The sequence below is a fragment of the Oncorhynchus mykiss genome, chromosome 17 (genome assembly GCF_057628025.1).
Source record: "Oncorhynchus mykiss isolate SJ-2025 chromosome 17, ASM5762802v1, whole genome shotgun sequence".
Taxonomy (NCBI): domain Eukaryota; kingdom Metazoa; phylum Chordata; class Actinopteri; order Salmoniformes; family Salmonidae; genus Oncorhynchus; species Oncorhynchus mykiss.
In genome coordinates, this window is record NC_143038.1 from 18,121,482 (window position 1) to 18,255,481 (window position 134,000).

At 49.3% G+C, this 134,000-nt stretch overlaps 34 protein-coding genes and 1 pseudogene across 34 annotated transcripts; all 35 read left to right on the plus strand.

Annotated features, from left to right (window-relative positions):
* Positions 1 to 515: 515 nt before the first annotated feature.
* On the plus strand, positions 516 to 992 carry LOC149975794 (histone H3). The gene has a single exon (XM_090206580.1). The coding sequence runs from the start codon at positions 552 to 554 to the stop codon at positions 960 to 962; it is 411 nt and encodes a 136-aa protein (XP_090062706.1). The 5' UTR covers positions 516 to 551; the 3' UTR covers positions 963 to 992.
* Positions 993 to 9,169: 8,177 nt separating this feature from the next.
* LOC149975795 (histone H1) lies at positions 9,170 to 10,985 on the plus strand. Its single transcript, XM_090204987.1, has one exon. It carries the CDS (start codon positions 9,274 to 9,276, stop codon positions 9,895 to 9,897), a length of 624 nt encoding a protein of 207 aa, XP_090061113.1. The 5' UTR covers positions 9,170 to 9,273; the 3' UTR covers positions 9,898 to 10,985.
* On the plus strand, positions 10,506 to 11,847 carry LOC149975796 (histone H3-like). The gene has a single exon (XM_090204988.1). It carries the CDS (start codon positions 11,317 to 11,319, stop codon positions 11,815 to 11,817), a length of 501 nt encoding a protein of 166 aa, XP_090061114.1. The 5' UTR covers positions 10,506 to 11,316; the 3' UTR covers positions 11,818 to 11,847.
* A 5,019-nt stretch (positions 11,848 to 16,866) lies between these two features.
* Positions 16,867 to 17,275, plus strand: LOC149975797 (histone H4). Its single transcript, XM_090204989.1, has one exon. The coding sequence runs from the start codon at positions 16,900 to 16,902 to the stop codon at positions 17,209 to 17,211; it is 312 nt and encodes a 103-aa protein (XP_090061115.1). The 5' UTR covers positions 16,867 to 16,899; the 3' UTR covers positions 17,212 to 17,275.
* Positions 17,276 to 21,246: 3,971 nt separating this feature from the next.
* Positions 21,247 to 21,726, plus strand: LOC149975798 (histone H3). Its single transcript, XM_090204265.1, has one exon. The coding sequence runs from the start codon at positions 21,286 to 21,288 to the stop codon at positions 21,694 to 21,696; it is 411 nt and encodes a 136-aa protein (XP_090060391.1). The 5' UTR covers positions 21,247 to 21,285; the 3' UTR covers positions 21,697 to 21,726.
* Positions 21,727 to 26,760: 5,034 nt separating this feature from the next.
* On the plus strand, positions 26,761 to 27,169 carry LOC149975799 (histone H4). Its single transcript, XM_090206581.1, has one exon. It carries the CDS (start codon positions 26,794 to 26,796, stop codon positions 27,103 to 27,105), a length of 312 nt encoding a protein of 103 aa, XP_090062707.1. The 5' UTR covers positions 26,761 to 26,793; the 3' UTR covers positions 27,106 to 27,169.
* A 2,346-nt stretch (positions 27,170 to 29,515) lies between these two features.
* Positions 29,516 to 32,085, plus strand: LOC149975800 (histone H1). The gene has a single exon (XM_090204990.1). It carries the CDS (start codon positions 29,516 to 29,518, stop codon positions 30,137 to 30,139), a length of 624 nt encoding a protein of 207 aa, XP_090061116.1. The 3' UTR covers positions 30,140 to 32,085.
* LOC149975801 (histone H2A) lies at positions 30,778 to 31,222 on the plus strand. Its single transcript, XM_090204992.1, has one exon. It carries the CDS (start codon positions 30,778 to 30,780, stop codon positions 31,162 to 31,164), a length of 387 nt encoding a protein of 128 aa, XP_090061118.1. The 3' UTR covers positions 31,165 to 31,222.
* On the plus strand, positions 31,645 to 32,085 carry LOC149975802 (histone H3). The gene has a single exon (XM_090204991.1). It carries the CDS (start codon positions 31,645 to 31,647, stop codon positions 32,053 to 32,055), a length of 411 nt encoding a protein of 136 aa, XP_090061117.1. The 3' UTR covers positions 32,056 to 32,085.
* Positions 32,086 to 37,107: 5,022 nt separating this feature from the next.
* Positions 37,108 to 37,516, plus strand: LOC149975803 (histone H4). The gene has a single exon (XM_090206582.1). It carries the CDS (start codon positions 37,141 to 37,143, stop codon positions 37,450 to 37,452), a length of 312 nt encoding a protein of 103 aa, XP_090062708.1. The 5' UTR covers positions 37,108 to 37,140; the 3' UTR covers positions 37,453 to 37,516.
* Positions 37,517 to 39,677: 2,161 nt separating this feature from the next.
* Positions 39,678 to 40,565, plus strand: LOC149975804 (histone H1). The gene has a single exon (XM_090204993.1). It carries the CDS (start codon positions 39,782 to 39,784, stop codon positions 40,403 to 40,405), a length of 624 nt encoding a protein of 207 aa, XP_090061119.1. The 5' UTR covers positions 39,678 to 39,781; the 3' UTR covers positions 40,406 to 40,565.
* A 448-nt stretch (positions 40,566 to 41,013) lies between these two features.
* On the plus strand, positions 41,014 to 42,349 carry LOC149975805 (histone H2A). The gene has a single exon (XM_090204995.1). The coding sequence runs from the start codon at positions 41,048 to 41,050 to the stop codon at positions 41,432 to 41,434; it is 387 nt and encodes a 128-aa protein (XP_090061121.1). The 5' UTR covers positions 41,014 to 41,047; the 3' UTR covers positions 41,435 to 42,349.
* Positions 41,819 to 42,349, plus strand: LOC149975806 (histone H3-like). The gene has a single exon (XM_090204994.1). It carries the CDS (start codon positions 41,819 to 41,821, stop codon positions 42,317 to 42,319), a length of 501 nt encoding a protein of 166 aa, XP_090061120.1. The 3' UTR covers positions 42,320 to 42,349.
* A 5,017-nt stretch (positions 42,350 to 47,366) lies between these two features.
* On the plus strand, positions 47,367 to 47,775 carry LOC149975807 (histone H4). Its single transcript, XM_090206583.1, has one exon. It carries the CDS (start codon positions 47,400 to 47,402, stop codon positions 47,709 to 47,711), a length of 312 nt encoding a protein of 103 aa, XP_090062709.1. The 5' UTR covers positions 47,367 to 47,399; the 3' UTR covers positions 47,712 to 47,775.
* A 2,166-nt stretch (positions 47,776 to 49,941) lies between these two features.
* On the plus strand, positions 49,942 to 52,511 carry LOC118940130 (histone H1). The gene has a single exon (XM_090204996.1). The coding sequence runs from the start codon at positions 49,942 to 49,944 to the stop codon at positions 50,563 to 50,565; it is 624 nt and encodes a 207-aa protein (XP_090061122.1). The 3' UTR covers positions 50,566 to 52,511.
* LOC118940141 (histone H2A) lies at positions 51,204 to 51,649 on the plus strand. Its single transcript, XM_036948404.2, has one exon. It carries the CDS (start codon positions 51,204 to 51,206, stop codon positions 51,588 to 51,590), a length of 387 nt encoding a protein of 128 aa, XP_036804299.1. The 3' UTR covers positions 51,591 to 51,649.
* Positions 51,646 to 52,511, plus strand: LOC118940441 (histone H3-like). Its single transcript, XM_036949925.2, has one exon. It carries the CDS (start codon positions 51,981 to 51,983, stop codon positions 52,479 to 52,481), a length of 501 nt encoding a protein of 166 aa, XP_036805820.1. The 5' UTR covers positions 51,646 to 51,980; the 3' UTR covers positions 52,482 to 52,511.
* Positions 52,512 to 57,542: 5,031 nt separating this feature from the next.
* LOC149975808 (histone H4) lies at positions 57,543 to 57,873 on the plus strand. Its single transcript, XM_090206585.1, has one exon. It carries the CDS (start codon positions 57,562 to 57,564, stop codon positions 57,871 to 57,873), a length of 312 nt encoding a protein of 103 aa, XP_090062711.1. The 5' UTR covers positions 57,543 to 57,561.
* Positions 57,874 to 59,781: 1,908 nt separating this feature from the next.
* LOC149975809 (histone H1) lies at positions 59,782 to 60,669 on the plus strand. Its single transcript, XM_090204998.1, has one exon. It carries the CDS (start codon positions 59,886 to 59,888, stop codon positions 60,507 to 60,509), a length of 624 nt encoding a protein of 207 aa, XP_090061124.1. The 5' UTR covers positions 59,782 to 59,885; the 3' UTR covers positions 60,510 to 60,669.
* A 1,307-nt stretch (positions 60,670 to 61,976) lies between these two features.
* Positions 61,977 to 62,455, plus strand: LOC149975810 (histone H3). The gene has a single exon (XM_090204999.1). It carries the CDS (start codon positions 62,015 to 62,017, stop codon positions 62,423 to 62,425), a length of 411 nt encoding a protein of 136 aa, XP_090061125.1. The 5' UTR covers positions 61,977 to 62,014; the 3' UTR covers positions 62,426 to 62,455.
* Positions 62,456 to 63,742: 1,287 nt separating this feature from the next.
* On the plus strand, positions 63,743 to 68,035 carry LOC149975811 (histone H4). Its single transcript, XM_090205000.1, has one exon. It carries the CDS (start codon positions 67,506 to 67,508, stop codon positions 67,815 to 67,817), a length of 312 nt encoding a protein of 103 aa, XP_090061126.1. The 5' UTR covers positions 63,743 to 67,505; the 3' UTR covers positions 67,818 to 68,035.
* Positions 68,036 to 70,115: 2,080 nt separating this feature from the next.
* LOC149975812 (histone H1) lies at positions 70,116 to 71,003 on the plus strand. The gene has a single exon (XM_090205001.1). It carries the CDS (start codon positions 70,220 to 70,222, stop codon positions 70,841 to 70,843), a length of 624 nt encoding a protein of 207 aa, XP_090061127.1. The 5' UTR covers positions 70,116 to 70,219; the 3' UTR covers positions 70,844 to 71,003.
* A 479-nt stretch (positions 71,004 to 71,482) lies between these two features.
* LOC149975813 (histone H2A-like) lies at positions 71,483 to 71,869 on the plus strand (annotated as a pseudogene).
* A 448-nt stretch (positions 71,870 to 72,317) lies between these two features.
* Positions 72,318 to 72,790, plus strand: LOC149975814 (histone H3). Its single transcript, XM_090205004.1, has one exon. It carries the CDS (start codon positions 72,350 to 72,352, stop codon positions 72,758 to 72,760), a length of 411 nt encoding a protein of 136 aa, XP_090061130.1. The 5' UTR covers positions 72,318 to 72,349; the 3' UTR covers positions 72,761 to 72,790.
* A 1,287-nt stretch (positions 72,791 to 74,077) lies between these two features.
* Positions 74,078 to 78,370, plus strand: LOC149975815 (histone H4). The gene has a single exon (XM_090205005.1). The coding sequence runs from the start codon at positions 77,841 to 77,843 to the stop codon at positions 78,150 to 78,152; it is 312 nt and encodes a 103-aa protein (XP_090061131.1). The 5' UTR covers positions 74,078 to 77,840; the 3' UTR covers positions 78,153 to 78,370.
* A 2,084-nt stretch (positions 78,371 to 80,454) lies between these two features.
* LOC149975816 (histone H1) lies at positions 80,455 to 81,342 on the plus strand. The gene has a single exon (XM_090205002.1). The coding sequence runs from the start codon at positions 80,559 to 80,561 to the stop codon at positions 81,180 to 81,182; it is 624 nt and encodes a 207-aa protein (XP_090061128.1). The 5' UTR covers positions 80,455 to 80,558; the 3' UTR covers positions 81,183 to 81,342.
* Positions 81,343 to 82,659: 1,317 nt separating this feature from the next.
* On the plus strand, positions 82,660 to 83,136 carry LOC149975817 (histone H3). Its single transcript, XM_090204266.1, has one exon. The coding sequence runs from the start codon at positions 82,696 to 82,698 to the stop codon at positions 83,104 to 83,106; it is 411 nt and encodes a 136-aa protein (XP_090060392.1). The 5' UTR covers positions 82,660 to 82,695; the 3' UTR covers positions 83,107 to 83,136.
* Positions 83,137 to 88,153: 5,017 nt separating this feature from the next.
* Positions 88,154 to 88,562, plus strand: LOC149975818 (histone H4). Its single transcript, XM_090204267.1, has one exon. It carries the CDS (start codon positions 88,187 to 88,189, stop codon positions 88,496 to 88,498), a length of 312 nt encoding a protein of 103 aa, XP_090060393.1. The 5' UTR covers positions 88,154 to 88,186; the 3' UTR covers positions 88,499 to 88,562.
* Positions 88,563 to 90,796: 2,234 nt separating this feature from the next.
* LOC149975819 (histone H1) lies at positions 90,797 to 91,684 on the plus strand. Its single transcript, XM_090204268.1, has one exon. It carries the CDS (start codon positions 90,901 to 90,903, stop codon positions 91,522 to 91,524), a length of 624 nt encoding a protein of 207 aa, XP_090060394.1. The 5' UTR covers positions 90,797 to 90,900; the 3' UTR covers positions 91,525 to 91,684.
* Positions 91,685 to 92,994: 1,310 nt separating this feature from the next.
* Positions 92,995 to 93,474, plus strand: LOC149975820 (histone H3). Its single transcript, XM_090204269.1, has one exon. The coding sequence runs from the start codon at positions 93,034 to 93,036 to the stop codon at positions 93,442 to 93,444; it is 411 nt and encodes a 136-aa protein (XP_090060395.1). The 5' UTR covers positions 92,995 to 93,033; the 3' UTR covers positions 93,445 to 93,474.
* Positions 93,475 to 94,761: 1,287 nt separating this feature from the next.
* Positions 94,762 to 99,054, plus strand: LOC149975821 (histone H4). Its single transcript, XM_090204270.1, has one exon. It carries the CDS (start codon positions 98,525 to 98,527, stop codon positions 98,834 to 98,836), a length of 312 nt encoding a protein of 103 aa, XP_090060396.1. The 5' UTR covers positions 94,762 to 98,524; the 3' UTR covers positions 98,837 to 99,054.
* Positions 99,055 to 102,935: 3,881 nt separating this feature from the next.
* LOC149975822 (histone H3-like) lies at positions 102,936 to 103,804 on the plus strand. Its single transcript, XM_090204271.1, has one exon. The coding sequence runs from the start codon at positions 103,274 to 103,276 to the stop codon at positions 103,772 to 103,774; it is 501 nt and encodes a 166-aa protein (XP_090060397.1). The 5' UTR covers positions 102,936 to 103,273; the 3' UTR covers positions 103,775 to 103,804.
* A 7,575-nt stretch (positions 103,805 to 111,379) lies between these two features.
* LOC149975823 (histone H1) lies at positions 111,380 to 112,124 on the plus strand. Its single transcript, XM_090204272.1, has one exon. The coding sequence runs from the start codon at positions 111,484 to 111,486 to the stop codon at positions 112,105 to 112,107; it is 624 nt and encodes a 207-aa protein (XP_090060398.1). The 5' UTR covers positions 111,380 to 111,483; the 3' UTR covers positions 112,108 to 112,124.
* Positions 112,125 to 113,580: 1,456 nt separating this feature from the next.
* On the plus strand, positions 113,581 to 114,053 carry LOC149975824 (histone H3). Its single transcript, XM_090204273.1, has one exon. It carries the CDS (start codon positions 113,613 to 113,615, stop codon positions 114,021 to 114,023), a length of 411 nt encoding a protein of 136 aa, XP_090060399.1. The 5' UTR covers positions 113,581 to 113,612; the 3' UTR covers positions 114,024 to 114,053.
* Positions 114,054 to 123,927: 9,874 nt separating this feature from the next.
* Positions 123,928 to 124,399, plus strand: LOC149975825 (histone H3). The gene has a single exon (XM_090206586.1). The coding sequence runs from the start codon at positions 123,959 to 123,961 to the stop codon at positions 124,367 to 124,369; it is 411 nt and encodes a 136-aa protein (XP_090062712.1). The 5' UTR covers positions 123,928 to 123,958; the 3' UTR covers positions 124,370 to 124,399.
* Positions 124,400 to 134,000: the final 9,601 nt, after the last annotated feature.

A 134,000-nucleotide genomic window follows, 5' to 3' on the forward strand; every position in this document is an offset into this window, starting at 1 on the left:
GTGGTGTTCTGCCCAACATCCAGGCAGTGCTGCTCCCCAAGAAGACTGAGAAGGCCGTCAAAGCCAAGTAAAATCGCTGGTGCGGCTGCAACTTGACTACTCAACCCCCAAAGGCTCTTTTAAGAGCCAACCACCTAGCTCAACAAAAGCGCAAAGTGTCCTTTCTATGCCTGGCCAACTATTTGGCGTGTTTGTTAGATACACACACACATATACACGGCACCGTATCAAGTGCCCACATGAGGCCTAAATGAAGGATAACAACTAGTAGGCTAGAATGAGAGCATTATTGCGCGTAAAGTGTAACGTTGCTCGCGGCCCTAACAAAAGACCCAAGCGCGCCTCGGCGAGGGTGGGGGTTGCATTTTGGGGCGGCACGGAGAGGCCGAGCCTCCCGTCCAATGGGCGGCGGAGGAGGCCTCCGCAACGGGCCAATCAGGGCGGTGCGGAGATGGTGACGAATGAGCAGACGCCGCTGCCGGCTTTATAAACTTCACATAGGCATTTTGAGGCTATACTCCGACTGTGAAAGAAGGAAGCTAGCTAGCGCCATGGCCAGAACCAAGCAAACCGCTCGCAAATCCACCGGTGGCAAAGCACCCAGGAAGCAGCTCGCCACCAAGGCTGCGCGCAAGAGCGCCCCGGCCACCGGCGGCGTGAAGAAGCCTCACCGTTACAGGCCCGGCACCGTGGCTCTTAGAGAGATCCGTCGTTACCAGAAGTCCACTGAGCTGCTGATCCGCAAACTGCCTTTCCAGCGCCTGGTGCGAGAAATTGCCCAGGACTTTAAGACCGACCTGCGCTTCCAGAGTTCCGCAGTGATGGCCCTGCAGGAGGCAAGCGAGGCTTACCTGGTCGGCCTGTTCGAGGACACCAACCTGTGCGCCATCCACGCCAAGAGGGTGACCATCATGCCCAAGGACATCCAGCTGGCCCGTCGTATTCGCGGAGAGCGCGCATAAACGATGACCTGATCTCCAAAATCCCCCAAAGGCTCTTTTAAGAGCCACCTCCATATTTCAGTCAAAAAGGCACAATTGTTCCATTTGTACACGCCCCTTTCCCACCGTGTATGTTCCCTGTTCTCGAGTCACTACAGACCGTGGTTCGATTCCAGGCTGTATCACCACCGGCCGTGATTGTAAATAAGAGTTGGTTCTTAACTGACTTGAGTCGTTTCAATAACGCTCTCTATATGTGATTAGATGTATGCCTAGAGTAGAAGAGGGGAAAAATACACTAGCAGTAATGAGTGATAGTAATGATATAGGGCAAAAAGTGTCAAAAATGGTCACTATGTAGCTAAGAACAACTGACTTTGAAAGTCCCATGTTGCAGTGCCGCTGATGAGAGGGGAAAAGTTTACCGTGGAGCACGGAGGCCATCTAGTGGTTAAACGCGGGTACTGTCAGCGTGTGAGCACGTCATAGTGGCTCCCTATTGGTATTTGATCTTCAGGCCAGCGTTTCCCAAACTCGGTCCTCGGGTCCCCAAGTGGGGCACGTTGTGTTTTTTCGATTCCAATTGCTCTTGGAATGAGTCTGTCTATTCCTTTGTGAAAATGGCCATTCAATGATTTCTGGGCCATGTGACATTCCTCGATGGCCCCAAAAATCCATGTTTTGATCCGATCATTACAACGTTAGCTGTGTGCACCCCATAATTCATGCGACTGACTAAGCTATTGAAAGTAAAATGATATATCTCTGTCCGGCGCAAGTGAAAGGTGGTCGAAAAAAATTGTTACCAACGTTGTGGTTGAAGGTACAGGAAATGTTGTAGGCCACCAAATTAGACGTGATATTATTAAGTCGCCCTTCTGTGCTTGTTTGTGTGCGTGCATAGGTAAGTTGTTTCGATATGGTGGAATAAATGGAGAAATGAAAGGAATGTATTTAGTGGGATGAATTCAGTGTGCGATTGAATATTCCAATGCCATACCCATTGATAGGCCTTTAGACTAGATCCGAGATCCCTTAAGAGAAAAGGTATCAGGACAGCAGGAATCAATAGATGTAATCGTCAAGGGCTTGCAAAACAGCTGTTACGAAGCTGCCGGGATGATTGCCCTATTAGTAGTTGACCAATTACAGAATAGCAATCACCAATGCAGGCAGGTACGTGGTGATTGCTGCATTGGCTTCGTAAATAGGCTTCATAGGAACTAAATGGCTCAGCACATGACACCTTCACAGTGCAGAATATTTGATACTATTGACTCCGGTTGAGTAGAGTCGTGTGTCTTTGGCGTGATTTGAAGTCGACTTCTGATGTGGGATTTAGTTCATTTTTCAAAGAAGATTTGCTGACGAATCGAAACCCCTTGACCAAATGATACGACAAAGTAAAGGCCCTAAATACAGGCTGCCAGTTAAATGCAGCAATGACACGGCTAAAGTGTGTCATTGCAGGACAAAAGAGCAGGAATTGTCTGCTGTTGCATCTTCACTCATGAGACAGGTAATAGGGGAGCTCCGTGGTGCTGAAAAGGACAGCGCCCCTGGCCATTTGCCAAGGCCTATTTCCCGTTGGAGGGATTTTTGACATGCTATAGGCACAGTTCAGTACACCCCTCACCCCTATCCTGTAATTGGTCCCAGAATCATCCACTTGATTCCCGACCACCAACCGATTGTCGGGGTGCATTGGTGTAAAATGTGGTCGTCGAGATCAGGTTCTATGGCATCTGTACCTTTTTTTTGGAGCTACCTACACCAGTAGGGGAGCTTACAGATAAAGAGTGCACTAGGCTAGAGAGAAAAGTAGCATTCCGTTTTTCATTTTCTCTCTTTTGATACTTGAGAAACATAGATTCACATGACGTCCAAATCTGCAAGAGACAAAAGCAGCAGAAAATCAGCAGGTGAAGAAAAGGGTTAAGTGAATATGATTTAAGAGCAGTCAAATGAAGTAATAGTGACATAGATTGTAAGAAATGAAATGTACCATGTGAACATTGCATTGTGGCTTTAGAAGAGCATGTATTTGTAGATGAATGACAGATTAGGTTTGGTGACAAAGTAACTGTATAATTTGAGGTACTCTACATGAGCATGTGTTTGCCTATTTGATGATCTGTTGTAGTTAATGTTTGATTTTGAGCACATACTTGTTGTGACAATTGCATCAGGTTGAGGGAGAAATGGTCTGTGTGGCCATTGTGAGTGGCACTTCTGATCCAGCAGGTGGTGTTAAGATCCCTCCCTATGTGGCTTTGAATGATGAGCCAGTGTTGGCAAAATGACTTGTGGTCCAGCGGGTGGCGGTGAAATGCCTCCCTATCTATATGACTTGCCCTATTCCTTTGACATTGTTCACTTGATTGGAGATGATTCCGGTCTTCTTCATGAGCACTCCTGCATGTCTTCCTTCCTGTCTTGCCATGTGGGTTCCACGGAGGTGTGTGTTTTTGTTAGATATCACTGGGCACATTCCTAACGTGGAGGTGGTTTGCATAGCTCATGTCATGTGGATATATAAAGTATTGTATTGTAAGGTATGTTAGTCTACGGACGGTCTGACATTGCTCGTCCATATATTGATGTATTCCAATTGCATTTGGGTGTATTGTGTGGAATGTTGGAACATGGTTAGATATTACTTGTTAGACTTGACTGTGCTGTTGGAGCTAGTAACACAAGCATTTCCGACATCTGCTAAACAGGTGTATGTATATCTCTCTAGTCACCCCCAAAACCAATTCTTTCTTTGGCCGCCTCTCCTTCCAGTTCTCTGCTGCCAATGACTGGAACGAACTACAAAAATCTCTGAAACTGGAAACACTTATCTCCCTCACTAGCTTTAAGCACCAACTGTCAGAGCAGCTCACAGATTACTGCACCTGTACATAGCCCACCTATAATTTAGGCCAAACAACTACCTCTTTCCCTACTGTATTTCATGAATTTATTTATTTTGCTCCTTTGCACCCCATTATTTTTATTTCTACTTTGCACATTTCTTCCATTGCAAATGTACCATTCCGGTGTTTTACTTGCTATATTGTATTTACTTTGCCACCATGGCCTTTTTTTGCCTTTACCTCCCTTATCTCACCTCATTTGCTCACATCGTATATAGACTTGTTTATACTGTATTATTGACTGTATGTTTGTTTTACTCCATGTGTAAGTCTGTGTCGTTGTATGTGTCGAAGTGCTTTGCTTTATCTTGGCCAGGTCGCAATTGTAAATGAGAACTTGTTCTCAACTTGCCTACCTGGTTAAATAAAGGTGAAATAAAAAAAAGAATAAACAAATAAATGTGTCTATTTGATTAGGATTAGGACTTTTCCTCTATGTGTCGCACTTCCATTTCCACTTTATGTCCCCGTTAGGGAGCTGTCATTTATGCTGCAGGCTAATTACTACCAATGTCATTGTGGTCCAAGTTCAACTCCTAGCCTATAGGGTGTGGTAACAGGCCCTCTGTTATTTGTTGTTGTACTCTGCATGTGAAGTATCTGCACTGCAGCCTATAGAGGAACTAAGCCCTTGATAATAGGGGAACGTAAGCTGTTGAACACAAACTCCCAGTCCTATGATGTTGCTCTGTGAAGGAGGTTAGCTTTTCAGCATTCAATTCCTGGCAGCCTTCTTCTCCCTGGTTGATTTGTGAATGTGAGTGATTCGAGAATGTTTGGCTTGGGTATCCAAGGTGTTTGAGATTGTTGAGGACCAGTGTTCCCGAGGGGCTGACTGTGACATCATAAAGCGGAATGTAGTTAGCGTGCTGTTTGAGGGATTCCAATTCAGTCCGTTGCGGCCTTCCAGGCAGTGCAGTTGTGCTTCAAGTGTGCTCTCTGTGTGATGACTTGTTGTGCCTACACGGAGTACAGCTACGAACGGACGTGGCATTTGGGGTAAGCCTAAGCCTTTTCGTAACCTTAACCTATTTCTTCTAACTTGCTATGACAAAGTGCTTTGATGACACTAGTTGCATCCCAGCTAGTTGAACGCTTGTCAGTCGTTCTCCTAAAAGGCAACCTCTGTTGCTCGATGTACTAAACCGAGGGCCGGCAGCCACTAAGTACATGTAAGAGACAATTGTGGCAACAATAAGTTGTAAGATGATACCTAGTCACATCTGAGATGTGAATCAACTGCACCGATTGGTCAATCGCCAGTATGTGCCCTTGGGCCTCATTTGTCCCCTTTGAAATGACCTGTTGAGATCATTCAATGCAACATCTGAGGCTCTCTGGCCTATAAAGGATCCACCTCATACCACTATTTCCGTAATATAAGGCTATGTTATTGTTTTTTGAAAAAAGTACCATACAATATTTGCACATCCCTATCACCTCTGTACGCATAGGAAAATGATCCCTTTATTGTGTGTGTGTTGGGTGGGTGTCTGAGGAATGTTTTACTGCATTTCAGCTTGCAGAGGTATCACCACCCGTCCCATGGCCACCTGGATCATGTCTAGGGAAGAAAAAGAAGAATGACGTTATTACATGGCCTTCAAGAGCTACATGACTGCTGAGGTGACATTACGGACCCCTTAGGATTTGTGGCATTCCTTGTGTATTTGTTTCCCGTTTGTGCCACTTCGTTTCTCCTTTGTACTTGTGACACTATTTGAGGTTTTTAACGCCTATCTCTATTAGGTGTGACTGGCAACTGCAGTGGGTTGAATCCTACTAGTTCAGTGTTTCCCAACTCCAGGCAGGGGTAGAGTAGGCATTTTTGTTGAAGCCCTGGAGAGGCACAGCTGATTGAAAGAGTTGAATCAGGCGCAACAACAACAACAACAAGAAGAACAACACCAATCAATGTGAAGAGTGGGACATCACAGTTGGGCCTTGTGTTCAACATAGCTCAGTATTTGAGTGTGTTTCCCGCGCATGCAAGTAGCTTTGATTTCTTCTTCCTCCATAGTTCCCTAGAACGAACGCCCTCCCCTTTGCAGCAGAGGCCAGGCAAAAGCGCGCGCTTTCTGTGCCACTGGCTTCAATCAGGTCCACCAAACGCAGATAATAAGAGCACCGAGCACCGAAAATTACGTCTAAGCCCGCTACTTTTTCTACTCTACATATCAGATATCTACTACCCTCCACCCACCGTAGGTCAAGTCTCACAGTTTGCCGATGACCTCTGCTACTGGTCCAGCTCCAAATGTCCTCAACTTGCTGCAAAAAAACTCCAGAAGTCTATTGAAATGATCGAGTCGTGGTCCAACATGTGGCGAGTAAAATTGAACCCACAAAAGACCCAATGTGTCCTCTTCACAAAAAGCACAGGGAAAAGAACCAGGAAACCCATAGATCTCAAACTCTACGGTGAAACAATAAAAGTAGAAAAAGAAGCAAAATTCCTTGGAGTCACCTTCCAGAAGAACATGCGCTGGACAACCCATATAGCGAACATAGAGAGAGAGGGACGAAAAAGACTAAACCACCTAAAAACGCTGTGCGGAAGAAAATATGGAGCCTCACCTCAGACAGTGCTGAAAGTCTACATCAGCTACATCCGACCCCTCTTTGAATACGCCCTGCCAGCCTGGATAACAGCTTCACCGCAGCAGATGAATCGGCTACAGATAGTCCAAAACATGGCAGAAAAAATGGCTTACAGACTACCAAGATACATCAGCAACCACTACGTTAACAGCATATCTGGACTGACATCAATCAACAACAGACAGTCAGTCATTGGCCAGAAGTTCATCAACAGAGCCACTCACAACCCATCATTGAAGGAAGCCGTAGGACAGGCCAAATGGACCACAGATACACCCATGTCCATAATGCTGAAGCTGACCTAGAAGAGAGGAAGAAAAAAAAGAAAGAAAAGAAAAAAGAAAGGAAAAAAATACAAAAAAATACAAAAAAAAAAAAAAAAAAATAAAAAATAAAAAAAATAAGTGTGTATGAAAATGTGTAGATATTTGTGAAAATGTGTAGATACATGTGAATGCACTCCTTAGCACCCTGACCCCTCTCCCCATGCACAGCTGTGAGCTACAATTTTAATGAAGTCCTTTTATCCCTCTTTTATTCCTCCTTTTTCTCCTCTTATTTTTTTTTAATTAATTTTTTTATTTTATTTATTTTTTATTTTTTATTTTTTTTATTTATTTTTTACCTCCTATTTTTAAAACAAAACACCACGAATTAATGTCGGGAAAAGCAAAAAGGCGAAACTAACCGTTCTGATAAAAACCTTAGGGCATTCAGCCTCGGGTGATGCCATGCTGACCACACCCTTCTTCCTTGTTCCTGGCCTGCCCTGCCTCTTCCACTAATCCAATTGTTTCTTATGGACAGAAAAGAGCAGAGGCTCTGAGCTGTCCGATCAGGTCCATTGTCTACTACTAAAAATTACGTCATTAATTCACTTGAACTCAGCTAGTGAACACACGATGTCTGGAAGAGGTAAAGGCGGCAAGGGACTCGGAAAAGGAGGCGCCAAGCGTCACCGTAAGGTTCTCCGCGATAACATCCAGGGAATCACCAAGCCCGCCATTCGCCGTCTGGCTCGCCGTGGCGGCGTGAAGCGTATCTCCGGGCTGATCTACGAGGAGACCCGCGGTGTCCTGAAGGTGTTCCTTGAGAACGTGATCCGTGACGCCGTCACCTACACCTACACCTACACCGTCACCAAGACCGCAGGGAAAGGCGGCAAGAAACGCCGAAAGTCGAGGAAGGAGAGCTACGCCATTTACGTGTACAAAGTCCTGAAGCAGGTCCACCCCGATACCGGCATCTCCTCCAAGGCCATGGGAATCATGAACTCGTTCGTGAACGACATCTTCGAGCGTATCGCCGGAGAGTCGTCTCGCCTGGCCCACTACAACAAGCGTTCCACCATCACCTCCAGGGAGATCCAGACCGCAGTGCGCCTGCTGCTCCCCGGAGAGCTGGCCAAGCACGCAGTGTCCGAGGGCACCAAGGCCGTGACCAAGTACACCAGCTCCAAGTAAACAGCCCATTTGGAGTGCTGTAGTAACCCAAAGGCTCTTTTAAGAGCCACCCAACCTGTCAGTGAAAAAAGCAAATCCATATGTGTGTGTGTGTGTGGAGGACATGTCAAAAAGGGGGGAGAGGGAATAAATGATGCTGACATGAACAGGGTAGGAATGTGTGCATGGTAGTATAACACAGTGAGTGGGATTCCACTCGTGCTCCGATGACTGGAGCCTGTGTAACAGTATAACTTTAGGCCGAACCAGGGACCCTCTGCACACATCATCAACAACAGTCTCAGAGCAAGTGACGTCACCGATTGAAACTAGCCGTTTCACATCCCTTACACACACCTGTACAAGAGGGAGGAGGAGAGAGAAGAAGAGGCTCCAAATCTCTCTCTCTCTAGGCCTATATCAGGGCGGACAAGCACATGGGGCGCCAGCCTCCATAGCGCCGGCCGCACAGCCAGACACCAAGACCCACAGACACAAAGACCGGCACGAGAGAGTCACGCTGCGGAGTCAAGCGAGGAAGGCCACAAGCCTATCTCTCTCTCTCTCTCTCTCTCTCTCTGACACGCTTTTGAAAGAGACACACAGACAGAGAGAGAGACTACCTAGCACAAGAAAACACACAGGCTCCAAATCCAACTAATAAACTCATACTAATAAAACATCACACACACACACACACACAGTGCAAGTAAGCATGTCGTTGGACAGTGTATTATTTCGTTTGCCTCCTGGACACATGACGAATACAACGTGAAACTAGTCTCAGCCAGGCCTCACAAGTGCATGTGTTTTAAGGTCCCCAAAAGAGCTCTCCTTTAAAACACCAAGGAGCACATCAGGGGACGCCAAACCATTTGATTCCCTTGCCAGACATCTCGGCTCACTCCACAATCAATGGTGCTCGCAATCGGATGCACTTTTAGGCCATTTAGGAGACAAATAGCACAGGAAAAGCAGTGCGCACCGCTCCACCCGACAGTCGAACGGTGAGGTTTTGAGCGAGTCGCAGCAAAATGCACGGGGCTTCTGCAGCCCACATGACTTTATTCTGAACGGACACAAGTCTGCTCGCTGGGCCGTTCGCTTTTGGGCCAAAAACACGGCTCCGTCGGTGACTTTTGGCCCGATATTGGCGACCAGAAAACACAAGTGAAAGAGCATTTGGCCAGCCCGGAGAAGCCGAGCTGGGTGGCTTGAGTCTACATGGTTCTCATGTCGCGTTTAAGGCCAGCCCCCTGCACGGTGTGGAGCTTCAATAGCGCAGAGCAGCGTCTACAGCAAAGTACTCCTCCTCACAGACTACCGTAGTGTTGTAAGTGTGTGTGTTTACCGGACCGAACGACAGACATGGCAGAAGTCGCACCAGCACCCGCCGCCGCCGCGCCGGCCAAGGCACCCAAGAAGAAGGCAGCAGCCAAGCCCAAGAAAGCGGGACCCAGCGTAGGCGAGCTCATCGTCAAGGCGGTGTCCGCCTCCAAGGAGAGGAGCGGCGTGTCCCTGGCCGCGCTCAAGAAGTCTCTGGCGGCAGGCGGCTACGACGTGGAGAAGAACAACTCCCGTGTCAAGATCGCCGTCAAGAGCCTCGTCACCAAGGGCACCCTGGTCCAGACCAAGGGCACCGGTGCTTCCGGCTCCTTCAAGCTCAACAAGAAGGCCGTCGAGGCAAAGAAGCCCGCCAAGAAAGCCGCAGCCCCCAAAGCTAAGAAGGTGGCCGCCAAGAAGCCCGCCGCCGCCAAGAAGCCCAAGAAGGTAGCAGCCAAGAAGGCCGTGGCCGCAAAGAAGTCCCCCAAGAAGGCCAAGAAGCCCGCTACACCCAAAAAGGCCGCCAAGAGCCCAAAGAAGGTGAAGAAGCCCGCCGCAGCGGCCAAGAAAGCGGCCAAGAGCCCCAAGAAGGCTACCAAGGCAGCGAAGCCCAAAGCCGCCAAGCCCAAGGCGGCCAAGGCCAAGAAGGCAGCCCCCAAGAAGAAGTAAACCTATTACAAACAGTGTTCTTTCTACTCGACACATGTTGTTACCACAAAAGGCTCTTTTAAGAGCCACCCACCTCTTTCCATAAAAGCGCATGTCATTCCATTCCACCTACCTACCCGTGGTGCAAAAGAAATGAAATGAATGACTTTTACGCACCACATTTTCGAGTGGCTAAATGGCTTTACATTTGTCACTCAAGAGTGCAGCACCCTCACCAGTCAACATTGTTGTGATGTGTTAGAATTGGCATGTCACATTGATCCTGATAATAAGAAGCATACATACTATAGTGGGTTGGACAGCAGCCATTGGTATTATGAGCCACTCTCGAATTGATTGATACATGTTTCAGTGATTTGAGTAGTCACTTTGGCGCTCCCGCCAACGTGAAAAAGTCACAAAAGTCGGAGGGAAACAGAGTAGCCTAGCCCTCGTCACTCTGCTGCCTGCCTGCCTGCGGGCGGGTGGGTGGGGGCGGGCTTAGGGCTGACTGCCTGTCTGTCTGTCCCTCCCTCACTCCAATTGGATAAGGCCACACCGGTCCGGTGGCCAATCGATGGCTTTTGTGGCGAGGTATAAGTAAGGCTCTCGAGGTGGCCAGCGGCTCATTCAGACTTTCTGTGACATACTGAAGCTACCAATATGAGCGGAAGAGGCAAAACCGGAGGCAAGGCCAGGGCGAAGGCAAAGACACGTTCATCCCGTGCCGGGCTCCAGTTCCCCGTGGGCCGTGTGCACAGGCTGCTGCGTAAAGGCAACTACGCCGAGCGTGTGGGCGCTGGCGCACCAGTGTACCTGGCCGCAGTGCTCGAGTACCTGACTGCTGAGATCCTGGAGTTGGCCGGAAACGCTGCCCGTGACAACAAGAAGACTCGTATCATCCCCCGTCACCTGCAGCTGGCAGTCCGTAACGACGAGGAGCTGAACAAACTGCTTGGCGGCGTGACCATCGCTCAGGGTGGTGTTCTGCCCAACATCCAGGCAGTGCTGCTCCCCAAGAAGACTGAGAAGGCCGTCAAAGCCAAGTAAAATCGCTGGTGCGGCTGCAACTTGACTACTCAACCCCCAAAGGCTCTTTTAAGAGCCAACCACCTAGCTCAACAAAAGCGCAAAGTGTCCTTTCTATGCCTGGCCAACTATTTGGCGTGTTTGTTAGATACACACACACATATACACGGCACCGTATCAAGTGCCCACATGAGGCCTAAATGAAGGATAACAACTAGTAGGCTAGAATGAGAGCATTATTGCGCGTAAAGTGTAACGTTGCTCGCGGCCCTAACAAAAGACCCAAGCGCGCCTCGGCGAGGGTGGGGGTTGCATTTTGGGGCGGCACGGAGAGGCCGAGCCTCCCGTCCAATGGGCGGCGGAGGAGGCCTCCGCAACGGGCCAATCAGGGCGGTGCGGAGATGGTGACCAATGAGCAGACGCCGCTGCCGGCTTTATAAACTTCACATAGGCATTTTGAGGCTATACTCCGACTGTGAAAGAAGGAAGCTAGCTAGCGCCATGGCCAGAACCAAGCAAACCGCTCGCAAATCCACCGGTGGCAAAGCACCCAGGAAGCAGCTCGCCACCAAGGCTGCGCGCAAGAGCGCCCCGGCCACCGGCGGCGTGAAGAAGCCTCACCGTTACAGGCCCGGCACCGTGGCTCTTAGAGAGATCCGTCGTTACCAGAAGTCCACTGAGCTGCTGATCCGCAAACTGCCTTTCCAGCGCCTGGTGCGAGAAATTGCCCAGGACTTTAAGACCGACCTGCGCTTCCAGAGTTCCGCAGTGATGGCCCTGCAGGAGGCAAGCGAGGCTTACCTGGTCGGCCTGTTCGAGGACACCAACCTGTGCGCCATCCACGCCAAGAGGGTGACCATCATGCCCAAGGACATCCAGCTGGCCCGTCGTATTCGCGGAGAGCGCGCATAAACGATGACCTGATCTCCAAAATCCCCCAAAGGCTCTTTTAAGAGCCACCTCCATATTTCAGTCAAAAAGGCACAATTGTTCCATTTGTACACGCCCCTTTCCCACCGTGTATGTTCCCTGTTCTCGAGTCACTACAGACCGTGGTTCGATTCCAGGCTGTATCACCACCGGCCGTGATTGTAAATAAGAGTTGGTTCTTAACTGACTTGAGTCGTTTCAATAACGCTCTCTATATGTGATTAGATGTATGCCTAGAGTAGAAGAGGGGAAAAATACACTAGCAGTAATGAGTGATAGTAATGATATAGGGCAAAAAGTGTCAAAAATGGTCACTATGTAGCTAAGAACAACTGACTTTGAAAGTCCCATGTTGCAGTGCCGCTGATGAGAGGGGAAAAGTTTACCGTGGAGCACGGAGGCCATCTAGTGGTTAAACGCGGGTACTGTCAGCGTGTGAGCACGTCATAGTGGCTCCCTATTGGTATTTGATCTTCAGGCCAGCGTTTCCCAAACTCGGTCCTCGGGTCCCCAAGTGGGGCACGTTGTGTTTTTTCGATTCCAATTGCTCTTGGAATGTAACATGCTAGAGTCTGTCTATTCCTTTGTGAAAATGGCCATTCAATGATTTCTGGGCCATGTGACATTCCTCGATGGCCCCAAAAATCCATGTTTTGATCCGATCATTACAACGTTAGCTGTGTGCACCCCATAATTCATGCGACTGACTAAGCTATTGAAAGTAAAATGATATATCTCTGTCCGGCGCAAGTGAAAGGTGGTCGAAAAAAATTGTTACCAACGTTGTGGTTGAAGGTACAGGAAATGTTGTAGGCCACCAAATTAGACGTGATATTATTAAGTCGCCCTTCTGTGCTTGTTTGTGTGCGTGCATAGGTAAGTTGTTTCGATATGGTGGAATAAATGGAGAAATGAAAGGAATGTATTTAGTGGGATGAATTCAGTGTGCGATTGAATATTCCAATGCCATACCCATTGATAGGCCTTTAGACTAGATCCGAGATCCCTTAAGAGAAAAGGTATCAGGACAGCAGGAATCAATAGATGTAATCGTCAAGGGCTTGCAAAACAGCTGTTACGAAGCTGCCGGGATGATTGCCCTATTAGTAGTTGACCAATTACAGAATAGCAATCACCAATGCAGGCAGGTACGTGGTGATTGCTGCATTGGCTTCGTAAATAGGCTTCATAGGAACTAAATGGCTCAGCACATGACACCTTCACAGTGCAGAATATTTGATACTATTGACTCCGGTTGAGTAGAGTCGTGTGTCTTTGGCGTGATTTGAAGTCGACTTCTGATGTGGGATTTAGTTCATTTTTCAAAGAAGATTTGCTGACGAATCGAAACCCCTTGACCAAATGATACGACAAAGTAAAGGCCCTAAATACAGGCTGCCAGTTAAATGCAGCAATGACACGGCTAAAGTGTGTCATTGCAGGACAAAAGAGCAGGAATTGTCTGCTGTTGCATCTTCACTCATGAGACAGGTAATAGGGGAGCTCCGTGGTGCTGAAAAGGACAGCGCCCCTGGCCATTTGCCAAGGCCTATTTCCCGTTGGAGGGATTTTTGACATGCTATAGGCACAGTTCAGTACACCCCTCACCCCTATCCTGTAATTGGTCCCAGAATCATCCACTTGATTCCCGACCACCAACCGATTGTCGGGGTGCATTGGTGTAAAATGTGGTCGTCGAGATCAGGTTCTATGGCATCTGTACCTTTTTTTGGAGCTACCTACACCAGTAGGGGAGCTTACAGATAAAGAGTGCACTAGGCTAGAGAGAAAAGTAGCATTCCGTTTTTCATTTTCTCTCTTTTGATACTTGAGAAACATAGATTCACATGACGTCCAAATCTGCAAGAGACAAAAGCAGCAGAAAATCAGCAGGTGAAGAAAAGGGTTAAGTGAATATGATTTAAGAGCAGTCAAATGAAGTAATAGTGACATAGATTGTAAGAAATGAAATGTACCATGTGAACATTGCATTGTGGCTTTAGAAGAGCATGTATTTGTAGATGAATGACAGATTAGGTTTGGTGACAAAGTAACTGTATAATTTGAGGTACTCTACATGAGCATGTGTTTGCCTATTTGATGATCTGTTGTAGTTAATGTTTGATTTTGAGCACATACTTGTTGTGACAATTGCATCAGGTTGAGGGAGAAATGGTCTGTGTGGCCATTGTGAGTGGCACTTCTGATCCAGCAGGTGGTGTTAAGATCCCTCCCTATGTGGCTTTGAATGATGAGCCAGTGTTGGCAAAATGACTTGTGGTCCAGCGGGTGGCGGTGAAATGCCTCCCTATCTATATGACTTGCCCTATTCCTTTGACATTGTTCACTTGATTGGAGATGATTCCGGTCTTCTTCATGAGCACTCCTGCATGTCTTCCTTCCTGTCTTGCCATGTGGGTTCCACGGAGGTGTGTGTTTTTGTTAGATATCACTGGGCACATTCCTAACGTGGAGGTGGTTTGCATAGCTCATGTCATGTGGATATATAAAGTATTGTATTGTAAGGTATGTTAGTCTACGGACGGTCTGACATTGCTCGTCCATATATTGATGTATTCCAATTGCATTTGGGTGTATTGTGTGGAATGTTGGAACATGGTTAGATATTACTCGTTAGACTTGACTGTGCTGTTGGAGCTAGTAACACAAGCATTTCCGACATCTGCTAAACAGGTGTATGTATATCTCTCTAGTCACCCCCAAAACCAATTCTTTCTTTGGCCGCCTCTCCTTCCAGTTCTCTGCTGCCAATGACTGGAACGAACTACAAAAATCTCTGAAACTGGAAACACTTATCTCCCTCACTAGCTTTAAGCACCAACTGTCAGAGCAGCTCACAGATTACTGCACCTGTACATAGCCCACCTATAATTTAGGCCAAACAACTACCTCTTTCCCTACTGTATTTAATGAATTTATTTATTTTGCTCCTTTGCACCCCATTATTTTTATTTCTACTTTGCACATTTCTTCCATTGCAAATGTACCATTCCGGTGTTTTACTTGCTATATTGTATTTACTTTGCCACCATGGCCTTTTTTTGCCTTTACCTCCCTTATCTCACCTCATTTGCTCACATCGTATATAGACTTGTTTATACTGTATTATTGACTGTATGTTTGTTTTACTCCATGTGTAAGTCTGTGTCGTTGTATGTGTCGAAGTGCTTTGCTTTATCTTGGCCAGGTCGCAATTGTAAATGAGAACTTGTTCTCAACTTGCCTACCTGGTTAAATAAAGGTGAAATAAAAAAAAGAATAAACAAATAAATGTGTCTATTTGATTAGGATTAGGACTTTTCCTCTATGTGTCGCACTTCCATTTCCACTTTATGTCCCCGTTAGGGAGCTGTCATTTATGCTGCAGGCTAATTACTACCAATGTCATTGTGGTCCAAGTTCAACTCCTAGCCTATAGGGTGTGGTAACAGGCCCTCTGTTATTTGTTGTTGTACTCTGCATGTGAAGTATCTGCACTGCAGCCTATAGAGGAACTAAGCCCTTGATAATAGGGGAACGTAAGCTGTTGAACACAAACTCCCAGTCCTATGATGTTGCTCTGTGAAGGAGGTTAGCTTTTCAGCATTCAATTCCTGGCAGCCTTCTTCTCCCTGGTTGATTTGTGAATGTGAGTGATTCGAGAATGTTTGGCTTGGGTATCCAAGGTGTTTGAGATTGTTGAGGACCAGTGTTCCGAGGGGCTGACTGTGACATCATAAAGCGGAATGTAGTTAGCGTGCTGTTTGAGGGATTCCAATTCAGTCCGTTGCGGCCTTCCAGGCAGTGCAGTTGTGCTTCAAGTGTGCTCTCTGTGTGATGACTTGTTGTGCCTACACGGAGTACAGCTACGAACGGACGTGGCATTTGGGGTAAGCCTAAGCCTTTTCGTAACCTTAACCTATTTCTTCTAACTTGCTATGACAAAGTGCTTTGATGACACTAGTTGCATCCCAGCTAGTTGAACGCTTGTCAGTCGTTCTCCTAAAAGGCAACCTCTGTTGCTCGATGTACTAAACCGAGGGCCGGCAGCCACTAAGTACATGTAAGAGACAATTGTGGCAACAATAAGTTGTAAGATGATACCTAGTCACATCTGAGATGTGAATCAACTGCACCGATTGGTCAATCGCCAGTATGTGCCCTTGGGCCTCATTTGTCCCCTTTGAAATGACCTGTTGAGATCATTCAATGCAACATCTGAGGCTCTCTGGCCTATAAAGGATCCACCTCATACCACTATTTCCGTAATATAAGGCTATGTTATTGTTTTTTGAAAAAAGTACCATACAATATTTGCACATCCCTATCACCTCTGTACGCATAGGAAAATGATCCCTTTATTGTGTGTGTGTTGGGTGGGTGTCTGAGGAATGTTTTACTGCATTTCAGCTTGCAGAGGTATCACCACCCGTCCCATGGCCACCTGGATCATGTCTAGGGAAGAAAAAGAAGAATGACGTTATTACATGGCCTTCAAGAGCTACATGACTGCTGAGGTGACATTACGGACCCCTTAGGATTTGTGGCATTCCTTGTGTATTTGTTTCCCGTTTGTGCCACTTCGTTTCTCCTTTGTACTTGTGACACTATTTGAGGTTTTTAACGCCTATCTCTATTAGGTGTGACTGGCAACTGCAGTGGGTTGAATCCTACTAGTTCAGTGTTTCCCAACTCCAGGCAGGGGTAGAGTAGGCATTTTTGTTGAAGCCCTGGAGAGGCACAGCTGATTGAAAGAGTTGAATCAGGCGCAACAACAACAACAACAACACCAATCAATGTGAAGAGTGGGACATCACAGTTGGGCCTTGTGTTCAACATAGCTCAGTATTTGAGTGTGTTTCCCGCGCATGCAAGTAGCTTTGATTTCTTCTTCCTCCATAGTTCCCTAGAACGAACGCCCTCCCCTTTGCAGCAGAGGCCAGGCAAAAGCGCGCGCTTTCTGTGCCACTGGCTTCAATCAGGTCCACCAAACGCAGATAATAAGAGCACCGAGCACCGAAAATTACGTCATTAATTCACTTGAACTCAGCTAGTGAACACACGATGTCTGGAAGAGGTAAAGGCGGCAAGGGACTCGGAAAAGGAGGCGCCAAGCGTCACCGTAAGGTTCTCCGCGATAACATCCAGGGAATCACCAAGCCCGCCATTCGCCGTCTGGCTCGCCGTGGCGGCGTGAAGCGTATCTCCGGGCTGATCTACGAGGAGACCCGCGGTGTCCTGAAGGTGTTCCTTGAGAACGTGATCCGTGACGCCGTCACCTACACCGAGCACGCCAAGAGGAAGACCGTTACGGCCATGGACGTGGTCTACGCTCTGAAACGCCAGGGACGCACCCTGTACGGTTTCGGCGGTTAAACGCACTCTTCTCGGAACGTCAACATCCCGACTTGAACCCAAAGGCTCTTTTAAGAGCCACCCACATCCGCTTCAAAAGGGTCAAATCCATTATCGTAGGAAACCATGAGCCACTCTTGAGTGGACAGGGAGGGAGTATTCGTGACAGGAGGCTATGTTCAGTGCAGGCTTTGCGTACAGTCGTATTAAACCATGAGCCACTCTTGAGTGGACAGGGAGGGAGTATTCGTGACAGGAGGCTATGTTCAGTGCAGGCTTTGCGTACAGTCGTATTAAACCATGAGCCACTCTTGAGTGGACAGGGAGGGAGTATTCGTGACAGGAGGCTATGTTCAGTGCAGGCTTTGCGTACAGTCGTATTACTGAGGCACCACGGCTGGGAAATCCCCACCAAGTACCAAAAAGGGGGGCCTTATTTCTAGCCATTGTAGGACTTTTTTGGAAACACACCATTCCCCACCAGTGACAGAGCATAGGCTATGGTCTTTTGTTAGGGAAGCAAGCCTCTGAGTGGAAGGCTCTTATGCGCGCTCAGCTCCACTGGGCAAATGGCAGGGGCGCCTATGAGAAAGCAGGGGTGTGTCCACGGCCGGCGAATTAGCTTAGCTTCGTCTTCATAAGAGGGAAAGGGCTCTCCACCCCCTCATTCGTTTGTGAGAAGCAGCGAGACATCAGCATCATGCCCGAGCCAGCAAAGTCCGCGCCCAAGAAGGGCTCCAAGAAAGCCGTCACCAAGACCGCAGGGAAAGGCGGCAAGAAACGCCGAAAGTCGAGGAAGGAGAGCTACGCCATTTACGTGTACAAAGTCCTGAAGCAGGTCCACCCCGATACCGGCATCTCCTCCAAGGCCATGGGAATCATGAACTCGTTCGTGAACGACATCTTCGAGCGTATCGCCGGAGAGTCGTCTCGCCTGGCCCACTACAACAAGCGTTCCACCATCACCTCCAGGGAGATCCAGACCGCAGTGCGCCTGCTGCTCCCCGGAGAGCTGGCCAAGCACGCAGTGTCCGAGGGCACCAAGGCCGTGACCAAGTACACCAGCTCCAAGTAAACAGCCCATTTGGAGTGCTGTAGTAACCCAAAGGCTCTTTTAAGAGCCACCCAACCTGTCAGTGAAAAAAGCAAATCCATATGTGTGTGTGTGTGTGGAGGACATGTCAAAAAGGGGGGAGAGGGAATAAATGATGCTGACATGAACAGGGTAGGAATGTGTGCATGGTAGTATAACACAGTGAGTGGGATTCCACTCGTGCTCCGATGACTGGAGCCTGTGTAACAGTATAACTTTAGGCCGAACCAGGGACCCTCTGCACACATCATCAACAACAGTCTCAGAGCAAGTGACGTCACCGATTGAAACTAGCCGTTTCACATCCCTTACACACACCTGTACAAGAGGGAGGAGGAGAGAGAAGAAGAGGCTCCAAATCTCTCTCTCTCTAGGCCTATATCAGGGCGGACAAGCACATGGGGCGCCAGCCTCCATAGCGCCGGCCGCACAGCCAGACACCAAGACCCACAGACACAAAGACCGGCACGAGTGAGTCACGCTGCGGAGTCAAGCGAGGAAGGCCACAAGCCTATCTCTCTCTCTCTCTCTCTCTCTCTCTGACACGCTTTTGAAAGAGACACACAGACAGAGAGAGAGACTACCTAGCACAAGAAAACACACAGGCTCCAAATCCAACTAATAAACTCATACTAATAAAACATCACACACACACACACACACACAGTGCAAGTAAGCATGTCGTTGGACAGTGTATTATTTCGTTTGCCTCCTGGACACATGACGAATACAACGTGAAACTAGTCTCAGCCAGGCCTCACAAGTGCATGTGTTTTAAGGTCCCCAAAAGAGCTCTCCTTTAAAACTCCAAGGAGCACATCAGGGGACGCCAAACCATTTGATTCCCTTGCCAGACATCTCGGCTCACTCCACAATCAATGGTGCTCGCAATCGGATGCACTTTTAGGCCATTTAGGAGACAAATAGCACAGGAAAAGCAGTGCGCACCGCTCCACCCGACAGTCGAACGGTGAGGTTTTGAGCGAGTCGCAGCAAAATGCACGGGGCTTCTGCAGCCCACATGACTTTATTCTGAACGGACACAAGTCTGCTCGCTGGGCCGTTCGCTTTTGGGCCAAAAACACGGCTCCGTCGGTGACTTTTGGCCCGATATTGGCGACCAGAAAACACAAGTGAAAGAGCATTTGGCCAGCCCGGAGAAGCCGAGCTGGGTGGCTTGAGTCTACATGGTTCTCATGTCGCGTTTAAGGCCAGCCCCCTGCACGGTGTGGAGCTTCAATAGCGCAGAGCAGCGTCTACAGCAAAGTACTCCTCCTCACAGACTACCGTAGTGTTGTAAGTGTGTGTGAAGGCCAAGAAGCCCGCTACACCCAAAAAGGCCGCCAAGAGCCCAAAGAAGGTGAAGAAGCCCGCCGCAGCGGCCAAGAAAGCGGCCAAGAGCCCCAAGAAGGCTACCAAGGCAGCGAAGCCCAAAGCCGCCAAGCCCAAGGCGGCCAAGGCCAAGAAGGCAGCCCCCAAGAAGAAGTAAACCTATTACAAACAGTGTTCTTTCTACTCGACACATGTTGTTACCACAAAAGGCTCTTTTAAGAGCCACCCACCTCTTTCCATAAAAGCGCATGTCATTCCATTCCACCTACCTACCCGTGGTGCAAAAGAAATGAAATGAATGACTTTTACGCACCACATTTTCGAGTGGCTAAATGGCTTTACATTTGTCACTCAAGAGTGCAGCACCCTCACCAGTCAACATTGTTGTGATGTGTTAGAATTGGCATGTCACATTGATCCTGATAATAAGAAGCATACATACTATAGTGGGTTGGACAGCAGCCATTGGTATTATGAGCCACTCTCGAATTGATTGATACATGTTTCAGTGATTTGAGTAGTCACTTTGGCGCTCCCGCCAACGTGAAAAAGTCACAAAAGTCGGAGGGAAACAGAGTAGCCTAGCCCTCGTCACTCTGCTGCCTGCCTGCCTGCGGGTGGGTGGGGGCGGGCTTAGGGCTGACTGCCTGTCTGTCTGTCTGTCTGTCCCTCCCTCACTCCAATTGGATAAGGCCACACCGGTCCGGTGGCCAATCGATGGCTTTTGTGGCGAGGTATAAGTAAGGCTCTCGAGGTGGCCAGCGGCTCATTCAGACTTTCTGTGACATACTGAAGCTACCAATATGAGCGGAAGAGGCAAAACCGGAGGCAAGGCCAGGGCGAAGGCAAAGACACGTTCATCCCGTGCCGGGCTCCAGTTCCCCGTGGGCCGTGTGCACAGGCTGCTGCGTAAAGGCAACTACGCCGAGCGTGTGGGCGCTGGCGCACCAGTGTACCTGGCCGCAGTGCTCGAGTACCTGACTGCTGAGATCCTGGAGTTGGCCGGAAACGCTGCCCGTGACAACAAGAAGACTCGTATCATCCCCCGTCACCTGCAGCTGGCAGTCCGTAACGACGAGGAGCTGAACAAACTGCTTGGCGGCGTGACCATCGCTCAGGGTGGTGTTCTGCCCAACATCCAGGCAGTGCTGCTCCCCAAGAAGACTGAGAAGGCCGTCAAAGCCAAGTAAAATCGCTGGTGCGGCTGCAACTTGACTACTCAACCCCCAAAGGCTCTTTTAAGAGCCAACCACCTAGCTCAACAAAAGCGCAAAGTGTCCTTTCTATGCCTGGCCAACTATTTGGCGTGTTTGTTAGATACACACACACATATACACGGCACCGTATCAAGTGCCCACATGAGGCCTAAATGAAGGATAACAACTAGTAGGCTAGAATGAGAGCATTATTGCGCGTAAAGTGTAACGTTGCTCGCGGCCCTAACAAAAGACCCAAGCGCGCCTCGGCGAGGGTGGGGGTTGCATTTTGGGGCGGCACGGAGAGGCCGAGCCTCCCGTCCAATGGGCGGCGGAGGAGGCCTCCGCAACGGGCCAATCAGGGCGGTGCGGAGATGGTGACCAATGAGCAGACGCCGCTGCCGGCTTTATAAACTTCACATAGGCATTTTGAGGCTATACTCCGACTGTGAAAGAAGGAAGCTAGCTAGCGCCATGGCCAGAACCAAGCAAACCGCTCGCAAATCCACCGGTGGCAAAGCACCCAGGAAGCAGCTCGCCACCAAGGCTGCGCGCAAGAGCGCCCCGGCCACCGGCGGCGTGAAGAAGCCTCACCGTTACAGGCCCGGCACCGTGGCTCTTAGAGAGATCCGTCGTTACCAGAAGTCCACTGAGCTGCTGATCCGCAAACTGCCTTTCCAGCGCCTGGTGCGAGAAATTGCCCAGGACTTTAAGACCGACCTGCGCTTCCAGAGTTCCGCAGTGATGGCCCTGCAGGAGGCAAGCGAGGCTTACCTGGTCGGCCTGTTCGAGGACACCAACCTGTGCGCCATCCACGCCAAGAGGGTGACCATCATGCCCAAGGACATCCAGCTGGCCCGTCGTATTCGCGGAGAGCGCGCATAAACGATGACCTGATCTCCAAAATCCCCCAAAGGCTCTTTTAAGAGCCACCTCCATATTTCAGTCAAAAAGGCACAATTGTTCCATTTGTACACGCCCCTTTCCCACCGTGTATGTTCCCTGTTCTCGAGTCACTACAGACCGTGGTTCGATTCCAGGCTGTATCACCACCGGCCGTGATTGTAAATAAGAGTTGGTTCTTAACTGACTTGAGTCGTTTCAATAACGCTCTCTATATGTGATTAGATGTATGCCTAGAGTAGAAGAGGGGAAAAATACACTAGCAGTAATGAGTGATAGTAATGATATAGGGCAAAAAGTGTCAAAAATGGTCACTATGTAGCTAAGAACAACTGACTTTGAAAGTCCCATGTTGCAGTGCCGCTGATGAGAGGGGAAAAGTTTACCGTGGAGCACGGAGGCCATCTAGTGGTTAAACGCGGGTACTGTCAGCGTGTGAGCACGTCATAGTGGCTCCCTATTGGTATTTGATCTTCAGGCCAGCGTTTCCCAAACTCGGTCCTCGGGTCCCCAAGTGGGGCACGTTGTGTTTTTTCGATTCCAATTGCTCTTGGAATGTAACATGCTAGAGTCTGTCTATTCCTTTGTGAAAATGGCCATTCAATGATTTCTGGGCCATGTGACATTCCTCGATGGCCCCAAAAATCCATGTTTTGATCCGATCATTACAACGTTAGCTGTGTGCACCCCATAATTCATGCGACTGACTAAGCTATTGAAAGTAAAATGATATATCTCTGTCCGGCGCAAGTGAAAGGTGGTCGAAAAAAATTGTTACCAACGTTGTGGTTGAAGGTACAGGAAATGTTGTAGGCCACCAAATTAGACGTGATATTATTAAGTCGCCCTTCTGTGCTTGTTTGTGTGCGTGCATAGGTAAGTTGTTTCGATATGGTGGAATAAATGGAGAAATGAAAGGAATGTATTTAGTGGGATGAATTCAGTGTGCGATTGAATATTCCAATGCCATACCCATTGATAGGCCTTTAGACTAGATCCGAGATCCCTTAAGAGAAAAGGTATCAGGACAGCAGGAATCAATAGATGTAATCGTCAAGGGCTTGCAAAACAGCTGTTACGAAGCTGCCGGGATGATTGCCCTATTAGTAGTTGACCAATTACAGAATAGCAATCACCAATGCAGGCAGGTACGTGGTGATTGCTGCATTGGCTTCGTAAATAGGCTTCATAGGAACTAAATGGCTCAGCACATGACACCTTCACAGTGCAGAATATTTGATACTATTGACTCCGGTTGAGTAGAGTCGTGTGTCTTTGGCGTGATTTGAAGTCGACTTCTGATGTGGGATTTAGTTCATTTTTCAAAGAAGATTTGCTGACGAATCGAAACCCCTTGACCAAATGATACGACAAAGTAAAGGCCCTAAATACAGGCTGCCAGTTAAATGCAGCAATGACACGGCTAAAGTGTGTCATTGCAGGACAAAAGAGCAGGAATTGTCTGCTGTTGCATCTTCACTCATGAGACAGGTAATAGGGGAGCTCCGTGGTGCTGAAAAGGACAGCGCCCCTGGCCATTTGCCAAGGCCTATTTCCCGTTGGAGGGATTTTTGACATGCTATAGGCACAGTTCAGTACACCCCTCACCCCTATCCTGTAATTGGTCCCAGAATCATCCACTTGATTCCCGACCACCAACCGATTGTCGGGGTGCATTGGTGTAAAATGTGGTCGTCGAGATCAGGTTCTATGGCATCTGTACCTTTTTTTGGAGCTACCTACACCAGTAGGGGAGCTTACAGATAAAGAGTGCACTAGGCTAGAGAGAAAAGTAGCATTCCGTTTTTCATTTTCTCTCTTTTGATACTTGAGAAACATAGATTCACATGACGTCCAAATCTGCAAGAGACAAAAGCAGCAGAAAATCAGCAGGTGAAGAAAAGGGTTAAGTGAATATGATTTAAGAGCAGTCAAATGAAGTAATAGTGACATAGATTGTAAGAAATGAAATGTACCATGTGAACATTGCATTGTGGCTTTAGAAGAGCATGTATTTGTAGATGAATGACAGATTAGGTTTGGTGACAAAGTAACTGTATAATTTGAGGTACTCTACATGAGCATGTGTTTGCCTATTTGATGATCTGTTGTAGTTAATGTTTGATTTTGAGCACATACTTGTTGTGACAATTGCATCAGGTTGAGGGAGAAATGGTCTGTGTGGCCATTGTGAGTGGCACTTCTGATCCAGCAGGTGGTGTTAAGATCCCTCCCTATGTGGCTTTGAATGATGAGCCAGTGTTGGCAAAATGACTTGTGGTCCAGCGGGTGGCGGTGAAATGCCTCCCTATCTATATGACTTGCCCTATTCCTTTGACATTGTTCACTTGATTGGAGATGATTCCGGTCTTCTTCATGAGCACTCCTGCATGTCTTCCTTCCTGTCTTGCCATGTGGGTTCCACGGAGGTGTGTGTTTTTGTTAGATATCACTGGGCACATTCCTAACGTGGAGGTGGTTTGCATAGCTCATGTCATGTGGATATATAAAGTATTGTATTGTAAGGTATGTTAGTCTACGGACGGTCTGACATTGCTCGTCCATATATTGATGTATTCCAATTGCATTTGGGTGTATTGTGTGGAATGTTGGAACATGGTTAGATATTACTTGTTAGACTTGACTGTGCTGTTGGAGCTAGTAACACAAGCATTTCCGACATCTGCTAAACAGGTGTATGTATATCTCTCTAGTCACCCCCAAAACCAATTCTTTCTTTGGCCGCCTCTCCTTCCAGTTCTCTGCTGCCAATGACTGGAACGAACTACAAAAATCTCTGAAACTGGAAACACTTATCTCCCTCACTAGCTTTAAGCACCAACTGTCAGAGCAGCTCACAGATTACTGCACCTGTACATAGCCCACCTATAATTTAGGCCAAACAACTACCTCTTTCCCTACTGTATTTAATGAATTTATTTATTTTGCTCCTTTGCACCCCATTATTTTTATTTCTACTTTGCACATTTCTTCCATTGCAAATGTACCATTCCGGTGTTTTACTTGCTATATTGTATTTACTTTGCCACCATGGCCTTTTTTTGCCTTTACCTCCCTTATCTCACCTCATTTGCACACATCGTATATAGACTTGTTTATACTGTATTATTGACTGTATGTTTGTTTTACTCCATGTGTAAGTCTGTGTCGTTGTATGTGTCGAAGTGCTTTGCTTTATCTTGGCCAGGTCGCAATTGTAAATGAGAACTTGTTCTCAACTTGCCTACCTGGTTAAATAAAGGTGAAATAAAAAAAAGAATAAACAAATAAATGTGTCTATTTGATTAGGATTAGGACTTTTCCTCTATGTGTCGCACTTCCATTTCCACTTTATGTCCCCGTTAGGGAGCTGTCATTTATGCTGCAGGCTAATTACTACCAATGTCATTGTGGTCCAAGTTCAACTCCTAGCCTATAGGGTGTGGTAACAGGCCCTCTGTTATTTGTTGTTGTACTCTGCATGTGAAGTATCTGCACTGCAGCCTATAGAGGAACTAAGCCCTTGATAATAGGGGAACGTAAGCTGTTGAACACAAACTCCCAGTCCTATGATGTTGCTCTGTGAAGGAGGTTAGCTTTTCAGCATTCAATTCCTGGCAGCCTTCTTCTCCCTGGTTGATTTGTGAATGTGAGTGATTCGAGAATGTTTGGCTTGGGTATCCAAGGTGTTTGAGATTGTTGAGGACCAGTGTTCCGAGGGGCTGACTGTGACATCATAAAGCGGAATGTAGTTAGCGTGCTGTTTGAGGGATTCCAATTCAGTCCGTTGCGGCCTTCCAGGCAGTGCAGTTGTGCTTCAAGTGTGCTCTCTGTGTGATGACTTGTTGTGCCTACACGGAGTACAGCTACGAACGGACGTGGCATTTGGGGTAAGCCTAAGCCTTTTCGTAACCTTAACCTATTTCTTCTAACTTGCTATGACAAAGTGCTTTGATGACACTAGTTGCATCCCAGCTAGTTGAACGCTTGTCAGTCGTTCTCCTAAAAGGCAACCTCTGTTGCTCGATGTACTAAACCGAGGGCCGGCAGCCACTAAGTACATGTAAGAGACAATTGTGGCAACAATAAGTTGTAAGATGATACCTAGTCACATCTGAGATGTGAATCAACTGCACCGATTGGTCAATCGCCAGTATGTGCCCTTGGGCCTCATTTGTCCCCTTTGAAATGACCTGTTGAGATCATTCAATGCAACATCTGAGGCTCTCTGGCCTATAAAGGATCCACCTCATACCACTATTTCCGTAATATAAGGCTATGTTATTGTTTTTTGAAAAAAGTACCATACAATATTTGCACATCCCTATCACCTCTGTACGCATAGGAAAATGATCCCTTTATTGTGTGTGTGTTGGGTGGGTGTCTGAGGAATGTTTTACTGCATTTCAGCTTGCAGAGGTATCACCACCCGTCCCATGGCCACCTGGATCATGTCTAGGGAAGAAAAAGAAGAATGACGTTATTACATGGCCTTCAAGAGCTACATGACTGCTGAGGTGACATTACGGACCCCTTAGGATTTGTGGCATTCCTTGTGTATTTGTTTCCCGTTTGTGCCACTTCGTTTCTCCTTTGTACTTGTGACACTATTTGAGGTTTTTAACGCCTATCTCTATTAGGTGTGACTGGCAACTGCAGTGGGTTGAATCCTACTAGTTCAGTGTTTCCCAACTCCAGGCAGGGGTAGAGTAGGCATTTTTGTTGAAGCCCTGGAGAGGCACAGCTGATTGAAAGAGTTGAATCAGGCGCAACAACAACAACAACAACAAGAACAACACCAATCAATGTGAAGAGTGGGACATCACAGTTGGGCCTTGTGTTCAACATAGCTCAGTATTTGAGTGTGTTTCCCGCGCATGCAAGTAGCTTTGATTTCTTCTTCCTCCATAGTTCCCTAGAACGAACGCCCTCCCCTTTGCAGCAGAGGCCAGGCAAAAGCGCGCGCGCGCGCTTTCTGTGCCACTGGCTTCAATCAGGTCCACCAAACGCAGATAATAAGAGCACCGAGCACCGAAAATTACGTCATTAATTCACTTGAACTCAGCTAGTGAACACACGATGTCTGGAAGAGGTAAAGGCGGCAAGGGACTCGGAAAAGGAGGCGCCAAGCGTCACCGTAAGGTTCTCCGCGATAACATCCAGGGAATCACCAAGCCCGCCATTCGCCGTCTGGCTCGCCGTGGCGGCGTGAAGCGTATCTCCGGGCTGATCTACGAGGAGACCCGCGGTGTCCTGAAGGTGTTCCTTGAGAACGTGATCCGTGACGCCGTCACCTACACCGAGCACGCCAAGAGGAAGACCGTTACGGCCATGGACGTGGTCTACGCTCTGAAACGCCAGGGACGCACCCTGTACGGTTTCGGCGGTTAAACGCACTCTTCTCGGAACGTCAACATCCCGACTTGAACCCAAAGGCTCTTTTAAGAGCCACCCACATCCGCTTCAAAAGGGTCAAATCCATTATCGTAGGAAACCATGAGCCACTCTTGAGTGGACAGGGAGGGAGTATTCGTGACAGGAGGCTATGTTCAGTGCAGGCTTTGCGTACAGTCGTATTAAACCATGAGCCACTCTTGAGTGGACAGGGAGGGAGTATTCGTGACAGGAGGCTATGTTCAGTGCAGGCTTTGCGTACAGTCGTATTAAACCATGAGCCACTCTTGAGTGGACAGGGAGGGAGTATTCGTGACAGGAGGCTATGTTCAGTGCAGGCTTTGCGTACAGTCGTATTACTGAGGCACCACGGCTGGGAAATCCCCACCAAGTACCAAAAAGGGGGGCCTTATTTCTAGCCATTGTAGGACTTTTTTGGAAACACACCATTCCCCACCAGTGACAGAGCATAGGCTATGGTCTTTGTTAGGGAAGCAAGCCTCTGAGTGGAAGGCTCTTATGCGCGCTCAGCTCCACTGGGCAAATGGCAGGGGCGCCTATGAGAAAGCAGGGGTGTGTCCACGGCCGGCGAATTAGCTTAGCTTCGTCTTCATAAGAGGGAAAGGGCTCTCCACCCCCTCATTCGTTTGTGAGAAGCAGCGAGACATCAGCATCATGCCCGAGCCAGCAAAGTCCGCGCCCAAGAAGGGCTCCAAGAAAGCCGTCACCAAGACCGCAGGGAAAGGCGGCAAGAAACGCCGAAAGTCGAGGAAGGAGAGCTACGCCATTTACGTGTACAAAGTCCTGAAGCAGGTCCACCCCGATACCGGCATCTCCTCCAAGGCCATGGGAATCATGAACTCGTTCGTGAACGACATCTTCGAGCGTATCGCCGGAGAGTCGTCTCGCCTGGCCCACTACAACAAGCGTTCCACCATCACCTCCAGGGAGATCCAGACCGCAGTGCGCCTGCTGCTCCCCGGAGAGCTGGCCAAGCACGCAGTGTCCGAGGGCACCAAGGCCGTGACCAAGTACACCAGCTCCAAGTAAACAGCCCATTTGGAGTGCTGTAGTAACCCAAAGGCTCTTTTAAGAGCCACCCAACCTGTCAGTGAAAAAAGCAAATCCATATGTGTGTGGAGGACATGTCAAAAAGGGGGGAGAGGGAATAAATGATGCTGACATGAACAGGGTAGGAATGTGTGCATGGTAGTATAACACAGTGAGTGGGATTCCACTCGTGCTCCGATGACTGGAGCCTGTGTAACAGTATAACTTTAGGCCGAACCAGGGACCCTCTGCACACATCATCAACAACAGTCTCAGAGCAAGTGACGTCACCGATTGAAACTAGCCGTTTCACATCCCTTACACACACCTGTACAAGAGGGAGGAGGAGAGAGAAGAAGAGGCTCCAAATCTCTCTCTCTCTAGGCCTATATCAGGGCGGACAAGCACATGGGGCGCCAGCCTCCATAGCGCCGGCCGCACAGCCAGACACCAAGACCCACAGACACAAAGACCGGCACGAGTGAGTCACGCTGCGGAGTCAAGCGAGGAAGGACTGCGAGAAGGCCACAAGCCTATCTCTCTCTCTCTCTCTCTCTCTCTCTCTCTGACACGCTTTTGAAAGAGACACACAGACAGAGAGAGAGACTACCTAGCACAAGAAAACACACAGGCTCCAAATCCAACTAATAAACTCATACTAATAAAACATCACACACACACACACACACACAGTGCAAGTAAGCATGTCGTTGGACAGTGTATTATTTCGTTTGCCTCCTGGACACATGACGAATACAACGTGAAACTAGTCTCAGCCAGGCCTCACAAGTGCATGTGTTTTAAGGTCCCCAAAAGAGCTCTCCTTTAAAACACCAAGGAGCACATCAGGGGACGCCAAACCATTTGATTCCCTTGCCAGACATCTCGGCTCACTCCACAATCAATGGTGCTCGCAATCGGATGCACTTTTAGGCCATTTAGGAGACAAATAGCACAGGAAAAGCAGTGCGCACCGCTCCACCCGACAGTCGAACGGTGAGGTTTTGAGCGAGTCGCAGCAAAATGCACGGGGCTTCTGCAGCCCACATGACTTTATTCTGAACGGACACAAGTCTGCTCGCTGGGCCGTTCGCTTTTGGGCCAAAAACACGGCTCCGTCGGTGACTTTTGGCCCGATATTGGCGACCAGAAAACACAAGTGAAAGAGCATTTGGCCAGCCCGGAGAAGCCGAGCTGGGTGGCTTGAGTCTACATGGTTCTCATGTCGCGTTTAAGGCCAGCCCCCTGCACGGTGTGGAGCTTCAATAGCGCAGAGCAGCGTCTACAGCAAAGTACTCCTCCTCACAGACTACCGTAGTGTTGTAAGTGTGTGTGTTTACCGGACCGAACGACAGACATGGCAGAAGTCGCACCAGCACCCGCCGCCGCCGCGCCGGCCAAGGCACCCAAGAAGAAGGCAGCAGCCAAGCCCAAGAAAGCGGGACCCAGCGTAGGCGAGCTCATCGTCAAGGCGGTGTCCGCCTCCAAGGAGAGGAGCGGCGTGTCCCTGGCCGCGCTCAAGAAGTCTCTGGCGGCAGGCGGCTACGACGTGGAGAAGAACAACTCCCGTGTCAAGATCGCCGTCAAGAGCCTCGTCACCAAGGGCACCCTGGTCCAGACCAAGGGCACCGGTGCTTCCGGCTCCTTCAAGCTCAACAAGAAGGCCGTCGAGGCAAAGAAGCCCGCCAAGAAAGCCGCAGCCCCCAAAGCTAAGAAGGTGGCCGCCAAGAAGCCCGCCGCCGCCAAGAAGCCCAAGAAGGTAGCAGCCAAGAAGGCCGTGGCCGCAAAGAAGTCCCCCAAGAAGGCCAAGAAGCCCGCTACACCCAAAAAGGCCGCCAAGAGCCCAAAGAAGGTGAAGAAGCCCGCCGCAGCGGCCAAGAAAGCGGCCAAGAGCCCCAAGAAGGCTACCAAGGCAGCGAAGCCCAAAGCCGCCAAGCCCAAGGCGGCCAAGGCCAAGAAGGCAGCCCCCAAGAAGAAGTAAACCTATTACAAACAGTGTTCTTTCTACTCGACACATGTTGTTACCACAAAAGGCTCTTTTAAGAGCCACCCACCTCTTTCCATAAAAGCGCATGTCATTCCATTCCACCTACCTACCCGTGGTGCAAAAGAAATGAAATGAATGACTTTTACGCACCACATTTTCGAGTGGCTAAATGGCTTTACATTTGTCACTCAAGAGTGCAGCACCCTCACCAGTCAACATTGTTGTGATGTGTTAGAATTGGCATGTCACATTGATCCTGATAATAAGAAGCATACATACTATAGTGGGTTGGACAGCAGCCATTGGTATTATGAGCCACTCTCGAATTGATTGATACATGTTTCAGTGATTTGAGTAGTCACTTTGGCGCTCCCGCCAACGTGAAAAAGTCACAAAAGTCGGAGGGAAACAGAGTAGCCTAGCCCTCGTCACTCTGCTGCCTGCCTGCCTGCGGGTGGGTGGGGGCGGGCTTAGGGCTGACTGCCTGTCTGTCTGTCCCTCCCTCACTCCAATTGGATAAGGCCACACCGGTCCGGTGGCCAATCGATGGCTTTTGTGGCGAGGTATAAGTAAGGCTCTCGAGGTGGCCAGCGGCTCATTCAGACTTTCTGTGACATACTGAAGCTACCAATATGAGCGGAAGAGGCAAAACCGGAGGCAAGGCCAGGGCGAAGGCAAAGACACGTTCATCCCGTGCCGGGCTCCAGTTCCCCGTGGGCCGTGTGCACAGGCTGCTGCGTAAAGGCAACTACGCCGAGCGTGTGGGCGCTGGCGCACCAGTGTACCTGGCCGCAGTGCTCGAGTACCTGACTGCTGAGATCCTGGAGTTGGCCGGAAACGCTGCCCGTGACAACAAGAAGACTCGTATCATCCCCCGTCACCTGCAGCTGGCAGTCCGTAACGACGAGGAGCTGAACAAACTGCTTGGCGGCGTGACCATCGCTCAGGGTGGTGTTCTGCCCAACATCCAGGCAGTGCTGCTCCCCAAGAAGACTGAGAAGGCCGTCAAAGCCAAGTAAAATCGCTGGTGCGGCTGCAACTTGACTACTCAACCCCCAAAGGCTCTTTTAAGAGCCAACCACCTAGCTCAACAAAAGCGCAAAGTGTCCTTTCTATGCCTGGCCAACTATTTGGCGTGTTTGTTAGATACACACACACATATACACGGCACCGTATCAAGTGCCCACATGAGGCCTAAATGAAGGATAACAACTAGTAGGCTAGAATGAGAGCATTATTGCGCGTAAAGTGTAACGTTGCTCGCGGCCCTAACAAAAGACCCAAGCGCGCCTCGGCGAGGGTGGGGGTTGCATTTTGGGGCGGCACGGAGAGGCCGAGCCTCCCGTCCAATGGGCGGCGGAGGAGGCCTCCGCAACGGGCCAATCAGGGCGGTGCGGAGATGGTGACCAATGAGCAGACGCCGCTGCCGGCTTTATAAACTTCACATAGGCATTTTGAGGCTATACTCCGACTGTGAAAGAAGGAAGCTAGCTAGCGCCATGGCCAGAACCAAGCAAACCGCTCGCAAATCCACCGGTGGCAAAGCACCCAGGAAGCAGCTCGCCACCAAGGCTGCGCGCAAGAGCGCCCCGGCCACCGGCGGCGTGAAGAAGCCTCACCGTTACAGGCCCGGCACCGTGGCTCTTAGAGAGATCCGTCGTTACCAGAAGTCCACTGAGCTGCTGATCCGCAAACTGCCTTTCCAGCGCCTGGTGCGAGAAATTGCCCAGGACTTTAAGACCGACCTGCGCTTCCAGAGTTCCGCAGTGATGGCCCTGCAGGAGGCAAGCGAGGCTTACCTGGTCGGCCTGTTCGAGGACACCAACCTGTGCGCCATCCACGCCAAGAGGGTGACCATCATGCCCAAGGACATCCAGCTGGCCCGTCGTATTCGCGGAGAGCGCGCATAAACGATGACCTGATCTCCAAAATCCCCCAAAGGCTCTTTTAAGAGCCACCTCCATATTTCAGTCAAAAAGGCACAATTGTTCCATTTGTACACGCCCCTTTCCCACCGTGTATGTTCCCTGTTCTCGAGTCACTACAGACCGTGGTTCGATTCCAGGCTGTATCACCACCGGCCGTGATTGTAAATAAGAGTTGGTTCTTAACTGACTTGAGTCGTTTCAATAACGCTCTCTTATATGTGATTAGATGTATGCCTAGAGTAGAAGAGGGGAAAAATACACTAGCAGTAATGAGTGATAGTAATGATATAGGGCAAAAAGTGTCAAAAATGGTCACTATGTAGCTAAGAACAACTGACTTTGAAAGTCCCATGTTGCAGTGCCGCTGATGAGAGGGGAAAAGTTTACCGTGGAGCACGGAGGCCATCTAGTGGTTAAACGCGGGTACTGTCAGCGTGTGAGCACGTCATAGTGGCTCCCTATTGGTATTTGATCTTCAGGCCAGCGTTTCCCAAACTCGGTCCTCGGGTCCCCAAGTGGGGCACGTTGTGTTTTTTCGATTCCAATTGCTCTTGGAATGAGTCTGTCTATTCCTTTGTGAAAATGGCCATTCAATGATTTCTGGGCCATGTGACATTCCTCGATGGCCCCAAAAATCCATGTTTTGATCCGATCATTACAACGTTAGCTGTGTGCACCCCATAATTCATGCGACTGACTAAGCTATTGAAAGTAAAATGATATATCTCTGTCCGGCGCAAGTGAAAGGTGGTCGAAAAAAATTGTTACCAACGTTGTGGTTGAAGGTACAGGAAATGTTGTAGGCCACCAAATTAGACGTGATATTATTAAGTCGCCCTTCTGTGCTTGTTTGTGTGCGTGCATAGGTAAGTTGTTTCGATATGGTGGAATAAATGGAGAAATGAAAGGAATGTATTTAGTGGGATGAATTCAGTGTGCGATTGAATATTCCAATGCCATACCCATTGATAGGCCTTTAGACTAGATCCGAGATCCCTTAAGAGAAAAGGTATCAGGACAGCAGGAATCAATAGATGTAATCGTCAAGGGCTTGCAAAACAGCTGTTACGAAGCTGCCGGGATGATTGCCCTATTAGTAGTTGACCAATTACAGAATAGCAATCACCAATGCAGGCAGGTACGTGGTGATTGCTGCATTGGCTTCGTAAATAGGCTTCATAGGAACTAAATGGCTCAGCACATGACACCTTCACAGTGCAGAATATTTGATACTATTGACTCCGGTTGAGTAGAGTCGTGTGTCTTTGGCGTGATTTGAAGTCGACTTCTGATGTGGGATTTAGTTCATTTTTCAAAGAAGATTTGCTGACGAATCGAAACCCCTTGACCAAATGATACGACAAAGTAAAGGCCCTAAATACAGGCTGCCAGTTAAATGCAGCAATGACACGGCTAAAGTGTGTCATTGCAGGACAAAAGAGCAGGAATTGTCTGCTGTTGCATCTTCACTCATGAGACAGGTAATAGGGGAGCTCCGTGGTGCTGAAAAGGACAGCGCCCCTGGCCATTTGCCAAGGCCTATTTCCCGTTGGAGGGATTTTTGACATGCTATAGGCACAGTTCAGTACACCCCTCACCCCTATCCTGTAATTGGTCCCAGAATCATCCACTTGATTCCCGACCACCAACCGATTGTCGGGGTGCATTGGTGTAAAATGTGGTCGTCGAGATCAGGTTCTATGGCATCTGTACCTTTTTTTGGAGCTACCTACACCAGTAGGGGAGCTTACAGATAAAGAGTGCACTAGGCTAGAGAGAAAAGTAGCATTCCGTTTTTCATTTTCTCTCTTTTGATACTTGAGAAACATAGATTCACATGACGTCCAAATCTGCAAGAGACAAAAGCAGCAGAAAATCAGCAGGTGAAGAAAAGGGTTAAGTGAATATGATTTAAGAGCAGTCAAATGAAGTAATAGTGACATAGATTGTAAGAAATGAAATGTACCATGTGAACATTGCATTGTGGCTTTAGAAGAGCATGTATTTGTAGATGAATGACAGATTAGGTTTGGTGACAAAGTAACTGTATAATTTGAGGTACTCTACATGAGCATGTGTTTGCCTATTTGATGATCTGTTGTAGTTAATGTTTGATTTTGAGCACATACTTGTTGTGACAATTGCATCAGGTTGAGGGAGAAATGGTCTGTGTGGCCATTGTGAGTGGCACTTCTGATCCAGCAGGTGGTGTTAAGATCCCTCCCTATGTGGCTTTGAATGATGAGCCAGTGTTGGCAAAATGACTTGTGGTCCAGCGGGTGGCGGTGAAATGCCTCCCTATCTATATGACTTGCCCTATTCCTTTGACATTGTTCACTTGATTGGAGATGATTCCGGTCTTCTTCATGAGCACTCCTGCATGTCTTCCTTCCTGTCTTGCCATGTGGGTTCCACGGAGGTGTGTGTTTTTGTTAGATATCACTGGGCACATTCCTAACGTGGAGGTGGTTTGCATAGCTCATGTCATGTGGATATATAAAGTATTGTATTGTAAGGTATGTTAGTCTACGGACGGTCTGACATTGCTCGTCCATATATTGATGTATTCCAATTGCATTTGGGTGTATTGTGTGGAATGTTGGAACATGGTTAGATATTACTTGTTAGACTTGACTGTGCTGTTGGAGCTAGTAACACAAGCATTTCCGACATCTGCTAAACAGGTGTATGTATATCTCTCTAGTCACCCCCAAAACCAATTCTTTCTTTGGCCGCCTCTCCTTCCAGTTCTCTGCTGCCAATGACTGGAACGAACTACAAAAATCTCTGAAACTGGAAACACTTATCTCCCTCACTAGCTTTAAGCACCAACTGTCAGAGCAGCTCACAGATTACTGCACCTGTACATAGCCCACCTATAATTTAGGCCAAACAACTACCTCTTTCCCTACTGTATTTAATGAATTTATTTATTTTGCTCCTTTGCACCCCATTATTTTTATTTCTACTTTGCACATTTCTTCCATTGCAAATGTACCATTCCGGTGTTTTACTTGCTATATTGTATTTACTTTGCCACCATGGCCTTTTTTTGCCTTTACCTCCCTTATCTCACCTCATTTGCACACATCGTATATAGACTTGTTTATACTGTATTATTGACTGTATGTTTGTTTTACTCCATGTGTAAGTCTGTGTCGTTGTATGTGTCGAAGTGCTTTGCTTTATCTTGGCCAGGTCGCAATTGTAAATGAGAACTTGTTCTCAACTTGCCTACCTGGTTAAATAAAGGTGAAATAAAAAAAAGAATAAACAAATAAATGTGTCTATTTGATTAGGATTAGGACTTTTCCTCTATGTGTCGCACTTCCATTTCCACTTTATGTCCCCGTTAGGGAGCTGTCATTTATGCTGCAGGCTAATTACTACCAATGTCATTGTGGTCCAAGTTCAACTCCTAGCCTATAGGGTGTGGTAACAGGCCCTCTGTTATTTGTTGTTGTACTCTGCATGTGAAGTATCTGCACTGCAGCCTATAGAGGAACTAAGCCCTTGATAATAGGGGAACGTAAGCTGTTGAACACAAACTCCCAGTCCTATGATGTTGCTCTGTGAAGGAGGTTAGCTTTTCAGCATTCAATTCCTGGCAGCCTTCTTCTCCCTGGTTGATTTGTGAATGTGAGTGATTCGAGAATGTTTGGCTTGGGTTTCCAAGGTGTTTGAGATTGTTGAGGACCAGTGTTCCGAGGGGCTGACTGTGACATCATAAAGCGGAATGTAGTTAGCGTGCTGTTTGAGGGATTCCAATTCAGTCCGTTGCGGCCTTCCAGGCAGTGCAGTTGTGCTTCAAGTGTGCTCTCTGTGTGATGACTTGTTGTGCCTACACGGAGTACAGCTACGAACGGACGTGGCATTTGGGGTAAGCCTAAGCCTTTTCGTAACCTTAACCTATTTCTTCTAACTTGCTATGACAAAGTGCTTTGATGACACTAGTTGCATCCCAGCTAGTTGAACGCTTGTCAGTCGTTCTCCTAAAAGGCAACCTCTGTTGCTCGATGTACTAAACCGAGGGCCGGCAGCCACTAAGTACATGTAAGAGACAATTGTGGCAACAATAAGTTGTAAGATGATACCTAGTCACATCTGAGATGTGAATCAACTGCACCGATTGGTCAATCGCCAGTATGTGCCCTTGGGCCTCATTTGTCCCCTTTGAAATGACCTGTTGAGATCATTCAATGCAACATCTGAGGCTCTCTGGCCTATAAAGGATCCACCTCATACCACTATTTCCGTAATATAAGGCTATGTTATTGTTTTTTGAAAAAAGTACCATACAATATTTGCACATCCCTATCACCTCTGTACGCATAGGAAAATGATCCCTTTATTGTGTGTGTGTTGGGTGGGTGTCTGAGGAATGTTTTACTGCATTTCAGCTTGCAGAGGTATCACCACCCGTCCCATGGCCACCTGGATCATGTCTAGGGAAGAAAAAGAAGAATGACGTTATTACATGGCCTTCAAGAGCTACATGACTGCTGAGGTGACATTACGGACCCCTTAGGATTTGTGGCATTCCTTGTGTATTTGTTTCCCGTTTGTGCCACTTCGTTTCTCCTTTGTACTTGTGACACTATTTGAGGTTTTTAACGCCTATCTCTATTAGGTGTGACTGGCAACTGCAGTGGGTTGAATCCTACTAGTTCAGTGTTTCCCAACTCCAGGCAGGGGTAGAGTAGGCATTTTTGTTGAAGCCCTGGAGAGGCACAGCTGATTGAAAGAGTTGAATCAGGCGCAACAACAACAACAACAACAAGAACAACACCAATCAATGTGAAGAGTGGGACATCACAGTTGGGCCTTGTGTTCAACATAGCTCAGTATTTGAGTGTGTTTCCCGCGCATGCAAGTAGCTTTGATTTCTTCTTCCTCCATAGTTCCCTAGAACGAACGCCCTCCCCTTTGCAGCAGAGGCCAGGCAAAAGCGCGCGCGCGCTTTCTGTGCCACTGGCTTCAATCAGGTCCACCAAACGCAGATAATAAGAGCACCGAGCACCGAAAATTACGTCATTAATTCACTTGAACTCAGCTAGTGAACACACGATGTCTGGAAGAGGTAAAGGCGGCAAGGGACTCGGAAAAGGAGGCGCCAAGCGTCACCGTAAGGTTCTCCGCGATAACATCCAGGGAATCACCAAGCCCGCCATTCGCCGTCTGGCTCGCCGTGGCGGCGTGAAGCGTATCTCCGGGCTGATCTACGAGGAGACCCGCGGTGTCCTGAAGGTGTTCCTTGAGAACGTGATCCGTGACGCCGTCACCTACACCGAGCACGCCAAGAGGAAGACCGTTACGGCCATGGACGTGGTCTACGCTCTGAAACGCCAGGGACGCACCCTGTACGGTTTCGGCGGTTAAACGCACTCTTCTCGGAACGTCAACATCCCGACTTGAACCCAAAGGCTCTTTTAAGAGCCACCCACATCCGCTTCAAAAGGGTCAAATCCATTATCGTAGGAAACCATGAGCCACTCTTGAGTGGACAGGGAGGGAGTATTCGTGACAGGAGGCTATGTTCAGTGCAGGCTTTGCGTACAGTCGTATTAAACCATGAGCCACTCTTGAGTGGACAGGGAGGGAGTATTCGTGACAGGAGGCTATGTTCAGTGCAGGCTTTGCGTACAGTCGTATTACTGAGGCACCACGGCTGGGAAATCCCCACCAAGTACCAAAAAGGGGGGCCTTATTTCTAGCCATTGTAGGACTTTTTTGGAAACACACCATTCCCCACCAGTGACAGAGCATAGGCTATGGTCTTTGTTAGGGAAGCAAGCCTCTGAGTGGAAGGCTCTTATGCGCGCTCAGCTCCACTGGGCAAATGGCAGGGGCGCCTATGAGAAAGCAGGGGTGTGTCCACGGCCGGCGAATTAGCTTAGCTTCGTCTTCATAAGAGGGAAAGGGCTCTCCACCCCCTCATTCGTTTGTGAGAAGCAGCGAGACATCAGCATCATGCCCGAGCCAGCAAAGTCCGCGCCCAAGAAGGGCTCCAAGAAAGCCGTCACCAAGACCGCAGGGAAAGGCGGCAAGAAACGCCGAAAGTCGAGGAAGGAGAGCTACGCCATTTACGTGTACAAAGTCCTGAAGCAGGTCCACCCCGATACCGGCATCTCCTCCAAGGCCATGGGAATCATGAACTCGTTCGTGAACGACATCTTCGAGCGTATCGCCGGAGAGTCGTCTCGCCTGGCCCACTACAACAAGCGTTCCACCATCACCTCCAGGGAGATCCAGACCGCAGTGCGCCTGCTGCTCCCCGGAGAGCTGGCCAAGCACGCAGTGTCCGAGGGCACCAAGGCCGTGACCAAGTACACCAGCTCCAAGTAAACAGCCCATTTGGAGTGCTGTAGTAACCCAAAGGCTCTTTTAAGAGCCACCCAACCTGTCAGTGAAAAAAGCAAATCCATATGTGTGTGTGTGTGGAGGACATGTCAAAAAGGGGGGAGAGGGAATAAATGATGCTGACATGAACAGGGTAGGAATGTGTGCATGGTAGTATAACACAGTGAGTGGGATTCCACTCGTGCTCCGATGACTGGAGCCTGTGTAACAGTATAACTTTAGGCCGAACCAGGGACCCTCTGCACACATCATCAACAACAGTCTCAGAGCAAGTGACGTCACCGATTGAAACTAGCCGTTTCACATCCCTTACACACACCTGTACAAGAGGGAGGAGGAGAGAGAAGAAGAGGCTCCAAATCTCTCTCTCTCTAGGCCTATATCAGGGCGGACAAGCACATGGGGCGCCAGCCTCCATAGCGCCGGCCGCACAGCCAGACACCAAGACCCACAGACACAAAGACCGGCACGAGTGAGTCACGCTGCGGAGTCAAGCGAGGAAGGACTGCGAGAAGGCCACAAGCCTATCTCTCTCTCTCTCTCTCTCTCTCTCTCTCTGACACGCTTTTGAAAGAGACACACAGACAGAGAGAGAGACTACCTAGCACAAGAAAACACACAGGCTCCAAATCCAACTAATAAACTCATACTAATAAAACATCACACACACACACACACACACAGTGCAAGTAAGCATGTCGTTGGACAGTGTATTATTTCGTTTGCCTCCTGGACACATGACGAATACAACGTGAAACTAGTCTCAGCCAGGCCTCACAAGTGCATGTGTTTTAAGGTCCCCAAAAGAGCTCTCCTTTAAAACACCAAGGAGCACATCAGGGGACGCCAAACCATTTGATTCCCTTGCCAGACATCTCGGCTCACTCCACAATCAATGGTGCTCGCAATCGGATGCACTTTTAGGCCATTTAGGAGACAAATAGCACAGGAAAAGCAGTGCGCACCGCTCCACCCGACAGTCGAACGGTGAGGTTTTGAGCGAGTCGCAGCAAAATGCACGGGGCTTCTGCAGCCCACATGACTTTATTCTGAACGGACACAAGTCTGCTCGCTGGGCCGTTCGCTTTTGGGCCAAAAACACGGCTCCGTCGGTGACTTTTGGCCCGATATTGGCGACCAGAAAACACAAGTGAAAGAGCATTTGGCCAGCCCGGAGAAGCCGAGCTGGGTGGCTTGAGTCTACATGGTTCTCATGTCGCGTTTAAGGCCAGCCCCCTGCACGGTGTGGAGCTTCAATAGCGCAGAGCAGCGTCTACAGCAAAGTACTCCTCCTCACAGACTACCGTAGTGTTGTAAGTGTGTGTGTTTACCGGACCGAACGACAGACATGGCAGAAGTCGCACCAGCACCCGCCGCCGCCGCGCCGGCCAAGGCACCCAAGAAGAAGGCAGCAGCCAAGCCCAAGAAAGCGGGACCCAGCGTAGGCGAGCTCATCGTCAAGGCGGTGTCCGCCTCCAAGGAGAGGAGCGGCGTGTCCCTGGCCGCGCTCAAGAAGTCTCTGGCGGCAGGCGGCTACGACGTGGAGAAGAACAACTCCCGTGTCAAGATCGCCGTCAAGAGCCTCGTCACCAAGGGCACCCTGGTCCAGACCAAGGGCACCGGTGCTTCCGGCTCCTTCAAGCTCAACAAGAAGGCCGTCGAGGCAAAGAAGCCCGCCAAGAAAGCCGCAGCCCCCAAAGCTAAGAAGGTGGCCGCCAAGAAGCCCGCCGCCGCCAAGAAGCCCAAGAAGGTAGCAGCCAAGAAGGCCGTGGCCGCAAAGAAGTCCCCCAAGAAGGCCAAGAAGCCCGCTACACCCAAAAAGGCCGCCAAGAGCCCAAAGAAGGTGAAGAAGCCCGCCGCAGCGGCCAAGAAAGCGGCCAAGAGCCCCAAGAAGGCTACCAAGGCAGCGAAGCCCAAAGCCGCCAAGCCCAAGGCGGCCAAGGCCAAGAAGGCAGCCCCCAAGAAGAAGTAAACCTATTACAAACAGTGTTCTTTCTACTCGACACATGTTGTTACCACAAAAGGCTCTTTTAAGAGCCACCCACCTCTTTCCATAAAAGCGCATGTCATTCCATTCCACCTACCTACCCGTGGTGCAAAAGAAATGAAATGAATGACTTTTACGCACCACATTTTCGAGTGGCTAAATGGCTTTACATTTGTCACTCAAGAGTGCAGCACCCTCACCAGTCAACATTGTTGTGATGTGTTAGAATTGGCATGTCACATTGATCCTGATAATAAGAAGCATACATACTATAGTGGGTTGGACAGCAGCCATTGGTATTATGAGCCACTCTCGAATTGATTGATACATGTTTCAGTGATTTGAGTAGTCACTTTGGCGCTCCCGCCAACGTGAAAAAGTCACAAAAGTCGGAGGGAAACAGAGTAGCCTAGCCCTCGTCACTCTGCTGCCTGCCTGCCTGCGGGTGGGTGGGGGCGGGCTTAGGGCTGACTGCCTGTCTGTCTGTCTGTCCCTCCCTCACTCCAATTGGATAAGGCCACACCGGTCCGGTGGCCAATCGATGGCTTTTGTGGCGAGGTATAAGTAAGGCTCTCGAGGTGGCCAGCGGCTCATTCAGACTTTCTGTGACATACTGAAGCTACCAATATGAGCGGAAGAGGCAAAACCGGAGGCAAGGCCAGGGCGAAGGCAAAGACACGTTCATCCCGTGCCGGGCTCCAGTTCCCCGTGGGCCGTGTGCACAGGCTGCTGCGTAAAGGCAACTACGCCGAGCGTGTGGGCGCTGGCGCACCAGTGTACCTGGCCGCAGTGCTCGAGTACCTGACTGCTGAGATCCTGGAGTTGGCCGGAAACGCTGCCCGTGACAACAAGAAGACTCGTATCATCCCCCGTCACCTGCAGCTGGCAGTCCGTAACGACGAGGAGCTGAACAAACTGCTTGGCGGCGTGACCATCGCTCAGGGTGGTGTTCTGCCCAACATCCAGGCAGTGCTGCTCCCCAAGAAGACTGAGAAGGCCGTCAAAGCCAAGTAAAATCGCTGGTGCGGCTGCAACTTGACTACTCAACCCCCAAAGGCTCTTTTAAGAGCCAACCACCTAGCTCAACAAAAGCGCAAAGTGTCCTTTCTATGCCTGGCCAATTATTTGGCGTGTTAGATACACACACATATAGACGGCACCGTATCAAGTGCCCACATGAGGCCTAAATGAAGGATAACAACTAGTAGGCTAGAATGAGAGCATTATTGCGCGTCAAGTGTAACGTTGCTCGCGGCCCTAACAAAAGACCCAAGCGCGCCTCGGCGAGGGTGGGGGTTGCATTTTGGGGCGGCACGGAGAGGCCGAGCCTCCCGTCCAATGGGCGGCGGAGGAGGCCTCCGCAACGGGCCAATCAGGGCGGTGCGGAGATGGTGACCAATGAGCAGACGCCGCTGCCGGCTTTATAAACTTCACATAGGCATTTTGAGGCTATACTCCGACTGTGAAAGAAGGAAGCTAGCTAGCGCCATGGCCAGAACCAAGCAAACCGCTCGCAAATCCACCGGTGGCAAAGCACCCAGGAAGCAGCTCGCCACCAAGGCTGCGCGCAAGAGCGCCCCGGCCACCGGCGGCGTGAAGAAGCCTCACCGTTACAGGCCCGGCACCGTGGCTCTTAGAGAGATCCGTCGTTACCAGAAGTCCACTGAGCTGCTGATCCGCAAACTGCCTTTCCAGCGCCTGGTGCGAGAAATTGCCCAGGACTTTAAGACCGACCTGCGCTTCCAGAGTTCCGCAGTGATGGCCCTGCAGGAGGCAAGCGAGGCTTACCTGGTCGGCCTGTTCGAGGACACCAACCTGTGCGCCATCCACGCCAAGAGGGTGACCATCATGCCCAAGGACATCCAGCTGGCCCGTCGTATTCGCGGAGAGCGCGCATAAACGATGACCTGATCTCCAAAATCCCCCAAAGGCTCTTTTAAGAGCCACCTCCATATTTCAGTCAAAAAGGCACAATTGTTCCATTTGTACACGCCCCTTTCCCACCGTGTATGTTCCCTGTTCTCGAGTCACTACAGACCGTGGTTCGATTCCAGGCTGTATCACCACCGGCCGTGATTGTAAATAAGAGTTGGTTCTTAACTGACTTGAGTCGTTTCAATAACGCTCTCTATATGTGATTAGATGTATGCCTAGAGTAGAAGAGGGGAAAAATACACTAGCAGTAATGAGTGATAGTAATGATATAGGGCAAAAAGTGTCAAAAATGGTCACTATGTAGCTAAGAACAACTGACTTTGAAAGTCCCATGTTGCAGTGCCGCTGATGAGAGGGGAAAAGTTTACCGTGGAGCACGGAGGCCATCTAGTGGTTAAACGCGGGTACTGTCAGCGTGTGAGCACGTCATAGTGGCTCCCTATTGGTATTTGATCTTCAGGCCAGCGTTTCCCAAACTCGGTCCTCGGGTCCCCAAGTGGGGCACGTTGTGTTTTTTCGATTCCAATTGCTCTTGGAATGAGTCTGTCTATTCCTTTGTGAAAATGGCCATTCAATGATTTCTGGGCCATGTGACATTCCTCGATGGCCCCAAAAATCCATGTTTTGATCCGATCATTACAACGTTAGCTGTGTGCACCCCATAATTCATGCGACTGACTAAGCTATTGAAAGTAAAATGATATATCGCTGTCCGGCGCAAGTGAAAGGTGGTCGAAAAAAATTGTTACCAACGTTGTGGTTGAAGGTACAGGAAATGTTGTAGGCCACCAAATTAGACGTGATATTATTAAGTCGCCCTTCTGTGCTTGTTTGTGTGCGTGCATAGGTAAGTTGTTTCGATATGGTGGAATAAATGGAGAAATGAAAGGAATGTATTTAGTGGGATGAATTCAGTGTGCGATTGAATATTCCAATGCCATACCCATTGATAGGCCTTTAGACTAGATCCGAGATCCCTTAAGAGAAAAGGTATCAGGACAGCAGGAATCAATAGATGTAATCGTCAAGGGCTTGCAAAACAGCTGTTACGAAGCTGCCGGGATGATTGCCCTATTAGTAGTTGACCAATTACAGAATAGCAATCACCAATGCAGGCAGGTACGTGGTGATTGCTGCATTGGCTTCGTAAATAGGCTTCATAGGAACTAAATGGCTCAGCACATGACACCTTCACAGTGCAGAATATTTGATACTATTGACTCCGGTTGAGTAGAGTCGTGTGTCTTTGGCGTGATTTGAAGTCGACTTCTGATGTGGGATTTAGTTCATTTTTCAAAGAAGATTTGCTGACGAATCGAAACCCCTTGACCAAATGATACGACAAAGTAAAGGCCCTAAATACAGGCTGCCAGTTAAATGCAGCAATGACACGGCTAAAGTGTGTCATTGCAGGACAAAAGAGCAGGAATTGTCTGCTGTTGCATCTTCACTCATGAGACAGGTAATAGGGGAGCTCTGTGGTGCTGAAAAGGACAGCGCCCCTGGCCATTTGCCAAGGCCTATTTCCCGTTGGAGGGATTTTTGACATGCTATAGGCACAGTTCAGTACACCCCTCACCCCTATCCTGTAATTGGTCCCAGAATCATCCACTTGATTCCCGACCACCAACCGATTGTCGGGGTGCATTGGTGTAAAATGTGGTCGTCGAGATCAGGTTCTATGGCATCTGTACCTTTTTTTGGAGCTACCTACACCAGTAGGGGAGCTTACAGATAAAGAGTGCACTAGGCTAGAGAGAAAAGTAGCATTCCGTTTTTCATTTTCTCTCTTTTGATACTTGAGAAACATAGATTCACATGACGTCCAAATCTGCAAGAGACAAAAGCAGCAGAAAATCAGCAGGTGAAGAAAAGGGTTAAGTGAATATGATTTAAGAGCAGTCAAATGAAGTAATAGTGACATAGATTGTAAGAAATGAAATGTACCATGTGAACATTGCATTGTGGCTTTAGAAGAGCATGTATTTGTAGATGAATGACAGATTAGGTTTGGTGACAAAGTAACTGTATAATTTGAGGTACTCTACATGAGCATGTGTTTGCCTATTTGATGATCTGTTGTAGTTAATGTTTGATTTTGAGCACATACTTGTTGTGACAATTGCATCAGGTTGAGGGAGAAATGGTCTGTGTGGCCATTGTGAGTGGCACTTCTGATCCAGCAGGTGGTGTTAAGATCCCTCCCTATGTGGCTTTGAATGATGAGCCAGTGTTGGCAAAATGACTTGTGGTCCAGCGGGTGGCGGTGAAATGCCTCCCTATCTATATGACTTGCCCTATTCCTTTGACATTGTTCACTTGATTGGAGATGATTCCGGTCTTCTTCATGAGCACTCCTGCATGTCTTCCTTCCTGTCTTGCCATGTGGGTTCCACGGAGGTGTGTGTTTTTGTTAGATATCACTGGGCACATTCCTAACGTGGAGGTGGTTTGCATAGCTCATGTCATGTGGATATATAAAGTATTGTATTGTAAGGTATGTTAGTCTACGGACGGTCTGACATTGCTCGTCCATATATTGATGTATTCCAATTGCATTTGGGTGTATTGTGTGGAATGTTGGAACATGGTTAGATATTACTTGTTAGACTTGACTGTGCTGTTGGAGCTAGTAACACAAGCATTTCCGACATCTGCTAAACAGGTGTATGTATATCTCTCTAGTCACCCCCAAAACCAATTCTTTCTTTGGCCGCCTCTCCTTCCAGTTCTCTGCTGCCAATGACTGGAACGAACTACAAAAATCTCTGAAACTGGAAACACTTATCTCCCTCACTAGCTTTAAGCACCAACTGTCAGAGCAGCTCACAGATTACTGCACCTGTACATAGCCCACCTATAATTTAGGCCAAACAACTACCTCTTTCCCTACTGTATTTAATGAATTTATTTATTTTGCTCCTTTGCACCCCATTATTTTTATTTCTACTTTGCACATTTCTTCCATTGCAAATGTACCATTCCGGTGTTTTACTTGCTATATTGTATTTACTTTGCCACCATGGCCTTTTTTTGCCTTTACCTCCCTTATCTCACCTCATTTGCTCACATCGTATATAGACTTGTTTATACTGTATTATTGACTGTATGTTTGTTTTACTCCATGTGTAAGTCTGTGTCGTTGTATGTGTCGAAGTGCTTTGCTTTATCTTGGCCAGGTCGCAATTGTAAATGAGAACTTGTTCTCAACTTGCCTACCTGGTTAAATAAAGGTGAAATAAAAAAAAGAATAAACAAATAAATGTGTCTATTTGATTAGGATTAGGACTTTTCCTCTATGTGTCGCACTTCCATTTCCACTTTATGTCCCCGTTAGGGAGCTGTCATTTATGCTGCAGGCTAATTACTACCAATGTCATTGTGGTCCAAGTTCAACTCCTAGCCTATAGGGTGTGGTAACAGGCCCTCTGTTATTTGTTGTTGTACTCTGCATGTGAAGTATCTGCACTGCAGCCTATAGAGGAACTAAGCCCTTGATAATAGGGGAACGTAAGCTGTTGAACACAAACTCCCAGTCCTATGATGTTGCTCTGTGAAGGAGGTTAGCTTTTCAGCATTCAATTCCTGGCAGCCTTCTTCTCCCTGGTTGATTTGTGAATGTGAGTGATTCGAGAATGTTTGGCTTGGGTATCCAAGGTGTTTGAGATTGTTGAGGACCAGTGTTCCGAGGGGCTGACTGTGACATCATAAAGCGGAATGTAGTTAGCGTGCTGTTTGAGGGATTCCAATTCAGTCCGTTGCGGCCTTCCAGGCAGTGCAGTTGTGCTTCAAGTGTGCTCTCTGTGTGATGACTTGTTGTGCCTACACGGAGTACAGCTACGAACGGACGTGGCATTTGGGGTAAGCCTAAGCCTTTTCGTAACCTTAACCTATTTCTTCTAACTTGCTATGACAAAGTGCTTTGATGACACTAGTTGCATCCCAGCTAGTTGAACGCTTGTCAGTCGTTCTCCTAAAAGGCAACCTCTGTTGCTCGATGTACTAAACCGAGGGCCGGCAGCCACTAAGTACATGTAAGAGACAATTGTGGCAACAATAAGTTGTAAGATGATACCTAGTCACATCTGAGATGTGAATCAACTGCACCGATTGGTCAATCGCCAGTATGTGCCCTTGGGCCTCATTTGTCCCCTTTGAAATGACCTGTTGAGATCATTCAATGCAACATCTGAGGCTCTCTGGCCTATAAAGGATCCACCTCATACCACTATTTCCGTAATATAAGGCTATGTTATTGTTTTTTGAAAAAAGTACCATACAATATTTGCACATCCCTATCACCTCTGTACGCATAGGAAAATGATCCCTTTATTGTGTGTGTGTTGGGTGGGTGTCTGAGGAATGTTTTACTGCATTTCAGCTTGCAGAGGTATCACCACCCGTCCCATGGCCACCTGGATCATGTCTAGGGAAGAAAAAGAAGAATGACGTTATTACATGGCCTTCAAGAGCTACATGACTGCTGAGGTGACATTACGGACCCCTTAGGATTTGTGGCATTCCTTGTGTATTTGTTTCCCGTTTGTGCCACTTCGTTTCTCCTTTGTACTTGTGACACTATTTGAGGTTTTTAACGCCTATCTCTATTAGGTGTGACTGGCAACTGCAGTGGGTTGAATCCTACTAGTTCAGTGTTTCCCAACTCCAGGCAGGGGTAGAGTAGGCATTTTTGTTGAAGCCCTGGAGAGGCACAGCTGATTGAAAGAGTTGAATCAGGCGCAACAACAACAACAACAACAAGAACAACACCAATCAATGTGAAGAGTGGGACATCACAGTTGGGCCTTGTGTTCAACATAGCTCAGTATTTGAGTGTGTTTCCCGCGCATGCAAGTAGCTTTGATTTCTTCTTCCTCCATAGTTCCCTAGAACGAACGCCCTCCCCTTTGCAGCAGAGGCCAGGCAAAAGCGCGCGCTTTCTGTGCCACTGGCTTCAATCAGGTCCACCAAACGCAGATAATAAGAGCACCGAGCACCGAAAATTACGTCATTAATTCACTTGAACTCAGCTAGTGAACACACGATGTCTGGAAGAGGTAAAGGCGGCAAGGGACTCGGAAAAGGAGGCGCCAAGCGTCACCGTAAGGTTCTCCGCGATAACATCCAGGGAATCACCAAGCCCGCCATTCGCCGTCTGGCTCGCCGTGGCGGCGTGAAGCGTATCTCCGGGCTGATCTACGAGGAGACCCGCGGTGTCCTGAAGGTGTTCCTTGAGAACGTGATCCGTGACGCCGTCACCTACACCGAGCACGCCAAGAGGAAGACCGTTACGGCCATGGACGTGGTCTACGCTCTGAAACGCCAGGGACGCACCCTGTACGGTTTCGGCGGTTAAACGCACTCTTCTCGGAACGTCAACATCCCGACTTGAACCCAAAGGCTCTTTTAAGAGCCACCCACATCCGCTTCAAAAGGGTCAAATCCATTATCGTAGGAAACCATGAGCCACTCTTGAGTGGACAGGGAGGGAGTATTCGTGACAGGAGGCTATGTTCAGTGCAGGCTTTGCGTACAGTCGTATTACTGAGGCACCACGGCTGGGAAATCCCCACCAAGTACCAAAAAGGGGGGCCTTATTTCTAGCCATTGTAGGACTTTTTTGGAAACACACCATTCCCCACCAGTGACAGAGCATAGGCTATGGTCTTTGTTAGGGAAGCAAGCCTCTGAGTGGAAGGCTCTTATGCGCGCTCAGCTCCACTGGGCAAATGGCAGGGGCGCCTATGAGAAAGCAGGGGTGTGTCCACGGCCGGCGAATTAGCTTAGCTTCGTCTTCATAAGAGGGAAAGGGCTCTCCACCCCCTCATTCGTTTGTGAGAAGCAGCGAGACATCAGCATCATGCCCGAGCCAGCAAAGTCCGCGCCCAAGAAGGGCTCCAAGAAAGCCGTCACCAAGACCGCAGGGAAAGGCGGCAAGAAACGCCGAAAGTCGAGGAAGGAGAGCTACGCCATTTACGTGTACAAAGTCCTGAAGCAGGTCCACCCCGATACCGGCATCTCCTCCAAGGCCATGGGAATCATGAACTCGTTCGTGAACGACATCTTCGAGCGTATCGCCGGAGAGTCGTCTCGCCTGGCCCACTACAACAAGCGTTCCACCATCACCTCCAGGGAGATCCAGACCGCAGTGCGCCTGCTGCTCCCCGGAGAGCTGGCCAAGCACGCAGTGTCCGAGGGCACCAAGGCCGTGACCAAGTACACCAGCTCCAAGTAAACAGCCCATTTGGAGTGCTGTAGTAACCCAAAGGCTCTTTTAAGAGCCACCCAACCTGTCAGTGAAAAAAGCAAATCCATATGTGTGTGTGTGTGGAGGACATGTCAAAAAGGGGGGAGAGGGAATAAATGATGCTGACATGAACAGGGTAGGAATGTGTGCATGGTAGTATAACACAGTGAGTGGGATTCCACTCGTGCTCCGATGACTGGAGCCTGTGTAACAGTATAACTTTAGGCCGAACCAGGGACCCTCTGCACACATCATCAACAACAGTCTCAGAGCAAGTGACGTCACCGATTGAAACTAGCCGTTTCACATCCCTTACACACACCTGTACAAGAGGGAGGAGGAGAGAGAAGAAGAGGCTCCAAATCTCTCTCTCTCTAGGCCTATATCAGGGCGGACAAGCACATGGGGCGCCAGCCTCCATAGCGCCGGCCGCACAGCCAGACACCAAGACCCACAGACACAAAGACCGGCACGAGTGAGTCACGCTGCGGAGTCAAGCGAGGAAGGACTGCGAGAAGGCCACAAGCCTATCTCTCTCTCTCTCTCTCTGACACGCTTTTGAAAGAGACACACAGACAGAGAGAGAGACTACCTAGCACAAGAAAACACACAGGCTCCAAATCCAACTAATAAACTCATACTAATAAAACATCACACACACACACACACACACAGTGCAAGTAAGCATGTCGTTGGACAGTGTATTATTTCGTTTGCCTCCTGGACACATGACGAATACAACGTGAAACTAGTCTCAGCCAGGCCTCACAAGTGCATGTGTTTTAAGGTCCCCAAAAGAGCTCTCCTTTAAAACACCAAGGAGCACATCAGGGGACGCCAAACCATTTGATTCCCTTGCCAGACATCTCGGCTCACTCCACAATCAATGGTGCTCGCAATCGGATGCACTTTTAGGCCATTTAGGAGACAAATAGCACAGGAAAAGCAGTGCGCACCGCTCCACCCGACAGTCGAACGGTGAGGTTTTGAGCGAGTCGCAGCAAAATGCACGGGGCTTCTGCAGCCCACATGACTTTATTCTGAACGGACACAAGTCTGCTCGCTGGGCCGTTCGCTTTTGGGCCAAAAACACGGCTCCGTCGGTGACTTTTGGCCCGATATTGGCGACCAGAAAACACAAGTGAAAGAGCATTTGGCCAGCCCGGAGAAGCCGAGCTGGGTGGCTTGAGTCTACATGGTTCTCATGTCGCGTTTAAGGCCAGCCCCCTGCACGGTGTGGAGCTTCAATAGCGCAGAGCAGCGTCTACAGCAAAGTACTCCTCCTCACAGACTACCGTAGTGTTGTAAGTGTGTGTGTTTACCGGACCGAACGACAGACATGGCAGAAGTCGCACCAGCACCCGCCGCCGCCGCGCCGGCCAAGGCACCCAAGAAGAAGGCAGCAGCCAAGCCCAAGAAAGCGGGACCCAGCGTAGGCGAGCTCATCGTCAAGGCGGTGTCCGCCTCCAAGGAGAGGAGCGGCGTGTCCCTGGCCGCGCTCAAGAAGTCTCTGGCGGCAGGCGGCTACGACGTGGAGAAGAACAACTCCCGTGTCAAGATCGCCGTCAAGAGCCTCGTCACCAAGGGCACCCTGGTCCAGACCAAGGGCACCGGTGCTTCCGGCTCCTTCAAGCTCAACAAGAAGGCCGTCGAGGCAAAGAAGCCCGCCAAGAAAGCCGCAGCCCCCAAAGCTAAGAAGGTGGCCGCCAAGAAGCCCGCCGCCGCCAAGAAGCCCAAGAAGGTAGCAGCCAAGAAGGCCGTGGCCGCAAAGAAGTCCCCCAAGAAGGCCAAGAAGCCCGCTACACCCAAAAAGGCCGCCAAGAGCCCAAAGAAGGTGAAGAAGCCCGCCGCAGCGGCCAAGAAAGCGGCCAAGAGCCCCAAGAAGGCTACCAAGGCAGCGAAGCCCAAAGCCGCCAAGCCCAAGGCGGCCAAGGCCAAGAAGGCAGCCCCCAAGAAGAAGTAAACCTATTACAAACAGTGTTCTTTCTACTCGACACATGTTGTTACCACAAAAGGCTCTTTTAAGAGCCACCCACCTCTTTCCATAAAAGCGCATGTCATTCCATTCCACCTACCTACCCGTGGTGCAAAAGAAATGAAATGAATGACTTTTACGCACCACATTTTCGAGTGGCTAAATGGCTTTACATTTGTCACTCAAGAGTGCAGCACCCTCACCAGTCAACATTGTTGTGATGTGTTAGAATTGGCATGTCACATTGATCCTGATAATAAGAAGCATACATACTATAGTGGGTTGGACAGCAGCCATTGGTATTATGAGCCACTCTCGAATTGATTGATACATGTTTCAGTGATTTGAGTAGTCACTTTGGCGCTCCCGCCAACGTGAAAAAGTCACAAAAGTCGGAGGGAAACAGAGTAGCCTAGCCCTCGTCACTCTGCTGCCTGCCTGCCTGCGGGTGGGTGGGGGCGGGCTTAGGGCTGACTGCCTGTCTGTCTGTCCCTCCCTCACTCCAATTGGATAAGGCCACACCGGTCCGGTGGCCAATCGATGGCTTTTGTGGCGAGGTATAAGTAAGGCTCTCGAGGTGGCCAGCGGCTCATTCAGACTTTCTGTGACATACTGAAGCTACCAATATGAGCGGAAGAGGCAAAACCGGAGGCAAGGCCAGGGCGAAGGCAAAGACACGTTCATCCCGTGCCGGGCTCCAGTTCCCCGTGGGCCGTGTGCACAGGCTGCTGCGTAAAGGCAACTACGCCGAGCGTGTGGGCGCTGGCGCACCAGTGTACCTGGCCGCAGTGCTCGAGTACCTGACTGCTGAGATCCTGGAGTTGGCCGGAAACGCTGCCCGTGACAACAAGAAGACTCGTATCATCCCCCGTCACCTGCAGCTGGCAGTCCGTAACGACGAGGAGCTGAACAAACTGCTTGGCGGCGTGACCATCGCTCAGGGTGGTGTTCTGCCCAACATCCAGGCAGTGCTGCTCCCCAAGAAGACTGAGAAGGCCGTCAAAGCCAAGTAAAATCGCTGGTGCGGCTGCAACTTGACTACTCAACCCCCAAAGGCTCTTTTAAGAGCCAACCACCTAGCTCAACAAAAGCGCAAAGTGTCCTTTCTATGCCTGGCCAACTATTTGGCGTGTTTGTTAGATACACACACACATATACACGGCACCGTATCAAGTGCCCACATGAGGCCTAAATGAAGGATAACAACTAGTAGGCTAGAATGAGAGCATTATTGCGCGTAAAGTGTAACGTTGCTCGCGGCCCTAACAAAAGACCCAAGCGCGCCTCGGCGAGGGTGGGGGTTGCATTTTGGGGCGGCACGGAGAGGCCGAGCCTCCCGTCCAATGGGCGGCGGAGGAGGCCTCCGCAACGGGCCAATCAGGGCGGTGCGGAGATGGTGACCAATGAGCAGACGCCGCTGCCGGCTTTATAAACTTCACATAGGCATTTTGAGGCTATACTCCGACTGTGAAAGAAGGAAGCTAGCTAGCGCCATGGCCAGAACCAAGCAAACCGCTCGCAAATCCACCGGTGGCAAAGCACCCAGGAAGCAGCTCGCCACCAAGGCTGCGCGCAAGAGCGCCCCGGCCACCGGCGGCGTGAAGAAGCCTCACCGTTACAGGCCCGGCACCGTGGCTCTTAGAGAGATCCGTCGTTACCAGAAGTCCACTGAGCTGCTGATCCGCAAACTGCCTTTCCAGCGCCTGGTGCGAGAAATTGCCCAGGACTTTAAGACCGACCTGCGCTTCCAGAGTTCCGCAGTGATGGCCCTGCAGGAGGCAAGCGAGGCTTACCTGGTCGGCCTGTTCGAGGACACCAACCTGTGCGCCATCCACGCCAAGAGGGTGACCATCATGCCCAAGGACATCCAGCTGGCCCGTCGTATTCGCGGAGAGCGCGCATAAACGATGACCTGATCTCCAAAATCCCCCAAAGGCTCTTTTAAGAGCCACCTCCATATTTCAGTCAAAAAGGCACAATTGTTCCATTTGTACACGCCCCTTTCCCACCGTGTATGTTCCCTGTTCTCGAGTCACTACAGACCGTGGTTCGATTCCAGGCTGTATCACCACCGGCCGTGATTGTAAATAAGAGTTGGTTCTTAACTGACTTGAGTCGTTTCAATAACGCTCTCTATATGTGATTAGATGTATGCCTAGAGTAGAAGAGGGGAAAAATACACTAGCAGTAATGAGTGATAGTAATGATATAGGGCAAAAAGTGTCAAAAATGGTCACTATGTAGCTAAGAACAACTGACTTTGAAAGTCCCATGTTGCAGTGCCGCTGATGAGAGGGGAAAAGTTTACCGTGGAGCACGGAGGCCATCTAGTGGTTAAACGCGGGTACTGTCAGCGTGTGAGCACGTCATAGTGGCTCCCTATTGGTATTTGATCTTCAGGCCAGCGTTTCCCAAACTCGGTCCTCGGGTCCCCAAGTGGGGCACGTTGTGTTTTTTCGATTCCAATTGCTCTTGGAATGAGTCTGTCTATTCCTTTGTGAAAATGGCCATTCAATGATTTCTGGGCCATGTGACATTCCTCGATGGCCCCAAAAATCCATGTTTTGATCCGATCATTACAACGTTAGCTGTGTGCACCCCATAATTCATGCGACTGACTAAGCTATTGAAAGTAAAATGATATATCTCTGTCCGGCGCAAGTGAAAGGTGGTCGAAAAAAATTGTTACCAACGTTGTGGTTGAAGGTACAGGAAATGTTGTAGGCCACCAAATTAGACGTGATATTATTAAGTCGCCCTTCTGTGCTTGTTTGTGTGCGTGCATAGGTAAGTTGTTTCGATATGGTGGAATAAATGGAGAAATGAAAGGAATGTATTTAGTGGGATGAATTCAGTGTGCGATTGAATATTCCAATGCCATACCCATTGATAGGCCTTTAGACTAGATCCGAGATCCCTTAAGAGAAAAGGTATCAGGACAGCAGGAATCAATAGATGTAATCGTCAAGGGCTTGCAAAACAGCTGTTACGAAGCTGCCGGGATGATTGCCCTATTAGTAGTTGACCAATTACAGAATAGCAATCACCAATGCAGGCAGGTACGTGGTGATTGCTGCATTGGCTTCGTAAATAGGCTTCATAGGAACTAAATGGCTCAGCACATGACACCTTCACAGTGCAGAATATTTGATACTATTGACTCCGGTTGAGTAGAGTCGTGTGTCTTTGGCGTGATTTGAAGTCGACTTCTGATGTGGGATTTAGTTCATTTTTCAAAGAAGATTTGCTGACGAATCGAAACCCCTTGACCAAATGATACGACAAAGTAAAGGCCCTAAATACAGGCTGCCAGTTAAATGCAGCAATGACACGGCTAAAGTGTGTCATTGCAGGACAAAAGAGCAGGAATTGTCTGCTGTTGCATCTTCACTCATGAGACAGGTAATAGGGGAGCTCCGTGGTGCTGAAAAGGACAGCGCCCCTGGCCATTTGCCAAGGCCTATTTCCCGTTGGAGGGATTTTTGACATGCTATAGGCACAGTTCAGTACACCCCTCACCCCTATCCTGTAATTGGTCCCAGAATCATCCACTTGATTCCCGACCACCAACCGATTGTCGGGGTGCATTGGTGTAAAATGTGGTCGTCGAGATCAGGTTCTATGGCATCTGTACCTTTTTTTGGAGCTACCTACACCAGTAGGGGAGCTTACAGATAAAGAGTGCACTAGGCTAGAGAGAAAAGTAGCATTCCGTTTTTCATTTTCTCTCTTTTGATACTTGAGAAACATAGATTCACATGACGTCCAAATCTGCAAGAGACAAAAGCAGCAGAAAATCAGCAGGTGAAGAAAAGGGTTAAGTGAATATGATTTAAGAGCAGTCAAATGAAGTAATAGTGACATAGATTGTAAGAAATGAAATGTACCATGTGAACATTGCATTGTGGCTTTAGAAGAGCATGTATTTGTAGATGAATGACAGATTAGGTTTGGTGACAAAGTAACTGTATAATTTGAGGTACTCTACATGAGCATGTGTTTGCCTATTTGATGATCTGTTGTAGTTAATGTTTGATTTTGAGCACATACTTGTTGTGACAATTGCATCAGGTTGAGGGAGAAATGGTCTGTGTGGCCATTGTGAGTGGCACTTCTGATCCAGCAGGTGGTGTTAAGATCCCTCCCTATGTGGCTTTGAATGATGAGCCAGTGTTGGCAAAATGACTTGTGGTCCAGCGGGTGGCGGTGAAATGCCTCCCTATCTATATGACTTGCCCTATTCCTTTGACATTGTTCACTTGATTGGAGATGATTCCGGTCTTCTTCATGAGCACTCCTGCATGTCTTCCTTCCTGTCTTGCCATGTGGGTTCCACGGAGGTGTGTGTTTTTGTTAGATATCACTGGGCACATTCCTAACGTGGAGGTGGTTTGCATAGCTCATGTCATGTGGATATATAAAGTATTGTATTGTAAGGTATGTTAGTCTACGGACGGTCTGACATTGCTCGTCCATATATTGATGTATTCCAATTGCATTTGGGTGTATTGTGTGGAATGTTGGAACATGGTTAGATATTACTTGTTAGACTTGACTGTGCTGTTGGAGCTAGTAACACAAGCATTTCCGACATCTGCTAAACAGGTGTATGTATATCTCTCTAGTCACCCCCAAAACCAATTCTTTCTTTGGCCGCCTCTCCTTCCAGTTCTCTGCTGCCAATGACTGGAACGAACTACAAAAATCTCTGAAACTGGAAACACTTATCTCCCTCACTAGCTTTAAGCACCAACTGTCAGAGCAGCTCACAGATTACTGCACCTGTACATAGCCCACCTATAATTTAGGCCAAACAACTACCTCTTTCCCTACTGTATTTAATGAATTTATTTATTTTGCTCCTTTGCACCCCATTATTTTTATTTCTACTTTGCACATTTCTTCCATTGCAAATGTACCATTCCGGTGTTTTACTTGCTATATTGTATTTACTTTGCCACCATGGCCTTTTTTTGCCTTTACCTCCCTTATCTCACCTCATTTGCTCACATCGTATATAGACTTGTTTATACTGTATTATTGACTGTATGTTTGTTTTACTCCATGTGTAAGTCTGTGTCGTTGTATGTGTCGAAGTGCTTTGCTTTATCTTGGCCAGGTCGCAATTGTAAATGAGAACTTGTTCTCAACTTGCCTACCTGGTTAAATAAAGGTGAAATAAAAAAAAGAATAAACAAATAAATGTGTCTATTTGATTAGGATTAGGACTTTTCCTCTATGTGTCGCACTTCCATTTCCACTTTATGTCCCCGTTAGGGAGCTGTCATTTATGCTGCAGGCTAATTACTACCAATGTCATTGTGGTCCAAGTTCAACTCCTAGCCTATAGGGTGTGGTAACAGGCCCTCTGTTATTTGTTGTTGTACTCTGCATGTGAAGTATCTGCACTGCAGCCTATAGAGGAACTAAGCCCTTGATAATAGGGGAACGTAAGCTGTTGAACACAAACTCCCAGTCCTATGATGTTGCTCTGTGAAGGAGGTTAGCTTTTCAGCATTCAATTCCTGGCAGCCTTCTTCTCCCTGGTTGATTTGTGAATGTGAGTGATTCGAGAATGTTTGGCTTGGGTATCCAAGGTGTTTGAGATTGTTGAGGACCAGTGTTCCGAGGGGCTGACTGTGACATCATAAAGCGGAATGTAGTTAGCGTGCTGTTTGAGGGATTCCAATTCAGTCCGTTGCGGCCTTCCAGGCAGTGCAGTTGTGCTTCAAGTGTGCTCTCTGTGTGATGACTTGTTGTGCCTACACGGAGTACAGCTACGAACGGACGTGGCATTTGGGGTAAGCCTAAGCCTTTTCGTAACCTTAACCTATTTCTTCTAACTTGCTATGACAAAGTGCTTTGATGACACTAGTTGCATCCCAGCTAGTTGAACGCTTGTCAGTCGTTCTCCTAAAAGGCAACCTCTGTTGCTCGATGTACTAAACCGAGGGCCGGCAGCCACTAAGTACATGTAAGAGACAATTGTGGCAACAATAAGTTGTAAGATGATACCTAGTCACATCTGAGATGTGAATCAACTGCACCGATTGGTCAATCGCCAGTATGTGCCCTTGGGCCTCATTTGTCCCCTTTGAAATGACCTGTTGAGATCATTCAATGCAACATCTGAGGCTCTCTGGCCTATAAAGGATCCACCTCATACCACTATTTCCGTAATATAAGGCTATGTTATTGTTTTTTGAAAAAAGTACCATACAATATTTGCACATCCCTATCACCTCTGTACGCATAGGAAAATGATCCCTTTATTGTGTGTGTGTTGGGTGGGTGTCTGAGGAATGTTTTACTGCATTTCAGCTTGCAGAGGTATCACCACCCGTCCCATGGCCACCTGGATCATGTCTAGGGAAGAAAAAGAAGAATGACGTTATTACATGGCCTTCAAGAGCTACATGACTGCTGAGGTGACATTACGGACCCCTTAGGATTTGTGGCATTCCTTGTGTATTTGTTTCCCGTTTGTGCCACTTCGTTTCTCCTTTGTACTTGTGACACTATTTGAGGTTTTTAACGCCTATCTCTATTAGGTGTGACTGGCAACTGCAGTGGGTTGAATCCTACTAGTTCAGTGTTTCCCAACTCCAGGCAGGGGTAGAGTAGGCATTTTTGTTGAAGCCCTGGAGAGGCACAGCTGATTGAAAGAGTTGAATCAGGCGCAACAACAACAACAACAACAAGAACAACACCAATCAATGTGAAGAGTGGGACATCACAGTTGGGCCTTGTGTTCAACATAGCTCAGTATTTGAGTGTGTTTCCCGCGCATGCAAGTAGCTTTGATTTCTTCTTCCTCCATAGTTCCCTAGAACGAACGCCCTCCCCTTTGCAGCAGAGGCCAGGCAAAAGCGCGCGCTTTCTGTGCCACTGGCTTCAATCAGGTCCACCAAACGCAGATAATAAGAGCACCGAGCACCGAAAATTACGTCATTAATTCACTTGAACTCAGCTAGTGAACACACGATGTCTGGAAGAGGTAAAGGCGGCAAGGGACTCGGAAAAGGAGGCGCCAAGCGTCACCGTAAGGTTCTCCGCGATAACATCCAGGGAATCACCAAGCCCGCCATTCGCCGTCTGGCTCGCCGTGGCGGAGTGAAGCGTATCTCCGGGCTGATCTACGAGGAGACCCGCGGTGTCCTGAAGGTGTTCCTTGAGAACGTGATCCGTGACGCCGTCACCTACACCGAGCACGCCAAGAGGAAGACCGTTACGGCCATGGACGTGGTCTACGCTCTGAAACGCCAGGGACGCACCCTGTACGGTTTCGGCGGTTAAACGCACTCTTCTCGGAACGTCAACATCCCGACTTGAACCCAAAGGCTCTTTTAAGAGCCACCCACATCCGCTTCAAAAGGGTCAAATCCATTATCGTAGGAAACCATGAGCCACTCTTGAGTGGACAGGGAGGGAGTATTCGTGACAGGAGGCTATGTTCAGTGCAGGCTTTGCGTACAGTCGTATTAAACCATGAGCCACTCTTGAGTGGACAGGGAGGGAGTATTCGTGACAGGAGGCTATGTTCAGTGCAGGCTTTGCGTACAGTCGTATTAAACCATGAGCCACTCTTGAGTGGACAGGGAGGGAGTATTCGTGACAGGAGGCTATGTTCAGTGCAGGCTTTGCGTACAGTCGTATTACTGAGGCACCACGGCTGGGAAATCCCCACCAAGTACCAAAAAGGGGGGCCTTATTTCTAGCCATTGTAGGACTTTTTTGGAAACACACCATTCCCCACCAGTGACAGAGCATAGGCTATGGTCTTTGTTAGGGAAGCAAGCCTCTGAGTGGAAGGCTCTTATGCGCGCTCAGCTCCACTGGGCAAATGGCAGGGGCGCCTATGAGAAAGCAGGGGTGTGTCCACGGCCGGCGTGTCCGAGGGCACCAAGGCCGTGACCAAGTACACCAGCTCCAAGTAAACAGCCCATTTGGAGTGCTGTAGTAACCCAAAGGCTCTTTTAAGAGCCACCCAACCTGTCAGTGAAAAAAGCAAATCCATATGTGTGTGTGTGTGGAGGACATGTCAAAAAGGGGGGAGAGGGAATAAATGATGCTGACATGAACAGGGTAGGAATGTGTGCATGGTAGTATAACACAGTGAGTGGGATTCCACTCGTGCTCCGATGACTGGAGCCTGTGTAACAGTATAACTTTAGGCCGAACCAGGGACCCTCTGCACACATCATCAACAACAGTCTCAGAGCAAGTGACGTCACCGATTGAAACTAGCCGTTTCACATCCCTTACACACACCTGTACAAGAGGGAGGAGGAGAGAGAAGAAGAGGCTCCAAATCTCTCTCTCTCTAGGCCTATATCAGGGCGGACAAGCACATGGGGCGCCAGCCTCCATAGCGCCGGCCGCACAGCCAGACACCAAGACCCACAGACACAAAGACCGGCACGAGTGAGTCACGCTGCGGAGTCAAGCGAGGAAGGACTGCGAGAAGGCCACAAGCCTATCTCTCTCTCTCTCTCTCTCTCTCTCTCTCTCTGACACGCTTTTGAAAGAGACACACAGACAGAGAGAGAGACTACCTAGCACAAGAAAACACACAGGCTCCAAATCCAACTAATAAACTCATACTAATAAAACATCACACACACACACACACACACACACACAGTGCAAGTAAGCATGTCGTTGGACAGTGTATTATTTCGTTTGCCTCCTGGACACATGACGAATACAACGTGAAACTAGTCTCAGCCAGGCCTCACAAGTGCATGTGTTTTAAGGTCCCCAAAAGAGCTCTCCTTTAAAACACCAAGGAGCACATCAGGGGACGCCAAACCATTTGATTCCCTTGCCAGACATCTCGGCTCACTCCACAATCAATGGTGCTCGCAATCGGATGCACTTTTAGGCCATTTAGGAGACAAATAGCACAGGAAAAGCAGTGCGCACCGCTCCACCCGACAGTCGAACGGTGAGGTTTTGAGCGAGTCGCAGCAAAATGCACGGGGCTTCTGCAGCCCACATGACTTTATTCTGAACGGACACAAGTCTGCTCGCTGGGCCGTTCGCTTTTGGGCCAAAAACACGGCTCCGTCGGTGACTTTTGGCCCGATATTGGCGACCAGAAAACACAAGTGAAAGAGCATTTGGCCAGCCCGGAGAAGCCGAGCTGGGTGGCTTGAGTCTACATGGTTCTCATGTCGCGTTTAAGGCCAGCCCCCTGCACGGTGTGGAGCTTCAATAGCGCAGAGCAGCGTCTACAGCAAAGTACTCCTCCTCACAGACTACCGTAGTGTTGTAAGTGTGTGTGTTTACCGGACCGAACGACAGACATGGCAGAAGTCGCACCAGCACCCGCCGCCGCCGCGCCGGCCAAGGCACCCAAGAAGAAGGCAGCAGCCAAGCCCAAGAAAGCGGGACCCAGCGTAGGCGAGCTCATCGTCAAGGCGGTGTCCGCCTCCAAGGAGAGGAGCGGCGTGTCCCTGGCCGCGCTCAAGAAGTCTCTGGCGGCAGGCGGCTACGACGTGGAGAAGAACAACTCCCGTGTCAAGATCGCCGTCAAGAGCCTCGTCACCAAGGGCACCCTGGTCCAGACCAAGGGCACCGGTGCTTCCGGCTCCTTCAAGCTCAACAAGAAGGCCGTCGAGGCAAAGAAGCCCGCCAAGAAAGCCGCAGCCCCCAAAGCTAAGAAGGTGGCCGCCAAGAAGCCCGCCGCCGCCAAGAAGCCCAAGAAGGTAGCAGCCAAGAAGGCCGTGGCCGCAAAGAAGTCCCCCAAGAAGGCCAAGAAGCCCGCTACACCCAAAAAGGCCGCCAAGAGCCCAAAGAAGGTGAAGAAGCCCGCCGCAGCGGCCAAGAAAGCGGCCAAGAGCCCCAAGAAGGCTACCAAGGCAGCGAAGCCCAAAGCCGCCAAGCCCAAGGCGGCCAAGGCCAAGAAGGCAGCCCCCAAGAAGAAGTAAACCTATTACAAACAGTGTTCTTTCTACTCGACACATGTTGTTACCACAAAAGGCTCTTTTAAGAGCCACCCACCTCTTTCCATAAAAGCGCATGTCATTCCATTCCACCTACCTACCCGTGGTGCAAAAGAAATGAAATGAATGACTTTTACGCACCACATTTTCGAGTGGCTAAATGGCTTTACATTTGTCACTCAAGAGTGCAGCACACTCACCAGTCAACATTGTTGTGATGTGTTAGAATTGGCATGTCACATTGATCCTGATAATAAGAAGCATACATACTATAGTGGGTTGGACAGCAGCCATTGGTATTATGAGCCACTCTCGAATTGATTGATACATGTTTCAGTGATTTGAGTAGTCACTTTGGCGCTCCCGCCAACGTGAAAAAGTCACAAAAGTCGGAGGGAAACAGAGTAGCCTAGCCCTCGTCACTCTGCTGCCTGCCTGCCTGCGGGTGGGTGGGGGCGGGCTTAGGGCTGACTGCCTGTCTGTCTGTCCCTCCCTCACTCCAATTGGATAAGGCCACACCGGTCCGGTGGCCAATCGATGGCTTTTGTGGCGAGGTATAAGTAAGGCTCTCGAGGTGGCCAGCGGCTCATTCAGACTTTCTGTGACATACTGAAGCTACCAATATGAGCGGAAGAGGCAAAACCGGAGGCAAGGCCAGGGCGAAGGCAAAGACACGTTCATCCCGTGCCGGGCTCCAGTTCCCCGTGGGCCGTGTGCACAGGCTGCTGCGTAAAGGCAACTACGCCGAGCGTGTGGGCGCTGGCGCACCAGTGTACCTGGCCGCAGTGCTCGAGTACCTGACTGCTGAGATCCTGGAGTTGGCCGGAAACGCTGCCCGTGACAACAAGAAGACTCGTATCATCCCCCGTCACCTGCAGCTGGCAGTCCGTAACGACGAGGAGCTGAACAAACTGCTTGGCGGCGTGACCATCGCTCAGGGTGGTGTTCTGCCCAACATCCAGGCAGTGCTGCTCCCCAAGAAGACTGAGAAGGCCGTCAAAGCCAAGTAAAATCGCTGGTGCGGCTGCAACTTGACTACTCAACCCCCAAAGGCTCTTTTAAGAGCCAACCACCTAGCTCAACAAAAGCGCAAAGTGTCCTTTCTATGCCTGGCCAACTATTTGGCGTGTTTGTTAGATACACACACACATATACACGGCACCGTATCAAGTGCCCACATGAGGCCTAAATGAAGGATAACAACTAGTAGGCTAGAATGAGAGCATTATTGCGCGTAAAGTGTAACGTTGCTCGCGGCCCTAACAAAAGACCCAAGCGCGCCTCGGCGAGGGTGGGGGTTGCATTTTGGGGCGGCACGGAGAGGCCGAGCCTCCCGTCCAATGGGCGGCGGAGGAGGCCTCCGCAACGGGCCAATCAGGGCGGTGCGGAGATGGTGACCAATGAGCAGACGCCGCTGCCGGCTTTATAAACTTCACATAGGCATTTTGAGGCTATACTCCGACTGTGAAAGAAGGAAGCTAGCTAGCGCCATGGCCAGAACCAAGCAAACCGCTCGCAAATCCACCGGTGGCAAAGCACCCAGGAAGCAGCTCGCCACCAAGGCTGCGCGCAAGAGCGCCCCGGCCACCGGCGGCGTGAAGAAGCCTCACCGTTACAGGCCCGGCACCGTGGCTCTTAGAGAGATCCGTCGTTACCAGAAGTCCACTGAGCTGCTGATCCGCAAACTGCCTTTCCAGCGCCTGGTGCGAGAAATTGCCCAGGACTTTAAGACCGACCTGCGCTTCCAGAGTTCCGCAGTGATGGCCCTGCAGGAGGCAAGCGAGGCTTACCTGGTCGGCCTGTTCGAGGACACCAACCTGTGCGCCATCCACGCCAAGAGGGTGACCATCATGCCCAAGGACATCCAGCTGGCCCGTCGTATTCGCGGAGAGCGCGCATAAACGATGACCTGATCTCCAAAATCCCCCAAAGGCTCTTTTAAGAGCCACCTCCATATTTCAGTCAAAAAGGCACAATTGTTCCATTTGTACACGCCCCTTTCCCACCGTGTATGTTCCCTGTTCTCGAGTCACTACAGACCGTGGTTCGATTCCAGGCTGTATCACCACCGGCCGTGATTGTAAATAAGAGTTGGTTCTTAACTGACTTGAGTCGTTTCAATAACGCTCTCTATATGTGATTAGATGTATGCCTAGAGTAGAAGAGGGGAAAAATACACTAGCAGTAATGAGTGATAGTAATGATATAGGGCAAAAAGTGTCAAAAATGGTCACTATGTAGCTAAGAACAACTGACTTTGAAAGTCCCATGTTGCAGTGCCGCTGATGAGAGGGGAAAAGTTTACCGTGGAGCACGGAGGCCATCTAGTGGTTAAACGCGGGTACTGTCAGCGTGTGAGCACGTCATAGTGGCTCCCTATTGGTATTTGATCTTCAGGCCAGCGTTTCCCAAACTCGGTCCTCGGGTCCCCAAGTGGGGCACGTTGTGTTTTTTCGATTCCAATTGCTCTTGGAATGAGTCTGTCTATTCCTTTGTGAAAATGGCCATTCAATGATTTCTGGGCCATGTGACATTCCTCGATGGCCCCAAAAATCCATGTTTTGATCCGATCATTACAACGTTAGCTGTGTGCACCCCATAATTCATGCGACTGACTAAGCTATTGAAAGTAAAATGATATATCTCTGTCCGGCGCAAGTGAAAGGTGGTCGAAAAAAATTGTTACCAACGTTGTGGTTGAAGGTACAGGAAATGTTGTAGGCCACCAAATTAGACGTGATATTATTAAGTCGCCCTTCTGTGCTTGTTTGTGTGCGTGCATAGGTAAGTTGTTTCGATATGGTGGAATAAATGGAGAAATGAAAGGAATGTATTTAGTGGGATGAATTCAGTGTGCGATTGAATATTCCAATGCCATACCCATTGATAGGCCTTTAGACTAGATCCGAGATCCCTTAAGAGAAAAGGTATCAGGACAGCAGGAATCAATAGATGTAATCGTCAAGGGCTTGCAAAACAGCTGTTACGAAGCTGCCGGGATGATTGCCCTATTAGTAGTTGACCAATTACAGAATAGCAATCACCAATGCAGGCAGGTACGTGGTGATTGCTGCATTGGCTTCGTAAATAGGCTTCATAGGAACTAAATGGCTCAGCACATGACACCTTCACAGTGCAGAATATTTGATACTATTGACTCCGGTTGAGTAGAGTCGTGTGTCTTTGGCGTGATTTGAAGTCGACTTCTGATGTGGGATTTAGTTCATTTTTCAAAGAAGATTTGCTGACGAATCGAAACCCCTTGACCAAATGATACGACAAAGTAAAGGCCCTAAATACAGGCTGCCAGTTAAATGCAGCAATGACACGGCTAAAGTGTGTCATTGCAGGACAAAAGAGCAGGAATTGTCTGCTGTTGCATCTTCACTCATGAGACAGGTAATAGGGGAGCTCCGTGGTGCTGAAAAGGACAGCGCCCCTGGCCATTTGCCAAGGCCTATTTCCCGTTGGAGGGATTTTTGACATGCTATAGGCACAGTTCAGTACACCCCTCACCCCTATCCTGTAATTGGTCCCAGAATCATCCACTTGATTCCCGACCACCAACCGATTGTCGGGGTGCATTGGTGTAAAATGTGGTCGTCGAGATCAGGTTCTATGGCATCTGTACCTTTTTTTGGAGCTACCTACACCAGTAGGGGAGCTTACAGATAAAGAGTGCACTAGGCTAGAGAGAAAAGTAGCATTCCGTTTTTCATTTTCTCTCTTTTGATACTTGAGAAACATAGATTCACATGACGTCCAAATCTGCAAGAGACAAAAGCAGCAGAAAATCAGCAGGTGAAGAAAAGGGTTAAGTGAATATGATTTAAGAGCAGTCAAATGAAGTAATAGTGACATAGATTGTAAGAAATGAAATGTACCATGTGAACATTGCATTGTGGCTTTAGAAGAGCATGTATTTGTAGATGAATGACAGATTAGGTTTGGTGACAAAGTAACTGTATAATTTGAGGTACTCTACATGAGCATGTGTTTGCCTATTTGATGATCTGTTGTAGTTAATGTTTGATTTTGAGCACATACTTGTTGTGACAATTGCATCAGGTTGAGGGAGAAATGGTCTGTGTGGCCATTGTGAGTGGCACTTCTGATCCAGCAGGTGGTGTTAAGATCCCTCCCTATGTGGCTTTGAATGATGAGCCAGTGTTGGCAAAATGACTTGTGGTCCAGCGGGTGGCGGTGAAATGCCTCCCTATCTATATGACTTGCCCTATTCCTTTGACATTGTTCACTTGATTGGAGATGATTCCGGTCTTCTTCATGAGCACTCCTGCATGTCTTCCTTCCTGTCTTGCCATGTGGGTTCCACGGAGGTGTGTGTTTTTGTTAGATATCACTGGGCACATTCCTAACGTGGAGGTGGTTTGCATAGCTCATGTCATGTGGATATATAAAGTATTGTATTGTAAGGTATGTTAGTCTACGGACGGTCTGACATTGCTCGTCCATATATTGATGTATTCCAATTGCATTTGGGTGTATTGTGTGGAATGTTGGAACATGGTTAGATATTACTTGTTAGACTTGACTGTGCTGTTGGAGCTAGTAACACAAGCATTTCCGACATCTGCTAAACAGGTGTATGTATATCTCTCTAGTCACCCCCAAAACCAATTCTTTCTTTGGCCGCCTCTCCTTCCAGTTCTCTGCTGCCAATGACTGGAACGAACTACAAAAATCTCTGAAACTGGAAACACTTATCTCCCTCACTAGCTTTAAGCACCAACTGTCAGAGCAGCTCACAGATTACTGCACCTGTACATAGCCCACCTATAATTTAGGCCAAACAACTACCTCTTTCCCTACTGTATTTAATGAATTTATTTATTTTGCTCCTTTGCACCCCATTATTTTTATTTCTACTTTGCACATTTCTTCCATTGCAAATGTACCATTCCGGTGTTTTACTTGCTATATTGTATTTACTTTGCCACCATGGCCTTTTTTTGCCTTTACCTCCCTTATCTCACCTCATTTGCTCACATCGTATATAGACTTGTTTATACTGTATTATTGACTGTATGTTTGTTTTACTCCATGTGTAAGTCTGTGTCGTTGTATGTGTCGAAGTGCTTTGCTTTATCTTGGCCAGGTCGCAATTGTAAATGAGAACTTGTTCTCAACTTGCCTACCTGGTTAAATAAAGGTGAAATAAAAAAAAGAATAAACAAATAAATGTGTCTATTTGATTAGGATTAGGACTTTTCCTCTATGTGTCGCACTTCCATTTCCACTTTATGTCCCCGTTAGGGAGCTGTCATTTATGCTGCAGGCTAATTACTACCAATGTCATTGTGGTCCAAGTTCAACTCCTAGCCTATAGGGTGTGGTAACAGGCCCTCTGTTATTTGTTGTTGTACTCTGCATGTGAAGTATCTGCACTGCAGCCTATAGAGGAACTAAGCCCTTGATAATAGGGGAACGTAAGCTGTTGAACACAAACTCCCAGTCCTATGATGTTGCTCTGTGAAGGAGGTTAGCTTTTCAGCATTCAATTCCTGGCAGCCTTCTTCTCCCTGGTTGATTTGTGAATGTGAGTGATTCGAGAATGTTTGGCTTGGGTATCCAAGGTGTTTGAGATTGTTGAGGACCAGTGTTCCGAGGGGCTGACTGTGACATCATAAAGCGGAATGTAGTTAGCGTGCTGTTTGAGGGATTCCAATTCAGTCCGTTGCGGCCTTCCAGGCAGTGCAGTTGTGCTTCAAGTGTGCTCTCTGTGTGATGACTTGTTGTGCCTACACGGAGTACAGCTACGAACGGACGTGGCATTTGGGGTAAGCCTAAGCCTTTTCGTAACCTTAACCTATTTCTTCTAACTTGCTATGACAAAGTGCTTTGATGACACTAGTTGCATCCCAGCTAGTTGAACGCTTGTCAGTCGTTCTCCTAAAAGGCAACCTCTGTTGCTCGATGTACTAAACCGAGGGCCGGCAGCCACTAAGTACATGTAAGAGACAATTGTGGCAACAATAAGTTGTAAGATGATACCTAGTCACATCTGAGATGTGAATCAACTGCACCGATTGGTCAATCGCCAGTATGTGCCCTTGGGCCTCATTTGTCCCCTTTGAAATGACCTGTTGAGATCATTCAATGCAACATCTGAGGCTCTCTGGCCTATAAAGGATCCACCTCATACCACTATTTCCGTAATATAAGGCTATGTTATTGTTTTTTGAAAAAAGTACCATACAATATTTGCACATCCCTATCACCTCTGTACGCATAGGAAAATGATCCCTTTATTGTGTGTGTGTTGGGTGGGTGTCTGAGGAATGTTTTACTGCATTTCAGCTTGCAGAGGTATCACCACCCGTCCCATGGCCACCTGGATCATGTCTAGGGAAGAAAAAGAAGAATGACGTTATTACATGGCCTTCAAGAGCTACATGACTGCTGAGGTGACATTACGGACCCCTTAGGATTTGTGGCATTCCTTGTGTATTTGTTTCCCGTTTGTGCCACTTCGTTTCTCCTTTGTACTTGTGACACTATTTGAGGTTTTTAACGCCTATCTCTATTAGGTGTGACTGGCAACTGCAGTGGGTTGAATCCTACTAGTTCAGTGTTTCCCAACTCCAGGCAGGGGTAGAGTAGGCATTTTTGTTGAAGCCCTGGAGAGGCACAGCTGATTGAAAGAGTTGAATCAGGCGCAACAACAACAACAACAACAAGAACAACACCAATCAATGTGAAGAGTGGGACATCACAGTTGGGCCTTGTGTTCAACATAGCTCAGTATTTGAGTGTGTTTCCCGCGCATGCAAGTAGCTTTGATTTCTTCTTCCTCCATAGTTCCCTAGAACGAACGCCCTCCCCTTTGCAGCAGAGGCCAGGCAAAAGCGCGCGCTTTCTGTGCCACTGGCTTCAATCAGGTCCACCAAACGCAGATAATAAGAGCACCGAGCACCGAAAATTACGTCATTAATTCACTTGAACTCAGCTAGTGAACACACGATGTCTGGAAGAGGTAAAGGCGGCAAGGGACTCGGAAAAGGAGGCGCCAAGCGTCACCGTAAGGTTCTCCGCGATAACATCCAGGGAATCACCAAGCCCGCCATTCGCCGTCTGGCTCGCCGTGGCGGCGTGAAGCGTATCTCCGGGCTGATCTACGAGGAGACCCGCGGTGTCCTGAAGGTGTTCCTTGAGAACGTGATCCGTGACGCCGTCACCTACACCGAGCACGCCAAGAGGAAGACCGTTACGGCCATGGACGTGGTCTACGCTCTGAAACGCCAGGGACGCACCCTGTACGGTTTCGGCGGTTAAACGCACTCTTCTCGGAACGTCAACATCCCGACTTGAACCCAAAGGCTCTTTTAAGAGCCACCCACATCCGCTTCAAAAGGGTCAAATCCATTATCGTAGGAAACCATGAGCCACTCTTGAGTGGACAGGGAGGGAGTATTCGTGACAGGAGGCTATGTTCAGTGCAGGCTTTGCGTACAGTCGTATTAAACCATGAGCCACTCTTGAGTGGACAGGGAGGGAGTATTCGTGACAGGAGGCTATGTTCAGTGCAGGCTTTGCGTACAGTCGTATTAAACCATGAGCCACTCTTGAGTGGACAGGGAGGGAGTATTCGTGACAGGAGGCTATGTTCAGTGCAGGCTTTGCGTACAGTCGTATTACTGAGGCACCACGGCTGGGAAATCCCCACCAAGTACCAAAAAGGGGGGCCTTATTTCTAGCCATTGTAGGACTTTTTTGGAAACACACCATTCCCCACCAGTGACAGAGCATAGGCTATGGTCTTTGTTAGGGAAGCAAGCCTCTGAGTGGAAGGCTCTTATGCGCGCTCAGCTCCACTGGGCAAATGGCAGGGGCGCCTATGAGAAAGCAGGGGTGTGTCCACGGCCGGCGAATTAGCTTAGCTTCGTCTTCATAAGAGGGAAAGGGCTCTCCACCCCCTCATTCGTTTGTGAGAAGCAGCGAGACATCAGCATCATGCCCGAGCCAGCAAAGTCCGCGCCCAAGAAGGGCTCCAAGAAAGCCGTCACCAAGACCGCAGGGAAAGGCGGCAAGAAACGCCGAAAGTCGAGGAAGGAGAGCTACGCCATTTACGTGTACAAAGTCCTGAAGCAGGTCCACCCCGATACCGGCATCTCCTCCAAGGCCATGGGAATCATGAACTCGTTCGTGAACGACATCTTCGAGCGTATCGCCGGAGAGTCGTCTCGCCTGGCCCACTACAACAAGCGTTCCACCATCACCTCCAGGGAGATCCAGACCGCAGTGCGCCTGCTGCTCCCCGGAGAGCTGGCCAAGCACGCAGTGTCCGAGGGCACCAAGGCCGTGACCAAGTACACCAGCTCCAAGTAAACAGCCCATTTGGAGTGCTGTAGTAACCCAAAGGCTCTTTTAAGAGCCACCCAACCTGTCAGTGAAAAAAGCAAATCCATATGTGTGTGTGTGTGGAGGACATGTCAAAAAGGGGGGAGAGGGAATAAATGATGCTGACATGAACAGGGTAGGAATGTGTGCATGGTAGTATAACACAGTGAGTGGGATTCCACTCGTGCTCCGATGACTGGAGCCTGTGTAACAGTATAACTTTAGGCCGAACCAGGGACCCTCTGCACACATCATCAACAACAGTCTCAGAGCAAGTGACGTCACCGATTGAAACTAGCCGTTTCACATCCCTTACACACACCTGTACAAGAGGGAGGAGGAGAGAGAAGAAGAGGCTCCAAATCTCTCTCTCTCTAGGCCTATATCAGGGCGGACAAGCACATGGGGCGCCAGCCTCCATAGCGCCGGCCGCACAGCCAGACACCAAGACCCACAGACACAAAGACCGGCACGAGTGAGTCACGCTGCGGAGTCAAGCGAGGAAGGACTGCGAGAAGGCCACAAGCCTATCTCTCTCTCTCTCTCTCTGACACGCTTTTGAAAGAGACACACAGACAGAGAGAGAGACTACCTAGCACAAGAAAACACACAGGCTCCAAATCCAACTAATAAACTCATACTAATAAAACATCACACACACACACACACACAGTGCAAGTAAGCATGTCGTTGGACAGTGTATTATTTCGTTTGCCTCCTGGACACATGACGAATACAACGTGAAACTAGTCTCAGCCAGGCCTCACAAGTGCATGTGTTTTAAGGTCCCCAAAAGAGCTCTCCTTTAAAACACCAAGGAGCACATCAGGGGACGCCAAACCATTTGATTCCCTTGCCAGACATCTCGGCTCACTCCACAATCAATGGTGCTCGCAATCGGATGCACTTTTAGGCCATTTAGGAGACAAATAGCACAGGAAAAGCAGTGCGCACCGCTCCACCCGACAGTCGAACGGTGAGGTTTTGAGCGAGTCGCAGCAAAATGCACGGGGCTTCTGCAGCCCACATGACTTTATTCTGAACGGACACAAGTCTGCTCGCTGGGCCGTTCGCTTTTGGGCCAAAAACACGGCTCCGTCGGTGACTTTTGGCCCGATATTGGCGACCAGAAAACACAAGTGAAAGAGCATTTGGCCAGCCCGGAGAAGCCGAGCTGGGTGGCTTGAGTCTACATGGTTCTCATGTCGCGTTTAAGGCCAGCCCCCTGCACGGTGTGGAGCTTCAATAGCGCAGAGCAGCGTCTACAGCAAAGTACTCCTCCTCACAGACTACCGTAGTGTTGTAAGTGTGTGTGTTTACCGGACCGAACGACAGACATGGCAGAAGTCGCACCAGCACCCGCCGCCGCCGCGCCGGCCAAGGCACCCAAGAAGAAGGCAGCAGCCAAGCCCAAGAAAGCGGGACCCAGCGTAGGCGAGCTCATCGTCAAGGCGGTGTCCGCCTCCAAGGAGAGGAGCGGCGTGTCCCTGGCCGCGCTCAAGAAGTCTCTGGCGGCAGGCGGCTACGACGTGGAGAAGAACAACTCCCGTGTCAAGATCGCCGTCAAGAGCCTCGTCACCAAGGGCACCCTGGTCCAGACCAAGGGCACCGGTGCTTCCGGCTCCTTCAAGCTCAACAAGAAGGCCGTCGAGGCAAAGAAGCCCGCCAAGAAAGCCGCAGCCCCCAAAGCTAAGAAGGTGGCCGCCAAGAAGCCCGCCGCCGCCAAGAAGCCCAAGAAGGTAGCAGCCAAGAAGGCCGTGGCCGCAAAGAAGTCCCCCAAGAAGGCCAAGAAGCCCGCTACACCCAAAAAGGCCGCCAAGAGCCCAAAGAAGGTGAAGAAGCCCGCCGCAGCGGCCAAGAAAGCGGCCAAGAGCCCCAAGAAGGCTACCAAGGCAGCGAAGCCCAAAGCCGCCAAGCCCAAGGCGGCCAAGGCCAAGAAGGCAGCCCCCAAGAAGAAGTAAACCTATTACAAACAGTGTTCTTTCTACTCGACACATGTTGTTACCACAAAAGGCTCTTTTAAGAGCCACCCACCTCTTTCCATAAAAGCGCATGTCATTCCATTCCACCTACCTACCCGTGGTGCAAAAGAAATGAAATGAATGACTTTTACGCACCACATTTTCGAGTGGCTAAATGGCTTTACATTTGTCACTCAAGAGTGCAGCACCCTCACCAGTCAACATTGTTGTGATGTGTTAGAATTGGCATGTCACATTGATCCTGATAATAAGAAGCATACATACTATAGTGGGTTGGACAGCAGCCATTGGTATTATGAGCCACTCTCGAATTGATTGATACATGTTTCAGTGATTTGAGTAGTCACTTTGGCGCTCCCGCCAACGTGAAAAAGTCACAAAAGTCGGAGGGAAACAGAGTAGCCTAGCCCTCGTCACTCTGCTGCCTGCCTGCCTGCGGGTGGGTGGGGGCGGGCTTAGGGCTGACTGCCTGTCTGTCTGTCTGTCCCTCCCTCACTCCAATTGGATAAGGCCACACCGGTCCGGTGGCCAATCGATGGCTTTTGTGGCGAGGTATAAGTAAGGCTCTCGAGGTGGCCAGCGGCTCATTCAGACTTTCTGTGACATACTGAAGCTACCAATATGAGCGGAAGAGGCAAAACCGGAGGCAAGGCCAGGGCGAAGGCAAAGACACGTTCATCCCGTGCCGGGCTCCAGTTCCCCGTGGGCCGTGTGCACAGGCTGCTGCGTAAAGGCAACTACGCCGAGCGTGTGGGCGCTGGCGCACCAGTGTACCTGGCCGCAGTGCTCGAGTACCTGACTGCTGAGATCCCGTGACCCGTGCCCGCTGCCCGTGACAACAAGAAGACTCGTATCATCCCCCGTCACCTGCAGCTGGCAGTCCGTAACGACGAGGAGCTGAACAAACTGCTTGGCGGCGTGACCATCGCTCAGGGTGGTGTTCTGCCCAACATCCAGGCAGTGCTGCTCCCCAAGAAGACTGAGAAGGCCGTCAAAGCCAAGTAAAATCGCTGGTGCGGCTGCAACTTGACTACTCAACCCCCAAAGGCTCTTTTAAGAGCCAACCACCTAGCTCAACAAAAGCGCAACGTGTCCTTTCTATGCCTGGCCAACTATTTGGCGTGTTTGTTAGATACACACACACATATACACGGCACCGTATCAAGTGCCCACATGAGGCCTAAATGAAGGATAACAACTAGTAGGCTAGAATGAGAGCATTATTGCGCGTAAAGTGTAACGTTGCTCGCGGCCCTAACAAAAGACCCAAGCGCGCCTCGGCGAGGGTGGGGGTTGCATTTTGGGGCGGCACGGAGAGGCCGAGCCTCCCGTCCAATGGGCGGCGGAGGAGGCCTCCGCAACGGGCCAATCAGGGCGGTGCGGAGATGGTGACCAATGAGCAGACGCCGCTGCCGGCTTTATAAACTTCACATAGGCATTTTGAGGCTATACTCCGACTGTGAAAGAAGGAAGCTAGCTAGCGCCATGGCCAGAACCAAGCAAACCGCTCGCAAATCCACCGGTGGCAAAGCACCCAGGAAGCAGCTCGCCACCAAGGCTGCGCGCAAGAGCGCCCCGGCCACCGGCGGCGTGAAGAAGCCTCACCGTTACAGGCCCGGCACCGTGGCTCTTAGAGAGATCCGTCGTTACCAGAAGTCCACTGAGCTGCTGATCCGCAAACTGCCTTTCCAGCGCCTGGTGCGAGAAATTGCCCAGGACTTTAAGACCGACCTGCGCTTCCAGAGTTCCGCAGTGATGGCCCTGCAGGAGGCAAGCGAGGCTTACCTGGTCGGCCTGTTCGAGGACACCAACCTGTGCGCCATCCACGCCAAGAGGGTGACCATCATGCCCAAGGACATCCAGCTGGCCCGTCGTATTCGCGGAGAGCGCGCATAAACGATGACCTGATCTCCAAAATCCCCCAAAGGCTCTTTTAAGAGCCACCTCCATATTTCAGTCAAAAAGGCACAATTGTTCCATTTGTACACGCCCCTTTCCCACCGTGTATGTTCCCTGTTCTCGAGTCACTACAGACCGTGGTTCGATTCCAGGCTGTATCACCACCGGCCGTGATTGTAAATAAGAGTTGGTTCTTAACTGACTTGAGTCGTTTCAATAACGCTCTCTATATGTGATTAGATGTATGCCTAGAGTAGAAGAGGGGAAAAATACACTAGCAGTAATGAGTGATAGTAATGATATAGGGCAAAAAGTGTCAAAAATGGTCACTATGTAGCTAAGAACAACTGACTTTGAAAGTCCCATGTTGCAGTGCCGCTGATGAGAGGGGAAAAGTTTACCGTGGAGCACGGAGGCCATCTAGTGGTTAAACGCGGGTACTGTCAGCGTGTGAGCACGTCATAGTGGCTCCCTATTGGTATTTGATCTTCAGGCCAGCGTTTCCCAAACTCGGTCCTCGGGTCCCCAAGTGGGGCACGTTGTGTTTTTTCGATTCCAATTGCTCTTGGAATGAGTCTGTCTATTCCTTTGTGAAAATGGCCATTCAATGATTTCTGGGCCATGTGACATTCCTCGATGGCCCCAAAAATCCATGTTTTGATCCGATCATTACAACGTTAGCTGTGTGCACCCCATAATTCATGCGACTGACTAAGCTATTGAAAGTAAAATGATATATCGCTGTCCGGCGCAAGTGAAAGGTGGTCGAAAAAAATTGTTACCAACGTTGTGGTTGAAGGTACAGGAAATGTTGTAGGCCACCAAATTAGACGTGATATTATTAAGTCGCCCTTCTGTGCTTGTTTGTGTGCGTGCATAGGTAAGTTGTTTCGATATGGTGGAATAAATGGAGAAATGAAAGGAATGTATTTAGTGGGATGAATTCAGTGTGCGATTGAATATTCCAATGCCATACCCATTGATAGGCCTTTAGACTAGATCCGAGATCCCTTAAGAGAAAAGGTATCAGGACAGCAGGAATCAATAGATGTAATCGTCAAGGGCTTGCAAAACAGCTGTTACGAAGCTGCCGGGATGATTGCCCTATTAGTAGTTGACCAATTACAGAATAGCAATCACCAATGCAGGCAGGTACGTGGTGATTGCTGCATTGGCTTCGTAAATAGGCTTCATAGGAACTAAATGGCTCAGCACATGACACCTTCACAGTGCAGAATATTTGATACTATTGACTCCGGTTGAGTAGAGTCGTGTGTCTTTGGCGTGATTTGAAGTCGACTTCTGATGTGGGATTTAGTTCATTTTTCAAAGAAGATTTGCTGACGAATCGAAACCCCTTGACCAAATGATACGACAAAGTAAAGGCCCTAAATACAGGCTGCCAGTTAAATGCAGCAATGACACGGCTAAAGTGTGTCATTGCAGGACAAAAGAGCAGGAATTGTCTGCTGTTGCATCTTCACTCATGAGACAGGTAATAGGGGAGCTCCGTGGTGCTGAAAAGGACAGCGCCCCTGGCCATTTGCCAAGGCCTATTTCCCGTTGGAGGGATTTTTGACATGCTATAGGCACAGTTCAGTACACCCCTCACCCCTATCCTGTAATTGGTCCCAGAATCATCCACTTGATTCCCGACCACCAACCGATTGTCGGGGTGCATTGGTGTAAAATGTGGTCGTCGAGATCAGGTTCTATGGCATCTGTACCTTTTTTTGGAGCTACCTACACCAGTAGGGGAGCTTACAGATAAAGAGTGCACTAGGCTAGAGAGAAAAGTAGCATTCCGTTTTTCATTTTCTCTCTTTTGATACTTGAGAAACATAGATTCACATGACGTCCAAATCTGCAAGAGACAAAAGCAGCAGAAAATCAGCAGGTGAAGAAAAGGGTTAAGTGAATATGATTTAAGAGCAGTCAAATGAAGTAATAGTGACATAGATTGTAAGAAATGAAATGTACCATGTGAACATTGCATTGTGGCTTTAGAAGAGCATGTATTTGTAGATGAATGACAGATTAGGTTTGGTGACAAAGTAACTGTATAATTTGAGGTACTCTACATGAGCATGTGTTTGCCTATTTGATGATCTGTTGTAGTTAATGTTTGATTTTGAGCACATACTTGTTGTGACAATTGCATCAGGTTGAGGGAGAAATGGTCTGTGTGGCCATTGTGAGTGGCACTTCTGATCCAGCAGGTGGTGTTAAGATCCCTCCCTATGTGGCTTTGAATGATGAGCCAGTGTTGGCAAAATGACTTGTGGTCCAGCGGGTGGCGGTGAAATGCCTCCCTATCTATATGACTTGCCCTATTCCTTTGACATTGTTCACTTGATTGGAGATGATTCCGGTCTTCTTCATGAGCACTCCTGCATGTCTTCCTTCCTGTCTTGCCATGTGGGTTCCACGGAGGTGTGTGTTTTTGTTAGATATCACTGGGCACATTCCTAACGTGGAGGTGGTTTGCATAGCTCATGTCATGTGGATATATAAAGTATTGTATTGTAAGGTATGTTAGTCTACGGACGGTCTGACATTGCTCGTCCATATATTGATGTATTCCAATTGCATTTGGGTGTATTGTGTGGAATGTTGGAACATGGTTAGATATTACTTGTTAGACTTGACTGTGCTGTTGGAGCTAGTAACACAAGCATTTCCGACATCTGCTAAACAGGTGTATGTATATCTCTCTAGTCACCCCCAAAACCAATTCTTTCTTTGGCCGCCTCTCCTTCCAGTTCTCTGCTGCCAATGACTGGAACGAACTACAAAAATCTCTGAAACTGGAAACACTTATCTCCCTCACTAGCTTTAAGCACCAACTGTCAGAGCAGCTCACAGATTACTGCACCTGTACATAGCCCACCTATAATTTAGGCCAAACAACTACCTCTTTCCCTACTGTATTTAATGAATTTATTTATTTTGCTCCTTTGCACCCCATTATTTTTATTTCTACTTTGCACATTTCTTCCATTGCAAATGTACCATTCCGGTGTTTTACTTGCTATATTGTATTTACTTTGCCACCATGGCCTTTTTTTGCCTTTACCTCCCTTATCTCACCTCATTTGCTCACATCGTATATAGACTTGTTTATACTGTATTATTGACTGTATGTTTGTTTTACTCCATGTGTAAGTCTGTGTCGTTGTATGTGTCGAAGTGCTTTGCTTTATCTTGGCCAGGTCGCAATTGTAAATGAGAACTTGTTCTCAACTTGCCTACCTGGTTAAATAAAGGTGAAATAAAAAAAAGAATAAACAAATAAATGTGTCTATTTGATTAGGATTAGGACTTTTCCTCTATGTGTCGCACTTCCATTTCCACTTTATGTCCCCGTTAGGGAGCTGTCATTTATGCTGCAGGCTAATTACTACCAATGTCATTGTGGTCCAAGTTCAACTCCTAGCCTATAGGGTGTGGTAACAGGCCCTCTGTTATTTGTTGTTGTACTCTGCATGTGAAGTATCTGCACTGCAGCCTATAGAGGAACTAAGCCCTTGATAATAGGGGAACGTAAGCTGTTGAACACAAACTCCCAGTCCTATGATGTTGCTCTGTGAAGGAGGTTAGCTTTTCAGCATTCAATTCCTGGCAGCCTTCTTCTCCCTGGTTGATTTGTGAATGTGAGTGATTCGAGAATGTTTGGCTTGGGTATCCAAGGTGTTTGAGATTGTTGAGGACCAGTGTTCCGAGGGGCTGACTGTGACATCATAAAGCGGAATGTAGTTAGCGTGCTGTTTGAGGGATTCCAATTCAGTCCGTTGCGGCCTTCCAGGCAGTGCAGTTGTGCTTCAAGTGTGCTCTCTGTGTGATGACTTGTTGTGCCTACACGGAGTACAGCTACGAACGGACGTGGCATTTGGGGTAAGCCTAAGCCTTTTCGTAACCTTAACCTATTTCTTCTAACTTGCTATGACAAAGTGCTTTGATGACACTAGTTGCATCCCAGCTAGTTGAACGCTTGTCAGTCGTTCTCCTAAAAGGCAACCTCTGTTGCTCGATGTACTAAACCGAGGGCCGGCAGCCACTAAGTACATGTAAGAGACAATTGTGGCAACAATAAGTTGTAAGATGATACCTAGTCACATCTGAGATGTGAATCAACTGCACCGATTGGTCAATCGCCAGTATGTGCCCTTGGGCCTCATTTGTCCCCTTTGAAATGACCTGTTGAGATCATTCAATGCAACATCTGAGGCTCTCTGGCCTATAAAGGATCCACCTCATACCACTATTTCCGTAATATAAGGCTATGTTATTGTTTTTTGAAAAAAGTACCATACAATATTTGCACATCCCTATCACCTCTGTACGCATAGGAAAATGATCCCTTTATTGTGTGTGTGTTGGGTGGGTGTCTGAGGAATGTTTTACTGCATTTCAGCTTGCAGAGGTATCACCACCCGTCCCATGGCCACCTGGATCATGTCTAGGGAAGAAAAAGAAGAATGACGTTATTACATGGCCTTCAAGAGCTACATGACTGCTGAGGTGACATTACGGACCCCTTAGGATTTGTGGCATTCCTTGTGTATTTGTTTCCCGTTTGTGCCACTTCGTTTCTCCTTTGTACTTGTGACACTATTTGAGGTTTTTAACGCCTATCTCTATTAGGTGTGACTGGCAACTGCAGTGGGTTGAATCCTACTAGTTCAGTGTTTCCCAACTCCAGGCAGGGGTAGAGTAGGCATTTTTGTTGAAGCCCTGGAGAGGCACAGCTGATTGAAAGAGTTGAATCAGGCGCAACAACAACAACAACAACAAGAACAACACCAATCAATGTGAAGAGTGGGACATCACAGTTGGGCCTTGTGTTCAACATAGCTCAGTATTTGAGTGTGTTTCCCGCGCATGCAAGTAGCTTTGATTTCTTCTTCCTCCATAGTTCCCTAGAACGAACGCCCTCCCCTTTGCAGCAGAGGCCAGGCAAAAGCGCGCGCTTTCTGTGCCACTGGCTTCAATCAGGTCCACCAAACGCAGATAATAAGAGCACCGAGCACCGAAAATTACGTCATTAATTCACTTGAACTCAGCTAGTGAACACACGATGTCTGGAAGAGGTAAAGGCGGCAAGGGACTCGGAAAAGGAGGCGCCAAGCGTCACCGTAAGGTTCTCCGCGATAACATCCAGGGAATCACCAAGCCCGCCATTCGCCGTCTGGCTCGCCGTGGCGGCGTGAAGCGTATCTCCGGGCTGATCTACGAGGAGACCCGCGGTGTCCTGAAGGTGTTCCTTGAGAACGTGATCCGTGACGCCGTCACCTACACCGAGCACGCCAAGAGGAAGACCGTTACGGCCATGGACGTGGTCTACGCTCTGAAACGCCAGGGACGCACCCTGTACGGTTTCGGCGGTTAAACGCACTCTTCTCGGAACGTCAACATCCCGACTTGAACCCAAAGGCTCTTTTAAGAGCCACCCACATCCGCTTCAAAAGGGTCAAATCCATTATCGTAGGAAACCATGAGCCACTCTTGAGTGGACAGGGAGGGAGTATTCGTGACAGGAGGCTATGTTCAGTGCAGGCTTTGCGTACAGTCGTATTAAACCATGAGCCACTCTTGAGTGGACAGGGAGGGAGTATTCGTGACAGGAGGCTATGTTCAGTGCAGGCTTTGCGTACAGTCGTATTAAACCATGAGCCACTCTTGAGTGGACAGGGAGGGAGTATTCGTGACAGGAGGCTATGTTCAGTGCAGGCTTTGCGTACAGTCGTATTACTGAGGCACCACGGCTGGGAAATCCCCACCAAGTACCAAAAAGGGGGGCCTTATTTCTAGCCATTGTAGGACTTTTTTGGAAACACACCATTCCCCACCAGTGACAGAGCATAGGCTATGGTCTTTGTTAGGGAAGCAAGCCTCTGAGTGGAAGGCTCTTATGCGCGCTCAGCTCCACTGGGCAAATGGCAGGGGCGCCTATGAGAAAGCAGGGGTGTGTCCACGGCCGGCGAATTAGCTTAGCTTCGTCTTCATAAGAGGGAAAGGGCTCTCCACCCCCTCATTCGTTTGTGAGAAGCAGCGAGACATCAGCATCATGCCCGAGCCAGCAAAGTCCGCGCCCAAGAAGGGCTCCAAGAAAGCCGTCACCAAGACCGCAGGGAAAGGCGGCAAGAAACGCCGAAAGTCGAGGAAGGAGAGCTACGCCATTTACGTGTACAAAGTCCTGAAGCAGGTCCACCCCGATACCGGCATCTCCTCCAAGGCCATGGGAATCATGAACTCGTTCGTGAACGACATCTTCGAGCGTATCGCCGGAGAGTCGTCTCGCCTGGCCCACTACAACAAGCGTTCCACCATCACCTCCAGGGAGATCCAGACCGCAGTGCGCCTGCTGCTCCCCGGAGAGCTGGCCAAGCACGCAGTGTCCGAGGGCACCAAGGCCGTGACCAAGTACACCAGCTCCAAGTAAACAGCCCATTTGGAGTGCTGTAGTAACCCAAAGGCTCTTTTAAGAGCCACCCAACCTGTCAGTGAAAAAAGCAAATCCATATGTGTGTGTGTGTGTGGAGGACATGTCAAAAAGGGGGGAGAGGGAATAAATGATGCTGACATGAACAGGGTAGGAATGTGTGCATGGTAGTATAACACAGTGAGTGGGATTCCACTCGTGCTCCGATGACTGGAGCCTGTGTAACAGTATAACTTTAGGCCGAACCAGGGACCCTCTGCACACATCATCAACAACAGTCTCAGAGCAAGTGACGTCACCGATTGAAACTAGCCGTTTCACATCCCTTACACACACCTGTACAAGAGGGAGGAGGAGAGAGAAGAAGAGGCTCCAAATCTCTCTCTCTCTAGGCCTATATCAGGGCGGACAAGCACATGGGGCGCCAGCCTCCATAGCGCCGGCCGCACAGCCAGACACCAAGACCCACAGACACAAAGACCGGCACGAGTGAGTCACGCTGCGGAGTCAAGCGAGGAAGGACTGCGAGAAGGCCACAAGCCTATCTCTCTCTCTCTCTCTCTGACACGCTTTTGAAAGAGACACACAGACAGAGAGAGAGACTACCTAGCACAAGAAAACACACAGGCTCCAAATCCAACTAATAAACTCATACTAATAAAACATCACACACACACACACACACACAGTGCAAGTAAGCATGTCGTTGGACAGTGTATTATTTCGTTTGCCTCCTGGACACATGACGAATACAACGTGAAACTAGTCTCAGCCAGGCCTCACAAGTGCATGTGTTTTAAGGTCCCCAAAAGAGCTCTCCTTTAAAACACCAAGGAGCACATCAGGGGACGCCAAACCATTTGATTCCCTTGCCAGACATCTCGGCTCACTCCACAATCAATGGTGCTCGCAATCGGATGCACTTTTAGGCCATTTAGGAGACAAATAGCACAGGAAAAGCAGTGCGCACCGCTCCACCCGACAGTCGAACGGTGAGGTTTTGAGCGAGTCGCAGCAAAATGCACGGGGCTTCTGCAGCCCACATGACTTTATTCTGAACGGACACAAGTCTGCTCGCTGGGCCGTTCGCTTTTGGGCCAAAAACACGGCTCCGTCGGTGACTTTTGGCCCGATATTGGCGACCAGAAAACACAAGTGAAAGAGCATTTGGCCAGCCCGGAGAAGCCGAGCTGGGTGGCTTGAGTCTACATGGTTCTCATGTCGCGTTTAAGGCCAGCCCCCTGCACGGTGTGGAGCTTCAATAGCGCAGAGCAGCGTCTACAGCAAAGTACTCCTCCTCACAGACTACCGTAGTGTTGTAAGTGTGTGTGTTTACCGGACCGAACGACAGACATGGCAGAAGTCGCACCAGCACCCGCCGCCGCCGCGCCGGCCAAGGCACCCAAGAAGAAGGCAGCAGCCAAGCCCAAGAAAGCGGGACCCAGCGTAGGCGAGCTCATCGTCAAGGCGGTGTCCGCCTCCAAGGAGAGGAGCGGCGTGTCCCTGGCCGCGCTCAAGAAGTCTCTGGCGGCAGGCGGCTACGACGTGGAGAAGAACAACTCCCGTGTCAAGATCGCCGTCAAGAGCCTCGTCACCAAGGGCACCCTGGTCCAGACCAAGGGCACCGGTGCTTCCGGCTCCTTCAAGCTCAACAAGAAGGCCGTCGAGGCAAAGAAGCCCGCCAAGAAAGCCGCAGCCCCCAAAGCTAAGAAGGTGGCCGCCAAGAAGCCCGCCGCCGCCAAGAAGCCCAAGAAGGTAGCAGCCAAGAAGGCCGTGGCCGCAAAGAAGTCCCCCAAGAAGGCCAAGAAGCCCGCTACACCCAAAAAGGCCGCCAAGAGCCCAAAGAAGGTGAAGAAGCCCGCCGCAGCGGCCAAGAAAGCGGCCAAGAGCCCCAAGAAGGCTACCAAGGCAGCGAAGCCCAAAGCCGCCAAGCCCAAGGCGGCCAAGGCCAAGAAGGCAGCCCCCAAGAAGAAGTAAACCTATTACAAACAGTGTTCTTTCTACTCGACACATGTTGTTACCACAAAAGGCTCTTTTAAGAGCCACCCACCTCTTTCCATAAAAGCGCATGTCATTCCATTCCACCTACCTACCCGTGGTGCAAAAGAAATGAAATGAATGACTTTTACGCACCACATTTTCGAGTGGCTAAATGGCTTTACATTTGTCACTCAAGAGTGCAGCACCCTCACCAGTCAACATTGTTGTGATGTGTTAGAATTGGCATGTCACATTGATCCTGATAATAAGAAGCATACATACTATAGTGGGTTGGACAGCAGCCATTGGTATTATGAGCCACTCTCGAATTGATTGATACATGTTTCAGTGATTTGAGTAGTCACTTTGGCGCTCCCGCCAACGTGAAAAAGTCACAAAAGTCGGAGGGAAACAGAGTAGCCTAGCCCTCGTCACTCTGCTGCCTGCCTGCCTGCGGGTGGGTGGGGGCGGGCTTAGGGCTGACTGCCTGTCTGTCTGTCTGTCTGTCCCTCCCTCACTCCAATTGGATAAGGCCACACCGGTCCGGTGGCCAATCGATGGCTTTTGTGGCGAGGTATAAGTAAGGCTCTCGAGGTGGCCAGCGGCTCATTCAGACTTTCTGTGACATACTGAAGCTACCAATATGAGCGGAAGAGGCAAAACCGGAGGCAAGGCCAGGGCGAAGGCAAAGACACGTTCATCCCGTGCCGGGCTCCAGTTCCCCGTGGGCCGTGTGCACAGGCTGCTGCGTAAAGGCAACTACGCCGAGCGTGTGGGCGCTGGCGCACCAGTGTACCTGGCCGCAGTGCTCGAGTACCTGACTGCTGAGATCCTGGAGTTGGCCGGAAACGCTGCCCGTGACAACAAGAAGACTCGTATCATCCCCCGTCACCTGCAGCTGGCAGTCCGTAACGACGAGGAGCTGAACAAACTGCTTGGCGGCGTGACCATCGCTCAGGGTGGTGTTCTGCCCAACATCCAGGCAGTGCTGCTCCCCAAGAAGACTGAGAAGGCCGTCAAAGCCAAGTAAAATCGCTGGTGCGGCTGCAACTTGACTACTCAACCCCCAAAGGCTCTTTTAAGAGCCAACCACCTAGCTCAACAAAAGCGCAAAGTGTCCTTTCTATGCCTGGCCAACTATTTGGCGTGTTTGTTAGATACACACACACATATACACGGCACCGTATCAAGTGCCCACATGAGGCCTAAATGAAGGATAACAACTAGTAGGCTAGAATGAGAGCATTATTGCGCGTAAAGTGTAACGTTGCTCGCGGCCCTAACAAAAGACCCAAGCGCGCCTCGGCGAGGGTGGGGGTTGCATTTTGGGGCGGCACGGAGAGGCCGAGCCTCCCGTCCAATGGGCGGCGGAGGAGGCCTCCGCAACGGGCCAATCAGGGCGGTGCGGAGATGGTGACCAATGAGCAGACGCCGCTGCCGGCTTTATAAACTTCACATAGGCATTTTGAGGCTATACTCCGACTGTGAAAGAAGGAAGCTAGCTAGCGCCATGGCCAGAACCAAGCAAACCGCTCGCAAATCCACCGGTGGCAAAGCACCCAGGAAGCAGCTCGCCACCAAGGCTGCGCGCAAGAGCGCCCCGGCCACCGGCGGCGTGAAGAAGCCTCACCGTTACAGGCCCGGCACCGTGGCTCTTAGAGAGATCCGTCGTTACCAGAAGTCCACTGAGCTGCTGATCCGCAAACTGCCTTTCCAGCGCCTGGTGCGAGAAATTGCCCAGGACTTTAAGACCGACCTGCGCTTCCAGAGTTCCGCAGTGATGGCCCTGCAGGAGGCAAGCGAGGCTTACCTGGTCGGCCTGTTCGAGGACACCAACCTGTGCGCCATCCACGCCAAGAGGGTGACCATCATGCCCAAGGACATCCAGCTGGCCCGTCGTATTCGCGGAGAGCGCGCATAAACGATGACCTGATCTCCAAAATCCCCCAAAGGCTCTTTTAAGAGCCACCTCCATATTTCAGTCAAAAAGGCACAATTGTTCCATTTGTACACGCCCCTTTCCCACCGTGTATGTTCCCTGTTCTCGAGTCACTACAGACCGTGGTTCGATTCCAGGCTGTATCACCACCGGCCGTGATTGTAAATAAGAGTTGGTTCTTAACTGACTTGAGTCGTTTCAATAACGCTCTCTATATGTGATTAGATGTATGCCTAGAGTAGAAGAGGGGAAAAATACACTAGCAGTAATGAGTGATAGTAATGATATAGGGCAAAAAGTGTCAAAAATGGTCACTATGTAGCTAAGAACAACTGACTTTGAAAGTCCCATGTTGCAGTGCCGCTGATGAGAGGGGAAAAGTTTACCGTGGAGCACGGAGGCCATCTAGTGGTTAAACGCGGGTACTGTCAGCGTGTGAGCACGTCATAGTGGCTCCCTATTGGTATTTGATCTTCAGGCCAGCGTTTCCCAAACTCGGTCCTCGGGTCCCCAAGTGGGGCACGTTGTGTTTTTTCGATTCCAATTGCTCTTGGAATGAGTCTGTCTATTCCTTTGTGAAAATGGCCATTCAATGATTTCTGGGCCATGTGACATTCCTCGATGGCCCCAAAAATCCATGTTTTGATCCGATCATTACAACGTTAGCTGTGTGCACCCCATAATTCATGCGACTGACTAAGCTATTGAAAGTAAAATGATATATCGCTGTCCGGCGCAAGTGAAAGGTGGTCGAAAAAAATTGTTACCAACGTTGTGGTTGAAGGTACAGGAAATGTTGTAGGCCACCAAATTAGACGTGATATTATTAAGTCGCCCTTCTGTGCTTGTTTGTGTGCGTGCATAGGTAAGTTGTTTCGATATGGTGGAATAAATGGAGAAATGAAAGGAATGTATTTAGTGGGATGAATTCAGTGTGCGATTGAATATTCCAATGCCATACCCATTGATAGGCCTTTAGACTAGATCCGAGATCCCTTAAGAGAAAAGGTATCAGGACAGCAGGAATCAATAGATGTAATCGTCAAGGGCTTGCAAAACAGCTGTTACGAAGCTGCCGGGATGATTGCCCTATTAGTAGTTGACCAATTACAGAATAGCAATCACCAATGCAGGCAGGTACGTGGTGATTGCTGCATTGGCTTCGTAAATAGGCTTCATAGGAACTAAATGGCTCAGCACATGACACCTTCACAGTGCAGAATATTTGATACTATTGACTCCGGTTGAGTAGAGTCGTGTGTCTTTGGCGTGATTTGAAGTCGACTTCTGATGTGGGATTTAGTTCATTTTTCAAAGAAGATTTGCTGACGAATCGAAACCCCTTGACCAAATGATACGACAAAGTAAAGGCCCTAAATACAGGCTGCCAGTTAAATGCAGCAATGACACGGCTAAAGTGTGTCATTGCAGGACAAAAGAGCAGGAATTGTCTGCTGTTGCATCTTCACTCATGAGACAGGTAATAGGGGAGCTCCGTGGTGCTGAAAAGGACAGCGCCCCTGGCCATTTGCCAAGGCCTATTTCCCGTTGGAGGGATTTTTGACATGCTATAGGCACAGTTCAGTACACCCCTCACCCCTATCCTGTAATTGGTCCCAGAATCATCCACTTGATTCCCGACCACCAACCGATTGTCGGGGTGCATTGGTGTAAAATGTGGTCGTCGAGATCAGGTTCTATGGCATCTGTACCTTTTTTTGGAGCTACCTACACCAGTAGGGGAGCTTACAGATAAAGAGTGCACTAGGCTAGAGAGAAAAGTAGCATTCCGTTTTTCATTTTCTCTCTTTTGATACTTGAGAAACATAGATTCACATGACGTCCAAATCTGCAAGAGACAAAAGCAGCAGAAAATCAGCAGGTGAAGAAAAGGGTTAAGTGAATATGATTTAAGAGCAGTCAAATGAAGTAATAGTGACATAGATTGTAAGAAATGAAATGTACCATGTGAACATTGCATTGTGGCTTTAGAAGAGCATGTATTTGTAGATGAATGACAGATTAGGTTTGGTGACAAAGTAACTGTATAATTTGAGGTACTCTACATGAGCATGTGTTTGCCTATTTGATGATCTGTTGTAGTTAATGTTTGATTTTGAGCACATACTTGTTGTGACAATTGCATCAGGTTGAGGGAGAAATGGTCTGTGTGGCCATTGTGAGTGGCACTTCTGATCCAGCAGGTGGTGTTAAGATCCCTCCCTATGTGGCTTTGAATGATGAGCCAGTGTTGGCAAAATGACTTGTGGTCCAGCGGGTGGCGGTGAAATGCCTCCCTATCTATATGACTTGCCCTATTCCTTTGACATTGTTCACTTGATTGGAGATGATTCCGGTCTTCTTCATGAGCACTCCTGCATGTCTTCCTTCCTGTCTTGCCATGTGGGTTCCACGGAGGTGTGTGTTTTTGTTAGATATCACTGGGCACATTCCTAACGTGGAGGTGGTTTGCATAGCTCATGTCATGTGGATATATAAAGTATTGTATTGTAAGGTATGTTAGTCTACGGACGGTCTGACATTGCTCGTCCATATATTGATGTATTCCAATTGCATTTGGGTGTATTGTGTGGAATGTTGGAACATGGTTAGATATTACTTGTTAGACTTGACTGTGCTGTTGGAGCTAGTAACACAAGCATTTCCGACATCTGCTAAACAGGTGTATGTATATCTCTCTAGTCACCCCCAAAACCAATTCTTTCTTTGGCCGCCTCTCCTTCCAGTTCTCTGCTGCCAATGACTGGAACGAACTACAAAAATCTCTGAAACTGGAAACACTTATCTCCCTCACTAGCTTTAAGCACCAACTGTCAGAGCAGCTCACAGATTACTGCACCTGTACATAGCCCACCTATAATTTAGGCCAAACAACTACCTCTTTCCCTACTGTATTTAATGAATTTATTTATTTTGCTCCTTTGCACCCCATTATTTTTATTTCTACTTTGCACATTTCTTCCATTGCAAATGTACCATTCCGGTGTTTTACTTGCTATATTGTATTTACTTTGCCACCATGGCCTTTTTTTGCCTTTACCTCCCTTATCTCACCTCATTTGCTCACATCGTATATAGACTTGTTTATACTGTATTATTGACTGTATGTTTGTTTTACTCCATGTGTAAGTCTGTGTCGTTGTATGTGTCGAAGTGCTTTGCTTTATCTTGGCCAGGTCGCAATTGTAAATGAGAACTTGTTCTCAACTTGCCTACCTGGTTAAATAAAGGTGAAATAAAAAAAAGAATAAACAAATAAATGTGTCTATTTGATTAGGATTAGGACTTTTCCTCTATGTGTCGCACTTCCATTTCCACTTTATGTCCCCGTTAGGGAGCTGTCATTTATGCTGCAGGCTAATTACTACCAATGTCATTGTGGTCCAAGTTCAACTCCTAGCCTATAGGGTGTGGTAACAGGCCCTCTGTTATTTGTTGTTGTACTCTGCATGTGAAGTATCTGCACTGCAGCCTATAGAGGAACTAAGCCCTTGATAATAGGGGAACGTAAGCTGTTGAACACAAACTCCCAGTCCTATGATGTTGCTCTGTGAAGGAGGTTAGCTTTTCAGCATTCAATTCCTGGCAGCCTTCTTCTCCCTGGTTGATTTGTGAATGTGAGTGATTCGAGAATGTTTGGCTTGGGTATCCAAGGTGTTTGAGATTGTTGAGGACCAGTGTTCCGAGGGGCTGACTGTGACATCATAAAGCGGAATGTAGTTAGCGTGCTGTTTGAGGGATTCCAATTCAGTCCGTTGCGGCCTTCCAGGCAGTGCAGTTGTGCTTCAAGTGTGCTCTCTGTGTGATGACTTGTTGTGCCTACACGGAGTACAGCTACGAACGGACGTGGCATTTGGGGTAAGCCTAAGCCTTTTCGTAACCTTAACCTATTTCTTCTAACTTGCTATGACAAAGTGCTTTGATGACACTAGTTGCATCCCAGCTAGTTGAACGCTTGTCAGTCGTTCTCCTAAAAGGCAACCTCTGTTGCTCGATGTACTAAACCGAGGGCCGGCAGCCACTAAGTACATGTAAGAGACAATTGTGGCAACAATAAGTTGTAAGATGATACCTAGTCACATCTGAGATGTGAATCAACTGCACCGATTGGTCAATCGCCAGTATGTGCCCTTGGGCCTCATTTGTCCCCTTTGAAATGACCTGTTGAGATCATTCAATGCAACATCTGAGGCTCTCTGGCCTATAAAGGATCCACCTCATACCACTATTTCCGTAATATAAGGCTATGTTATTGTTTTTTGAAAAAAGTACCATACAATATTTGCACATCCCTATCACCTCTGTACGCATAGGAAAATGATCCCTTTATTGTGTGTGTGTTGGGTGGGTGTCTGAGGAATGTTTTACTGCATTTCAGCTTGCAGAGGTATCACCACCCGTCCCATGGCCACCTGGATCATGTCTAGGGAAGAAAAAGAAGAATGACGTTATTACATGGCCTTCAAGAGCTACATGACTGCTGAGGTGACATTACGGACCCCTTAGGATTTGTGGCATTCCTTGTGTATTTGTTTCCCGTTTGTGCCACTTCGTTTCTCCTTTGTACTTGTGACACTATTTGAGGTTTTTAACGCCTATCTCTATTAGGTGTGACTGGCAACTGCAGTGGGTTGAATCCTACTAGTTCAGTGTTTCCCAACTCCAGGCAGGGGTAGAGTAGGCATTTTTGTTGAAGCCCTGGAGAGGCACAGCTGATTGAAAGAGTTGAATCAGGCGCAACAACAACAACAACAACAAGAACAACACCAATCAATGTGAAGAGTGGGACATCACAGTTGGGCCTTGTGTTCAACATAGCTCAGTATTTGAGTGTGTTTCCCGCGCATGCAAGTAGCTTTGATTTCTTCTTCCTCCATAGTTCCCTAGAACGAACGCCCTCCCCTTTGCAGCAGAGGCCAGGCAAAAGCGCGCGCTTTCTGTGCCACTGGCTTCAATCAGGTCCACCAAACGCAGATAATAAGAGCACCGAGCACCGAAAATTACGTCATTAATTCACTTGAACTCAGCTAGTGAACACACGATGTCTGGAAGAGGTAAAGGCGGCAAGGGACTCGGAAAAGGAGGCGCCAAGCGTCACCGTAAGGTTCTCCGCGATAACATCCAGGGAATCACCAAGCCCGCCATTCGCCGTCTGGCTCGCCGTGGCGGCGTGAAGCGTATCTCCGGGCTGATCTACGAGGAGACCCGCGGTGTCCTGAAGGTGTTCCTTGAGAACGTGATCCGTGACGCCGTCACCTACACCGAGCACGCCAAGAGGAAGACCGTTACGGCCATGGACGTGGTCTACGCTCTGAAACGCCAGGGACGCACCCTGTACGGTTTCGGCGGTTAAACGCACTCTTCTCGGAACGTCAACATCCCGACTTGAACCCAAAGGCTCTTTTAAGAGCCACCCACATCCGCTTCAAAAGGGTCAAATCCATTATCGTAGGAAACCATGAGCCACTCTTGAGTGGACAGGGAGGGAGTATTCGTGACAGGAGGCTATGTTCAGTGCAGGCTTTGCGTACAGTCGTATTAAACCATGAGCCACTCTTGAGTGGACAGGGAGGGAGTATTCGTGACAGGAGGCTATGTTCAGTGCAGGCTTTGCGTACAGTCGTATTAAACCATGAGCCACTCTTGAGTGGACAGGGAGGGAGTATTCGTGACAGGAGGCTATGTTCAGTGCAGGCTTTGCGTACAGTCGTATTACTGAGGCACCACGGCTGGGAAATCCCCACCAAGTACCAAAAAGGGGGGCCTTATTTCTAGCCATTGTAGGACTTTTTTGGAAACACACCATTCCCCACCAGTGACAGAGCATAGGCTATGGTCTTTGTTAGGGAAGCAAGCCTCTGAGTGGAAGGCTCTTATGCGCGCTCAGCTCCACTGGGCAAATGGCAGGGGCGCCTATGAGAAAGCAGGGGTGTGTCCACGGCCGGCGAATTAGCTTAGCTTCGTCTTCATAAGAGGGAAAGGGCTCTCCACCCCCTCATTCGTTTGTGAGAAGCAGCGAGACATCAGCATCATGCCCGAGCCAGCAAAGTCCGCGCCCAAGAAGGGCTCCAAGAAAGCCGTCACCAAGACCGCAGGGAAAGGCGGCAAGAAACGCCGAAAGTCGAGGAAGGAGAGCTACGCCATTTACGTGTACAAAGTCCTGAAGCAGGTCCACCCCGATACCGGCATCTCCTCCAAGGCCATGGGAATCATGAACTCGTTCGTGAACGACATCTTCGAGCGTATCGCCGGAGAGTCGTCTCGCCTGGCCCACTACAACAAGCGTTCCACCATCACCTCCAGGGAGATCCAGACCGCAGTGCGCCTGCTGCTCCCCGGAGAGCTGGCCAAGCACGCAGTGTCCGAGGGCACCAAGGCCGTGACCAAGTACACCAGCTCCAAGTAAACAGCCCATTTGGAGTGCTGTAGTAACCCAAAGGCTCTTTTAAGAGCCACCCAACCTGTCAGTGAAAAAAGCAAATCCATATGTGTGTGTGTGTGGAGGACATGTCAAAAAGGGGGGAGAGGGAATAAATGATGCTGACATGAACAGGGTAGGAATGTGTGCATGGTAGTATAACACAGTGAGTGGGATTCCACTCGTGCTCCGATGACTGGAGCCTGTGTAACAGTATAACTTTAGGCCGAACCAGGGACCCTCTGCACACATCATCAACAACAGTCTCAGAGCAAGTGACGTCACCGATTGAAACTAGCCGTTTCACATCCCTTACACACACCTGTACAAGAGGGAGGAGGAGAGAGAAGAAGAGGCTCCAAATCTCTCTCTCTCTAGGCCTATATCAGGGCGGACAAGCACATGGGGCGCCAGCCTCCATAGCGCCGGCCGCACAGCCAGACACCAAGACCCACAGACACAAAGACCGGCACGAGTGAGTCACGCTGCGGAGTCAAGCGAGGAAGGACTGCGAGAAGGCCACAAGCCTATCTCTCTCTCTCTCTCTCTGACACGCTTTTGAAAGAGACACACAGACAGAGAGAGAGACTACCTAGCACAAGAAAACACACAGGCTCCAAATCCAACTAATAAACTCATACTAATAAAACATCACACACACACACACACACAGTGCAAGTAAGCATGTCGTTGGACAGTGTATTATTTCGTTTGCCTCCTGGACACATGACGAATACAACGTGAAACTAGTCTCAGCCAGGCCTCACAAGTGCATGTGTTTTAAGGTCCCCAAAAGAGCTCTCCTTTAAAACACCAAGGAGCACATCAGGGGACGCCAAACCATTTGATTCCCTTGCCAGACATCTCGGCTCACTCCACAATCAATGGTGCTCGCAATCGGATGCACTTTTAGGCCATTTAGGAGACAAATAGCACAGGAAAAGCAGTGCGCACCGCTCCACCCGACAGTCGAACGGTGAGGTTTTGAGCGAGTCGCAGCAAAATGCACGGGGCTTCTGCAGCCCACATGACTTTATTCTGAACGGACACAAGTCTGCTCGCTGGGCCGTTCGCTTTTGGGCCAAAAACACGGCTCCGTCGGTGACTTTTGGCCCGATATTGGCGACCAGAAAACACAAGTGAAAGAGCATTTGGCCAGCCCGGAGAAGCCGAGCTGGGTGGCTTGAGTCTACATGGTTCTCATGTCGCGTTTAAGGCCAGCCCCCTGCACGGTGTGGAGCTTCAATAGCGCAGAGCAGCGTCTACAGCAAAGTACTCCTCCTCACAGACTACCGTAGTGTTGTAAGTGTGTGTGTTTACCGGACCGAACGACAGACATGGCAGAAGTCGCACCAGCACCCGCCGCCGCCGCGCCGGCCAAGGCACCCAAGAAGAAGGCAGCAGCCAAGCCCAAGAAAGCGGGACCCAGCGTAGGCGAGCTCATCGTCAAGGCGGTGTCCGCCTCCAAGGAGAGGAGCGGCGTGTCCCTGGCCGCGCTCAAGAAGTCTCTGGCGGCAGGCGGCTACGACGTGGAGAAGAACAACTCCCGTGTCAAGATCGCCGTCAAGAGCCTCGTCACCAAGGGCACCCTGGTCCAGACCAAGGGCACCGGTGCTTCCGGCTCCTTCAAGCTCAACAAGAAGGCCGTCGAGGCAAAGAAGCCCGCCAAGAAAGCCGCAGCCCCCAAAGCTAAGAAGGTGGCCGCCAAGAAGCCCGCCGCCGCCAAGAAGCCCAAGAAGGTAGCAGCCAAGAAGGCCGTGGCCGCAAAGAAGTCCCCCAAGAAGGCCAAGAAGCCCGCTACACCCAAAAAGGCCGCCAAGAGCCCAAAGAAGGTGAAGAAGCCCGCCGCAGCGGCCAAGAAAGCGGCCAAGAGCCCCAAGAAGGCTACCAAGGCAGCGAAGCCCAAAGCCGCCAAGCCCAAGGCGGCCAAGGCCAAGAAGGCAGCCCCCAAGAAGAAGTAAACCTATTACAAACAGTGTTCTTTCTACTCGACACATGTTGTTACCACAAAAGGCTCTTTTAAGAGCCACCCACCTCTTTCCATAAAAGCGCATGTCATTCCATTCCACCTACCTACCCGTGGTGCAAAAGAAATGAAATGAATGACTTTTACGCACCACATTTTCGAGTGGCTAAATGGCTTTACATTTGTCACTCAAGAGTGCAGCACCCTCACCAGTCAACATTGTTGTGATGTGTTAGAATTGGCATGTCACATTGATCCTGATAATAAGAAGCATACATACTATAGTGGGTTGGACAGCAGCCATTGGTATTATGAGCCACTCTCGAATTGATTGATACATGTTTCAGTGATTTGAGTAGTCACTTTGGCGCTCCCGCCAACGTGAAAAAGTCACAAAAGTCGGAGGGAAACAGAGTAGCCTAGCCCTCGTCACTCTGCTGCCTGCCTGCCTGCGGGTGGGTGGGGGCGGGCTTAGGGCTGACTGCCTGTCTGTCTGTCTGTCCCTCCCTCACTCCAATTGGATAAGGCCACACCGGTCCGGTGGCCAATCGATGGCTTTTGTGGCGAGGTATAAGTAAGGCTCTCGAGGTGGCCAGCGGCTCATTCAGACTTTCTGTGACATACTGAAGCTACCAATATGAGCGGAAGAGGCAAAACCGGAGGCAAGGCCAGGGCGAAGGCAAAGACACGTTCATCCCGTGCCGGGCTCCAGTTCCCCGTGGGCCGTGTGCACAGGCTGCTGCGTAAAGGCAACTACGCCGAGCGTGTGGGCGCTGGCGCACCAGTGTACCTGGCCGCAGTGCTCGAGTACCTGACTGCTGAGATCCTGGAGTTGGCCGGAAACGCTGCCCGTGACAACAAGAAGACTCGTATCATCCCCCGTCACCTGCAGCTGGCAGTCCGTAACGACGAGGAGCTGAACAAACTGCTTGGCGGCGTGACCATCGCTCAGGGTGGTGTTCTGCCCAACATCCAGGCAGTGCTGCTCCCCAAGAAGACTGAGAAGGCCGTCAAAGCCAAGTAAAATCGCTGGTGCGGCTGCAACTTGACTACTCAACCCCCAAAGGCTCTTTTAAGAGCCAACCACCTAGCTCAACAAAAGCGCAAAGTGTCCTTTCTATGCCTGGCCAACTATTTGGCGTGTTTGTTAGATACACACACACATATACACGGCACCGTATCAAGTGCCCACATGAGGCCTAAATGAAGGATAACAACTAGTAGGCTAGAATGAGAGCATTATTGCGCGTAAAGTGTAACGTTGCTCGCGGCCCTAACAAAAGACCCAAGCGCGCCTCGGCGAGGGTGGGGGTTGCATTTTGGGGCGGCACGGAGAGGCCGAGCCTCCCGTCCAATGGGCGGCGGAGGAGGCCTCCGCAACGGGCCAATCAGGGCGGTGCGGAGATGGTGACCAATGAGCAGACGCCGCTGCCGGCTTTATAAACTTCACATAGGCATTTTGAGGCTATACTCCGACTGTGAAAGAAGGAAGCTAGCTAGCGCCATGGCCAGAACCAAGCAAACCGCTCGCAAATCCACCGGTGGCAAAGCACCCAGGAAGCAGCTCGCCACCAAGGCTGCGCGCAAGAGCGCCCCGGCCACCGGCGGCGTGAAGAAGCCTCACCGTTACAGGCCCGGCACCGTGGCTCTTAGAGAGATCCGTCGTTACCAGAAGTCCACTGAGCTGCTGATCCGCAAACTGCCTTTCCAGCGCCTGGTGCGAGAAATTGCCCAGGACTTTAAGACCGACCTGCGCTTCCAGAGTTCCGCAGTGATGGCCCTGCAGGAGGCAAGCGAGGCTTACCTGGTCGGCCTGTTCGAGGACACCAACCTGTGCGCCATCCACGCCAAGAGGGTGACCATCATGCCCAAGGACATCCAGCTGGCCCGTCGTATTCGCGGAGAGCGCGCATAAACGATGACCTGATCTCCAAAATCCCCCAAAGGCTCTTTTAAGAGCCACCTCCATATTTCAGTCAAAAAGGCACAATTGTTCCATTTGTACACGCCCCTTTCCCACCGTGTATGTTCCCTGTTCTCGAGTCACTACAGACCGTGGTTCGATTCCAGGCTGTATCACCACCGGCCGTGATTGTAAATAAGAGTTGGTTCTTAACTGACTTGAGTCGTTTCAATAACGCTCTCTATATGTGATTAGATGTATGCCTAGAGTAGAAGAGGGGAAAAATACACTAGCAGTAATGAGTGATAGTAATGATATAGGGCAAAAAGTGTCAAAAATGGTCACTATGTAGCTAAGAACAACTGACTTTGAAAGTCCCATGTTGCAGTGCCGCTGATGAGAGGGGAAAAGTTTACCGTGGAGCACGGAGGCCATCTAGTGGTTAAACGCGGGTACTGTCAGCGTGTGAGCACGTCATAGTGGCTCCCTATTGGTATTTGATCTTCAGGCCAGCGTTTCCCAAACTCGGTCCTCGGGTCCCCAAGTGGGGCACGTTGTGTTTTTTCGATTCCAATTGCTCTTGGAATGAGTCTGTCTATTCCTTTGTGAAAATGGCCATTCAATGATTTCTGGGCCATGTGACATTCCTCGATGGCCCCAAAAATCCATGTTTTGATCCGATCATTACAACGTTAGCTGTGTGCACCCCATAATTCATGCGACTGACTAAGCTATTGAAAGTAAAATGATATATCTCTGTCCGGCGCAAGTGAAAGGTGGTCGAAAAAAATTGTTACCAACGTTGTGGTTGAAGGTACAGGAAATGTTGTAGGCCACCAAATTAGACGTGATATTATTAAGTCGCCCTTCTGTGCTTGTTTGTGTGCGTGCATAGGTAAGTTGTTTCGATATGGTGGAATAAATGGAGAAATGAAAGGAATGTATTTAGTGGGATGAATTCAGTGTGCGATTGAATATTCCAATGCCATACCCATTGATAGGCCTTTAGACTAGATCCGAGATCCCTTAAGAGAAAAGGTATCAGGACAGCAGGAATCAATAGATGTAATCGTCAAGGGCTTGCAAAACAGCTGTTACGAAGCTGCCGGGATGATTGCCCTATTAGTAGTTGACCAATTACAGAATAGCAATCACCAATGCAGGCAGGTACGTGGTGATTGCTGCATTGGCTTCGTAAATAGGCTTCATAGGAACTAAATGGCTCAGCACATGACACCTTCACAGTGCAGAATATTTGATACTATTGACTCCGGTTGAGTAGAGTCGTGTGTCTTTGGCGTGATTTGAAGTCGACTTCTGATGTGGGATTTAGTTCATTTTTCAAAGAAGATTTGCTGACGAATCGAAACCCCTTGACCAAATGATACGACAAAGTAAAGGCCCTAAATACAGGCTGCCAGTTAAATGCAGCAATGACACGGCTAAAGTGTGTCATTGCAGGACAAAAGAGCAGGAATTGTCTGCTGTTGCATCTTCACTCATGAGACAGGTAATAGGGGAGCTCCGTGGTGCTGAAAAGGACAGCGCCCCTGGCCATTTGCCAAGGCCTATTTCCCGTTGGAGGGATTTTTGACATGCTATAGGCACAGTTCAGTACACCCCTCACCCCTATCCTGTAATTGGTCCCAGAATCATCCACTTGATTCCCGACCACCAACCGATTGTCGGGGTGCATTGGTGTAAAATGTGGTCGTCGAGATCAGGTTCTATGGCATCTGTACCTTTTTTTGGAGCTACCTACACCAGTAGGGGAGCTTACAGATAAAGAGTGCACTAGGCTAGAGAGAAAAGTAGCATTCCGTTTTTCATTTTCTCTCTTTTGATACTTGAGAAACATAGATTCACATGACGTCCAAATCTGCAAGAGACAAAAGCAGCAGAAAATCAGCAGGTGAAGAAAAGGGTTAAGTGAATATGATTTAAGAGCAGTCAAATGAAGTAATAGTGACATAGATTGTAAGAAATGAAATGTACCATGTGAACATTGCATTGTGGCTTTAGAAGAGCATGTATTTGTAGATGAATGACAGATTAGGTTTGGTGACAAAGTAACTGTATAATTTGAGGTACTCTACATGAGCATGTGTTTGCCTATTTGATGATCTGTTGTAGTTAATGTTTGATTTTGAGCACATACTTGTTGTGACAATTGCATCAGGTTGAGGGAGAAATGGTCTGTGTGGCCATTGTGAGTGGCACTTCTGATCCAGCAGGTGGTGTTAAGATCCCTCCCTATGTGGCTTTGAATGATGAGCCAGTGTTGGCAAAATGACTTGTGGTCCAGCGGGTGGCGGTGAAATGCCTCCCTATCTATATGACTTGCCCTATTCCTTTGACATTGTTCACTTGATTGGAGATGATTCCGGTCTTCTTCATGAGCACTCCTGCATGTCTTCCTTCCTGTCTTGCCATGTGGGTTCCACGGAGGTGTGTGTTTTTGTTAGATATCACTGGGCACATTCCTAACGTGGAGGTGGTTTGCATAGCTCATGTCATGTGGATATATAAAGTATTGTATTGTAAGGTATGTTAGTCTACGGACGGTCTGACATTGCTCGTCCATATATTGATGTATTCCAATTGCATTTGGGTGTATTGTGTGGAATGTTGGAACATGGTTAGATATTACTTGTTAGACTTGACTGTGCTGTTGGAGCTAGTAACACAAGCATTTCCGACATCTGCTAAACAGGTGTATGTATATCTCTCTAGTCACCCCCAAAACCAATTCTTTCTTTGGCCGCCTCTCCTTCCAGTTCTCTGCTGCCAATGACTGGAACGAACTACAAAAATCTCTGAAACTGGAAACACTTATCTCCCTCACTAGCTTTAAGCACCAACTGTCAGAGCAGCTCACAGATTACTGCACCTGTACATAGCCCACCTATAATTTAGGCCAAACAACTACCTCTTTCCCTACTGTATTTAATGAATTTATTTATTTTGCTCCTTTGCACCCCATTATTTTTATTTCTACTTTGCACATTTCTTCCATTGCAAATGTACCATTCCGGTGTTTTACTTGCTATATTGTATTTACTTTGCCACCATGGCCTTTTTTTGCCTTTACCTCCCTTATCTCACCTCATTTGCTCACATCGTATATAGACTTGTTTATACTGTATTATTGACTGTATGTTTGTTTTACTCCATGTGTAAGTCTGTGTCGTTGTATGTGTCGAAGTGCTTTGCTTTATCTTGGCCAGGTCGCAATTGTAAATGAGAACTTGTTCTCAACTTGCCTACCTGGTTAAATAAAGGTGAAATAAAAAAAAGAATAAACAAATAAATGTGTCTATTTGATTAGGATTAGGACTTTTCCTCTATGTGTCGCACTTCCATTTCCACTTTATGTCCCCGTTAGGGAGCTGTCATTTATGCTGCAGGCTAATTACTACCAATGTCATTGTGGTCCAAGTTCAACTCCTAGCCTATAGGGTGTGGTAACAGGCCCTCTGTTATTTGTTGTTGTACTCTGCATGTGAAGTATCTGCACTGCAGCCTATAGAGGAACTAAGCCCTTGATAATAGGGGAACGTAAGCTGTTGAACACAAACTCCCAGTCCTATGATGTTGCTCTGTGAAGGAGGTTAGCTTTTCAGCATTCAATTCCTGGCAGCCTTCTTCTCCCTGGTTGATTTGTGAATGTGAGTGATTCGAGAATGTTTGGCTTGGGTATCCAAGGTGTTTGAGATTGTTGAGGACCAGTGTTCCGAGGGGCTGACTGTGACATCATAAAGCGGAATGTAGTTAGCGTGCTGTTTGAGGGATTCCAATTCAGTCCGTTGCGGCCTTCCAGGCAGTGCAGTTGTGCTTCAAGTGTGCTCTCTGTGTGATGACTTGTTGTGCCTACACGGAGTACAGCTACGAACGGACGTGGCATTTGGGGTAAGCCTAAGCCTTTTCGTAACCTTAACCTATTTCTTCTAACTTGCTATGACAAAGTGCTTTGATGACACTAGTTGCATCCCAGCTAGTTGAACGCTTGTCAGTCGTTCTCCTAAAAGGCAACCTCTGTTGCTCGATGTACTAAACCGAGGGCCGGCAGCCACTAAGTACATGTAAGAGACAATTGTGGCAACAATAAGTTGTAAGATGATACCTAGTCACATCTGAGATGTGAATCAACTGCACCGATTGGTCAATCGCCAGTATGTGCCCTTGGGCCTCATTTGTCCCCTTTGAAATGACCTGTTGAGATCATTCAATGCAACATCTGAGGCTCTCTGGCCTATAAAGGATCCACCTCATACCACTATTTCCGTAATATAAGGCTATGTTATTGTTTTTTGAAAAAAGTACCATACAATATTTGCACATCCCTATCACCTCTGTACGCATAGGAAAATGATCCCTTTATTGTGTGTGTGTTGGGTGGGTGTCTGAGGAATGTTTTACTGCATTTCAGCTTGCAGAGGTATCACCACCCGTCCCATGGCCACCTGGATCATGTCTAGGGAAGAAAAAGAAGAATGACGTTATTACATGGCCTTCAAGAGCTACATGACTGCTGAGGTGACATTACGGACCCCTTAGGATTTGTGGCATTCCTTGTGTATTTGTTTCCCGTTTGTGCCACTTCGTTTCTCCTTTGTACTTGTGACACTATTTGAGGTTTTTAACGCCTATCTCTATTAGGTGTGACTGGCAACTGCAGTGGGTTGAATCCTACTAGTTCAGTGTTTCCCAACTCCAGGCAGGGGTAGAGTAGGCATTTTTGTTGAAGCCCTGGAGAGGCACAGCTGATTGAAAGAGTTGAATCAGGCGCAACAACAACAACAACAACAAGAACAACACCAATCAATGTGAAGAGTGGGACATCACAGTTGGGCCTTGTGTTCAACATAGCTCAGTATTTGAGTGTGTTTCCCGCGCATGCAAGTAGCTTTGATTTCTTCTTCCTCCATAGTTCCCTAGAACGAACGCCCTCCCCTTTGCAGCAGAGGCCAGGCAAAAGCGCGCGCTTTCTGTGCCACTGGCTTCAATCAGGTCCACCAAACGCAGATAATAAGAGCACCGAGCACCGAAAATTACGTCATTAATTCACTTGAACTCAGCTAGTGAACACACGATGTCTGGAAGAGGTAAAGGCGGCAAGGGACTCGGAAAAGGAGGCGCCAAGCGTCACCGTAAGGTTCTCCGCGATAACATCCAGGGAATCACCAAGCCCGCCATTCGCCGTCTGGCTCGCCGTGGCGGCGTGAAGCGTATCTCCGGGCTGATCTACGAGGAGACCCGCGGTGTCCTGAAGGTGTTCCTTGAGAACGTGATCCGTGACGCCGTCACCTACACCGAGCACGCCAAGAGGAAGACCGTTACGGCCATGGACGTGGTCTACGCTCTGAAACGCCAGGGACGCACCCTGTACGGTTTCGGCGGTTAAACGCACTCTTCTCGGAACGTCAACATCCCGACTTGAACCCAAAGGCTCTTTTAAGAGCCACCCACATCCGCTTCAAAAGGGTCAAATCCATTATCGTAGGAAACCATGAGCCACTCTTGAGTGGACAGGGAGGGAGTATTCGTGACAGGAGGCTATGTTCAGTGCAGGCTTTGCGTACAGTCGTATTAAACCATGAGCCACTCTTGAGTGGACAGGGAGGGAGTATTCGTGACAGGAGGCTATGTTCAGTGCAGGCTTTGCGTACAGTCGTATTAAACCATGAGCCACTCTTGAGTGGACAGGGAGGGAGTATTCGTGACAGGAGGCTATGTTCAGTGCAGGCTTTGCGTACAGTCGTATTACTGAGGCACCACGGCTGGGAAATCCCCACCAAGTACCAAAAAGGGGGGCCTTATTTCTAGCCATTGTAGGACTTTTTTGGAAACACACCATTCCCCACCAGTGACAGAGCATAGGCTATGGTCTTTGTTAGGGAAGCAAGCCTCTGAGTGGAAGGCTCTTATGCGCGCTCAGCTCCACTGGGCAAATGGCAGGGGCGCCTATGAGAAAGCAGGGGTGTGTCCACGGCCGGCGAATTAGCTTAGCTTCGTCTTCATAAGAGGGAAAGGGCTCTCCACCCCCTCATTCGTTTGTGAGAAGCAGCGAGACATCAGCATCATGCCCGAGCCAGCAAAGTCCGCGCCCAAGAAGGGCTCCAAGAAAGCCGTCACCAAGACCGCAGGGAAAGGCGGCAAGAAACGCCGAAAGTCGAGGAAGGAGAGCTACGCCATTTACGTGTACAAAGTCCTGAAGCAGGTCCACCCCGATACCGGCATCTCCTCCAAGGCCATGGGAATCATGAACTCGTTCGTGAACGACATCTTCGAGCGTATCGCCGGAGAGTCGTCTCGCCTGGCCCACTACAACAAGCGTTCCACCATCACCTCCAGGGAGATCCAGACCGCAGTGCGCCTGCTGCTCCCCGGAGAGCTGGCCAAGCACGCAGTGTCCGAGGGCACCAAGGCCGTGACCAAGTACACCAGCTCCAAGTAAACAGCCCATTTGGAGTGCTGTAGTAACCCAAAGGCTCTTTTAAGAGCCACCCAACCTGTCAGTGAAAAAAGCAAATCCATATGTGTGTGTGTGGAGGACATGTCAAAAAGGGGGGAGAGGGAATAAATGATGCTGACATGAACAGGGTAGGAATGTGTGCATGGTAGTATAACACAGTGAGTGGGATTCCACTCGTGCTCCGATGACTGGAGCCTGTGTAACAGTATAACTTTAGGCCGAACCAGGGACCCTCTGCACACATCATCAACAACAGTCTCAGAGCAAGTGACGTCACCGATTGAAACTAGCCGTTTCACATCCCTTACACACACCTGTACAAGAGGGAGGAGGAGAGAGAAGAAGAGGCTCCAAATCTCTCTCTCTCTAGGCCTATATCAGGGCGGACAAGCACATGGGGCGCCAGCCTCCATAGCGCCGGCCGCACAGCCAGACACCAAGACCCACAGACACAAAGACCGGCACGAGTGAGTCACGCTGCGGAGTCAAGCGAGGAAGGACTGCGAGAAGGCCACAAGCCTATCTCTCTCTCTCTCTCTCTCTCTCTCTCTCTCTGACACGCTTTTGAAAGAGACACACAGACAGAGAGAGAGACTACCTAGCACAAGAAAACACACAGGCTCCAAATCCAACTAATAAACTCATACTAATAAAACATCACACACACACACACACACACAGTGCAAGTAAGCATGTCGTTGGACAGTGTATTATTTCGTTTGCCTCCTGGACACATGACGAATACAACGTGAAACTAGTCTCAGCCAGGCCTCACAAGTGCATGTGTTTTAAGGTCCCCAAAAGAGCTCTCCTTTAAAACACCAAGGAGCACATCAGGGGACGCCAAACCATTTGATTCCCTTGCCAGACATCTCGGCTCACTCCACAATCAATGGTGCTCGCAATCGGATGCACTTTTAGGCCATTTAGGAGACAAATAGCACAGGAAAAGCAGTGCGCACCGCTCCACCCGACAGTCGAACGGTGAGGTTTTGAGCGAGTCGCAGCAAAATGCACGGGGCTTCTGCAGCCCACATGACTTTATTCTGAACGGACACAAGTCTGCTCGCTGGGCCGTTCGCTTTTGGGCCAAAAACACGGCTCCGTCGGTGACTTTTGGCCCGATATTGGCGACCAGAAAACACAAGTGAAAGAGCATTTGGCCAGCCCGGAGAAGCCGAGCTGGGTGGCTTGAGTCTACATGGTTCTCATGTCGCGTTTAAGGCCAGCCCCCTGCACGGTGTGGAGCTTCAATAGCGCAGAGCAGCGTCTACAGCAAAGTACTCCTCCTCACAGACTACCGTAGTGTTGTAAGTGTGTGTGTTTACCGGACCGAACGACAGACATGGCAGAAGTCGCACCAGCACCCGCCGCCGCCGCGCCGGCCAAGGCACCCAAGAAGAAGGCAGCAGCCAAGCCCAAGAAAGCGGGACCCAGCGTAGGCGAGCTCATCGTCAAGGCGGTGTCCGCCTCCAAGGAGAGGAGCGGCGTGTCCCTGGCCGCGCTCAAGAAGTCTCTGGCGGCAGGCGGCTACGACGTGGAGAAGAACAACTCCCGTGTCAAGATCGCCGTCAAGAGCCTCGTCACCAAGGGCACCCTGGTCCAGACCAAGGGCACCGGTGCTTCCGGCTCCTTCAAGCTCAACAAGAAGGCCGTCGAGGCAAAGAAGCCCGCCAAGAAAGCCGCAGCCCCCAAAGCTAAGAAGGTGGCCGCCAAGAAGCCCAAGAAGGTAGCAGCCAAGAAGGCCGTGGCCGCAAAGAAGTCCCCCAAGAAGGCCAAGAAGCCCGCTACACCCAAAAAGGCCGCCAAGAGCCCAAAGAAGGTGAAGAAGCCCGCCGCAGCGGCCAAGAAAGCGGCCAAGAGCCCCAAGAAGGCTACCAAGGCAGCGAAGCCCAAAGCCGCCAAGCCCAAGGCGGCCAAGGCCAAGAAGGCAGCCCCCAAGAAGAAGTAAACCTATTACAAACAGTGTTCTTTCTACTCGACACATGTTGTTACCACAAAAGGCTCTTTTAAGAGCCACCCACCTCTTTCCATAAAAGCGCATGTCATTCCATTCCACCTACCTACCCGTGGTGCAAAAGAAATGAAATGAATGACTTTTACGCACCACATTTTCGAGTGGCTAAATGGCTTTACATTTGTCACTCAAGAGTGCAGCACCCTCACCAGTCAACATTGTTGTGATGTGTTAGAATTGGCATGTCACATTGATCCTGATAATAAGAAGCATACATACTATAGTGGGTTGGACAGCAGCCATTGGTATTATGAGCCACTCTCGAATTGATTGATACATGTTTCAGTGATTTGAGTAGTCACTTTGGCGCTCCCGCCAACGTGAAAAAGTCACAAAAGTCGGAGGGAAACAGAGTAGCCTAGCCCTCGTCACTCTGCTGCCTGCCTGCCTGCGGGTGGGTGGGGGCGGGCTTAGGGCTGACTGCCTGTCTGTCTGTCCCTCCCTCACTCCAATTGGATAAGGCCACACCGGTCCGGTGGCCAATCGATGGCTTTTGTGGCGAGGTATAAGTAAGGCTCTCGAGGTGGCCAGCGGCTCATTCAGACTTTCTGTGACATACTGAAGCTACCAATATGAGCGGAAGAGGCAAAACCGGAGGCAAGGCCAGGGCGAAGGCAAAGACACGTTCATCCCGTGCCGGGCTCCAGTTCCCCGTGGGCCGTGTGCACAGGCTGCTGCGTAAAGGCAACTACGCCGAGCGTGTGGGCGCTGGCGCACCAGTGTACCTGGCCGCAGTGCTCGAGTACCTGACTGCTGAGATCCTGGAGTTGGCCGGAAACGCTGCCCGTGACAACAAGAAGACTCGTATCATCCCCCGTCACCTGCAGCTGGCAGTCCGTAACGACGAGGAGCTGAACAAACTGCTTGGCGGCGTGACCATCGCTCAGGGTGGTGTTCTGCCCAACATCCAGGCAGTGCTGCTCCCCAAGAAGACTGAGAAGGCCGTCAAAGCCAAGTAAAATCGCTGGTGCGGCTGCAACTTGACTACTCAACCCCCAAAGGCTCTTTTAAGAGCCAACCACCTAGCTCAACAAAAGCGCAAAGTGTCCTTTCTATGCCTGGCCAACTATTTGGCGTGTTTGTTAGATACACACACACATATACACGGCACCGTATCAAGTGCCCACATGAGGCCTAAATGAAGGATAACAACTAGTAGGCTAGAATGAGAGCATTATTGCGCGTAAAGTGTAACGTTGCTCGCGGCCCTAACAAAAGACCCAAGCGCGCCTCGGCGAGGGTGGGGGTTGCATTTTGGGGCGGCACGGAGAGGCCGAGCCTCCCGTCCAATGGGCGGCGGAGGAGGCCTCCGCAACGGGCCAATCAGGGCGGTGCGGAGATGGTGACCAATGAGCAGACGCCGCTGCCGGCTTTATAAACTTCACATAGGCATTTTGAGGCTATACTCCGACTGTGAAAGAAGGAAGCTAGCTAGCGCCATGGCCAGAACCAAGCAAACCGCTCGCAAATCCACCGGTGGCAAAGCACCCAGGAAGCAGCTCGCCACCAAGGCTGCGCGCAAGAGCGCCCCGGCCACCGGCGGCGTGAAGAAGCCTCACCGTTACAGGCCCGGCACCGTGGCTCTTAGAGAGATCCGTCGTTACCAGAAGTCCACTGAGCTGCTGATCCGCAAACTGCCTTTCCAGCGCCTGGTGCGAGAAATTGCCCAGGACTTTAAGACCGACCTGCGCTTCCAGAGTTCCGCAGTGATGGCCCTGCAGGAGGCAAGCGAGGCTTACCTGGTCGGCCTGTTCGAGGACACCAACCTGTGCGCCATCCACGCCAAGAGGGTGACCATCATGCCCAAGGACATCCAGCTGGCCCGTCGTATTCGCGGAGAGCGCGCATAAACGATGACCTGATCTCCAAAATCCCCCAAAGGCTCTTTTAAGAGCCACCTCCATATTTCAGTCAAAAAGGCACAATTGTTCCATTTGTACACGCCCCTTTCCCACCGTGTATGTTCCCTGTTCTCGAGTCACTACAGACCGTGGTTCGATTCCAGGCTGTATCACCACCGGCCGTGATTGTAAATAAGAGTTGGTTCTTAACTGACTTGAGTCGTTTCAATAACGCTCTCTTATATGTGATTAGATGTATGCCTAGAGTAGAAGAGGGGAAAAATACACTAGCAGTAATGAGTGATAGTAATGATATAGGGCAAAAAGTGTCAAAAATGGTCACTATGTAGCTAAGAACAACTGACTTTGAAAGTCCCATGTTGCAGTGCCGCTGATGAGAGGGGAAAAGTTTACCGTGGAGCACGGAGGCCATCTAGTGGTTAAACGCGGGTACTGTCAGCGTGTGAGCACGTCATAGTGGCTCCCTATTGGTATTTGATCTTCAGGCCAGCGTTTCCCAAACTCGGTCCTCGGGTCCCCAAGTGGGGCACGTTGTGTTTTTTCGATTCCAATTGCTCTTGGAATGAGTCTGTCTATTCCTTTGTGAAAATGGCCATTCAATGATTTCTGGGCCATGTGACATTCCTCGATGGCCCCAAAAATCCATGTTTTGATCCGATCATTACAACGTTAGCTGTGTGCACCCCATAATTCATGCGACTGACTAAGCTATTGAAAGTAAAATGATATATCTCTGTCCGGCGCAAGTGAAAGGTGGTCGAAAAAAATTGTTACCAACGTTGTGGTTGAAGGTACAGGAAATGTTGTAGGCCACCAAATTAGACGTGATATTATTAAGTCGCCCTTCTGTGCTTGTTTGTGTGCGTGCATAGGTAAGTTGTTTCGATATGGTGGAATAAATGGAGAAATGAAAGGAATGTATTTAGTGGGATGAATTCAGTGTGCGATTGAATATTCCAATGCCATACCCATTGATAGGCCTTTAGACTAGATCCGAGATCCCTTAAGAGAAAAGGTATCAGGACAGCAGGAATCAATAGATGTAATCGTCAAGGGCTTGCAAAACAGCTGTTACGAAGCTGCCGGGATGATTGCCCTATTAGTAGTTGACCAATTACAGAATAGCAATCACCAATGCAGGCAGGTACGTGGTGATTGCTGCATTGGCTTCGTAAATAGGCTTCATAGGAACTAAATGGCTCAGCACATGACACCTTCACAGTGCAGAATATTTGATACTATTGACTCCGGTTGAGTAGAGTCGTGTGTCTTTGGCGTGATTTGAAGTCGACTTCTGATGTGGGATTTAGTTCATTTTTCAAAGAAGATTTGCTGACGAATCGAAACCCCTTGACCAAATGATACGACAAAGTAAAGGCCCTAAATACAGGCTGCCAGTTAAATGCAGCAATGACACGGCTAAAGTGTGTCATTGCAGGACAAAAGAGCAGGAATTGTCTGCTGTTGCATCTTCACTCATGAGACAGGTAATAGGGGAGCTCCGTGGTGCTGAAAAGGACAGCGCCCCTGGCCATTTGCCAAGGCCTATTTCCCGTTGGAGGGATTTTTGACATGCTATAGGCACAGTTCAGTACACCCCTCACCCCTATCCTGTAATTGGTCCCAGAATCATCCACTTGATTCCCGACCACCAACCGATTGTCGGGGTGCATTGGTGTAAAATGTGGTCGTCGAGATCAGGTTCTATGGCATCTGTACCTTTTTTTGGAGCTACCTACACCAGTAGGGGAGCTTACAGATAAAGAGTGCACTAGGCTAGAGAGAAAAGTAGCATTCCGTTTTTCATTTTCTCTCTTTTGATACTTGAGAAACATAGATTCACATGACGTCCAAATCTGCAAGAGACAAAAGCAGCAGAAAATCAGCAGGTGAAGAAAAGGGTTAAGTGAATATGATTTAAGAGCAGTCAAATGAAGTAATAGTGACATAGATTGTAAGAAATGAAATGTACCATGTGAACATTGCATTGTGGCTTTAGAAGAGCATGTATTTGTAGATGAATGACAGATTAGGTTTGGTGACAAAGTAACTGTATAATTTGAGGTACTCTACATGAGCATGTGTTTGCCTATTTGATGATCTGTTGTAGTTAATGTTTGATTTTGAGCACATACTTGTTGTGACAATTGCATCAGGTTGAGGGAGAAATGGTCTGTGTGGCCATTGTGAGTGGCACTTCTGATCCAGCAGGTGGTGTTAAGATCCCTCCCTATGTGGCTTTGAATGATGAGCCAGTGTTGGCAAAATGACTTGTGGTCCAGCGGGTGGCGGTGAAATGCCTCCCTATCTATATGACTTGCCCTATTCCTTTGACATTGTTCACTTGATTGGAGATGATTCCGGTCTTCTTCATGAGCACTCCTGCATGTCTTCCTTCCTGTCTTGCCATGTGGGTTCCACGGAGGTGTGTGTTTTTGTTAGATATCACTGGGCACATTCCTAACGTGGAGGTGGTTTGCATAGCTCATGTCATGTGGATATATAAAGTATTGTATTGTAAGGTATGTTAGTCTACGGACGGTCTGACATTGCTCGTCCATATATTGATGTATTCCAATTGCATTTGGGTGTATTGTGTGGAATGTTGGAACATGGTTAGATATTACTTGTTAGACTTGACTGTGCTGTTGGAGCTAGTAACACAAGCATTTCCGACATCTGCTAAACAGGTGTATGTATATCTCTCTAGTCACCCCCAAAACCAATTCTTTCTTTGGCCGCCTCTCCTTCCAGTTCTCTGCTGCCAATGACTGGAACGAACTACAAAAATCTCTGAAACTGGAAACACTTATCTCCCTCACTAGCTTTAAGCACCAACTGTCAGAGCAGCTCACAGATTACTGCACCTGTACATAGCCCACCTATAATTTAGGCCAAACAACTACCTCTTTCCCTACTGTATTTAATGAATTTATTTATTTTGCTCCTTTGCACCCCATTATTTTTATTTCTACTTTGCACATTTCTTCCATTGCAAATGTACCATTCCGGTGTTTTACTTGCTATATTGTATTTACTTTGCCACCATGGCCTTTTTTTGCCTTTACCTCCCTTATCTCACCTCATTTGCTCACATCGTATATAGACTTGTTTATACTGTATTATTGACTGTATGTTTGTTTTACTCCATGTGTAAGTCTGTGTCGTTGTATGTGTCGAAGTGCTTTGCTTTATCTTGGCCAGGTCGCAATTGTAAATGAGAACTTGTTCTCAACTTGCCTACCTGGTTAAATAAAGGTGAAATAAAAAAAAGAATAAACAAATAAATGTGTCTATTTGATTAGGATTAGGACTTTTCCTCTATGTGTCGCACTTCCATTTCCACTTTATGTCCCCGTTAGGGAGCTGTCATTTATGCTGCAGGCTAATTACTACCAATGTCATTGTGGTCCAAGTTCAACTCCTAGCCTATAGGGTGTGGTAACAGGCCCTCTGTTATTTGTTGTTGTACTCTGCATGTGAAGTATCTGCACTGCAGCCTATAGAGGAACTAAGCCCTTGATAATAGGGGAACGTAAGCTGTTGAACACAAACTCCCAGTCCTATGATGTTGCTCTGTGAAGGAGGTTAGCTTTTCAGCATTCAATTCCTGGCAGCCTTCTTCTCCCTGGTTGATTTGTGAATGTGAGTGATTCGAGAATGTTTGGCTTGGGTATCCAAGGTGTTTGAGATTGTTGAGGACCAGTGTTCCGAGGGGCTGACTGTGACATCATAAAGCGGAATGTAGTTAGCGTGCTGTTTGAGGGATTCCAATTCAGTCCGTTGCGGCCTTCCAGGCAGTGCAGTTGTGCTTCAAGTGTGCTCTCTGTGTGATGACTTGTTGTGCCTACACGGAGTACAGCTACGAACGGACGTGGCATTTGGGGTAAGCCTAAGCCTTTTCGTAACCTTAACCTATTTCTTCTAACTTGCTATGACAAAGTGCTTTGATGACACTAGTTGCATCCCAGCTAGTTGAACGCTTGTCAGTCGTTCTCCTAAAAGGCAACCTCTGTTGCTCGATGTACTAAACCGAGGGCCGGCAGCCACTAAGTACATGTAAGAGACAATTGTGGCAACAATAAGTTGTAAGATGATACCTAGTCACATCTGAGATGTGAATCAACTGCACCGATTGGTCAATCGCCAGTATGTGCCCTTGGGCCTCATTTGTCCCCTTTGAAATGACCTGTTGAGATCATTCAATGCAACATCTGAGGCTCTCTGGCCTATAAAGGATCCACCTCATACCACTATTTCCGTAATATAAGGCTATGTTATTGTTTTTTGAAAAAAGTACCATACAATATTTGCACATCCCTATCACCTCTGTACGCATAGGAAAATGATCCCTTTATTGTGTGTGTGTTGGGTGGGTGTCTGAGGAATGTTTTACTGCATTTCAGCTTGCAGAGGTATCACCACCCGTCCCATGGCCACCTGGATCATGTCTAGGGAAGAAAAAGAAGAATGACGTTATTACATGGCCTTCAAGAGCTACATGACTGCTGAGGTGACATTACGGACCCCTTAGGATTTGTGGCATTCCTTGTGTATTTGTTTCCCGTTTGTGCCACTTCGTTTCTCCTTTGTACTTGTGACACTATTTGAGGTTTTTAACGCCTATCTCTATTAGGTGTGACTGGCAACTGCAGTGGGTTGAATCCTACTAGTTCAGTGTTTCCCAACTCCAGGCAGGGGTAGAGTAGGCATTTTTGTTGAAGCCCTGGAGAGGCACAGCTGATTGAAAGAGTTGAATCAGGCGCAACAACAACAACAACAAGAAGAACAACACCAATCAATGTGAAGAGTGGGACATCACAGTTGGGCCTTGTGTTCAACATAGCTCAGTATTTGAGTGTGTTTCCCGCGCATGCAAGTAGCTTTGATTTCTTCTTCCTCCATAGTTCCCTAGAACGAACGCCCTCCCCTTTGCAGCAGAGGCCAGGCAAAAGCGCGCGCTTTCTGTGCCACTGGCTTCAATCAGGTCCACCAAACGCAGATAATAAGAGCACCGAGCACCGAAAATTACGTCATTAATTCACTTGAACTCAGCTAGTGAACACACGATGTCTGGAAGAGGTAAAGGCGGCAAGGGACTCGGAAAAGGAGGCGCCAAGCGTCACCGTAAGGTTCTCCGCGATAACATCCAGGGAATCACCAAGCCCGCCATTCGCCGTCTGGCTCGCCGTGGCGGCGTGAAGCGTATCTCCGGGCTGATCTACGAGGAGACCCGCGGTGTCCTGAAGGTGTTCCTTGAGAACGTGATCCGTGACGCCGTCACCTACACCGAGCACGCCAAGAGGAAGACCGTTACGGCCATGGACGTGGTCTACGCTCTGAAACGCCAGGGACGCACCCTGTACGGTTTCGGCGGTTAAACGCACTCTTCTCGGAACGTCAACATCCCGACTTGAACCCAAAGGCTCTTTTAAGAGCCACCCACATCCGCTTCAAAAGGGTCAAATCCATTATCGTAGGAAACCATGAGCCACTCTTGAGTGGACAGGGAGGGAGTATTCGTGACAGGAGGCTATGTTCAGTGCAGGCTTTGCGTACAGTCGTATTAAACCATGAGCCACTCTTGAGTGGACAGGGAGGGAGTATTCGTGACAGGAGGCTATGTTCAGTGCAGGCTTTGCGTACAGTCGTATTACTGAGGCACCACGGCTGGGAAATCCCCACCAAGTACCAAAAAGGGGGGCCTTATTTCTAGCCATTGTAGGACTTTTTTGGAAACACACCATTCCCCACCAGTGACAGAGCATAGGCTATGGTCTTTTGTTAGGGAAGCAAGCCTCTGAGTGGAAGGCTCTTATGCGCGCTCAGCTCCACTGGGCAAATGGCAGGGGCGCCTATGAGAAAGCAGGGGTGTGTCCACGGCCGGCGAATTAGCTTAGCTTCGTCTTCATAAGAGGGAAAGGGCTCTCCACCCCCTCATTCGTTTGTGAGAAGCAGCGAGACATCAGCATCATGCCCGAGCCAGCAAAGTCCGCGCCCAAGAAGGGCTCCAAGAAAGCCGTCACCAAGACCGCAGGGAAAGGCGGCAAGAAACGCCGAAAGTCGAGGAAGGAGAGCTACGCCATTTACGTGTACAAAGTCCTGAAGCAGGTCCACCCCGATACCGGCATCTCCTCCAAGGCCATGGGAATCATGAACTCGTTCGTGAACGACATCTTCGAGCGTATCGCCGGAGAGTCGTCTCGCCTGGCCCACTACAACAAGCGTTCCACCATCACCTCCAGGGAGGTCCAGACCGCAGTGCGCCTGCTGCTCCCCGGAGAGCTGGCCAAGCACGCAGTGTCCGAGGGCACCAAGGCCGTGACCAAGTACACCAGCTCCAAGTAAACAGCCCATTTGGAGTGCTGTAGTAACCCAAAGGCTCTTTTAAGAGCCACCCAACCTGTCAGTGAAAAAAGCAAATCCATATGTGTGTGTGTGGAGGACATGTCAAAAAGGGGGGAGAGGGAATAAATGATGCTGACATGAACAGGGTAGGAATGTGTGCATGGTAGTATAACACAGTGAGTGGGATTCCACTCGTGCTCCGATGACTGGAGCCTGTGTAACAGTGTAACTTTAGGCCGAACCAGGGACCCTCTGCACACATCATCAACAACAGTCTCAGAGCAAGTGACGTCACCGATTGAAACTAGCCGTTTCACATCCCTTACACACACCTGTACAAGAGGGAGGAGGAGAGAGAAGAAGAGGCTCCAAATCTCTCTCTCTCTAGGCCTATATCAGGGCGGACAAGCACATGGGGCGCCAGCCTCCATAGCGCCGGCCGCACAGCCAGACACCAAGACCCACAGACACAAAGACCGGCACGAGTGAGTCACGCTGCGGAGTCAAGCGAGGAAGGACTGCGAGAAGGCCACAAGCCTATCTCTCTCTCTCTCTCTCTGACACGCTTTTGAAAGAGACACACAGACAGAGAGAGAGACTACCTAGCACAAGAAAACACACAGGCTCCAAATCCAACTAATAAACTCATACTAATAAAACATCACACACACACACACACACACAGTGCAAGTAAGCATGTCGTTGGACAGTGTATTATTTCGTTTGCCTCCTGGACACATGACGAATACAACGTGAAACTAGTCTCAGCCAGGCCTCACAAGTGCATGTGTTTTAAGGTCCCCAAAAGAGCTCTCCTTTAAAACACCAAGGAGCACATCAGGGGACGCCAAACCATTTGATTCCCTTGCCAGACATCTCGGCTCACTCCACAATCAATGGTGCTCGCAATCGGATGCACTTTTAGGCCATTTAGGAGACAAATAGCACAGGAAAAGCAGTGCGCACCGCTCCACCCGACAGTCGAACGGTGAGGTTTTGAGCGAGTCGCAGCAAAATGCACGGGGCTTCTGCAGCCCACATGACTTTATTCTGAACGGACACAAGTCTGCTCGCTGGGCCGTTCGCTTTTGGGCCAAAAACACGGCTCCGTCGGTGACTTTTGGCCCGATATTGGCGACCAGAAAACACAAGTGAAAGAGCATTTGGCCAGCCCGGAGAAGCCGAGCTGGGTGGCTTGAGTCTACATGGTTCTCATGTCGCGTTTAAGGCCAGCCCCCTGCACGGTGTGGAGCTTCAATAGCGCAGAGCAGCGTCTACAGCAAAGTACTCCTCCTCACAGACTACCGTAGTGTTGTAAGTGTGTGTGTTTACCGGACCGAACGACAGACATGGCAGAAGTCGCACCAGCACCCGCCGCCGCCGCGCCGGCCAAGGCACCCAAGAAGAAGGCAGCAGCCAAGCCCAAGAAAGCGGGACCCAGCGTAGGCGAGCTCATCGTCAAGGCGGTGTCCGCCTCCAAGGAGAGGAGCGGCGTGTCCCTGGCCGCGCTCAAGAAGTCTCTGGCGGCAGGCGGCTACGACGTGGAGAAGAACAACTCCCGTGTCAAGATCGCCGTCAAGAGCCTCGTCACCAAGGGCACCCTGGTCCAGACCAAGGGCACCGGTGCTTCCGGCTCCTTCAAGCTCAACAAGAAGGCCGTCGAGGCAAAGAAGCCCGCCAAGAAAGCCGCAGCCCCCAAAGCTAAGAAGGTGGCCGCCAAGAAGCCCGCCGCCGCCAAGAAGCCCAAGAAGGTAGCAGCCAAGAAGGCCGTGGCCGCAAAGAAGTCCCCCAAGAAGGCCAAGAAGCCCGCTACACCCAAAAAGGCCGCCAAGAGCCCAAAGAAGGTGAAGAAGCCCGCCGCAGCGGCCAAGAAAGCGGCCAAGAGCCCCAAGAAGGCTACCAAGGCAGCGAAGCCCAAAGCCGCCAAGCCCAAGGCGGCCAAGGCCAAGAAGGCAGCCCCCAAGAAGAAGTAAACCTATTACAAACAGTGTTCTTTCTACTCGACACATGTTGTTACCACAAAAGGCTCTTTTAAGAGCCACCCACCTCTTTCCATAAAAGCGCATGTCATTCCATTCCACCTACCTACCCGTGGTGCAAAAGAAATGAAATGAATGACTTTGACGCACCACATTTTCGAGTGGCTAAATGGCTTTACATTTGTCACTCAAGAGTGCAGCACCCTCACCAGTCAACATTGTTGTGATGTGTTAGAATTGGCATGTCACATTGATCCTGATAATAAGAAGCATACATACTATAGTGGGTTGGACAGCAGCCATTGGTATTATGAGCCACTCTCGAATTGATTGATACATGTTTCAGTGATTTGAGTAGTCACTTTGGCGCTCCCGCCAACGTGAAAAAGTCACAAAAGTCGGAGGGAAACAGAGTAGCCTAGCCCTCGTCACTCTGCTGCCTGCCTGCCTGCGGGTGGGTGGGGGCGGGCTTAGGGCTGACTGCCTGTCTGTCTGTCCCTCCCTCACTCCAATTGGATAAGGCCACACCGGTCCGGTGGCCAATCGATGGCTTTTGTGGCGAGGTATAAGTAAGGCTCTCGAGGTGGCCAGCGGCTCATTCAGACTTTCTGTGACATACTGAAGCTACCAATATGAGCGGAAGAGGCAAAACCGGAGGCAAGGCCAGGGCGAAGGCAAAGACACGTTCATCCCGTGCCGGGCTCCAGTTCCCCGTGGGCCGTGTGCACAGGCTGCTGCGTAAAGGCAACTACGCCGAGCGTGTGGGCGCTGGCGCACCAGTGTACCTGGCCGCAGTGCTCGAGTACCTGACTGCTGAGATCCTGGAGTTGGCCGGAAACGCTGCCCGTGACAACAAGAAGACTCGTATCATCCCCCGTCACCTGCAGCTGGCAGTCCGTAACGACGAGGAGCTGAACAAACTGCTTGGCGGCGTGACCATCGCTCAGGGTGGTGTTCTGCCCAACATCCAGGCAGTGCTGCTCCCCAAGAAGACTGAGAAGGCCGTCAAAGCCAAGTAAAATCGCTGGTGCGGCTGCAACTTGACTACTCAACCCCCAAAGGCTCTTTTAAGAGCCAACCACCTAGCTCAACAAAAGCGCAAAGTGTCCTTTCTATGCCTGGCCAACTATTTGGCGTGTTTGTTAGATACACACACACATATACACGGCACCGTATCAAGTGCCCACATGAGGCCTAAATGAAGGATAACAACTAGTAGGCTAGAATGAGAGCATTATTGCGCGTAAAGTGTAACGTTGCTCGCGGCCCTAACAAAAGACCCAAGCGCGCCTCGGCGAGGGTGGGGGTTGCATTTTGGGGCGGCACGGAGAGGCCGAGCCTCCCGTCCAATGGGCGGCGGAGGAGGCCTCCGCAACGGGCCAATCAGGGCGGTGCGGAGATGGTGACCAATGAGCAGACGCCGCTGCCGGCTTTATAAACTTCACATAGGCATTTTGAGGCTATACTCCGACTGTGAAAGAAGGAAGCTAGCTAGCGCCATGGCCAGAACCAAGCAAACCGCTCGCAAATCCACCGGTGGCAAAGCACCCAGGAAGCAGCTCGCCACCAAGGCTGCGCGCAAGAGCGCCCCGGCCACCGGCGGCGTGAAGAAGCCTCACCGTTACAGGCCCGGCACCGTGGCTCTTAGAGAGATCCGTCGTTACCAGAAGTCCACTGAGCTGCTGATCCGCAAACTGCCTTTCCAGCGCCTGGTGCGAGAAATTGCCCAGGACTTTAAGACCGACCTGCGCTTCCAGAGTTCCGCAGTGATGGCCCTGCAGGAGGCAAGCGAGGCTTACCTGGTCGGCCTGTTCGAGGACACCAACCTGTGCGCCATCCACGCCAAGAGGGTGACCATCATGCCCAAGGACATCCAGCTGGCCCGTCGTATTCGCGGAGAGCGCGCATAAACGATGACCTGATCTCCAAAATCCCCCAAAGGCTCTTTTAAGAGCCACCTCCATATTTCAGTCAAAAAGGCACAATTGTTCCATTTGTACACGCCCCTTTCCCACCGTGTATGTTCCCTGTTCTCGAGTCACTACAGACCGTGGTTCGATTCCAGGCTGTATCACCACCGGCCGTGATTGTAAATAAGAGTTGGTTCTTAACTGACTTGAGTCGTTTCAATAACGCTCTCTTATATGTGATTAGATGTATGCCTAGAGTAGAAGAGGGGAAAAATACACTAGCAGTAATGAGTGATAGTAATGATATAGGGCAAAAAGTGTCAAAAATGGTCACTATGTAGCTAAGAACAACTGACTTTGAAAGTCCCATGTTGCAGTGCCGCTGATGAGAGGGGAAAAGTTTACCGTGGAGCACGGAGGCCATCTAGTGGTTAAACGCGGGTACTGTCAGCGTGTGAGCACGTCATAGTGGCTCCCTATTGGTATTTGATCTTCAGGCCAGCGTTTCCCAAACTCGGTCCTCGGGTCCCCAAGTGGGGCACGTTGTGTTTTTTCGATTCCAATTGCTCTTGGAATGTAACATGCTAGAGTCTGTCTATTCCTTTGTGAAAATGGCCATTCAATGATTTCTGGGCCATGTGACATTCCTCGATGGCCCCAAAAATCCATGTTTTGATCCGATCATTACAACGTTAGCTGTGTGCACCCCATAATTCATGCGACTGACTAAGCTATTGAAAGTAAAATGATATATCTCTGTCCGGCGCAAGTGAAAGGTGGTCGAAAAAAATTGTTACCAACGTTGTGGTTGAAGGTACAGGAAATGTTGTAGGCCACCAAATTAGACGTGATATTATTAAGTCGCCCTTCTGTGCTTGTTTGTGTGCGTGCATAGGTAAGTTGTTTCGATATGGTGGAATAAATGGAGAAATGAAAGGAATGTATTTAGTGGGATGAATTCAGTGTGCGATTGAATATTCCAATGCCATACCCATTGATAGGCCTTTAGACTAGATCCGAGATCCCTTAAGAGAAAAGGTATCAGGACAGCAGGAATCAATAGATGTAATCGTCAAGGGCTTGCAAAACAGCTGTTACGAAGCTGCCGGGATGATTGCCCTATTAGTAGTTGACCAATTACAGAATAGCAATCACCAATGCAGGCAGGTACGTGGTGATTGCTGCATTGGCTTCGTAAATAGGCTTCATAGGAACTAAATGGCTCAGCACATGACACCTTCACAGTGCAGAATATTTGATACTATTGACTCCGGTTGAGTAGAGTCGTGTGTCTTTGGCGTGATTTGAAGTCGACTTCTGATGTGGGATTTAGTTCATTTTTCAAAGAAGATTTGCTGACGAATCGAAACCCCTTGACCAAATGATACGACAAAGTAAAGGCCCTAAATACAGGCTGCCAGTTAAATGCAGCAATGACACGGCTAAAGTGTGTCATTGCAGGACAAAAGAGCAGGAATTGTCTGCTGTTGCATCTTCACTCATGAGACAGGTAATAGGGGAGCTCCGTGGTGCTGAAAAGGACAGCGCCCCTGGCCATTTGCCAAGGCCTATTTCCCGTTGGAGGGATTTTTGACATGCTATAGGCACAGTTCAGTACACCCCTCACCCCTATCCTGTAATTGGTCCCAGAATCATCCACTTGATTCCCGACCACCAACCGATTGTCGGGGTGCATTGGTGTAAAATGTGGTCGTCGAGATCAGGTTCTATGGCATCTGTACCTTTTTTTGGAGCTACCTACACCAGTAGGGGAGCTTACAGATAAAGAGTGCACTAGGCTAGAGAGAAAAGTAGCATTCCGTTTTTCATTTTCTCTCTTTTGATACTTGAGAAACATAGATTCACATGACGTCCAAATCTGCAAGAGACAAAAGCAGCAGAAAATCAGCAGGTGAAGAAAAGGGTTAAGTGAATATGATTTAAGAGCAGTCAAATGAAGTAATAGTGACATAGATTGTAAGAAATGAAATGTACCATGTGAACATTGCATTGTGGCTTTAGAAGAGCATGTATTTGTAGATGAATGACAGATTAGGTTTGGTGACAAAGTAACTGTATAATTTGAGGTACTCTACATGAGCATGTGTTTGCCTATTTGATGATCTGTTGTAGTTAATGTTTGATTTTGAGCACATACTTGTTGTGACAATTGCATCAGGTTGAGGGAGAAATGGTCTGTGTGGCCATTGTGAGTGGCACTTCTGATCCAGCAGGTGGTGTTAAGATCCCTCCCTATGTGGCTTTGAATGATGAGCCAGTGTTGGCAAAATGACTTGTGGTCCAGCGGGTGGCGGTGAAATGCCTCCCTATCTATATGACTTGCCCTATTCCTTTGACATTGTTCACTTGATTGGAGATGATTCCGGTCTTCTTCATGAGCACTCCTGCATGTCTTCCTTCCTGTCTTGCCATGTGGGTTCCACGGAGGTGTGTGTTTTTGTTAGATATCACTGGGCACATTCCTAACGTGGAGGTGGTTTGCATAGCTCATGTCATGTGGATATATAAAGTATTGTATTGTAAGGTATGTTAGTCTACGGACGGTCTGACATTGCTCGTCCATATATTGATGTATTCCAATTGCATTTGGGTGTATTGTGTGGAATGTTGGAACATGGTTAGATATTACTTGTTAGACTTGACTGTGCTGTTGGAGCTAGTAACACAAGCATTTCCGACATCTGCTAAACAGGTGTATGTATATCTCTCTAGTCACCCCCAAAACCAATTCTTTCTTTGGCCGCCTCTCCTTCCAGTTCTCTGCTGCCAATGACTGGAACGAACTACAAAAATCTCTGAAACTGGAAACACTTATCTCCCTCACTAGCTTTAAGCACCAACTGTCAGAGCAGCTCACAGATTACTGCACCTGTACATAGCCCACCTATAATTTAGGCCAAACAACTACCTCTTTCCCTACTGTATTTAATGAATTTATTTATTTTGCTCCTTTGCACCCCATTATTTTTATTTCTACTTTGCACATTTCTTCCATTGCAAATGTACCATTCCGGTGTTTTACTTGCTATATTGTATTTACTTTGCCACCATGGCCTTTTTTTGCCTTTACCTCCCTTATCTCACCTCATTTGCTCACATCGTATATAGACTTGTTTATACTGTATTATTGACTGTATGTTTGTTTTACTCCATGTGTAAGTCTGTGTCGTTGTATGTGTCGAAGTGCTTTGCTTTATCTTGGCCAGGTCGCAATTGTAAATGAGAACTTGTTCTCAACTTGCCTACCTGGTTAAATAAAGGTGAAATAAAAAAAAGAATAAACAAATAAATGTGTCTATTTGATTAGGATTAGGACTTTTCCTCTATGTGTCGCACTTCCATTTCCACTTTATGTCCCCGTTAGGGAGCTGTCATTTATGCTGCAGGCTAATTACTACCAATGTCATTGTGGTCCAAGTTCAACTCCTAGCCTATAGGGTGTGGTAACAGGCCCTCTGTTATTTGTTGTTGTACTCTGCATGTGAAGTATCTGCACTGCAGCCTATAGAGGAACTAAGCCCTTGATAATAGGGGAACGTAAGCTGTTGAACACAAACTCCCAGTCCTATGATGTTGCTCTGTGAAGGAGGTTAGCTTTTCAGCATTCAATTCCTGGCAGCCTTCTTCTCCCTGGTTGATTTGTGAATGTGAGTGATTCGAGAATGTTTGGCTTGGGTATCCAAGGTGTTTGAGATTGTTGAGGACCAGTGTTCCGAGGGGCTGACTGTGACATCATAAAGCGGAATGTAGTTAGCGTGCTGTTTGAGGGATTCCAATTCAGTCCGTTGCGGCCTTCCAGGCAGTGCAGTTGTGCTTCAAGTGTGCTCTCTGTGTGATGACTTGTTGTGCCTACACGGAGTACAGCTACGAACGGACGTGGCATTTGGGGTAAGCCTAAGCCTTTTCGTAACCTTAACCTATTTCTTCTAACTTGCTATGACAAAGTGCTTTGATGACACTAGTTGCATCCCAGCTAGTTGAACGCTTGTCAGTCGTTCTCCTAAAAGGCAACCTCTGTTGCTCGATGTACTAAACCGAGGGCCGGCAGCCACTAAGTACATGTAAGAGACAATTGTGGCAACAATAAGTTGTAAGATGATACCTAGTCACATCTGAGATGTGAATCAACTGCACCGATTGGTCAATCGCCAGTATGTGCCCTTGGGCCTCATTTGTCCCCTTTGAAATGACCTGTTGAGATCATTCAATGCAACATCTGAGGCTCTCTGGCCTATAAAGGATCCACCTCATACCACTATTTCCGTAATATAAGGCTATGTTATTGTTTTTTGAAAAAAGTACCATACAATATTTGCACATCCCTATCACCTCTGTACGCATAGGAAAATGATCCCTTTATTGTGTGTGTGTTGGGTGGGTGTCTGAGGAATGTTTTACTGCATTTCAGCTTGCAGAGGTATCACCACCCGTCCCATGGCCACCTGGATCATGTCTAGGGAAGAAAAAGAAGAATGACGTTATTACATGGCCTTCAAGAGCTACATGACTGCTGAGGTGACATTACGGACCCCTTAGGATTTGTGGCATTCCTTGTGTATTTGTTTCCCGTTTGTGCCACTTCGTTTCTCCTTTGTACTTGTGACACTATTTGAGGTTTTTAACGCCTATCTCTATTAGGTGTGACTGGCAACTGCAGTGGGTTGAATCCTACTAGTTCAGTGTTTCCCAACTCCAGGCAGGGGTAGAGTAGGCATTTTTGTTGAAGCCCTGGAGAGGCACAGCTGATTGAAAGAGTTGAATCAGGCGCAACAACAACAACAACAACAAGAACAACACCAATCAATGTGAAGAGTGGGACATCACAGTTGGGCCTTGTGTTCAACATAGCTTAGTATTTGAGTGTGTTTCCCGCGCATGCAAGTAGCTTTGATTTCTTCTTCCTCCATAGTTCCCTAGAACGAACGCCCTCCCCTTTGCAGCAGAGGCCAGGCAAAAGCGCGCGCTTTCTGTGCCACTGGCTTCAATCAGGTCCACCAAACGCAGATAATAAGAGCACCGAGCACCGAAAATTACGTCATTAATTCACTTGAACTCAGCTAGTGAACACACGATGTCTGGAAGAGGTAAAGGCGGCAAGGGACTCGGAAAAGGAGGCGCCAAGCGTCACCGTAAGGTTCTCCGCGATAACATCCAGGGAATCACCAAGCCCGCCATTCGCCGTCTGGCTCGCCGTGGCGGCGTGAAGCGTATCTCCGGGCTGATCTACGAGGAGACCCGCGGTGTCCTGAAGGTGTTCCTTGAGAACGTGATCCGTGACGCCGTCACCTACACCGAGCACGCCAAGAGGAAGACCGTTACGGCCATGGACGTGGTCTACGCTCTGAAACGCCAGGGACGCACCCTGTACGGTTTCGGCGGTTAAACGCACTCTTCTCGGAACGTCAACATCCCGACTTGAATCCAAAGGCTCTTTTAAGAGCCACCCACATCCGCTTCAAAAGGGTCAAATCCATTATCGTAGGAAACCATGAGCCACTCTTGAGTGGACAGGGAGGGAGTATTCGTGACAGGAGGCTATGTTCAGTGCAGGCTTTGCGTACAGTCGTATTAAACCATGAGCCACTCTTGAGTGGACAGGGAGGGAGTATTCGTGACAGGAGGCTATGTTCAGTGCAGGCTTTGCGTACAGTCGTATTAAACCATGAGCCACTCTTGAGTGGACAGGGAGGGAGTATTCGTGACAGGAGGCTATGTTCAGTGCAGGCTTTGCGTACAGTCGTATTACTGAGGCACCACGGCTGGGAAATCCCCACCAAGTACCAAAAAGGGGGGCCTTATTTCTAGCCATTGTAGGACTTTTTTGGAAACACACCATTCCCCACCAGTGACAGAGCATAGGCTATGGTCTTTGTTAGGGAAGCAAGCCTCTGAGTGGAAGGCTCTTATGCGCGCTCAGCTCCACTGGGCAAATGGCAGGGGCGCCTATGAGAAAGCAGGGGTGTGTCCACGGCCGGCGAATTAGCTTAGCTTCGTCTTCATAAGAGGGAAAGGGCTCTCCACCCCCTCATTCGTTTGTGAGAAGCAGCGAGACATCAGCATCATGCCCGAGCCAGCAAAGTCCGCGCCCAAGAAGGGCTCCAAGAAAGCCGTCACCAAGACCGCAGGGAAAGGCGGCAAGAAACGCCGAAAGTCGAGGAAGGAGAGCTACGCCATTTACGTGTACAAAGTCCTGAAGCAGGTCCACCCCGATACCGGCATCTCCTCCAAGGCCATGGGAATCATGAACTCGTTCGTGAACGACATCTTCGAGCGTATCGCCGGAGAGTCGTCTCGCCTGGCCCACTACAACAAGCGTTCCACCATCACCTCCAGGGAGATCCAGACCGCAGTGCGCCTGCTGCTCCCCGGAGAGCTGGCCAAGCACGCAGTGTCCGAGGGCACCAAGGCCGTGACCAAGTACACCAGCTCCAAGTAAACAGCCCATTTGGAGTGCTGTAGTAACCCAAAGGCTCTTTTAAGAGCCACCCAACCTGTCAGTGAAAAAAGCAAATCCATATGTGTGTGTGTGGAGGACATGTCAAAAAGGGGGGAGAGGGAATAAATGATGCTGACATGAACAGGGTAGGAATGTGTGCATGGTAGTATAACACAGTGAGTGGGATTCCACTCGTGCTCCGATGACTGGAGCCTGTGTAACAGTGTAACTTTAGGCCGAACCAGGGACCCTCTGCACACATCATCAACAACAGTCTCAGAGCAAGTGACGTCACCGATTGAAACTAGCCGTTTCACATCCCTTACACACACCTGTACAAGAGGGAGGAGGAGAGAGAAGAAGAGGCTCCAAATCTCTCTCTCTCTAGGCCTATATCAGGGCGGACAAGCACATGGGGCGCCAGCCTCCATAGCGCCGGCCGCACAGCCAGACACCAAGACCCACAGACACAAAGACCGGCACGAGTGAGTCACGCTGCGGAGTCAAGCGAGGAAGGACTGCGAGAAGGCCACAAGCCTATCTCTCTCTCTCTCTCTCTGACACGCTTTTGAAAGAGACACACAGACAGAGAGAGAGACTACCTAGCACAAGAAAACACACAGGCTCCAAATCCAACTAATAAACTCATACTAATAAAACATCACACACACACACACACACACAGTGCAAGTAAGCATGTCGTTGGACAGTGTATTATTTCGTTTGCCTCCTGGACACATGACGAATACAACGTGAAACTAGTCTCAGCCAGGCCTCACAAGTGCATGTGTTTTAAGGTCCCCAAAAGAGCTCTCCTTTAAAACACCAAGGAGCACATCAGGGGACGCCAAACCATTTGATTCCCTTGCCAGACATCTCGGCTCACTCCACAATCAATGGTGCTCGCAATCGGATGCACTTTTAGGCCATTTAGGAGACAAATAGCACAGGAAAAGCAGTGCGCACCGCTCCACCCGACAGTCGAACGGTGAGGTTTTGAGCGAGTCGCAGCAAAATGCACGGGGCTTCTGCAGCCCACATGACTTTATTCTGAACGGACACAAGTCTGCTCGCTGGGCCGTTCGCTTTTGGGCCAAAAACACGGCTCCGTCGGTGACTTTTGGCCCGATATTGGCGACCAGAAAACACAAGTGAAAGAGCATTTGGCCAGCCCGGAGAAGCCGAGCTGGGTGGCTTGAGTCTACATGGTTCTCATGTCGCGTTTAAGGCCAGCCCCCTGCACGGTGTGGAGCTTCAATAGCGCAGAGCAGCGTCTACAGCAAAGTACTCCTCCTCACAGACTACCGTAGTGTTGTAAGTGTGTGTGTTTACCGGACCGAACGACAGACATGGCAGAAGTCGCACCAGCACCCGCCGCCGCCGCGCCGGCCAAGGCACCCAAGAAGAAGGCAGCAGCCAAGCCCAAGAAAGCGGGACCCAGCGTAGGCGAGCTCATCGTCAAGGCGGTGTCCGCCTCCAAGGAGAGGAGCGGCGTGTCCCTGGCCGCGCTCAAGAAGTCTCTGGCGGCAGGCGGCTACGACGTGGAGAAGAACAACTCCCGTGTCAAGATCGCCGTCAAGAGCCTCGTCACCAAGGGCACCCTGGTCCAGACCAAGGGCACCGGTGCTTCCGGCTCCTTCAAGCTCAACAAGAAGGCCGTCGAGGCAAAGAAGCCCGCCAAGAAAGCCGCAGCCCCCAAAGCTAAGAAGGTGGCCGCCAAGAAGCCCGCCGCCGCCAAGAAGCCCAAGAAGGTAGCAGCCAAGAAGGCCGTGGCCGCAAAGAAGTCCCCCAAGAAGGCCAAGAAGCCCGCTACACCCAAAAAGGCCGCCAAGAGCCCAAAGAAGGTGAAGAAGCCCGCCGCAGCGGCCAAGAAAGCGGCCATGAGCCCCAAGAAGGCTACCAAGGCAGCGAAGCCCAAAGCCGCCAAGCCCAAGGCGGCCAAGGCCAAGAAGGCAGCCCCCAAGAAGAAGTAAACCTATTACAAACAGTGTTCTTTCTACTCGACACATGTTGTTACCACAAAAGGCTCTTTTAAGAGCCACCCACCTCTTTCCATAAAAGCGCATGTCATTCCATTCCACCTACCTACCCGTGGTGCAAAAGAAATGAAATGAATGACTTTTACGCACCACATTTTCGAGTGGCTAAATGGCTTTACATTTGTCACTCAAGAGTGCAGCACCCTCACCAGTCAACATTGTTGTGATGTGTTAGAATTGGCATGTCACATTGATCCTGATAATAAGAAGCATACATACTATAGTGGGTTGGACAGCAGCCATTGGTATTATGAGCCACTCTCGAATTGATTGATACATGTTTCAGTGATTTGAGTAGTCACTTTGGCGCTCCCGCCAACGTGAAAAAGTCACAAAAGTCGGAGGGAAACAGAGTAGCCTAGCCCTCGTCACTCTGCTGCCTGCCTGCCTGCGGGTGGGTGGGGGCGGGCTTAGGGCTGACTGCCTGTCTGTCTGTCCCTCCCTCACTCCAATTGGATAAGGCCACACCGGTCCGGTGGCCAATCGATGGCTTTTGTGGCGAGGTATAAGTAAGGCTCTCGAGGTGGCCAGCGGCTCATTCAGACTTTCTGTGACATACTGAAGCTACCAATATGAGCGGAAGAGGCAAAACCGGAGGCAAGGCCAGGGCGAAGGCAAAGACACGTTCATCCCGTGCCGGGCTCCAGTTCCCCGTGGGCCGTGTGCACAGGCTGCTGCGTAAAGGCAACTACGCCGAGCGTGTGGGCGCTGGCGCACCAGTGTACCTGGCCGCAGTGCTCGAGTACCTGACTGCTGAGATCCTGGAGTTGGCCGGAAACGCTGCCCGTGACAACAAGAAGACTCGTATCATCCCCCGTCACCTGCAGTTGGCAGTCCGTAACGACGAGGAGCTGAACAAACTGCTTGGCGGCGTGACCATCGCTCAGGGTGGTGTTCTGCCCAACATCCAGGCAGTGCTGCTCCCCAAGAAGACTGAGAAGGCCGTCAAAGCCAAGTAAAATCGCTGGTGCGGCTGCAACTTGACTACTCAACCCCCAAAGGCTCTTTTAAGAGCCAACCACCTAGCTCAACAAAAGTGCAAAGTGTCCTTTCTATGCCTGGCCAACTATTTGGCGTGTTTGTTAGATACACACACACATATACACGGCACCGTATCAAGTGCCCACATGAGGCCTAAATGAAGGATAACAACTAGTAGGCTAGAATGAGAGCATTATTGCGCGTAAAGTGTAACGTTGCTCGCGGCCCTAACAAAAGACCCAAGCGCGCCTCGGCGAGGGTGGGCGTTGCATTTTGGGGCGGCACGGAGAGGCCGAGCCTCCCGTCCAATGGGCGGCGGAGGAGGCCTCCGCAACGGGCCAATCAGGGCGGTGCGGAGATGGTGACCAATGAGCAGACGCCGCTGCCGGCTTTATAAACTTCACATAGGCATTTTGAGGCTATACTCCGACTGTGAAAGAAGGAAGCTAGCTAGCGCCATGGCCAGAACCAAGCAAACCGCTCGCAAATCCACCGGTGGCAAAGCACCCAGGAAGCAGCTCGCCACCAAGGCTGCGCGCAAGAGCGCCCCGGCCACCGGCGGCGTGAAGAAGCCTCACCGTTACAGGCCCGGCACCGTCGCTCTTAGAGAGATCCGTCGTTACCAGAAGTCCACTGAGCTGCTGATCCGCAAACTGCCTTTCCAGCGCCTGGTGCGAGAAATTGCCCAGGACTTTAAGACCGACCTGCGCTTCCAGAGTTCCGCAGTGATGGCCCTGCAGGAGGCAAGCGAGGCTTACCTGGTCGGCCTGTTCGAGGACACCAACCTGTGCGCCATCCACGCCAAGAGGGTGACCATCATGCCCAAGGACATCCAGCTGGCCCGTCGTATTCGCGGAGAGCGCGCATAAACGATGACCTGATCTCCAAAATCCCCCAAAGGCTCTTTTAAGAGCCACCTCCATATTTCAGTCAAAAAGGCACAATTGTTCCATTTGTACACGCCCCTTTCCCACCGTGTATGTTCCCTGTTCTCGAGTCACTACAGACCGTGGTTCGATTCCAGGCTGTATCACCACCGGCCGTGATTGTAAATAAGAGTTGGTTCTTAACTGACTTGAGTCGTTTCAATAACGCTCTCTATATGTGATTAGATGTATGCCTAGAGTAGAAGAGGGGAAAAATACACTAGCAGTAATGAGTGATAGTAATGATATAGGGCAAAAAGTGTCAAAAATGGTCACTATGTAGCTAAGAACAACTGACTTTGAAAGTCCCATGTTGCAGTGCCGCTGATGAGAGGGGAAAAGTTTACCGTGGAGCACGGAGCCCATCTAGTGGTTAAACGCGGGTACTGTCAGCGTGTGAGCACGTCATAGTGGCTCCCTATTGGTATTTGATCTTCAGGCCAGCGTTTCCCAAACTCGGTCCTCGGGTCCCCAAGTGGGGCACGTTGTGTTTTTTCGATTCCAATTGCTCTTGGAATGTAACATGCTAGAGTCTGTCTATTCCTTTGTGAAAATGGCCATTCAATGATTTCTGGGCCATGTGACATTCCTCGATGGCCCCAAAAATCCATGTTTTGATCCGATCATTACAACGTTAGCTGTGTGCACCCCATAATTCATGCGACTGACTAAGCTATTGAAAGTAAAATGATATATCTCTGTCCGGCGCAAGTGAAAGGTGGTCGAAAAAAATTGTTACCAACGTTGTGGTTGAAGGTACAGGAAATGTTGTAGGCCACCAAATTAGACGTGATATTATTAAGTCGCCCTTCTGTGCTTGTTTGTGTGCGTGCATAGGTAAGTTGTTTCGATATGGTGGAATAAATGGAGAAATGAAAGGAATGTATTTAGTGGGATGAATTCAGTGTGCGATTGAATATTCCAATGCCATACCCATTGATAGGCCTTTAGACTAGATCCGAGATCCCTTAAGAGAAAAGGTATCAGGACAGCAGGAATCAATAGATGTAATCGTCAAGGGCTTGCAAAACAGCTGTTACGAAGCTGCCGGGATGATTGCCCTATTAGTAGTTGACCAATTACAGAATAGCAATCACCAATGCAGGCAGGTACGTGGTGATTGCTGCATTGGCTTCGTAAATAGGCTTCATAGGAACTAAATGGCTCAGCACATGACAACTTCACAGTGCAGAATATTTGATACTATTGACTCCGGTTGAGTAGAGTCGTGTGTCTTTGGCGTGATTTGAAGTCGACTTCTGATGTGGGATTTAGTTCATTTTTCAAAGAAGATTTGCTGACGAATCGAAACCCCTTGACCAAATGATACGACAAAGTAAAGGCCCTAAATACAGGCTGCCAGTTAAATGCAGCAATGACACGGCTAAAGTGTGTCATTGCAGGACAAAAGAGCAGGAATTGTCTGCTGTTGCATCTTCACTCATGAGACAGGTAATAGGGGAGCTCCGTGGTGCTGAAAAGGACAGCGCCCCTGGCCATTTGCCAAGGCCTATTTCCCGTTGGAGGGATTTTTGACATGCTATAGGCACAGTTCAGTACACCCCTCACCCCTATCCTGTAATTGGTCCCAGAATCATCCACTTGATTCCCGACCACCAACCGATTGTCGGGGTGCATTGGTGTAAAATGTGGTCGTCGAGATCAGGTTCTATGGCATCTGTACCTTTTTTTGGAGCTACCTACACCAGTAGGGGAGCTTACAGATAAAGAGTGCACTAGGCTAGAGAGAAAAGTAGCATTCCGTTTTTCATTTTCTCTCTTTTGATACTTGAGAAACATAGATTCACATGACGTCCAAATCTGCAAGAGACAAAAGCAGCAGAAAATCAGCAGGTGAAGAAAAGGGTTAAGTGAATATGATTTAAGAGCAGTCAAATGAAGTAATAGTGACATAGATTGTAAGAAATGAAATGTACCATGTGAACATTGCATTGTGGCTTTAGAAGAGCATGTATTTGTAGATGAATGACAGATTAGGTTTGGTGACAAAGTAACTGTATAATTTGAGGTACTCTACATGAGCATGTGTTTGCCTATTTGATGATCTGTTGTAGTTAATGTTTGATTTTGAGCACATACTTGTTGTGACAATTGCATCAGGTTGAGGGAGAAATGGTCTGTGTGGCCATTGTGAGTGGCACTTCTGATCCAGCAGGTGGTGTTAAGATCCCTCCCTATGTGGCTTTGAATGATGAGCCAGTGTTGGCAAAATGACTTGTGGTCCAGCGGGTGGCGGTGAAATGCCTCCCTATCTATATGACTTGCCCTATTCCTTTGACATTGTTCACTTGATTGGAGATGATTCCGGTCTTCTTCATGAGCACTCCTGCATGTCTTCCTTCCTGTCTTGCCATGTGGGTTCCACGGAGGTGTGTGTTTTTGTTAGATATCACTGGGCACATTCCTAACGTGGAGGTGGTTTGCATAGCTCATGTCATGTGGATATATAAAGTATTGTATTGTAAGGTATGTTAGTCTACGGACGGTCTGACATTGCTCGTCCATATATTGATGTATTCCAATTGCATTTGGGTGTATTGTGTGGAATGTTGGAACATGGTTAGATATTACTTGTTAGACTTGACTGTGCTGTTGGAGCTAGTAACACAAGCATTTCCGACATCTGCTAAACAGGTGTATGTATATCTCTCTAGTCACCCCCAAAACCAATTCTTTCTTTGGCCGCCTCTCCTTCCAGTTCTCTGCTGCCAATGACTGGAACGAACTACAAAAATCTCTGAAACTGGAAACACTTATCTCCCTCACTAGCTTTAAGCACCAACTGTCAGAGCAGCTCACAGATTACTGCACCTGTACATAGCCCACCTATAATTTAGGCCAAACAACTACCTCTTTCCCTACTGTATTTAATGAATTTATTTATTTTGCTCCTTTGCACCCCATTATTTTTATTTCTACTTTGCACATTTCTTCCATTGCAAATGTACCATTCCGGTGTTTTACTTGCTATATTGTATTTACTTTGCCACCATGGCCTTTTTTTGCCTTTACCTCCCTTATCTCACCTCATTTGCTCACATCGTATATAGACTTGTTTATACTGTATTATTGACTGTATGTTTGTTTTACTCCATGTGTAAGTCTGTGTCGTTGTATGTGTCGAAGTGCTTTGCTTTATCTTGGCCAGGTCGCAATTGTAAATGAGAACTTGTTCTCAACTTGCCTACCTGGTTAAATAAAGGTGAAATAAAAAAAAGAATAAACAAATAAATGTGTCTATTTGATTAGGATTAGGACTTTTCCTCTATGTGTCGCACTTCCATTTCCACTTTATGTCCCCGTTAGGGAGCTGTCATTTATGCTGCAGGCTAATTACTACCAATGTCATTGTGGTCCAAGTTCAACTCCTAGCCTATAGGGTGTGGTAACAGGCCCTCTGTTATTTGTTGTTGTACTCTGCATGTGAAGTATCTGCACTGCAGCCTATAGAGGAACTAAGCCCTTGATAATAGGGGAACGTAAGCTGTTGAACACAAACTCCCAGTCCTATGATGTTGCTCTGTGAAGGAGGTTAGCTTTTCAGCATTCAATTCCTGGCAGCCTTCTTCTCCCTGGTTGATTTGTGAATGTGAGTGATTCGAGAATGTTTGGCTTGGGTATCCAAGGTGTTTGAGATTGTTGAGGACCAGTGTTCCGAGGGGCTGACTGTGACATCATAAAGCGGAATGTAGTTAGCGTGCTGTTTGAGGGATTCCAATTCAGTCCGTTGCGGCCTTCCAGGCAGTGCAGTTGTGCTTCAAGTGTGCTCTCTGTGTGATGACTTGTTGTGCCTACACGGAGTACAGCTACGAACGGACGTGGCATTTGGGGTAAGCCTAAGCCTTTTCGTAACCTTAACCTATTTCTTCTAACTTGCTATGACAAAGTGCTTTGATGACACTAGTTGCATCCCAGCTAGTTGAACGCTTGTCAGTCGTTCTCCTAAAAGGCAACCTCTGTTGCTCGATGTACTAAACCGAGGGCCGGCAGCCACTAAGTACATGTAAGAGACAATTGTGGCAACAATAAGTTGTAAGATGATACCTAGTCACATCTGAGATGTGAATCAACTGCACCGATTGGTCAATCGCCAGTATGTGCCCTTGGGCCTCATTTGTCCCCTTTGAAATGACCTGTTGAGATCATTCAATGCAACATCTGAGGCTCTCTGGCCTATAAAGGATCCACCTCATACCACTATTTCCGTAATATAAGGCTATGTTATTGTTTTTTGAAAAAAGTACCATACAATATTTGCACATCCCTATCACCTCTGTACGCATAGGAAAATGATCCCTTTATTGTGTGTGTGTTGGGTGGGTGTCTGAGGAATGTTTTACTGCATTTCAGCTTGCAGAGGTATCACCACCCGTCCCATGGCCACCTGGATCATGTCTAGGGAAGAAAAAGAAGAATGACGTTATTACATGGCCTTCAAGAGCTACATGACTGCTGAGGTGACATTACGGACCCCTTAGGATTTGTGGCATTCCTTGTGTATTTGTTTCCCGTTTGTGCCACTTCGTTTCTCCTTTGTACTTGTGACACTATTTGAGGTTTTTAACGCCTATCTCTATTAGGTGTGACTGGCAACTGCAGTGGGTTGAATCCTACTAGTTCAGTGTTTCCCAACTCCAGGCAGGGGTAGAGTAGGCATTTTTGTTGAAGCCCTGGAGAGGCACAGCTGATTGAAAGAGTTGAATCAGGCGCAACAACAACAACAACAACAAGAACAACACCAATCAATGTGAAGAGTGGGACATCACAGTTGGGCCTTGTGTTCAACATAGCTCAGTATTTGAGTGTGTTTCCCGCGCATGCAAGTAGCTTTGATTTCTTCTTCCTCCATAGTTCCCTAGAACGAACGCCCTCCCCTTTGCAGCAGAGGCCAGGCAAAAGCGCGCGCTTTCTGTGCCACTGGCTTCAATCAGGTCCACCAAACGCAGATAATAAGAGCACCGAGCACCGAAAATTACGTCATTAATTCACTTGAACTCAGCTAGTGAACACACGATGTCTGGAAGAGGTAAAGGCGGCAAGGGACTCGGAAAAGGAGGCGCCAAGCGTCACCGTAAGGTTCTCCGCGATAACATCCAGGGAATCACCAAGCCCGCCATTCGCCGTCTGGCTCGCCGTGGCGGCGTGAAGCGTATCTCCGGGCTGATCTACGAGGAGACCCGCGGTGTCCTGAAGGTGTTCCTTGAGAACGTGATCCGTGACGCCGTCACCTACACCGAGCACGCCAAGAGGAAGACCGTTACGGCCATGGACGTGGTCTACGCTCTGAAACGCCAGGGACGCACCCTGTACGGTTTCGGCGGTTAAACGCACTCTTCTCGGAACGTCAACATCCCGACTTGAACCCAAAGGCTCTTTTAAGAGCCACCCACATCCGCTTCAAAAGGGTCAAATCCATTATCGTAGGAAACCATGAGCCACTCTTGAGTGGACAGGGAGGGAGTATTCGTGACAGGAGGCTATGTTCAGTGCAGGCTTTGCGTACAGTCGTATTAAACCATGAGCCACTCTTGAGTGGACAGGGAGGGAGTATTCGTGACAGGAGGCTATGTTCAGTGCAGGCTTTGCGTACAGTCGTATTAAACCATGAGCCACTCTTGAGTGGACAGGGAGGGAGTATTCGTGACAGGAGGCTATGTTCAGTGCAGGCTTTGCGTACAGTCGTATTACTGAGGCACCACGGCTGGGAAATCCCCACCAAGTACCAAAAAGGGGGGCCTTATTTCTAGCCATTGTAGGACTTTTTTGGAAACACACCATTCCCCACCAGTGACAGAGCATAGGCTATGGTCTTTGTTAGGGAAGCAAGCCTCTGAGTGGAAGGCTCTTATGCGCGCTCAGCTCCACTGGGCAAATGGCAGGGGCGCCTATGAGAAAGCAGGGGTGTGTCCACGGCCGGCGAATTAGCTTAGCTTCGTCTAAATAAGAGGGAAAGGGCTCTCCACCCCCTCATTCGTTTGTGAGAAGCAGCGAGACATCAGCATCATGCCCGAGCCAGCAAAGTCCGCGCCCAAGAAGGGTTCCAAGAAAGCCGTCACCAAGACCGCAGGGAAAGGCGGCAAGAAACGCCGAAAGTCGAGGAAGGAGAGCTACGCCATTTACGTGTACAAAGTCCTGAAGCAGGTCCACCCCGATACCGGCATCTCCTCCAAGGCCATGGGAATCATGAACTCGTTCGTGAACGACATCTTCGAGCGTATCGCCGGAGAGTCGTCTCGCCTGGCCCACTACAACAAGCGTTCCACCATCACCTCCAGGGAGATCCAGACCGCAGTGCGCCTGCTGCTCCCCGGAGAGCTGGCCAAGCACGCAGTGTCCGAGGGCACCAAGGCCGTGACCAAGTACACCAGCTCCAAGTAAACAGCCCATTTGGAGTGCTGTAGTAACCCAAAGGCTCTTTTAAGAGCCACCCAACCTGTCAGTGAAAAAAGCAAATCCATATGTGTGTGTGTGGAGGACATGTCAAAAAGGGGGGAGAGGGAATAAATGATGCTGACATGAACAGGGTAGGAATGTGTGCATGGTAGTATAACACAGTGAGTGGGATTCCACTGGAGCCTGTGTAACATAACTTTAGGCCGAACCAGGGACCCTCTGCACACATCATCAACAACAGTCTCAGAGCAAGTGACGTCACCGATTGAAACTAGCCGTTTCACATCCCTTACACACACCTGTACAAGAGGGAGGAGGAGAGAGAAGAAGAGGCTCCAAATCTCTCTCTCTCTAGGCCTATATCAGGGCGGACAAGCACATGGGGCGCCAGCCTCCATAGCGCCGGCCGCACAGCCAGACACCAAGACCCACAGACACAAAGACCGGCACGAGTGAGTCACGCTGCGGAGTCAAGCGAGGAAGGACTGCGAGAAGGCCACAAGCCTATCTCTCTCTCTCTCTCTCTCTCTCTCTCTCTCTGACACGCTTTTGAAAGAGACACACAGACAGAGAGAGAGACTACCTAGCACAAGAAAACACACAGGCTCCAAATCCAACTAATAAACTCATACTAATAAAACATCACACACACACACACACACACACAGTGCAAGTAAGCATGTCGTTGGACAGTGTATTATTTCGTTTGCCTCCTGGACACATGACGAATACAACGTGAAACTAGTCTCAGCCAGGCCTCACAAGTGCATGTGTTTTAAGGTCCCCAAAAGAGCTCTCCTTTAAAACACCAAGGAGCACATCAGGGGACGCCAAACCATTTGATTCCCTTGCCAGACATCTCGGCTCACTCCACAATCAATGGTGCTCGCAATCGGATGCACTTTTAGGCCATTTAGGAGACAAATAGCACAGGAAAAGCAGTGCGCACCGCTCCACCCGACAGTCGAACGGTGAGGTTTTGAGCGAGTCGCAGCAAAATGCACGGGGCTTCTGCAGCCCACATGACTTTATTCTGAACGGACACAAGTCTGCTCGCTGGGCCGTTCGCTTTTGGGCCAAAAACACGGCTCCGTCGGTGACTTTTGGCCCGATATTGGCGACCAGAAAACACAAGTGAAAGAGCATTTGGCCAGCCCGGAGAAGCCGAGCTGGGTGGCTTGAGTCTACATGGTTCTCATGTCGCGTTTAAGGCCAGCCCCCTGCACGGTGTGGAGCTTCAATAGCGCAGAGCAGCGTCTACAGCAAAGTACTCCTCCTCACAGACTACCGTAGTGTTGTAAGTGTGTGTGTTTACCGGACCGAACGACAGACATGGCAGAAGTCGCACCAGCACCCGCCGCCGCCGCGCCGGCCAAGGCACCCAAGAAGAAGGCAGCAGCCAAGCCCAAGAAAGCGGGACCCAGCGTAGGCGAGCTCATCGTCAAGGCGGTGTCCGCCTCCAAGGAGAGGAGCGGCGTGTCCCTGGCCGCGCTCAAGAAGTCTCTGGCGGCAGGCGGCTACGACGTGGAGAAGAACAACTCCCGTGTCAAGATCGCCGTCAAGAGCCTCGTCTCCAAGGGCACCCTGGTCCAGACCAAGGGCACCGGTGCTTCCGGCTCCTTCAAGCTCAACAAGAAGGCCGTCGAGGCAAAGAAGCCCGCCAAGAAAGCCGCAGCCCCCAAAGCTAAGAAGGTGGCCGCCAAGAAGCCCGCCGCCGCCAAGAAGCCCAAGAAGGTAGCAGCCAAGAAGGCCGTGGCCGCAAAGAAGTCCCCCAAGAAGGCCAAGAAGCCCGCTACACCCAAAAAGGCCGCCAAGAGCCCAAAGAAGGTGAAGAAGCCCGCCGCAGCGGCCAAGAAAGCGGCCAAGAGCCCCAAGAAGGCTACCAAGGCAGCGAAGCCCAAAGCCGCCAAGCCCAAGGCGGTCAAGGCCAAGAAGGCAGCCCCCAAGAAGAAGTAAACCTATTACAAACAGTGTTCTTTCTACTCGACACATGTTGTTACCACAAAAGGCTCTTTTAAGAGCCACCCACCTCTTTCCATAAAAGCGCATGTCATTCCATTCCACCTACCTACCCGTGGTGCAAAAGAAATGAAATGAATGACTTTTACGCACCACATTTTCGAGTGGCTAAATGGCTTTACATTTGTCACTCAAGAGTGCAGCACCCTCACCAGTCAACATTGTTGTGATGTGTTAGAATTGGCATGTCACATTGATCCTGATAATAAGAAGCATACATACTATAGTGGGTTGGACAGCAGCCATTGGTATTATGAGCCACTCTCGAATTGATTGATACATGTTTCAGTGATTTGAGTAGTCACTTTGGCGCTCCCGCCAACGTGAAAAAGTCACAAAAGTCGGAGGGAAACAGAGTAGCCTAGCCCTCGTCACTCTGCTGCCTGCCTGCCTGCGGGTGGGTGGGGGCGGGCTTAGGGCTGACTGCCTGTCTGTCTGTCCCTCCCTCACTCCAATTGGATAAGGCCACACCGGTCCGGTGGCCAATCGATGGCTTTTGTGGCGAGGTATAAGTAAGGCTCTCGAGGTGGCCAGCGGCTCATTCAGACTTTCTGTGACATACTGAAGCTACCAATATGAGCGGAAGAGGCAAAACCGGAGGCAAGGCCAGGGCGAAGGCAAAGACACGTTCATCCCGTGCCGGGCTCCAGTTCCCCGTGGGCCGTGTGCACAGGCTGCTGCGTAAAGGCAACTACGCCGAGCGTGTGGGCGCTGGCGCACCAGTGTACCTGGCCGCAGTGCTCGAGTACCTGACTGCTGAGATCCTGGAGTTGGCCGGAAACGCTGCCCGTGACAACAAGAAGACTCGTATCATCCCCCGTCACCTGCAGCTGGCAGTCCGTAACGACGAGGAGCTGAACAAACTGCTTGGCGGCGTGACCATCGCTCAGGGTGGTGTTCTGCCCAACATCCAGGCAGTGCTGCTCCCCAAGAAGACTGAGAAGGCCGTCAAAGCCAAGTAAAATCGCTGGTGCGGCTGCAACTTGACTACTCAACCCCCAAAGGCTCTTTTAAGAGCCAACCACCTAGCTCAACAAAAGCGCAAAGTGTCCTTTCTATGCCTGGCCAACTATTTGGCGTGTTTGTTAGATACACACACACATATACACGGCACCGTATCAAGTGCCCACATGAGGCCTAA

What these genes read in the sequence shown, in the direction of transcription:
- LOC149975794 (XM_090206580.1), top strand. Translation starts at nt 552, where the DNA reads ATGGCCAGAACCAAGCAAACCGCTCGCAAATCCACCGGTGGCAAAGCA.
- LOC149975795 (XM_090204987.1), top strand. Translation starts at nt 9,274, where the DNA reads ATGGCAGAAGTCGCACCAGCACCCGCCGCCGCCGCGCCGGCCAAGGCA.
- LOC149975796 (XM_090204988.1), top strand. Translation starts at nt 11,317, where the DNA reads ATGAGCAGACGCCGCTGCCGGCTTTATAAACTTCACATAGGCATTTTG.
- LOC149975797 (XM_090204989.1), top strand. Translation starts at nt 16,900, where the DNA reads ATGTCTGGAAGAGGTAAAGGCGGCAAGGGACTCGGAAAAGGAGGCGCC.
- LOC149975798 (XM_090204265.1), top strand. Translation starts at nt 21,286, where the DNA reads ATGGCCAGAACCAAGCAAACCGCTCGCAAATCCACCGGTGGCAAAGCA.
- LOC149975799 (XM_090206581.1), top strand. Translation starts at nt 26,794, where the DNA reads ATGTCTGGAAGAGGTAAAGGCGGCAAGGGACTCGGAAAAGGAGGCGCC.
- LOC149975800 (XM_090204990.1), top strand. Translation starts at nt 29,516, where the DNA reads ATGGCAGAAGTCGCACCAGCACCCGCCGCCGCCGCGCCGGCCAAGGCA.
- LOC149975801 (XM_090204992.1), top strand. Translation starts at nt 30,778, where the DNA reads ATGAGCGGAAGAGGCAAAACCGGAGGCAAGGCCAGGGCGAAGGCAAAG.
- LOC149975802 (XM_090204991.1), top strand. Translation starts at nt 31,645, where the DNA reads ATGGCCAGAACCAAGCAAACCGCTCGCAAATCCACCGGTGGCAAAGCA.
- LOC149975803 (XM_090206582.1), top strand. Translation starts at nt 37,141, where the DNA reads ATGTCTGGAAGAGGTAAAGGCGGCAAGGGACTCGGAAAAGGAGGCGCC.
- LOC149975804 (XM_090204993.1), top strand. Translation starts at nt 39,782, where the DNA reads ATGGCAGAAGTCGCACCAGCACCCGCCGCCGCCGCGCCGGCCAAGGCA.
- LOC149975805 (XM_090204995.1), top strand. Translation starts at nt 41,048, where the DNA reads ATGAGCGGAAGAGGCAAAACCGGAGGCAAGGCCAGGGCGAAGGCAAAG.
- LOC149975806 (XM_090204994.1), top strand. Translation starts at nt 41,819, where the DNA reads ATGAGCAGACGCCGCTGCCGGCTTTATAAACTTCACATAGGCATTTTG.
- LOC149975807 (XM_090206583.1), top strand. Translation starts at nt 47,400, where the DNA reads ATGTCTGGAAGAGGTAAAGGCGGCAAGGGACTCGGAAAAGGAGGCGCC.
- LOC118940130 (XM_090204996.1), top strand. Translation starts at nt 49,942, where the DNA reads ATGGCAGAAGTCGCACCAGCACCCGCCGCCGCCGCGCCGGCCAAGGCA.
- LOC118940141 (XM_036948404.2), top strand. Translation starts at nt 51,204, where the DNA reads ATGAGCGGAAGAGGCAAAACCGGAGGCAAGGCCAGGGCGAAGGCAAAG.
- LOC118940441 (XM_036949925.2), top strand. Translation starts at nt 51,981, where the DNA reads ATGAGCAGACGCCGCTGCCGGCTTTATAAACTTCACATAGGCATTTTG.
- LOC149975808 (XM_090206585.1), top strand. Translation starts at nt 57,562, where the DNA reads ATGTCTGGAAGAGGTAAAGGCGGCAAGGGACTCGGAAAAGGAGGCGCC.
- LOC149975809 (XM_090204998.1), top strand. Translation starts at nt 59,886, where the DNA reads ATGGCAGAAGTCGCACCAGCACCCGCCGCCGCCGCGCCGGCCAAGGCA.
- LOC149975810 (XM_090204999.1), top strand. Translation starts at nt 62,015, where the DNA reads ATGGCCAGAACCAAGCAAACCGCTCGCAAATCCACCGGTGGCAAAGCA.
- LOC149975811 (XM_090205000.1), top strand. Translation starts at nt 67,506, where the DNA reads ATGTCTGGAAGAGGTAAAGGCGGCAAGGGACTCGGAAAAGGAGGCGCC.
- LOC149975812 (XM_090205001.1), top strand. Translation starts at nt 70,220, where the DNA reads ATGGCAGAAGTCGCACCAGCACCCGCCGCCGCCGCGCCGGCCAAGGCA.
- LOC149975814 (XM_090205004.1), top strand. Translation starts at nt 72,350, where the DNA reads ATGGCCAGAACCAAGCAAACCGCTCGCAAATCCACCGGTGGCAAAGCA.
- LOC149975815 (XM_090205005.1), top strand. Translation starts at nt 77,841, where the DNA reads ATGTCTGGAAGAGGTAAAGGCGGCAAGGGACTCGGAAAAGGAGGCGCC.
- LOC149975816 (XM_090205002.1), top strand. Translation starts at nt 80,559, where the DNA reads ATGGCAGAAGTCGCACCAGCACCCGCCGCCGCCGCGCCGGCCAAGGCA.
- LOC149975817 (XM_090204266.1), top strand. Translation starts at nt 82,696, where the DNA reads ATGGCCAGAACCAAGCAAACCGCTCGCAAATCCACCGGTGGCAAAGCA.
- LOC149975818 (XM_090204267.1), top strand. Translation starts at nt 88,187, where the DNA reads ATGTCTGGAAGAGGTAAAGGCGGCAAGGGACTCGGAAAAGGAGGCGCC.
- LOC149975819 (XM_090204268.1), top strand. Translation starts at nt 90,901, where the DNA reads ATGGCAGAAGTCGCACCAGCACCCGCCGCCGCCGCGCCGGCCAAGGCA.
- LOC149975820 (XM_090204269.1), top strand. Translation starts at nt 93,034, where the DNA reads ATGGCCAGAACCAAGCAAACCGCTCGCAAATCCACCGGTGGCAAAGCA.
- LOC149975821 (XM_090204270.1), top strand. Translation starts at nt 98,525, where the DNA reads ATGTCTGGAAGAGGTAAAGGCGGCAAGGGACTCGGAAAAGGAGGCGCC.
- LOC149975822 (XM_090204271.1), top strand. Translation starts at nt 103,274, where the DNA reads ATGAGCAGACGCCGCTGCCGGCTTTATAAACTTCACATAGGCATTTTG.
- LOC149975823 (XM_090204272.1), top strand. Translation starts at nt 111,484, where the DNA reads ATGGCAGAAGTCGCACCAGCACCCGCCGCCGCCGCGCCGGCCAAGGCA.
- LOC149975824 (XM_090204273.1), top strand. Translation starts at nt 113,613, where the DNA reads ATGGCCAGAACCAAGCAAACCGCTCGCAAATCCACCGGTGGCAAAGCA.
- LOC149975825 (XM_090206586.1), top strand. Translation starts at nt 123,959, where the DNA reads ATGGCCAGAACCAAGCAAACCGCTCGCAAATCCACCGGTGGCAAAGCA.